Raw genomic sequence first — 144,179 nt, forward strand, 5'->3', positions numbered from 1 at the left:
TACGCCAGGAGTTCTTGCCATGCGGGGCCATTATATATTGGAATTAGTTGCAAGTCCTCACCATGGGAGTTTCCGGCCTCAGCCCTGCCGGGTTTGTGACCTTGGTGTTTTTGTACTAGACCCCAGCCCGCCAGGGCTTAAAAACATCAAGGCCGCAAGCCCGGCCATATAGGGTATAATCTTCTTCCACGGTAAACCAAACAGCTTCCGTGGTAAACCTTACAGCGCCATCACTTGATGAAAGTACGTTATTAGTAGGCGTGAGTTAAAAGCTATCTGGGCTAGAACTATTGCGACTTTAGGGGTGAGCTTGCCTACAGGTAAAAAAAATACTCGTGGCGGTTATATTACACGTCTAGTTTAGGGCAATGGGGGTGGAAAGGAGGGTAGGCCTACTATGGGGATGTGCGACAGATTCGGGGTGCATTTTGGTTTATTGATGGCCCTCAATTTCATAAAAATTTGGTTTAAGAAAGATTGTTTTTATTTATTTTTTTTAAATTAATTTGTTTCCCAAATTTTATATCGGAAAGTGTGCCATTTTTTTTATTGTTACCATGGCGTGCGATAATAAATAGGCCTATTAATATAATTTTTAAATGCTATTTTATTATTTTGTTATTAATTGAAAATCTAAAATAGTATAAAATCGTATACGATGCCTTAATTTAAAGTTTAAAACGTTCTTCCAATATTAATAACTATTATTTAAATAATTCCTAACATCTCGGACAACACGCCCCCCTCCCCCAACACACACACCCCCACACCCCTACACCAACAACCACATGCCAAGTCTTGGCGAAAGTCTACCTTGCACATCGTGCACGCGTGCGTGCACCATCCAGCATTGTCCCGCTAAAATACACTACCCTATTACGAGCAATGGAATAGCCCGTCAATCATGCACAGTGGTTGCTCCTGGAAGGAAGATTATACCCGATGTGACGCGGTTACTCATGGAAGACAAGAAGGATTATACCCCTTTTCAGCCCGGCAGGGCCGAGGCCGGAAACTCCCATAGTGAGGACTTGCAAGAAATGGAGTTCCAATATATAATAACCCACAGGATATGTTAAAGCCACGCATAACCATAATGTAACGTATAAATGGTGACGTGGCGCAACTTTATTTTGCATTTTTAGCCATCTTTTGGAAATCAATTGTGGTATACGGATGGGTGTTTTTACCAAATTTTTATCAAATTTACCGGACAAATCACTTTTGCATCATTGTAGCCATGTTAAATATTTGGACTTAAGTGTTATGCCAATGGGCATGATTAGTCAAAATGAGGTTTTTAAAAAGAATATAGCGATGGGTCTACACAATCCCTATAAACATTATAGTAACTATTTTTTGTTTATGTTGTTTATATTACAAGATGATGCACCACTCCGTGATGTACCTATATTTGCAATAATCATTGCTGCCTCGGTGTTTCTATTCGTGCTACTGATTGTGTCCCTGAGTTTGTATTGCGCATATGAGATGAAAAAGGGAAACGGAAACAAGCAGATCTTACTTTGGAAGAAACACCTAACCATAGTCCTAACCAGGAAGACCAACTCGGAGGAACCACGAATCCAGCACAAAGCGAGACGAGCGCAGAACACGCTGAAGCTGAAGATAAAGTGACACATGTGGAAGAAATACCCAAGGTTGGAAAATATTTTCTATAACCCACTCCACACGGGTGTCGGCTGCAGACGACAGGTTCAAAATTTTCTTTAAAAATTCAAAAAGGTCAAAATTATCCATTTTCATGACCATATTTGGTATCGGCATGAAAACTTAATTAAAATGAGTACAAACAAGCCTATATAGCAACGTTGAGTGTTGGCTACTTTTGTCACAGCATTTCGTCTTTTATGACAATTATTTATTGCATCAAAATCGTGTATATCAGTTTATTTGTTTAAGGCGGTTATACCGTGATGTTTCGTTTGTTTGCAACCAATGTATTTTTACTTACAGATCAATGAAAAAAATCCGCAACAAAAGAAAAAAGCATCTACCCTTTCTACCCAAATCGAGGCGGAAATTGCAGCGGCAGGAGGAAGTTTAGGACATTTACAAGGCACTACTGAGATTGCGCGATCACATGTTCGTATGGGAGGTTTGATCGGTGAGGGCGCTTTTGCTGAGGTGTACAAAGCTGAAGCATATGGAATTACTAAAGCAGCTATCACCACTGTGGCGGTAAAAGTATTCAAAGGTATTTATTTCTGTAAAGATTTGGGGGGTTTTAATGTTGATTTTTGGTGTTGGTGATTTTAGATAATTATGGTGTTGGGTTGGTCGAATGCGGTGCCGGTATTGGGTAAAATAAAGTTTTGCTGAATACAGAATTTCATGCGGTGTATTCTTTTTTCAGATCCAACAGTTGCAGATGCTGATTTCAAGAGGGAGCTTAAAGTTCTCATGACCTTTCAGCCTCACCCCAATATTATTCAGCTGATGGGAGCGTGTACTGAAAAAGGTACAGTAATAGTACAACGTAAAAGTTAATTCAGCTGACATCTGTTTGTGAATTTCCTTTGTCGTGCAATCGTCGAGAAGGGGTTCATTAAAATTCAGCCTCGCTATAAATGTATAAAGCTACTACTTTTAGTTCTACTCTTGTTATTTCAGTGCCGTACTTCCTCGTCTTGGAATACGCTGAGATGGGTGATTTGAGAGCGTATCTACACAAACAGAGGAAGAGTTTAGGAAAGAAGATACTTGACCCCACGCAACTCATGACCTTTGCTGTACAAATAGCCACGGCAATGGAATACATTGAAACCAAACAAGTATGTTGTATAAAATGTTTATTTACTATTGTAATAAGGCCATTAATTTTATTCCATTTTGAGTTTTATTATTATTATTATTATTGTTACAGTAGTTATTCTTGATGTGTGTCATTGTCATTCTTGTAAGTTAATGTTGTATTCGCTGTAAATGTTGTAATGCTTTACTAATTATCATGTAAAATTTTCTTATTTAAAACATAGTGACAGACTGTTTACACGATCCATTTGGATTAAAGCATGCCCCGATCAGTTCCACAGGGTTTAAAGTTTCATTATTCTCATTATAAATTTTATTATAAATTTCTACTAATGAATGTACATACTGTTGGTTCGTGAATGAGCCCAAAGAGATGCAGGAAATCCAATTATTGGAGTAGAGAAACACAATATAGGCGATTTTATTTTCGTAACTTGTCGGTAATATTAGTTTGGTTTGTTGTAAAGCAACAAGCACAGAAACAGAGATATGATATACAGAGTGAAAATAAAGATGACATACTTAACGCGGGTGTCGAGTGCAGACGACATGTCAAAAATTTCAAACTTTTTCAAAAATGGTCAAATTTCAATTTTTCATTACCATATTTGGATTCAGCATGGAAAATGCATTCAAATGAGTACAAACAAGCCTAGTATTGGTTCAGCAGTTCTTGAGACGACCTATGTGATATTTGAAAATGTCGTCAGTTTGTCAACATTTAGCGTGTAAAGCATTAATAAACGACAAGTTACTTACATTTTGTTCTATAGTGCATACACCGTGACTTAGCTTCCCGCAATGTGCTGCTCAGTAAGGATTTGATGTGTAAGCTGGGTGACTTTGGACTTGCCAGAAATGTTGACCACAAGAGCCAGTACAAAATGTCATCAGACGTAAGTGAAAAAAATCCGAACAAGCCAATGAGCCAAACAACTAATAACTTTCGAATCTTGTTAGTAAGAAATCATCCACATAATGCGCAAGAATGTGAGAGGAAAGCTTCAACGGGAATGTAATTGGAGTACAAGTCTGACTCAGCCGATTTAAAGGCCAATTCGGTGATTTGTTCATCCGGACGATCGTAAAAATCATCAAAATTCAGATTTTGGTACCTTTATCATTGTCATAGATGTGCTAACATAGCCTGCTAGTGGTTCAGCAAAAAGCTGTGTATTTTTAAATACATAAAAAAAGACACAAAAAAAAAAGAAGAAGCATTTTACATGAATCTGCAATTTACATACTGACAGTATAAAAAAAGCATTTTACATGAATTTGCAATTTACATACTGACAGTATATAAATTAGCTACATGTATTTGAATGACTTTCAACTTAGTTAATACTGCTTGCTGTTTCCTTCGTTTTTTGCAAAAATTTGCATTTCAAAAATACCAAATGACAATATGAATGACTTATCCTTCACTTTAAAGCAATTATAAACAATTAAAAATTGTAACACTTTCGCTGGGATCACTGAATGGGACCTTAAGTAAAGTCTGCTCACATCATGTAGTAATATTAAATCGCGCAATAATAATCAGCATTGGTAAATGGTAACTTGAGATGCTGTACTACTCCAGATGACGGCCAGAATACCCGGCCCCCATGTTTAAAATCACGTGGTTGATGCCAACATTCGGTGAATAAGCTTCCGTCAAGCAATAACTAGACTGTCCCTTGTCAACAATGGGCCTATTAAATCATATGTGTAAAGGTAAACCACCTCTATGATACTGAACGCTTTCAGATGACCAGTCGGGTATTTTTCATCAGTAGATGAAAGCATAGCTAGAGACTATTGCTATAGACCACTTGACATGTGACGTCATTGCCCGGCAGTATGGCAGTTTTAAATTGTTCTTTGCCCTGCAGTGTGCGCACACATCGTAGCTTGCTCAGGGCACGTGCATTTTAAATCGCCCACCACATTTCATATAGTACAAGAGCGCCATTGAATAGTGTAGCGGTTCGTTCAAGCATATCGATAGACCAGTTCCCCGCCTTTGTTGATAAACAAAACAATGATGTCAAGTGGTCTATACACATTAATATTTTCATAAAGGCACCCGTTCCAGTGAGATGGATGGCCCCAGAGAACATTCGAGACAATGTCTACAGCACTAAATCAGATGTGTGGTCCTTCGGAGTGGTGTGCTGGGAGCTTGTCACTATGGGTAAGCGAGAGGACATTTATTTTTTATCATGATACTTTCTTTAAATGTATGCTACAGACCACCGTCCATTCTCTTGGTCGGGGCTATTCCACTACTGCCCTTACCCACTTCTCACGTCTGTTAAAGGGGACACCCTCGCGAAATCCCTATTGGTTTGTACAGGGTATTTCAGTTCAAGTCAATTTTCACTTGTCTTGTTTTTGGTAATTATTTAAAGTTGATTTCCCTGATAAGAAATCGAACTATTGGAATTCATTCATCGGGAGGTTTTTATTTTATGGCATATTTTGAGATTTTACCCCATTGAGTGCAAGGTTAAGTGTACCCGTCGTGTCCGAGGGGTCGAGATGGAACAGCCAAATATCGGCAAAAGCAACCAACGGGAAGGAGCGATCTATCGAAAATGACGTCATGCCGACAGACAAAATAGAGGACCACATACTTAAAGAGGCCTTGATTGCGCACAAGGCGCTCCATTATGTATGACAGTGGACTTTTTAAAAATCTCATCTTGAGTATTATAATTTTGTACTTGAGTGTAATTCCCATTAAAGATATCTTGTGTCAGAAGGCTTCGTAGTCAAAAGATAATGATGTCTCATACTATAATGTAATAGCTTTGAATTAAATAAGTTCTTCGTACTATTGTTATTAACCATAGCTTGCTATAGTTTGCCTTCGTTGTGTGCTCCATGCACTTTCCCAAATAAAACCTAATATCCTCAGTTTTCTGTCTACATTAAATTTCTCAATATAATGCCTTTATACCTCAATTTTGTCGTCAATTTTAATTTTGTCGTTCTGATTTCAATATACCGACACTTACCAGAATACTATTGAACCGTTCAGACATGCTATCCTTATGCGCGATTCGCCAAGCGCAAGCAGCGACAATAGTAAAGTCGGTTTTGCTGGATTCGTCAGTATAATGCGGGAATTATGACGATATTTACCTGTAATTATTGGTATCTATAGGTTCATATCCATACGGAGGATACAAATCAAAGCAAGTTATCAAGATGGTCGTACAGGGAACGCGACTTGAAAGACCTGAACATTGCAGTACAGAGTTGTGAGTATTGTATGGGGCTAAAGGATATATTAAAATGATGGTACCCAGTAGTCTTATGTTTATGTAAATGAGCTATTCCAGTTGAAATCCATATACACTACTATGCATGGAAGACATGACCTTAATAATCTTCCACACTAGGAGTGTGTGTTTCAAATGGGCTGGGTGACTCCATTTGAAAACTACATCCCCTGTGTTTCAGATTAAGGTCCTGTCTTTCATAGGAGGTGTATGGACTTTAACTGGAATAGCCCAATACATCATCGGATCCTCTTTAAGTAACCACAATAATTAAATTAATCTACAAAATTAGGTTGATATGATTCTAAGCTCAATCGTCAAAGTAGCCTTGCCTCTAGCCGAGCTTTATCGAAACTGGCCCTAGGTGGCAAAAGGTGATCTTATTTCATCAGACGTAAGTAAATAAAACACGAACAACCTAGTGAGCCAAACAACTTATAACATTCGGATCTTATTATTAAGAAATCATACACATAATGCACAAGCTCTTTGAAGAATGTTAAAAGAATGGCTTCAACGGGGCCGTAATTGGAGTCTGATCCAGCCTATTTAAGTAGAACCTGCTAAGATCGTGTAAATTTTTTTTATAGAGGGCCAATGTTGGTGATGTTCTCTCTGTAATAATCAGTATTGGTAATATCCATGAGATGCTTTACTACTCCAGAGGACAGTCATAATACCCAGCACCCATGTTTGATATCATGTGAAAAATACCTATATTGGGTGAATAAGGTTTGGTCAAGAAATAGCTAGATTGCCCTTGTTAACTATGACCCTATTTAATGAGAGTTTTATCGAGCTTTATCGAACACTGGCCCTCAGTAGCAAATATAGGTATTTTTTTCATTATACACAAAAGTTTCTTTACACATGTATACAGGTATGTGATAATGACTGCATGCTGGCAAGCGAAACCATCTAAGCGTCCAGGATTCACCAACCTCAGAGAGCAACTGCAAGTTATGCTGACAAATGCAGAGGTTTGTATGACAAAATAGATAATAAGATAAAAGCGACTTTATTGATGTCATCTTAAATCATCAAGGGACAAATTTATCTGGAATAACAATAGCGCTTGTCATTCGAAATCTTAAGCCCTACATTTGATAATATTTGATAATACTTGATAACACTATGCTAGCTTTAATTGGGACACTGATCTAGAGAGCCAGAAATCCAGGCTTTAAATTAGGGTCAAGGAGTGTTGGTTTTCATTCATTGATTAAGAGCCACCTTCAGGTTAAAATAAGTTTCTGTCAAAATATATTTCCCCAAAAAACTTACTCAAAACGTTCATTCGTCGTCCGCGAGTTTTGTAAAGAGTGGTGACGAGAAAGATACGTTTTTATAAAGCATTTGAGAAACATGTCTTATATTTTTATAAGCTTACCGATGGATTAATAATGGCCTTTTCCATTACAGAGCAATATCGTTGCCAAGGCATTTAACACAAAAGGATATGTGTACCTCAAACCAGAAAACTGGGATAACACCGATGAAGATGAACCACGACCACAGAGATCACGACAGAAGCAGCGACAAAACTTTCCTGCTAGGCTAGACTTCCAGAAGTCAGTGCAGCAACACTGAGGTCGCTGTGAGGAAATGAAAGCATGTGGAGCATCTGTCTATGTTTCTTCTTAACAATTGTTTTGGGTAGACGGACAACAAATGGTTCAAATGGAACCAAGTCGGAACAATTAACGTTTTTGAACTTTCACCTGTATTGTTACATAACGCATCAACCGTAGACAGGTCCTTTGTACAAACTGTACATTTTGACGTCCCTAAATAATTTGTATACTTGTGACGTGAGTGTCGGACATGTTGGCATTTAAAAAATGTAGACCCCTGTATTACCCTATGAGGTTAATTAATGAGTCACAGTCTGGGAACTGACAAATGTGAATCGGCACACCCAACATGTAAAATGGCGTCATCTTATTGGAGTGGTTTACAACACCAACTCAATGCCTCAAGGACGTTTGAATTTTACACAATTTAAACTGATCGTTTACCATGTACAGTCTATCACATACCTAATCAAGAAACCCATCGTTCTCAAGAAAGACATGATCGTAAAAAACACATCGAGTTAATGGCACAATACTTCGTTGATCAATGCCCCAGCAATATAGGTGTAACACAAACCGCAGGGCCCACGATATATGTAGCAAGTTTAAATTCCTCCGCACTATTTTTCTTTCTTCTGACAAAAGATAATATGACATTATGTTCAACAGGGCGGTGACTTAACCTTGTCATGAGCCCTGTAATTTGTGTACACATATGGCTCGGGCAATTATTGAGCTCTTCACCCCTGCCAATGGACTATTCCATCTGAAATCTATGCACCACCTATTCATTCAGGTAACCCTTATTTGAAATTCACACTCCCTTTGTAGTATATTAAGGGCATGTCTTCCATAAAGGGTGTATGGATTTCAAATGGAATAGCCCAATGGAGCACTAGTTACATAATACGTTACGCCATGCAAAATGAAAGATTTGAACCGAGCCATCAATGTAATATTGTACACAGATGATCCCATGTACATATACTATCGTCGTGATTTTACTGCGTACTGACGAGTACCACACTATTATAAACCATCTATAAAGCTGAATTTATACTCCATCGCTGAGCGACGAACGACTGGTATTTGACTAGTGAGGTAGCGCGATTCTACCAACGCAACAAACATGTCTTCTTTCTCAATAGCTAGAAACCAATCGCTCTTCACTCAACAATGCAGTATAAATTCAGCTGAACGCATGAAGTACCTTGTGCCGCAAACAATGGATATCGTTGCTCTTTATATTCATTTTAGAGGTGACATGTGACGTCATACCAAACATTTGGTCACAAAGTGAAGTGATCTTATGCTGTTCCTTCCCTGAATAATCGATAGACCAGTCCATTGCCTTTGTTACTAAACATTGCAGTCTCATGGTATATACGAACTGGGTTCGCCAGTATGCAAAATCGCGATATTTGATACGAATACTCTCATCGATATACGTATACTCAGATTTCAGGTGCACTCCTGGACACCGTCGGGATAGGCCTTATTTTCCGCCTCATTTACTTGCTACTAAGCCTATCCATTTTATTGTTATGTTAATTTTTTCTTTGGTTCACATTCAGAGGGAGATCTGTTCTAGGGGCGCAGGATAGCGTTTGGCGAAAAATCTTTAAAACTTTGTCTTTACTACATACTGTGTAACTTTTAAAATTAACGAAGACAAAATATATAAAAGATTAAAAGTATACATATTTGAAAAGGAAAAGGAATTCAACTGTATCTTCGAAATTGGAAAAAAAAATAACCAAAGGTTTTGAAAAAGACTTTAAAAAGTAAGTTCTCCTTTACATTTGACCTTATTTCTTCACAAAATACGCATGCGATTGGAATGGGTTTTGGTACACTTTACGAGGCCCATCATACCAACACTGAGTGAGAAATTGAACCCAAGAAGTACTTTTCATATTAAAAGCTGCCAAATAATGCAATACAGTATTATTGTGCTTATTAGCGTGTATTTTATTTATTTATTTATAACATTCGGCCGAAGCCAGGCTAAGCCCAATAGTGCTCAGAGGCTACTAAATTCAAGGGATACCATCCGGATATGATGGGACAGGGATATGGGAAGAGTTCCGATTTTAGATGCAGGAAGTAAACCGGAGCACCCAGAGAAAAACCTGCGAGAACGAGCATGGATCGGCAACCAAACTCACATGTGGCACCGCTGGGAGTTTAAATCGACCACAGCGGTGAGAAGCGAGTGAAAGACCACTACACTAACCCGCCCTCCAGAGGGGCAAATTGAGTGTCGGGGAGGGGAGGGGAGGGGAGGGGTGTGTGTAGTTCCCTCCGCGTTGCTGTGTGGTACATGTGACTGAATTTGGAGGTGCAATGTATAATGTTACGGACGGGAATCAACGCTGGAGCAAGTGAGTGAGGGGAAGGGGGTGTGAGCAAAAATCAACATATTTTGCAAAAAAATTGTAGCAAAAAGGGTTTCTTACTTAGTGGGCACGGGGGGGGCGCTCGGGGACAAAAGTTCTTACTGGGTTGCAGGGAAAATGGATATCGTTCACATCAATGACAACGCCAACGCGAATCGCTATGTTAATGAAGTACTGCAGCCCCATGTGATACGCTACGCTGGGGCTGTGAGTAGGCCCAACGGCTTTGTTTACATGGACGGGAATGCGTACCTATGCAGGAAAAGGCTTGTCAATCAGTTTTTGGAGGATGAAATCATTGCGCGTATGGTTTAGCAGGAACTCTCAAGATCTGAATCTCATCCACCCATAGTGTGGCTTCGCTACGTGGATGACGTGTTCGTAATTATTAAACGGGAGCATTTCTACGAATTCACAGAGCACATCAACTCTCAAAGTGAAGTGGAGGCGGATGGACAGCTTCCATTCTTAGATATTTTGGTCAAGCGCTCCGAGGACGGTTCTTTACGGGTCAGTGTGTATTGTAAACCTACGCACACTAACCAATATCTCAATTTTAACAGCCACCACCCGCTGGAGCATAAGTTGAGCGTAATCAAGACTTTGTTCCACCGGGCGGATTTCGAGGTTACGGACCCATTAGACAGAGAGAAAGAAATCTCCCATGTTCAGTCCGCACTCCAGAATTGTGGATACGAGCGTTGGACATTTCACAAAGCTTGCAAACCGAAATAGCAAGCAGATAACTCTTCTGTAGCGAATGCTAACACCAAGTGCAAAGCTAATGTCAACTTGCTATATGTCAGTGAGGAACTTCGTCGCGTGTTTCAGCAGTATTGGGTTTTTGCCACTTTTAGACCCCTCACCGCGCTGCGTAAGAATCTGGTAGCACCTAAGGACCGTTCTGAAAAAGAAGACCAAACAGGAGCTATATACCACTTTCCATGCACGGATGGTAGCTCTGTTTACATTGGTGAAACCAGAAGGAAACTCAAGTTCAGACTTAAGGAGCATAAGTCAGTTGCTCCAAGAGCCAATTTCCATGTATCCGCTCACAATATTGACTGGAGGGGAGATACCATTTTGGAAAAGGACAGCAGGAATGACACAAGGTAAATCCGTGAAGCGATCCACATTAGGAGAGACCCGCAGCCCAAAATCAATACCTCCCATGGGTACGAACTATCTCCAGTGTGCAACAGTTGGCTGAAATCACTGAAACCAACTGGCAACTCTAGTAGAAGATCTTCTAGAAACACTGATCTCAGCAGCATCTCACACACCATTACCTACTGAGGAAGGAACCAGTTGGTTCTGAAATATTTGGGAAAATAACTTGGTGTGCAGTTGAATGTTTTAATCTTTCTACTTCATGTTTACTACCTGCACATTATGAACTTATACAACTGGATTATATTTAAAAATAGCTGTACGAAATATAATACTATAAAATACTACAGACTAGAAGTAAAAAACAAAAACAAATCTACAGTCTTGCTACGGTGAAGTCACTCTTGATGTTTGATCATCCGTTGCAGTTGATGCATCTCGGCAACAAATTTCAAAACATTAAGGGCTGGGGTATGAACGTTTGGACAGTATTTATTTTGGGACATTAGAGCACGTCAGACATATCGAATTGCATTCTGAATACGAAGAATGTCATTCTGATATCAAATAATTTTGATTTTTGAAATTCGCAATTTAATACACATTTTATGGCAAATCATTAAAATTGATATTTTTGATATTTAACAGTACTTGAAGTAAACTTTATAAATCTGATGATTTATACTTAAAGTGTATGTAGGTGGGATGAAAAGCCGACGATCAATTGAAAATTTTGACCTTTCGTATTGAAGATATGGATTTTTTTCCCAAAACACCAAAAAAATTAGGTCTTTTTGGGAAAAAAATCCATATCTTCAATATGAAAGGTCAAAATTTTCAATTGACCGTCGGCTTTTCCTCCTGCTACATACACTTTAAGAATATATCATTAGATTTATATAATTACTTCGAGGACTGTTATATATCAAAAATTTGAAAAATATCAAATTTTTATAATTTGTCATAAAATTGGTATTATATTGTGATTTTCAAAAAATGAAATTTATTTGATATCAGAAAGACATGCTTCGTATTCAGAATGCAATTCGATAGGTCTGAGGTGCTCTCATGTCCCACAAAAAATACTGTCGAAACGCAATAAACGCTCATTTTGGATCCCTTAAATCAACAATGTGCGATTTCCATAAATAATTGATTTTATTTATCTATTTATTACATCATATTTACCCAGGGTAGCCCGAACAGCAAAAATGCTGTTCTTACACGGGGCCCTGCATCATATAACAATTGCACAACAGTACAATAAAATTAATAACACATATCAAATCAAACCAATCTAATAATATTGAATTGATTAATTCGAATTAAACGATTCATCAAGTGGCCATGGGCAGCGCCATTAGACATTTTACAAGACTACCACCAAGTGACAGGTGATGGACCATACACACACAAAAGAATAGGCACTTCTTTTGATAATTTTCATGAAAGTTACTCAAAACTTACCTAGTTTATTATACAGCAGGGGTCTTTATCTTTTTAATATGTTATAAAAGACTTAATTTAAAAAATATTTACCGACGGCAAAAAAAATCTGAAAGTCTGCTTATGCTCTTGGAAAAAACAAACATTTTGTTGCAAAAATAGAGCACTCTTACTTCCGTTCCATTCAAAAGTACAGGCTTAAAACGAATTAATAAATTCGGTATTAAAGACTGATAACAAAATATAGCACCAATCATTATATAAGTACACTGTTAAATACATATGAAACCACTAATAACATCACATTATAACTTATACATATTCTTAAAACATTGTAAATTTGAGGCGTTTCTTACATCATAATTTATTTTGTTCCATACCTCAACACCACTGTAGGAGAAAGAAAATTTAAATTATTCGGTATCATTACCATTAAAGCAAGGTGGCAGCGCTAATGCTAACAGACCAGCCACAGCTTGTCTTGTATATGCCATGATAATCTGATACAAATTTACATTTGGAAGAAAGATATGATGGCGACAGGCAAAATTTAAACATCAGTAGTGCTTTAAAATAATTGCAACGATCATAAAGTGAGTTCCATCCTAATACTGGAAACACACCATTAGACGAGGTTTGGGAATTTACGCTCAAAATAATTCTAGCACATCGTTTTTGTAAGACAGAACATTTTCTGAATAACACAATTTACTTGGTTATGCCACAAATATTCATCATCAATTACAATACATAAACATTTAGCCTTGTTAACTCTCTCTAGTTTACAACCGATAACAATGACTGAAAAAGAATCTTCATCAACTTGACGTAATTTTGCACTACTGCCCGATAACATCACTTTAGTCTTATTTGTGTTAAGGAAAACCAATTGAATACCTGAGCGCAAGAAGACCGTAAGTCCACTTGGCCCCTCAACATGTATACACTATACGTATAGTTTCTTAGGGTTTTATGTTTGACACACGTTCCAGGGTGAAAATCTCATGATCGGTTGTGAAAGATTTGTTTTGGCCCCATGTTCCGATACATAAGAATACACATGATTGTGAACGGCTCTCTCAATAATTTTACCGACAAATAAATTCTTATTTGTTTTTAGCATTTTGTTTACTTTCACTGATCGCAGTATTTGCCTTTTTAATTTCGAGCCAAAAAAATGAGGTAAAACAAAAAGACACTATTTCATTCCAGCGCCTATAAGTTATCGTGAATGCGTGTATTAGCTCGCCGATCGTTATTTAGCGGAGCTTCACGCAACTGGGACGTATTAATCAGACGTATAACTAACGACGAATATCAACATACGAGACGATTCAGCCATCACTCGGTCAGTGAACACGGTGAATAAACCGGGATTCCGGGTTTATTATAAAATCTAACATTTTACTGTAATTTAAATTACAGTAGTTTTAATTTTACAGTAAAATGTAAAAAGCACTTCCGGTTTAGTCTTTAATAATAATAATACTGATTATAATAAATAGTAATATTTATTTCTTTTATAGCCCATTACATACAAAATCTCAATGCGTTTTACAATATTTTTAAAACACCAAACTATATAGATTAATTTCACGAATAAATTTTAGCAATCAATTATACAAACGATACCCAGATAAAACTCAGAACCAGCTGAGATGGGTATAGATTAAAAAAGTCAACATGGTATCTTAATAGTACTTCATTGGGTGTATTGGTATAATCATGCAAAAAGTAGTTAGGGGGTTGCTTTGGGCTTTAAATTCTTTCACAGTGACATTCCGTTAAAAAGCGCAATTAAAGCCATATAACATTTCTTTAAAAATAGATTAGTATTTATTTTCCATAAAAGTTAGCTTTTACTGTCAGATATGTCCCCTTGAGCCGAACAAGTGAGGTAAAGCAAAAAAAAATGGAATTTACTACTAGCGCCAATGCATGTTACTTTGGTGGTTGTAATACGGTACGATCTTCTGGTGTGCGTGTCCCGCACATCGTGTACGTAGTTCTGGGTTATGAACATCGCATACGCGTTCGAATTATATTTCTATCGTAAAAATAAACCGACGGTTCCTGCCGGTTTATTCAAAATCTCGGATTTTGACAAAACTACAGCACCTAAAGTCTTGATATTCTCCTCAGCAAATGTTATACTTAGTAATATGGCTTTATTGTCATCAGTGGAGGCGTTTTGCACAATACTGAGCATTTTTGAAAAAAAAAATGCATTTTCTCGTTGGGGTTATAACAAAACACCCTGAAAATTAGGACTTCTGTGGGGCGGTGTTCTTTCGGCTCAAATACATAATTATAACATTATCATCTGACAAATTATCCTTTCTCATATAATTTTATACAGTAACGTACATGGGAACGTAGACCCCTTTTGTGGTGTGGATCTCTGTGTGGTTCCCGGAGCTCAAACGCCAGATGTTAACACCTCCGTTACAATATTGCTAATTCCGTCTTCCTCTGGTCGATACGCGTCTTTATGATCGCCTGCACAGCAGCCACACATAACCCCTGCACACCAAAGCCAAAGTTCTTGAAGCTATTCAGCCCTACATTGATAACAGACAATATTAATTTTTTTTGAGGGGGTTCCCCTCAGCAAATGTTATAATATGGATTTAAGGTCACCAAGTATTTAATTGTCATCAGTGGAGGCGTTTTGCACAATACAGAGCATTTTGGGGGGGGGGGGGAAATGCATTTTCTCGTTGGGGTTATAACAAAACACCCGGAAAATTAAGACTTCTGTGGGGCGGTGTTCTTTCGGCTCAAATACATATAACATTATACAAATATTAACTGTCTATGAGTGTGATGGTCGAAATATAATCACGGCGAGTGGAATGGAACAATACATCTTTCACCGAGTGATTATATTTCGACCATTACACGAATTTAAGACAGTTAATATTTGTTTTATATCACTCATGCATAAATTATATTACTAAAATACTATTTTAGGTAGGAAACTAGGTTTTTCACTACAACATAACACCATGTTTTGCCATGATATACTTCACATTTTGGGGTCCACCCCATAATTAAATCGGCGAGTCCAAGAGTCAGCGCACGGCTTGGCGCAGGCGCACTACGGCAGAGCACATGATGGTAAAGACTATCACACGGAGAAGGTGATAGTAAAAATGATAAATGGTAATCAACCAATGAACTGTCTAGAATTTATGTATGAGTGATATAATATCCTCTGACAAATCATCCTTTCTCATATAATTTTATACAGTGACGTACATGGGAATGTAGACCCCCTTCTGTGGTGTGGACCTCTGTGTGGTTCCCGGAGCTCAAACGCCAGATGTTGACGCCTCCGTTGCAATATTGCTAATTCCGTCTTCCTCTGGTCGATAGGCATCTTTATGATCGCCTGCACAGCAACCACACATAACCCCTGCACACCACAGACCACAACCACTCTTGAACCGGGCATCATTTGCTGAAACATCGATGACGCTTTCCGATAGAGGGCGTAATGCTTTCAGACGTTTGTTTTCAATTTCCACCTGTAACCACAAGATAGAAGACGTGGGTTATCTTTAACATGAAATATATTTTGACGCAATCGGCTTAATTGTACCGTCTACGTCTGAAGGTGGGGGTGCACCTATATGCCACTATGCGCTCCACTCCACCACCAATTATTTGAATATAATATCGATACATTTAAGATTCTGAAGGTGAAACTACAAAAGTAGAGTCCATACAATGTATCTCTGATACTATACTGATTCAGAATCTGTGTTGTAATGCCATTGTGGTACCATTGGGTATTTTGAAATAAATGACCTCAAAATGACCCCACAGGGTTATACAGGTATCAAAGTATAGCAATATTTTTTTCTCAATGTGACCCATGGTGCAAAAGTTACAAGCCGCAACAGGCCAAGGGTCAAATTCCAAGTTGTGAAAAAAGTTAGTTACTCTGATTTTCGTGAAAGTTGGGTCAAAATTTTTCTACCTAAAGGGTTGCAGAAAAGTATTCTGGGTTAAGACCAAATCATTATGAGGTTTCAGAACCAGACTAAGATACCCAGTACAGCAGTTAACAGTTAAATCATTCGGTATAGTGCTAGACACTGGATCTATCACGGTTTGACTAAGGTCCTGCGCATGTATAGATCGGAAAGGCGTCCCTGGATGATGATCAATTGTTTATAAGATGTGTCTTGCCTCTGGGCCATTTAATGGTCAGCAACCTCATGTAAAGTATAGGGAGAGCGTGACGCAATGGTTAGGGTACTTGCCTTCAGTGCACGAGGTCCCGGGTTCATATTACCGGCGGTGGCGATTTGCTGGGAATTTGACTTGGAAAAAAGTCTGAAATTGGCAACCTCTGTAGATTAAATTTAGACTTCCGCTCTCCCCATGGTTCATTTAGAATTGGGTAAATGAATCATAAAAGTACTCCGTCCTTCGGAGGGGACGTTAAGCCGTCGGTCCCGTGTGCAGAGAGCCAGTTTCGAAAAGAGTAGGGTGTTATCCCCTGACTGTTCCCAACCCGTCCTGATGTTCAAATGGACCCCAATGGTTATCCAGGGTTGTCAAAACCCGAACAAATCAAATCGAAAAGATATGTTGCTTTATTTTAGCTGCATTGAAAGAAGTGAATATACTCACTTCGGCCAATTTCTGCTTAATCGACATGTTTTCTTCCTGAAGAGTTTCCATTTGACTCTGGCTGCACACTGTACTGCGCGCTTCGGGCTTATTTTTATTAGTCCTTCCCGAGTTTATCGTCGGTGGGCCGTCTGGGTATTTGTAGACTGAAATGATCTGAAATGATTTGAAACAACCCAAATTAAAAGATGTTGTAAAGATAAACAAAGCATTCAAGTGAAAACAATTAAAAGAAATCCAGGTTTTGGCAATAATTGAAAAGGTGTGGTGTTTTTTTTCGAGCAGCTAAGGTAAGGCGTTAGACACCGCTGTCTGGGTGTGTAGCGATGCGAGTTCGAACCCCAGCGCAGTCTTTATTTTGTTCTCGTTAAATGATTTGGCTGACTTGGAATTCTGTTGGGCAAGGAACGAGAACTCGGGCGGCTGATCTTTGCTGTGGTGGTTAATTGTGATATGTAGAGGTAGGGCTTGTATATTAATTATATTAAGATCATGAATATTTATAAATGGTTTGTACGGTGTGTCTTGGGCCGGGTACGGTTGTTTGATGGCATGTAAAGCCATAGTCATTTTTAAGTAAAGGTGAACAATGATGGCGCTATTTATCTGAAACCGTGTGTGTATCTTTACAAGGGGTAGACATTTGTGTAATGACTTTTAAAAAAATCAGAAAAAGAGTAATAAAGATCAAGGACATTTTCAAAAAACTTTTTATCATCAAAATGTAAGGAATATAACTCATATTATTAAAATATATGTAAATAGTACCCTCACACAAATAAAAACACACAGCTTATAATATAAAACTTACCACAAAAACAGAAAAAGATGAATAATTGATAAAGAATAAAGAAACGAAGTTAGAAATAGCTAAAAAGTATTATGTGTATTTTATTGTGATAGCTGTTGGTATTGCCCAGGTCTAGAATTGAACATAATTATAATGCATTGTTAGCAAATTTAATAAATGATCACATCAAACAGCCGTGGGCTACTGACAGTGGACAACAAATTCTTGTAAATATGCTGAGCCTTGTGGTTTTATGCCTGTGTGTAGCACACTACTAATATATCACCACGCCTTTTTTCATTTCGTTTGGGGTAGGCAAACTTAGAACCTACCTTTGGGGAGGCATCATTTGAACCTACCTTTGGTACAAATACAATTATCAATGTAATCGTCGTACAAAATAGCAGGACACAGCTAGTGAAGATATAGAGTATCGATGGATTGTTATTAATGACGAAACTGACGGATACTCCAATCGTGCATAGAACTATCACATTATACACACTAATGCCGATAAGCTTGCTGTCATTCAGTGCAGATATTGTCACCTGGTAGGCAAATAATAATAATAATAATAATAATAATAATAATAATAATAATAATAACACTAATAATACTAAATAATAATAATAATAATAATAATAATAATAATAATAATAATAATAATAATAATAATAATAATAATAATAATAATAATTTAATAACACTAATACTACTACTACTACTTCTACTAATAATAATATAGAGCTTGCGATTTCCAAACGTGCGTATTATACGCCCGTGCACAATGCATGGACCTTTGATACGCACGTTTGGAAATCTCAAGCTCACTAATACCTTTAAACTACAGCCACAACCGATACCCTTAAAACCTCTAACAGGTACCCTTAAAACATATAACAACAGGTACCCTCAGAGACAATAATGGACATATAGTAATTGCAAGATTCGGCATTAACTTCATTTCAGCTTCATTTGGCTCCATGCCGGTGAAACTTTAAACGAGATACGTACTTCCTTGGAAATGACTGCCCGCCACGCCATTGACATACCTACCTTCCGAGTTTCCCAAGCCAGAAACGCCCCGAATATCAGCAACAAAGCTTTATAGCTGTATAATGCTGTCAACCAGTAGATTTGGTGCTTACAGGAACAGTATTCGTAGTATGGTATCAGTCGTTGATTTGGTACTTGTGGATCGTCCTGTATGAGAGGTGCATAAAAATAAAATTAAATGGGATGCTTCCAAGAGGCTCGTTGTTCCACTATATATTTCGTAATTCGCTACTGAATATTTTTATACGTCTTGGTGGAAGACATAAAGGTAAATGAGAACAGTTCAACAGCACTTATTTTCTGAGAAACCTTTCTCCGTAATCAGCGAGGGGATTTGCCATTTGGTCTAAAACCAATTGGTCTAATATCCATTTGGTCTATATCCATTTCGTCTAAACCCATTAGGTCTATATCCACTACGTCCAATAATCATTTGGTCCTTTAACCATTTGGACCAATAACCATTTGGTCCGATAACCATTTAGTCTAATAACCAATAAGTCTAAAACCATTTAGTCTAACAACCATTTAGTCTAATACTCATTTGGTCTATAACCAATAGGTCTAATAGCCATTTGGTCTAATACCCATTTGGTCTACACACCATTTAGTCTTACAAGAATTTAGTTTATTAATAAATATACAAAATGGTATTAGACTAACTGGTTAGTAGACCATACGAGTATTAGACCTAACGTTTATTAGACCAAACAGTTATTAGACCAAATGGCTATTAGACCTATTGGTTATAGACCAAATATATTAGACTAAATGGTTATTAGACTATATGGTTAGTAGACATACCGGTTATTAGACCAAACAATATTAGACTAAATGGACATTAGACTATATGATTATTAGACTAAGTGGCAGTTAGCCTTTTTGGTAATAGACCAATTGAATATAGACTAAACGGGAATTAGACCAAATGGTATTAGACCAAATGTCAATAGACCATCAGCGATTGTATAGTGTCTGATCCTCTACCGACTTTATCCTCGAGGTTGAAAGTTCACGGTCCCGTCCCTATGGCGTGAATTTATTTGAATTTATGTGTCAATGGCCAGATCATGTGCAGTGTCTTTGTATGCTCAGCCTTCAGCTACGGCAGAGGTATTACTTACTGTCTTATTCTTATGCTGGGGTTCGGAGGCAAATAAGTGATTCAGAACACTTGCAATCTACGTAGCAATAATCAACATTTATTCACACAGGGCGCTGCCATCTTGGAACGGGTTGCCAGCCCGAACGACGTGAGTCAGTTGCCAAACGTAATAGCCTAAATCAGATATCACCACATCTTTCCCTTTTGGGAAGATTGAACAATCTTGTTGCTGCAACTAATATTGATCAAGTTGTATTGGCAGCAATATGTCCATTCATTAGAGTTTTTGTTATTCTATGAGAGTCTTTTTTCTCTTTAATCAAGTTTCAGTGCCTTTTCATTCTTTTAACTTTCAAACAACGAAATTGAATTTTAAACAAAGAGAACTGGATGGATTATCCAAAACTCTGTGCTGGATTACAGGGTGTTATTTTTTCCCTATTGCTTGAACTCCAACACTGAAGGCACTTTCATTTGAACAATTATCAAGAGTTCCTCTTCTTTCTTCCATGGAACGCTAGAACCGAGATCACATGTTGTATATATGAGGATTTGTTACTGTATTGCATGTAGGTTAACCTGAATGTTGATTCTTTGAATAAACACAAATTCCAAAACTTGCAACTTGTGAAAACATATTTACATAAATTCACTGAAGTTTGTGAAAGTTCATAAAGTCAGTTCAGACATCACATGAGTCTGTTTAAGCAGGCAAATTGTTTTCACTAAATTTGACTCTGTGCACAGTATAGACATGTGAAACACATATTATTGTTGGTAGTCCTGCAAATATGCTGGTGGTTTCACCATCCTGCCAGATCTGGTTCTCACCGCTGGTGCTGCTGCTCTGGTGCTGTCTTGTTGACCTGTAGCTGGTTGAACTGGTTGGTTCACTGGTGCTGGTGCTGCTGCTGCTGGTTGACCTAGTGGTTCATCATCATCCTCATCAATTGGATCAACATGCTGGTAAGTCTTCTTCAAATGCTTTCTGTTTCTTTTCAGATTTCTGCCATTTGACAGCTTTACCACATATGATCGGTAAGGTAATCTTTTGACAATCATACCCTTAGTTGACCACTGCTTGTTTTGAAAGTCATAAATGAGAACGTGATCTCCTAACTGAAGTGGCTTGAGATCTTTAGCGTTTTGATTGTAGTAATCAGCTTGCTTTTGCTTGTTTTCATTGATCTTTCTTGAGACTCCTTTTGCCACTCTTGGAGATAGTAGCTTTTTAGTAGTTGGTAGGCGAGTCTTCGTTCTCCTACTCATTAGTTTCTGCACTGGACTAAATCCATCTTGGCCTGGTGTGTTTCTGAAGTCCAACATGGCTAGATACGGATCTTTATTATCTGCTTTTGCTTTCTTCAACAGTCTTTTTGCTGTTCTGACTGCGTTTTCTGACTTCCCATTGCTCTGGGGATATCCTGGAGATGACGTTGTATGCTGAAACTTCCATTTCCTGGCAAATTCTTGGAATTGTTCACTGGTAAATTGTGTGCCATTATCAGATATTACAGTATCGGGTATCCCTTGTCTTGAGAAGTGCATCTTGACTTTGGAAATTACTGTCTCTGATCTCATGTCAGGTAGATAATCTATCTCCCAGTAGTTGGAAAAATAGTCTACTGTGATCAAATAGTTGCGATCATCAAGGTGGAAAATGTCCATTCCGACTTTTGCCCATGGTCTACCTGGGACATCATGTGGATGTAGTGTTTCCTTCTGTTGCTGATCAGAGTATCTTCTACACACATCACATTTTTCAACATAGTCTTTGATCTGTGCTGTCATCCCTGGCCAATACATGCTTTCGCGTGCTCTTGACATGCATGCTTGTATGCCTTGATGGGAAGCATGAATATCCTCAACCATTCTCCTGCGTGCTGCTGGAGGTACTACAAGTCTTTCTCCCTTGTAGATTAGATCTTTCTGCACAGTTAGTTCTTCTCGGATGCCCCAGTAAGTCTTTAATTGCTGTGGAACATGTTGCTTGTCTTCTGGCCACCCAAGAACTATCATGTTGTGTAACTGCTGCATGATTTGGTCTGCTATTGTCTCTCTTTGGATAACATCTATCAGACTCTCTTCAAGGTCTACCTCTTCAAGTAGATTAACTGCTTCCAATTCTAGTTCTTGCTGTATATTGGTATCATACTCTGGAAGGTATGCTCTGCTTAAGGTGTCTGCTAATACTAGTTTGCTTCCAGGTGTGTATTGAATTTCATAGTCATAGGTTCCCATCTTCAAAAACATACACTGTTGACGTTTAGGTGCTTTGTGAAGCAGTTTCTTCTGTATGATCTCGAGAGGTTTGTGGTCACTCTGGATCCATACCTTTCTGCCATAGGTGTAAGCATGAAATCTTTTCAATCCATACCATGCTGCTAGAAGCTCCTTTTCAATTTGAGCGTATCTTGTCTCAGTGTCAGTCAGAGCTCTGCTAGCATATGCTATTGGCTGGCCTTCTTGAAGCAAGGCTGCACCTAGACCTGTCTCCGAGGCGTCAACTTGCAAAGTTACGTCTTTCTTACTGTCAAAGTAGCGTAGAACTGGATGGGCTGTCACAGCTTTCTTGATCTGGTCTACAGCTTTGGTGTGGTGATCTGTCCACTCCCATAGTACATTCTTCACAGTGAGTTTTCTTAATGGCTCACAGAGATCACTCAAGTGTGGCAGGAACTTACTGAGATAGTTTACAAATCCCAGTAGACGCTGTATTCCTTTAACATCAGTTGGTAGAGGCATCTCTCCAACTGCTCTAATCTTCTCAGGATCAGGTTTCAATCCATCTTTGGATATTATATGGCCAATGAATGGCACTTCTTCCATTCCAAGCTTGGCCTTATCTTTGTTGATCTTCAAGCCAACTTCTTGGCATCGCTTCATGAGTTCCCTGAGATTCTCATTGTGATTTTGTACTGCTTCTTCTTTTGTCCCTCCAACTCCAAATATCAACATATCATCTGCTATGGACTCTACTCCTTTCAGCCCTGCAAGTGCTTGCTGTTGGCGTCTTGTGTACTCTTCTGGTGCGCTTTTCAGCCCAAATGGCATGCGCAGCCAGCGATATCTGCCATAAGGAGTATTGAAACATGTTAACTTTGAACTAGCTTCATCTAGTTCAACATGCCAAAACCCATTTCTTGTGTCAAGTACGCTGAATACTTTTGCTTGATGGAGTTCAGGAAGAATTTCTTCTATTGTAGTCATATGATGATGGCTTCTCTTTATGGCCCGATTCAAGTCTTTCGGGTCTATGCAGATGCGCAATTTTCCTGATGGTTTCCTGACTGCTACCATGCTTGAAACCCAATCTGTAGGCTCAGTTTCGTCAATGATTATCTTGCGCTGTACCATGTCATCAAGATCTGTCTTGAGTTGTTCTTTGACTGCAACTGGTACCCGCCGTGCTGCATGGACTACTGGTGTGACTGTTTTATCAATCTCTATATGATACTTGCCAGGTAATTTTCCAGTACCATCAAATACATCTGGATATTCTGCTTCTAGTTGCTGTATTGTCAGAGGCCGTATTTGTGCTGCTGCAGTCTGCACTTGTGCTATGTTGTCATATATAATTTCTATCAGGCCCATGGCTTCTGAAGTTTTGCGTTCCAAAATCGGTACATATTTGTCAGAGCTCACAATTTCAAACACTACGAGATATTTTCTCTGGTTCTTCGGGTTTATCACCTTCAGTTTTGCTTTGCCAATCGGGCGTACAAGATTTCCATCATACATCCTCAGGATGGTTTCTGTCTTCTCAATTTGTATTTAATGTTCTTCAAATGACTCTTGCTGAGAACATTGCATGAAGCTCCAGTGTCTATTTCAAACTGAATTTCTTTCTGCTTCTCTATCATCATTGTTGCTATGATGCTCTTTTCCAGCTTATTTACTTCCACAACTGTTATCTTGTTAACTTCGTCATAACTTGTGGTAGACTCATCTGTGTCTTCACCTTGGTCGATCCTGTTAACTCTTTTCTGTGATAAACACACATTACTGAAATGGTGCTTCTTCTTGCATTTGGTACAGGTTTTTCCATAAGCTGGACATGCTTCTTTACTTGCTTTGTGCTCTTTTCCACAGTACATGCAATTCTGATGCTCTTGCCTTTTGTCTTTGTGGTATCTAGGATTCTGGTCCTGTTTAGTATATCTGGCCTTGTTACTCCTTCTTGCATAATGTATTTGCTGTTCACTACTGCTCGCCATGCTTTTTAACTGCTGGGTTGTTGCCTCACTTATCTTAAGTGCATCTATGGCTATCTTAAGTGAGCACTCTTCTTCTTTTCGGAACAGTCTGGCTCTGGCTGAATCATCTTTACAACCCAGTATCAGAATGTCTCTGATCATATCCTCTTCATCTTTAAACTTACAGTTAATGGCCAGATGTCGTAGCCGATCCACAAATTGCTCTGTATTTTCATGCTGTTGCTGTACTGCTCTATAAAAACAGTATCTATCATAAAGTACATTGTGTTTGACAACAAAATTATCTTCCAAAGCTTTCAAGATTTCTTTGGCATCTGCCATCTTGTCATCGGACAATTTCAGCCCAAGAAGGATTCTCTTACAAGCCGGTCCCATCAGCGTTTTTAGTGTGGCTGCTTGTACGGTTGTATTCTTTTTGTCTAATTCTGTAGCAATAGCGTAATCATTATAGGCATCTTTAAATGTTTTCCAGTTTTCCTCCGTGTTGCCTTTGCATATCATATGCGGTGGACATGGCAACTGGAACTCAGCCATGATTTATTTGCACTTGTCGCCGAAGCGCCTTGAGTTCGTTGAACCTCAAGATAATCGCCGAATACGCTATTAGTAATTAGTATCGCCGAAGCGCCTTGAGTTCGTTGAACCTCAAGATTAATTGCCGAACACGCTATTAGTAATTAGTATCGCCGAAGCGCCTTGAGTTCGTTGAACCTCAAGATTAATTGCCGAATACGCTATTAGTAATTAGTATCGCCGAAGCGCCTTGAGTTCGTTGAACCTCAAGATTAATTGCCGAATACGCTGTTAAGTGTTAGTATCGCTGTAGCGCCTTGAGTTCGTTGAACCTCAAGTTTACTTGACAGATACGATATTATTATCGCGAAGCACGAATAATTTATCCAAACAGCCTTGATTTATGCTCAAAATCAAGAAAGCGTCTGTTATGCATGTATATATGTTGGCAAAGAAATTGTATGTAACTGCCTGTATGTATGCCTTTTTACGCGCAAATTTGCGTCGTGCTATGCAGATATTTAAATAACCTTGCAATATAATACACACTTGATTTGCCGAAAAGTCTTGATTTCACCATGGAGGTAATTTGCTGCCACCATGATTTCACTTTAAATTAAGACTGCTGAACATGTCATGCTGCTGATCATGTTCGTACGTATACACAAATACTACTACTCGATCTGGAGACTGTGTCTGTGACTAGCTAGGCTGTAACTGCCACTTCACTTGCTAATTAAAGTAAGCTTAAAATGCGTGCTTATCATGCACCATAAAACTAAGTTCAGTATACATTCATACATTGAATCTGTTTTTACTTTTGTTTTATTGTTATTGTACATGTACATGTATTGTATACCATGTTACTGACACTCGTGTGCCAAATTCTGCAGTCATTCGCTGCCACACAGGCTCACAGGTCTGCTATCTTCATCGGCTGTTTTCTGCAAAACACGGCTCCCGATAAGGCTATGGCTTTCCCTGTCATTGCTACACCACTCTAGACACCATGTCTTATTCTTATGCTGGAGTTCGGAGGCAAATAAGTGATTCAGAACACTTGCAATCTACGTAGCAATAATCAACATTTATTCACACAGGGCGCTGCCATCTTGGAACGGGTTGCCAGCCCGAACGACGTGAGTCAGTTGCCAAACGTAATAGCCTAAATCAGATATCACCACACTTACCATGTGGGCAGTGTGTTTGTTATAGCTTCTACTACAGTCCTTTTCCTTTTATTCACATATTAATCTTGCTGTAATAACCACATGATATTCGGTAAACAACGTCCGATTGATCTTCAATTCTGAGCGTGTCTTTTGGCGCAACGACCGTTATGCCGAATCGTTTGATGTGGTTTGTAGCCGGGTGAGAAGGGCCGTGAACTCTCAAAGAAATACGATTCTCTACTAGAGACACAAACTTCCTACAAGACACCATCAGCATCGAGGATTGGCAAAGAGTCAGACAATCAGTATCGCATCGGTTTTCTAAAAACTCTGATAAAAACGTAATTCTTGTTGAACCGTTTTGAATTAAGTATGAAAGCAGAAAGCAACCTCACTCTACTGAGACTGTACCACTCTGGCACACTAGATTATGGTAACTATTTACCAGAAAAATAGTGGATACCTCTGTCCCAACACCAATTGGTACCACTCTGGCCGCAACAGTTGCCAGTTTACCTTCACTCTGAGCGGTACAAATATATTGAAATACTGCGGCCACAGTGTGGCGGCCGCGCTATAGTGAGGCCGGGTTGTGTTCTCATCCTAAGTCTTTGTTTATTGAACCACACTTTAAAGGTTCGTCAATAATTATATATTATTTGAAGGAGAAAAAACATAAAAGAAAATTTACACGTCGAACTTACAATTTCATAGAGCTCAAGTGTGTCAATTTCCATCGGGTCGATTATATGCCACGCGGCAAGAACACAGACATCGATAAGTAATAACACGAAAACCATGAGGAAAAGTTGCCGGTCTTTAATGATCTGTAATGTCAATATGAAAAGTTGTGTTTTTTATCTCGTGGGATTTGTGCAAGAGAAACTTCGTATCTGCATAATTTGTCATTTGGCAGAAAAATATTTGCGTATTTCAATTTCTTTACTTATTTATTGTTTTTAAGCGTGTTGATAAATCCATTATAATTATATTATTTGCTTTTAAGACTTGTAAAATAGCTAAAATGTGAGGATTTACCTACATTGGTATTATCCATTAATAACTCAATTTTTCCCCAAAAAATGTAAGTTACGACGCTCTTGCATTTGTCATGCTTATCCGTCGATCTTTCCCCGATGAGCCATTTTTGCAACACAGCCCAATTTGTTAGTGTACATTAAACGTCATTTTACTGTTATTATTTGGTAAGAATGTATTGCTATGATACCAAAATATATGCAAAAGTGAATTTTGGCTAAAATACCACTACAATGTCATTTTCACCAACGAAGTTTCTGCTAAATGTGAAAGGAAATAACTATTTAACTATAACTAATAGCATTAATCCATGATCATGGTTTTACTTTCACCTTTCTACCAAATGGTTAACTTTGATGATTGAACTTACCCCAGCTAACCCAGCAAACACAAAAACGTTTTTAAAACGTTTTAAATAAGTTATATTTTGGGGTTTGGTTGAGGTAAAAACGTTTTAATAACATTAAAATGTCGGGTTATATAAAGGTCATGAAATCGTTTTAAACGTTTTGTATGAAAACACACTACAACAATATTTTTAAAATGTTTTGAAATGTCATTGTAAACTACATGTATTTTTGCAAACAGTTTTGGCCAAATATTTTGTCAACACTTAAATAACATTATGTTAAAATATTTGCACCCAGCAAACACAGAAATGTTCTTAAAATGTTTTTTACAAAACGTTTTAATAACATTTAAATGTCGGGTTATATAAAAAAAAACGTTATTGTAAATATTTTGGGCAAACATTTTTTGCAAAATATTTTTTCAACCCCAAAATAACATTCTGTTTAGAATGATTTGTACCAAGTTTTCAAAAATGTTTTTGGAATGTTATTAAAACGTTTTTATACCCTTTATATAACCCGACATTTAAACGTTTTCTGACAACCTTTTATAACCTTTTGCGAATGATGTCGAAAACGTTTTGTGTTTGCTGGGAAGTTGGTGAAAATATATGAATGAACCCCGTTCATACATACCAGAACATTTTGTGATTCTTATTTCATCAAAATAATAACAAAAAATTACAAGCAACATTATTAAAAAAAAAACATGATTTCCTTCACTTTCCTTTCCCGGCGACAGTCACATTCGGGACACCGGGAATACACGCTGTTTATGCCCGGCTCTCGACCAATCACGCGCACTGTTATATAGCGTGTATGTATGAAGGATCTACGATTAGCGTAAGTCCTTTGGGTGTAATGAAAAGCGTTTTAGAATGAACCTTTAAAGGCCGTATGGAGTGATACAACCCCGTCTCCCCCTTGTAGTACGTGAGGGTAAATGCAAAAGTTGTTTCTATCGTAATCTTAAATGTTGAAAATCAGGTTTTTTTCTCTTAATTTAACAAAATTGATTTAAACATCATTGTGCACGCAAATCTTCGGTTGGTTGTAAACAAAATCGTACATTGATAATATCTTGAAATATGCTACTTTAAAATCAAAGAAAGAGCGGTATTAGGCACTACTGCATAATTTCGCCTTTGAATTTTGTGGCCATAAGAAAGCCTTCTATGCTTGGCCGCTAGAAATTTTCAATACCGTGGACTCAAAGTTTGCTCGGCTTATAAGATGCCAACAAATAGACTCATAACATCGTGTATTGCTATGGGCGCAGCACTTACGCTATTTGCGAGTTGTTTAATGCGTAACTAGCGCGTGCTGATGTGAAATTTTACGCGAACGCAAGATGGGACTTTATTGCCCTGTTTATTGATCGAAAAACCGATTTTTAAAAATAATTTTTGAGCTATTATCAACTGTTTGCTATCTCGAGTGCTATCAGCAACCACAATGGAAACTCCTTGGCCCAATTAGAATGCTTACTCGTGACAGACCGCTTCAATATAAAATAGCCAAACCTATTGTGAGAAAAACATGCAGTGTTGTCTAACCGTGCGGTTTGATTATGTAGCCTCTTGCCGTATAATTATAATACTCCGATTTTTGAAATTTGAAATGGATCGGTTCTATAGTGAATTCACTTGAGCAAAAATGGGAATTGCTTTAGTCAGAAACATTTATTAGCAATATACCCATATCAATATACGTACCACTCTTTTTGGAGCTTTAAATGCCGCTATCTTGTGCACTCGCCATGTTTTCGAGAACATTGATCCGAAAGCTAACACAAATCCCAGAGACAGGAGCCACGCGCGGAGCTGGAAACATCATATAACAATATTACGAGTACAAAAAGGATACATTAGTACTGCAGATTTCATTTTTAGTGACAATTGTCCCAGGTTGACACAAGCAACAGGAATGGCATATATCGGGAGTTAGTTGGTCACTATTAGTAGGTATGTCACAGTGGCTGCACAATAATTCTGCTACACTGTGCATGCAAGCATAACAGTGAATTGAAAAGGGCGCGCTTCAAATTTGGCCAATTTTAGAAAACATCCATGTCGATAAATGAATTTATCATTATGCTTCATTCATCCAAATTGTTTAAATTTTTAATATATGGTGTGTAAAGCCTTTCCGAGGCTAACATCGGGTCCTCAAAAATTAAAAATTGTTTTGTTTAAGAGCTACTGCCTGTTTTTATGGATTTTGGAAGATCGCTCATAAATCAGTAAATATAGGCCTATTGAAGTAAAGGGACCTACCACCATTTAGATGAAATACTAATCTTTCTTAGCATGTAAATTATTTCTGTCGACAACGAATGAAGCACTCCCCTAAAACTAGTTGAAGCAAAACATTAATCAATGATATTTTTAGGGAGTAATTTTCCAAACCACAATAGCTCTAAGCCATTGTGTGTGTCCAAGGCCATACTATTTTTGTATACGCGGTACAGTAAATCGGATGTTCCTTTTACCGATTGTCCTCCCATGTTAATACAGATGACAAAAAGTTAATTTAAAGTATCATTGCAACTGAATTTTTATTTTTACCTTTCGGACTTGGCTTTGAGTAATGGTGACACATACCATGTTTACAGTAAAAATGAAAATTATATTCCAGACACCGTCAAAATGTCAAACTTTTTATTTTTTTGTATTGTTTTTAAATAATTAACTGCAGTTCATTTATTCAACCTCATAACAGGATCATACTTAAAAGATTTATGATGAATGAACAGACGTTCATTAAATATTGAAAAAAAACCCAAAATTACTCATGCCTAATTTGCATAATAATATCATAAATACATAATTAGCTGTAATTACCTAATTTGCATAATTAATTACTTTTTGTGTATTTTTTTTCATCAATTGAAAGAACCTTGTATACATATGTGTGCATAAAAACCCGCACCTTTATATCATGTACGGTTTTCTATTGGCATCAATTTTGCATATTAATTAATTAGCTGAACTTAGTCATTTTTTGAGATTTAATTTGTCTGCAGATTGGCCGAAATGGCTAAAATAGTATATTTGATTAATTTATTATAATTATTCAATGATGGATTTTTAAATTTTGTTTTCTGTAACGAAGTCAGGAAAGATAGGCATTTTACATGTGCTATTTAAATTAACGCTGCTTTTTCAAGCAAGCGTTCAAATAAATCTTCAAAATCTCGAAATGTGCCAATTTTGTCATTGTAGCCATTTGTGGCAGGATTTCATTCCATCTACGAGCATCTTTAAATTGACATTACATCACAATGCATTGACCGATTTCAATTCTGTTTTTTGATTTTTGGTGCTTTAATAAAGCTTAATAATGTAGGAACAATAAATAACGCGTTTCTGCTGCGATTATTTTTGAGGTGATATACCTACTATTAGCAGATTAGGAAAAACTGTAAGCCAATTGACACCTATTGTGCGATCCAATCGGTCAAAGTTTATAAATTAGGGGTTCATTCATATATTTTCATGACTAAACGGTTGTTTATGCCCGAGGGCCGCTTGTCCCGTTCATACATACAAAAACATTTTGTAATTCTTATTTCATCAAAATAATAACAAAAAACTACAAGTAACATTATTAAAAGTCATGATTTTCCTTCATTTTTTTCCTACCCGGCAATCGCACATCCGGGACACCGGGCATAAACGCTGTTTATGCCCGGCTCTCGACCAATCACACGCGCCGTTACATAGCGTGTATGTATGAACGGGTAATAGTTGCTCAAAGTCTGCTAAGATATCCCTCTGGTCACAGGGACTCAGAAAATATAGTTTGGGATATCTACGAACGATCAGTCTGTATTACAATTATTGTTGTTGGAAAGGTTGAAGGGCAACAGTTGGCTTCTGCACGGGTAAAACTAGTTACTAACCTGAATGAAAATGGTCTGTATTTTGTCTCAGTTTAATAGCAATGAAAAAAAGAATAGTTTGTACTATTTAGGGCATTTTGTTACGAAGAAACACAGCAACATATGTCACAACTAATAATACAGAATTGATATGGACCCATTTCATTGTGTCATAAGTACAAACTGCCGAATTCTTTTTATCAGAGGAAAATTTGGAATTTATTTTAAAAAGAGCAATTTTGAATTTTGATCCCTTTGATATTAATTAATTAATTTATATGGAAAAATCATTATCAACGTCTGCTTAGAGAGCACATGTATAATAGCAGTCAATAGCGATATAACGGCGTTTTTTATGTGCCACTGTGTTTGCTTTCACAAATGTTTTACTATCATATTTGACCGAGTACAACGCAGTTACCAAACCGTAATATGTTACCTGACAAAATTGAGTTTGCACTGCCACTGAAACCAGATTAGCATCAAGTCCACCGATAAATATAGTCGCATACACCAAAACACTCCCTAGTATGATTAGGTTGTTCAGATAAGGACTGGACATTTTAACAAATCTGGATAAAAATCGGGAAATTAATGCAGTTAATAAATTTGTAATACAAAATGAGTGAATGTGCATAACAGTGAAAGAAGGGCGCAACTCCACCATTTTACAAAAAAGAATTGGACCCAGCATTTTATTAGGGGGTGGGGGAGGGGTGCTGAATTGACTAATATTTAGCATAGATCATGCACCCCCTCCAAGCGATGAAAGTCAAAATTTTAACTCGCTCCACGCGCATTTCAGCACAAATAGTAATTTGAAGGATCAATTTTAGACCGAAATTCAACTTCAATGTAACCAAAACTCATAAGCGTTTTTGTGCACATTTTCGCGCATGCTCCGCGTGCAATTGTTTTAAGGGCTGGGCGCATTTCAGCACAAATAATAATTTGAAGGATCAATTTAAGACCGAAATTCAACTTCATTATAACCAAAATTATAACCAAAATTCACAAGTTTTATTTGTGCAAATTTTCGCGTGCTCCGTTTCAAGAGAGGGGGCTGGGGCGCATTTCAACCCAAATTTGAAGGATCAATTTTTTTTAAACAAACACTTAACAAAAAAGCACGAGTTTTCTTTGTCTATTTGTTACAAATATCTATAATGTCAGCCGACAACCTACCTTTTTTCCCTGTATCTCAAATTGAAAGTTAAAAAGAAGAGCGCCAACAGGATTCCAATAATAGCTAAGGTACTCATGGCTGCATACAGTTCAATACTGATCCCTTTATGAACACTTAAAACCTTTATGATAATCTTAGGAGTATGATCCAATGGTACACGTCCTCCTGATGTAATAAAGTAAAACACGTTCTACCATGTTATTTACATTTTAAAGTTAATTTGATATTGGACAGCACACCATGAAATGACTACAAATCTGGGCTACCAAATCTCGGATTTGGCAACATGGCAACGCAATTTGTGAAAGGCAACGCAATTTGTGAAATATTCACAAGGCAGATATTAGAATGTTAACATCAGTACAGGCTTTTAACAGATAGCTGCTTTGTGGTACTACTAGCTAGCGTTTAGAAAATAGAATAATTATTAGCATTAACTTGACTGAAACATACCTGGCCAAATAAAGTTTCCTACCATCTCAAAAACACCACCTTCGTCGTCATCTGTAAACAATGCCACAGGCCGTTCAAGAAATTCTGAAAGTATGATTAATGTTACCATCAGAGAAGAAGGAACTTAAGGGCCAAGACAAAGGGGGTATGTCATGTGAATACAAGAGTCCGCCTTTGAAATATTTAGCAAGGTCTTCCACAGAGAGAGTAAGGGTTTGTGGAAGATATAGGTAAAGTCATAAAAAGGGGAGTAAGGGACGGTTTCAAAATAATTGCCTTTAGCCAATCCAATCGAAAAACATTCTCCCTCTGTGGCAGAAATTTCGTGCATTTGTGACAGGTGTATGGTAGATTTCCAACACAAAGAGGTCTAAATTCCAACTTGGATGTAGATGCATTTAAAAATGATTTTCCCTTGTCAAACCCATGGACTAAAAAAGATAACAGACAAGTTCAAGCAGTCAAAGTCTAACATCACCCGATAATGAAGGCCGATTGTTCCATGAAATGCGACAGGCAAAACTGCTACGCACTTTCCGCGTAGCAGAAAAGGTGTATCGCGTAATCGCAAAGGCACGCAACGGTCTATCGCGTATACTCGAAGGCACGCAACGCTTGCGTGATTGTTAGACACGGCACAAACGAACGCTCGGCCCTCATGAATATGCGAAAATTCCCAGCAGTCAAACCCTTTTATTCAAAGGAGTGGGACACATGCTAGACTATCACTTAACTGTACTAGTCTATCTAGAGAGCGAATCATAGCATCCAAATTAAGCGCATTGTGATATTTTATCTGCCATGGGTAAAGGCGCTGTCGTTACTTTGATTCTTCTCGACTTGTCATATGCTTTTGATACGATTGATCACCGTGTATTATTGCAACTCTGAAAGCAGCTGGTATTTGAGTAACTACCTTACAGTGGTTTGCATCTTATTTAACTGATCGGATGCATGCTATTTGTATTTAGAACGCCAAATTACCATCAGTGTATGTTTTAAATGAGTTTTATAGGGTTCGGTTCTCAGCCCAATTTTAATTTTAAATTTACACTGGTCACTGATATCATAGAATAATAAAATAAAGAATAATAACAACGTTATGTTGACGGCAGCTGAAATGGATGTCAACTAATTTCCTCACACCCTTCATGGTGATGAAACTGAATTATTGTTCTTGGATCACAAAAGGGACAAAGTGTCAAACTAAAATGTAAATCGAAAGAATACATTTTTTTTTCACTGTACCTCCTTCCATCCTGCATATAAATGGCAAAGGAGTATCGCATGATATTGTTTTCCAACCGTTGGCGGCATCAGCAGTCATGAAAACACATTCCTCTTCACCATTAAGTTCACTTCCGGATGGTATCCACATTCTGCCATCAAATCGCTGGTCTTCCCATTCGTAGATTTGATCATTCCTTTTCAGACCAATAAACCTGCAATAGATTAACAAGTTATCTGCCAAATCTGGTTTTAAAGAAAAAGTTTTAAATGCGGAGTCCAGTAGGTTTCATATAGGCCTACCGCTTACCATTTTGCTGTGGGGGGTGCTAAATTTCCTAAATGTGGGGCTGTTTCCCCAGACAATTCGCCTACACACCTAAAAAGTGAGTTTTTGTTGGTTATTTTGAACAGTTTTTTGTAAATAGAAAGCAAAATTATCTAGGCTTTCGCTACTCATTTTGTTTGTATTTTGGTGGTACATGTATATTATGTGCGCTTCCTAGCTGTAAGTCCCTGATTGTTGCTAATATGATGCGTCTTAGGCCACATTGCTCAGGAAATTCATGTAAAGTGTGCTGATAGTTTATGCATGCGCGTGTAGCACACTATAAATTATTGCGCTTTATTTAAGAAATAAAGGGTAATGTATTATCCTTTACACGCAAATAATGTGTCCGAGGCAGTAAAAACGTAAATAATGGGTGAGGCGCAGCCGAACCCATTATTTCAAATTTCTATTCTATTACCAGAAAATAGTGCGATTTAAAGAGAATTTAAAAAGAAAATAGCATTTTTTGGCACAAATATTTTAAGTTGTTTACTTCAAGGTGGAGCGCGTACGCGTAAGTGACACTGCACGAAATACTGCACGCGTAACCAAGCGTAATGCTGTGTTTAGAATGTGTTACGGCGCTTGACCCACTATTGCAGAATAATGGGCTCTCACGTGACGCGTTTCAACAAATCACAGTGCCCGATTTTGAATAATGGGTCGTGGGGGTAATAGAATTTGTTTTTATGAGTGCGTCAGTTACAATAAAACAACGTTATTAACGTGGCTCAGAGAGATTTCTTGGGAAAATGAAATCAGAATATTTCACTTTATTTCGATACATTGAATACTCAGAGTGTAGCGTGCAAGAATTTAAAATAAGAGACATATTGTGTAGCGCCACGTTAAGCTTATGTCTTATAGAATTGTGTGGGGGAATTAATGTCTGGATCCAGACATTTATTACAAAATCATACAATTTTACATGAAACATGATGATTTTTAGCTTACCTATTTCAGATGCTGATTAGTGCATGGACAAACATTGCATATATGTTAAAAACTGGACTTTGACCAAAAATGAGGGCGTACTTTTTATGAAACCTCACAATGCCCCTTTAATTGCTGCATTGATTATATTTACAATATTTTGAACTTTCTAATTAATAGAATCTCGATTAGATTTTGGATTTATTTGGGTCCATTAAACATATAACTAAATGAAAATAATATAGCTAAAAAGAATACAACTCTCATTCAGAAAATATACCACAGCTAGGACTTTGAGCGTGTTATCATAAGTCTATTGTTTAGCGTGCGATGTTACATATTCTATAGAGGTTATCCACGTGACTCATGCGTGACTTCTAACAAAAGGCGCTGGTTCCCGTAGTATTCCTCATTCAACCAATTCAATGCATGACTTTGGCGGGCTATTTTGAAACAGTCATGGTTGCACATGCAGGTACATCTTTTGAAAATCCTAAACAAGGTATAGCAGTCGCTGATAGGATATGCAGCTTATAGAACGCGGATAACTGAAATTGCCATGAAGAGCAAATGACAAGACATTTGAAATAAACTAACCCCCCTTAAATAATGGCCATTATTCAAATAATGGGGCTATTGTATTACAAATCTGTAAAGTGCGTTGGAAGAAGAATTTATTTCTGCGCATTTTGACACCTCATTTGATAGCCCAGAAAATAATAAAACACCGGTCAATTTAATGTAGTGAGGTCCAGATTTGAAAGTTGCACTTACATACACATTTTTACAATACAAAAACACTCAGATATCATTACACAGATTTCCTTCCATTATACTGAATGCAAAATCAATACAATTTACTGAAACTTTTAAATCTTGGATTACATTGATTTAAATGTACGCTGTGACGTCAATATTTAGTCAATTGCTGCAAATGAGGTGCCAAATGTGCAGAAATAAATTCTGCTTCCAATGCATTTTACAGATTTGTAATACAATCACCCGTTTTTGAATAATGGTCATTATTTAAGGGGGGTTAGTTACATTTTTTTAGATGTTTATATAAACACCACGGCCACTTACCATCTGAGGTGTTCAGTGTTACCGCTGTTTCTCTGTAAATTGTCTGATATAAAGTCATACTCCGTTTCATTTACAATAGCGGCTATGACCGACCCAGTATTATTGCAATGCTCAGCCGCTTGCGAATATGTGAGAGATTGGTTTACAAATAAGAAACACTCTTCTTCATGCAATATCCAGGACGAATTAGCACAACCGGCTACAGAATAGAAACACACACAAAAAGAAAAACAAAGGTTGATTTTATTTGTACGCAACCTATTCCCCAAAACAAATCGGCACGTTCTATTACACCTCGTAGGTATAATATTTTGTTTTCACTTGATGTTGTCTCTTTTGGGGAAATAATGAAAAAAAAACAAGCATGTGTCCATTTTTCCGATTGGGGTACGTGGTAAAATCCAAGATGGGCGTTAAACCCTATAAAACTGCCTGGCGAATGTAATAACAAAATTCTCCAAGCGTTTATATCAACTTTAAATTCATTGTGCTCAAAATCATGGCAGCCCCAAATTATTGGTGACTTTCCTTTTTTGATGTGTTTTAATATATATTATAAAAAAATATCGCAGTAATTTATATTGCACTACGCACAGGCACAACGCCTAGACGTTGACCCACAAGCCTCAGCACACTTTACAGGTTGTCGCTGACCACATCATTCCATAAACCATTCAGGGACTTTGCTGCTTCAAGAGCACACACCCTAGACATTCCACAAATACCCTTCGCAACCAGGATCAGCTCCACGAGTTTCGTACGGGTTACAACGAGACAATTAGCAGTAAGTTCCTTGTGCAATGGAATTTCAAGCTAACTCAATTTTTCACGAGAGCGTACTAGGCACCACCAAGGTTCGAACCCGCAACCTCTCGCACCATAGTCTAACGCCTTATCGATTGAGCTAACTTGACTGCAAATTTCATGAAGAGCATTATGATACATTCATTACAGTGACCTTGTGCGAAACGATACCTTGTAGTTGTCGGATTTGTATAATTCCTACACGGTCACCATCGCGAAAGCTCACAGGACCCTACGGAAATAATACACGACATTCTGTGTTATTTATTGTGTTGTTCATCTAGTTAATTTAGGCGTCACGTATACATTGGCCCTATACTGCTATCGGTGCTTCGATGGATACCGATGACTCTTCCTGTCACACCATAGAATGCGATCAACTGTATCGAGCATAATATTGAACATTATTGTGCTATTATAATTGAAGACCGAATTAAGAAGACTAGTTTGCGTATGACGCCCTGTCAACCAGACCAGAATGCCGTACTGCGCAGGTCAGCAACCAATCACGGCGCGTCATTGCCCTAACGTCCGACGCAAACCAGTCGTTTTAATTCAGGCATCAATTATACTACTATCGGTTTTTTTTATTTAAATAAATAACATAACGATACACCAAATCTTTAGCCTCTTCTTGAAAAATAAAATAAAAACGACAATCTTGGACGACCGATCCTACCCGAAATAACGCACTCATTAACGCCCCTCCTCACCTGTCGACGTTACTGCCTAAACCTGAAATATTCATTTGAATTGAATTATGTTTCAATGTCTGACACCCAATGACCCCAAAGTTTTAGCAGGCCACACAAAATTACCGCCTCTTTTAGCCTTTTTAAAGGCTCTATACTGAATGACCCCCTATATTTGGCAAAATAGGAATCGAGTCATAACATCATCGTTCAGAACTCCGGTAGACATCGAATGGATTGGAGATGTTGGCATCTACCATTACCGCACTTTTGTTGGGGTCTTAGAGGGCCCGTAAAAGTAAAGAAAATATACCTTGATGGACCCCTTAAAAACAAAAACATGCATGTAAGCTTTTGAAAAAGGCGGTCACTATGTGCAGATATGCCGAAAAAAGAGTTGCGCAGGCACACTATGCTTGCCAATATATGCAAGTCCCCCACGCCATTAAATGTCTTACCGATACTCCAGTAAATCTAGTTTCATTCAGCAATTCAAAAAAGATTCTCCCCATTTCTATGTTATCATAGGTGAAATCTTCCAATCGCAGTCCTTTTGGTTTAAGAACTGACACGGCTTTATCCAGCATCAGTGCAATAGCCCAGGCAGCGTCGTAACCTAACGGATTATAGGCATTCCATGCATAATTGGACCATTTTGGAGCCTTAAGGTATTCATTGAACATCTCCACGTATTGTGCCGCAGTCTGTTGAGAAAGTGGGATTGCAGACAGGAAAATAAATAAAGGAAATCAAAGAAAAATCAAAGAAAGCAAGACAAGGAAAAAAGACGCCACCCGCAACAAATTGTAATTTTTCTATCAGCGTAAAATTATGGATTAACATTTGTATCATTCATTAGGTTTTACTGCCTGAAAAGAATTGATCATGGTTCACCACCTTTTTCAACCAAATCGACGGTAAGAACTCTTGTAGTGTGGGATTAAACATTTAACCCCAAATTGCCTCAGACAAAACTCACTTCATGGGAACTATAAAATACCACACAAGGTAATCTTTATGCAACTCGTTGACTCCTTTGTATTCTATGCTGACTCTAATGACAGCCTGGTGATCTGGTCAACTCATTGACAGATACCAACCTCAGGACGGAATTCAATTTTTGATCAATTCTCATCAGGGAGTGAAACCCTATGTAAAATGAGAGCAAAGGATGGATCTACGATTAGCTGAAGTCATTTAGGTGTAAACACAAGCGAGTCACCCAGAACGTTGAAGAACAAATGAAATACTAGAACCTACCTCTTTTGCAACTTTGTGACGTTGGCCTGGAACTGCCAGACTTCATGAGACAACTGACGTATATCACGTTACCCGTCCAACAGGTCAGTTGGCTGATGAAGTCTGGTGGTTGCAGCATCGCATAGTTGCAAAAAGTACGTTCCAGTGTCAAATTAATTTTTTTGACTCTTCCATTGTGTGTTCTGCCTCGATTTGTGTAGATAGGTAGGGTTTTTTTTTAAAAAGATTTGCTGTAAATTATGTTTGATAAAGGCCTTGGCCGGGCCTACTTTTAGGGTCGGTCAGGTGACGCCAATGCAAACAATAGGCATAAATGATAAAGAGTGTATTAAAAAGTGCTCTAAACACTGGAGGAAAGTTGGAAGAGGATGATGACAATGAAGAGAATGATGAGGAGGAGGATGGGAGGAGGAAGAATCCTGATGTTTAGATTTTGGTATACAGGTAGAGTTACTTACGATATTTGCAACAGTCAGTTCAGAACTGGTACTTAGTTGCAAACTCTCTGTAGCGATATAGTATGAACTTTGAACAATTTTACGCATTTCTTCCAATGTGCACTGCACGAATTCATCTTGTACTTCCCACCATTTTGGTACGTACCAGCCTACAAACATCCACACGTAGCCATCGCCAACCATGTTGTTCTTGTAAGCCTATTAAAGTTTGTCAACAACAAAATATGAATTTATTGACTCGTGGCCGTCAATCACGGGAAACAGGTGAAATGTCCCCCATGTTTTGGCAAATACTTCCCTGGTCTACATTTCGCGCAATTTTGTAAAATTGTCCAACGACTCAGGGACCTCACACCCCTCAGGCACCCCCCCGCGTCGCGCAAGCGCACAGAGATGTCCGCTGCTCACTCATATTTCACACACTTTGTTCTATTTCAATCCATGAATAAAAATGGTTCAACTTATACCTTCTTCAAAATGTATAGAAATAATTGACTGTTTAAGTTGATGACTTAGTCTGCAATCAGTACGTAGGCTGTTAAATTTGATGATACTTATGTATTTTTTAATATTTTAGGAGCTTCCTTGTTTGGAGATAAAGTATGTGATATGAAATGTGTATGTCTTGATGTTCAGTGATGTTAGTCAAAGTATTGTTCATATTTATCGTTATTTAATCTGATCGGATGTTTGATAATTGCGTCACTTAAAATTTAAGTTGTTTTCTTTCACACTGTGCGATTCCGTACACTTTTTTGTTTAATATTTTTTATACTTTATCCATCTGATGTATATTTCACGTTTTAGCATGTTTTTGCTCTCATTTGGTATTGTAGTTTTTGTGCATTTCTTGCGTGTAATATATATATATATATATATAATATATAGTTAATCAAAACAATGTTATAACATAATTACGTTGTTTTATGTATTTTTTTATATATATATATATATATACTGAAGTACTGTCCTATTAATAATATTTGTTACATATTCCACAGTGCTGTTCATTTCCGCTTTTGCAAACGTATCATTTCCTTGTATTTTAAATTATTGGTTTGCATATATTTTCCATATATTTAAATTAATATCATGTTCGCGGTACTGTAGAGTGTATCTTTGATGTAATTCGCTTTTATATAACAATATAAAATATTACATAAACATTGATTTATATGAGGGACATGGTTCAAATTATAGCTCCATGATGATCTCAAAACCATACCGGTCATAGCATGGTTTTGAGATCACCGCGGGCCTATAATTTATTTTAACCATGTCCCGAATATAAAGCAGTCAATATTTGTTTTATATACCGAATGGATGTAAGTGGACGTTGTGATTGCGCAGTTTGATCGGGACGCACGAGACCGGTCATTAGTTCATTTCCATGACCGGGCAATAGTTCGTTGGTAGGGAATAGCTAATTCATTGACCGTACTTTCAACCAATCAGATAGCAGGAATCTATAATTAAATGAGGTATATATTATTTACCTCGCATAGAACACGTCTTGCTTTTGTAGCATACATATTTACGGATATAATCTTGGCATCCACAGTCTGGAAAGGAAATAAAAAAGAATAACGTATAAGCATTAGTTTGGACTCTATATACTCGCGCTGTAACAAAAACCGAATAATTCCCGCCTATTACGAGCTGATCATAGTATAGTTTACCCCATTATTGTCCGTGTCCTAATTGTAAAATGCTCTAGCGACAGCAAATAACTTTGAAGCTCTTTAAGCTCACCTTTAAATTTTGAATTTGATGTGAAGGATCATCTGAAGCGAAGGTTTCTGATGTAAGGATGGTGATATTGGCATCATGGAGTCCTTCGATAAGATGATCAACCACCTGAGAAATAAATAGTGAGAAAAAGAGAAATTGATGACTAATTAATATTTTTATTATTATCTTTATTATTATTATTATTATTATTATTATTATTATTATTATTATTATTATTATTATTGTTGTTGTTGTTGTTGTTGTTGTTGTTGTTGTTGTTGTTGTTGTTGTTGTTGTTATTATTATTGTTATCATTATAATTATAATTACTATTATTATTATTATTATTATTATTATTATTATTATCGTAATTATTATTAGTGTTATTATTATTATTATTATTAGTGTTATTATTACACCACGGTTATTATTGTTAATATTATTATTATTAGGGTACCTGCAGGTAATATGGGACCATTAAGGACGTTTAGCTTATTTGCATAAAAACTAAAGAAGATATGCCCACAAGAGATTGTTATGATGAACAACCTGTCCTTTAAGATTAATAAAACAGGCAATGTTACCTTGTTTTTATATTTGTTTGGACGCTATGACGTCAAAATGACGTCATCGTCAAGTGTCCCATATTACCTGCATGTGCAGGTAATATGGGACACTGTGTTATCTCTATGGTGAAAATCAAAAGTTCAGAAAATCACTCTTTTGTTCTAAAAACATTTTTGTTACATGATTTTGAATGTTAAATGCAAATTTCTACAAGAAAATTCAATTTTCTAAATAGTTTTGCTTTTCGCATTGACAATGCACACAATTTCCTATGTGTCCCATATTACCTGCACCCATTCAGTTGAAAATCAGAGAAAATAATCATTTATAAAAGGAAAGTGCCACTTGTCAGTGGAATTTTACCTGCTGATAAGCTTTACCCATCACCTAAAGATCATAAAAAATGACAAATGCCCCTCAGTACCAGAGTTTTTGGATACACAATCATAAAATGTGACGTCATTGATTTTATATCAGGCCAAAAAAAACGACATAATTTTTTGGGCAATTTCACTCTTTTTGGCATTGATTTCCAAGAGTTTGATACACAGACTCCAAAACTGCATTTCTAGAAGCACAATTGATGTCTCTAAACACTTAACAAATCAACTTAAAGTGTTTACCTTCTCTAAGCTACTTTTTGTTAAAATGAAAACGGTGTCCCATATTACCTGCTGTCCCATATTACCTGCACCTACCCTAATATTATTATTATTATTATTATTATTATACAAACGATTTACCTTACAATTATTACAGTTATCACAAAACGCTTTATAAACCACAAATTAAGATGTAATCATATTCCCAACGTATAAGAGCGAAAAACATACCTTGAAGAACCACACCCCCTAATCTCCCTCCTAACACCCCTCCCCAGCTGGCTATGCCACTGGATCTACGGGTCTAGGTAGAACTGCACCTCCCTCTCTCCCTCCCCTCTCTTTGCCATATCTGTGGGCCTGTGCATGAACCTGATATCCAACAATTTCACAATAAATTTTCAAATTGATTTTTCTCAGTTTAGTGTCTGTGTGGAATAACAGATTCATCAAACATAACACAGCTAAATTTGTGTTTCAGCTAAATGTTAGGTAAATTAATTTGAATTTCAAAACTTTTTTCCCCCAATTTTTATCAACACGGTAAGCAGCATACATACCAATGAGAAGATTTCATGTTTTCCATGTATCGTACCAACTTTGTTCCATCCAAATTCCTTCATAAGACGGATCCTAGCGGCGTTAAACATAGTATCTGGCATAACGGATCTATAGAAGTACGGGTAGTCTATTCGGTTGGAGAGAGTTGGAGCTATTGCTGCGTACGACACCTGTTATGTCAACATTCAAATGTTTAGATATAAATTTAGATGATGAAAATTATTACACTTGTATTAATTTCAACAGCTCGTGTCATGTCATTCAATTGGGATATTATTGAACACATCAGACGCACTAAATTGCATTCTGAATACTAGGAATGTTCTTCTGATATCAAATAATTTTGATTTTTTTTTTGGGAGGGGGTAATAACATTTAACAGTCCTCGAAGACCTTCTTCCGAGCTACATACATTTTAAGTACATAAAGTTTACTTCGAGCACTGTTAAATGTCAAAAATGTTAATTTTAATAATTTGCCACAAATTGTATTGTATTATATCGCGAATTTCCAAAAATCAAATTTAGTTGGTATTAGCAGGACATTCCTCGTATTCAGAAAGCAATTTGGTGTTCCCGATGGGCTCTCAGGTCCCAAAATAAATACTGTGCAATGGTGGGTGACCGAGCCCTTAACACGTATCCTTTAACATATATGACGTGTCAAAAGGAGACACTTTTGGGCAGGTTATCAATTTTGAGGTTTTACATATCTTAAATTAGAGATATTTTGCTCCACAATGCCGTTTCCCCCAATGAAATCGGACATTCCAAAGCGAAGATATTGAGTTCGTAAGTTATGGTATTATAAAATTGGAAATTGAGATATCGGCCTTCAAAAATATTATTGACAATGTTGAGAATAGGAATTACCTTCAAAAATGTCTCAAAAAATACAAGATGCCAGTTATATTCCGGTTTGAAACTATCAGACAATATTTTTTACATTAATAACATCACAAATTTGCAACAAACTCAAATTGTGAAAAAGTCACCCCCGGGCAGATTTTTGGCTATTTCTCCATTTACGATGCTGCCCAAAAGTGTCTCCTTTTGACATGACACGTCACATATATAATAAATGATACTGCAACATTTTGGAATCGCACCATATCCATTCAATCATTAATTTTCCAATTATTCCGATATTGTTTTACACACGTTTGGTATCATACCATAGCTAACAAAATTTTACACACGTCCATATTAATTTATTGAGTTAAGGGAAGGGGTATGAACGTTTGGACAGTATTTATTTTGGGACATTAGAGCACATCAGACATATCGAATTGCATTCTGAATACGAAGAATGTCATTCTGATATCAAATAATTTTGATTTTTTGAAATTCGCAATGTAATACACATTTTATGGCAAATCATTAAAATTGATATTTTTGATATTTAACAGTACTCGAAGTAAACTTTATAAATCTGATGATTTATACTTAACGTGTATGTAGGTGGGATGAAAAGCCGACGATCAATTGAAAATTTTGACATTTCGTATTGAAGATATGGATTTTTTTTACCAAAACACCAAAAAAAATAGGTCTTTTTGGGGAAAAAATCAATATCTTCAATATGAAAGGTCTAAATTTTCAATTGATCGTCGGCTTTTTCCTCCCAGCTACATACACTTTAAGAATATATCATTAGATTTATAAAATTTACTTCGAGGACTGTTATATATCAAACATTTGAAAAATATCAAATTTTTATAATTTGTCATAAAATTTGTATTATATCGTGATTTTCAAAAATGAAAATTATTTGATATCAGAAAGACATGCTTCGTATTCAGAATGCAATTCGATACGTCTGAGGTGCTCTCATGTTCCATAAAAAATACTGTCGAAACGCTCAAAACGCTCATTCCAGATCCCTTAAGTTAATTGTGATCAAAGTTATGGACCCTAAAAGAGGTCGAGACTTTCTTGGATGTGTTTTCTTACCACATTCAGATTCCAGTGGTACGAAGTACCGGCAATAGCTTGTGTTGAGGTTGAGCAACCATCTCCAATTAGAATCAGTTTTGAGGCTCATGAAATAGCTGGTCAAACAATACCCGCGTTCCAGTTGCAGCTGTACACTGTTGAAATATAGGAAAAGAGAAATAGTAGTGGTGAATTTACAAATGGGGTCGTTCTATGTCAAAATATCGTGAATACAATTAAAGGAAGGTGACCTGATATATTTGGAAAATCAAATTCTTTAAAACTCACGTATAACATAACATGTCATCCCTTTCAAGCACTCATGCAAAAAGAACATGTAAATGTTTTTTTTGTTGTAAATGTGACTAATTCCTAATGGAATTACCGACATTTATACATGAGGATATTGTTAGTCTACAGTGTTTTTATTAATGATAATGATCATGATTATGTAATGTATTGATTTCAAGTGAAAGCAGGCGCGTAGCAAGCGGGGGGACAGGGTGGACGAAGTCCATGGGCCCCGAGGGTTCAGGGGCCCGAGCCCAAAAGCAAAAATTAAATAAGGGCTGATAATGGAGAGCAGGGCCGAATTTACCACTGGGTCAGATGGGCCCGTGTCCAGGGCCCCCAAAATTGCCCTATGCATCTTTCTTTTAACCCCAATAACAGCATGTTTTTGGCCAAAATAGGGTAAAATTGTTAAATTGTCCGCGCTTCGCGCGCATTCAAATGGCAAAATTTATGTTCAGTGATCTGGGCTAAAATAGTCTGAAATTTAATTTTTTCGCGTGCTTTGCGCGCAAATGTCCTATTAACATCGTAACAAAATATGTTATTCCCCCGCCTCCGAATTTTGGCCTGGCCCAGGGTCTACATAAGATAAATCCAACACTGGTTACAAGGGCCCCGGTACTGCTCCTTGTCCATGGGCCCCTGATGCTCTTGCTACGCCCCTGAGTGAAAGGCTCTATTTTTCTCATAAACATATTGAAATTAGTCATACACCTAATCAAACGGTACTTCAAAGGGATGTCTAATACTTGTGACCAAAGGACTATGTATGAATAGATGCGACGGGATTACCTGCGGAATTATCTCTATTTTATACATTATTCTACAGTCAAAACACCAGTTTGGTGCAGCGGGGACCCAGTAATGGCCGACCAAATCCTGACCATGACTTGGCTCGTGAGATTCGTCTATAGGACCAAAAAGAGGTTATCCACTTTACTCATGTGTGACTTCTAAGAAAAGGAGCTGGTTCCCGTAGTATTCCTCATTCAAACCAATTCAACGCATGACCTCGGATTTACCTGCATGGCATTGGCGGGCTATTTTGAAACATTCATAGTTGCAGATGCAGGTACTTCTTTTGAAAGTCCTAAACAAGGTATAGCAGTCGCTGATATGCAGCTTATCAGTCCAAGAGAACGCCAAATATGGATCAGGAGTATTACATAATAATACCCTGCTATGACAATTATTGTCACTGCACTAGGTTAATCGTATAATCTCCTTATGTGGTTAGCATGGCTGGGCCAGGCAATCCACAAGGTCAGCCAATGTATGTACATGTATTCGGTACATGTGCCATATCTTTTACAATGGGTGATAAATTTCTGGTTTGTTTTATTTCAAAACGCAACATTCGATATTCTAAAGCTTGGTCCAAATCCAAGAGAAGAACCAACTCTAGTAATTTATGTGGTTTCAAATTATATCAGACGTTGCCTTTTTGATAGAAATGGTGTTTGTTGATGTGCACAGTTTCCCATTAGATGCTGTTGTACATCCAAGGTCAAAGGTCTTTTAATCCATATTTGGCGTTGTTCTGGGACTGCTTATAGACAAATCTCACGAGCCAAGTCATGGTCAGGATTTGGTCGGCCATTACTGGGTCCCCGCTGCACCAAACTGGTGTTTTGACCGCCCAATTGTGCAAATAAACGCCGCCTAACGCCTACAGAAGATGCAAGGACAAGGAGGATTAATAGAATAATATATACAATAGAGATAATGGAATGCGTAAATGAGATTCGTCTATAGAACATGGATAACCTCTATGTGAGTTAAATCAGACACTTACAATGCGAGTTGTAAATCGGTTTAGTTCGCAAAAGTATTAGAAGTTGTTTATCTCTAAATGGCTTTCTGGTTCTCAACCCTCGATGTATCGGTACCCTTAAGCTACACTGACAAGTGCCTCAGTCGTTGCAAAAACGTACGGCCAACCCGTGGTGATAAGACTACACCAGGCACAAAAAGAAACTCATCAGTTATAGTTTTCTTTCCTGTTCATCAACCTGATAATTTTAGATTATTCTGAAATATACATTTTGTTAAATGGACTTTGCTTTCTTAGTTGACACCCTGTTCGTGAAAATCAAACAAGAATTGATCAAGATATGCGCCTCCAAACCCTCACACCCCAAAATCAAAAGTTGCAATTTCAACGATTTTCAATGGGAACGCATGGTTGTATTGCACACAAGCACCACGAGCCAATCTATAACGCACATAGTGCCACAGGCACAATTGAATCGTTAAAATGGCAACTTTTGATTTTGGGGTTTGTGGGTTTGGAGGCGCATATCTTGATCAATTCTTGCTCAATTTTCACAAACAGGGTGTCAATTGAGAAAGCAAAGTCCAATTAACAAAATGTATATTTCAGAATAATTCAAAATTATCAGGTTGTTTAACAGCAAGGCCGACTATAACTGACGAGTTTCTTTTTGTGCCTGGTGTTGTTAAAGCTACACATACTGCCTTTGAGGAATACATTGGTAGAACATTGCATTTTGAGCCATTTAGTTAAGACTCGGGTGCATTTTCAGCCATTTTGGTTTATTGATGACCCTCAATTTCATGAAAATTTGGTTTAAGAATTTCTTCGAAAAAGTGCCAATTTTCATCGTTTTTTAGCAAAATTTTCCAAAAATGGAATTAATTTTGGGTCAGTTTTTCGTCTAATTTGGTTTAAAGTCGAGAGGTATTTCGAAGTCTCAGTTGCATATCTCTACCCAAACCAAAGGTGAGACACCCCCGGATCTGCCTGTACTGCGTCATAACATTTGTTATTAACTTCTTTCATTAACTTTTTAATCAATTTTTTAATCAATTTTTGAAGATCTCATTTTCCATTATTATCTAATTCCAGTGACACCTCATAATTATTGTTCTTGGTATAGGAATAAGCCTATTACTCGGGGCGTGAAAACTTCCACTTATATTGATTTTTCAAAGTAAAATCAGGGCTACGACACTCAGCTCATTTGCATGGCAAAATGACCCGTCTCCTCCGCAGCCAATTTGGTTTCGCTCCATCGAAATCAAGCAGGCCACGGAGGAGACTACCCTCCTTGTGTTTGTTCATTTGTGTATGGAGAGCCATTATTGGAGTCTATAATGACTTAGGCTACGCTCTCAGCTAGAGTCCGACGCTGCATTGTACTAGAAATACCTTTTCTATGAAATCGCTATAGAGCCAACCGGGAACACGTATTCGTTTTGAAAATATAGCATTAAAATTAGTATCACCCTTGTGGCCCCCGTGCAGTGGAAAATCTTAATTCTTTCATTAAAAAGAAATGAAAATAAAAACAACACGGATCTACCTGTGCACCTATAAAATGGGCACAGCAATTTGTCTCAAATATGAGTGAATTTTAAGAAACATACGGGATATGATGAACATTGACCTGACGCCATGATAGCAGGATCTATTAGTCGTTTTATATACAATGTATATACCGTATTGTCATAATACCAATATTTGTCATAATATATAATGAGTAATATTTAGCAACGCAAACGTGCAGTTCATATGCACAAACGAATACTGATCTTTATGATATTCAAGTTTTTGTACATCACATATTACATGTCACATAGGAGGTCATACGTGTTGACCTTCATCTATTGTATTTGTTCATCTGTGTATGGAGAGGATTAACGCCATTAAAACTCCATCAGTATTAGGGCGTAGTTCAGTGAACTCACCGTATTGCTATTCCAATTACTTTGATAATACAGATAATAATGTATTAATGGGTCGAGGCGATTGCATCATTTTTATTTGAAAAACCTAATAAATTATTCATAACAGTTACGTAATCAATCGATAGTGCGGACACTTTTCATTTGCAAACCACCAAAATTCGTGATCTTTTAGCGTTGGAAAAGAAACCACGTGAATAGAGTGCCCTCTCAAGAGTAGGTTCTCTGTGGTAAAATGTTAATACCTATTTCTAAACATCCAACAGAAATTAACGAGGTGTCACTGGAGCTGCAATACATAATAAACATGGTGTTGTTGTTGTAGAATGTGAATATTTTTGACCACGATGAAAGAACTTGTCCTCATTCCGGCTGTCTTTCATGCCTTTCCAGAAAATATCGTGGTGTTAAATTGTGATTTGCCGCTCCTTTTTCAAGACCATTCCATTTTATGAAAATAGTGTGGGACCATAATGGACTATTCCAGTTGAAATCCACACTACCTCTGTGGAAGATTTTGGCAATATCTTTCACAGAGGGAGTATGTTTTTTTAAAAATGTAAGTCGGTTAATCATTTTGAAACCCATATTCCCCTTGTATTCCCCAATTGTTTATTGTATTCAAAACTCATACTCCCTCTATGGAGGACTTTGGCTGGATTTTAAATGGAATAGCCCCGCAGAGTGTCACCGGTATGCGACCAAAATACAAAAATACCAGTAAACTAACGAAGACATATAAATATTGTTCTTCCGATAAATAAACAATTCATCAGCACCAACTTCATGAGTCCAGAAACATAAATTACGCAATAATAAAAGTTACATTAATCACCTCGGATGATATCCTTAAAATCAGTAATATTTTGAACCATTATTTATAGAATTATGAACTGGATATCGCTTTTCCATTAATTTTTGTTGTGAGTTGGGTACGTGGGACAGTTCAATATGAAATGGATAGCGAGGGTTGAGAACCAGAGTGCCTACTTAAGAGGCATTATCTGTTATTTTGGAGAATTTTTTTAAAATGTTTGCCACGGTCAAAAAATGGATTTCCTTTAAACTTTCATATTTGATGCACCTTGACCTGAAACAAACACACATGAAATAAATTTGGGAAAAATATCCCCGTTGCCATGGTAACAGCCAAATTTTCATTTTAGGCCTATTTTCACAATTTTTGCATTTTTCAGCAGTCAATTTGTCAAGTTTTGAAGCCAGTGTAGTAATATACACAATATATATATACTGTTTTCTTTATAAGGTATGAATAGGTCAAACCTTAGATGCCGCATTGAAAGTATAAAAATAATCACCAGATGTCAGGATGGGTTATACCATTTATTTGAAATAGGGTGTTTTTCAATTTTTTCAAAGTATGAAAATATACCAACTTTGTATAGCTCATAAACCATATGGTAGTGCTCCGATTTCAACATCGACCACAGCATGTTGAGATGATACATTGGTCTTATGAAAAAACTACATTTGAGCTTGGGGAAAACACATCTGTATATACAGTGTTGCCAGACATTTTCCTATTTTTCGAAATTCAACACAAATCTCACCTTAAGTTAAATGATGTGAAAATGAAACATCATCCTTTCAAGGAACATGTATTAGAAAGAGAGTTTTTATTCATATCAAATTTGATCAGTTATAATGGTCAGTGTTGTTCTAAACCACATGGGTGTTGCCATAATTGGGGTTTTATTTAGATTTGTGGATATTTTCAACTTTTTACAAGTTATAAAAATACCAAAATGCATTTCTATAATAAAGAAAGAAACAGCGACCTCGTCATGTTGAGATGATACATTGGCCTTATGAAAAAGTTATTTTGATCGGGGGGTAAAACATCAGTTTATACAGTGTTGCCAGATATTTTCCTATTTTTTCAAAATTCAACACAAGTCTCGCCGTAAGTTAAAAGATATGAAAATGAAACTTCACCTTCATATGGAACATATCTTTTTAGAAAGAAAGTTAATTTCATATTCAATTTGATCATCTGGGATGGTCAGTGTTATTCTAAGCCATATGGGTGTTGCCATAGCTGGCGTTTAATATGACAATATTTAGATATTTCCAGCTTTTTACAAGTCGTAAAAATAGTACACACGTTTAAAATTATTGTGGAATGAACGCAATATGAAGGTTAAAAATTAACCTAAGAACACTTAGTATGTGAATTTAAATTTTAAATTTGAGTTCGGAAAATATTTCCTTCTATACAGTATTGCCAGATATTATCACATAATTCAAAATTCAACGTATGTTGAGCTTTTTTCAGCTTTTTCAGCTATTTTTCAGTCTTAAAAATGCCAAAATACAATGGCATGCATTCCTAAAATAAAGATGTGAAAATCAAACATCGACCTCATCATGTTGAGACGATACATCGGTCTTATGAAAAATTTACATTTGAGCTTGGGGAAAAACATCTGTTTATACAGTGTTGCCAGATATTTTCCTATTTTTTCAAAATTCAGCACTAGTTTCACCTTAGGTTGAAAATGAAAGTTTATTAGAAAGAAATTTACTTTCATATTAAATTTGATCACTTGTATAAATGGTCAGTGTTGTTCCAAACCACATGGGTGTTGCCATAATTAGGGTTAAATAGCGAGATGTGGTTATTTTGAACTTTTTACAAGTTTTAAAAATACCAAAATACCATGGTATGCATTCCTTAAAAAATATGTGGAAGTGAAACATCAACTTCACCATGTTGAAATGATACATATTTGGTCTTATGAAAAATTTACACTTAAGCTTGGGGAAAACATATGTTTATACAGTGTTGCCAGATATTTTCCTATTTTTTCGAAATTTAACACAAGTCTCACCTTAAGTTAAATGATGCGAAAATGAAACTTCACCTTCACAAGGAAAGTTTATTAAAATGAAATTTACTTTCATATTAAATTTGATCAGTTGTATAAATGGTCAGTGTTGTTCCAAACCACATGGGTGTTGCCATAATTAGGGTTTAATAGTGAGATGTCAATATTTTTATAAGTCATAAGGGTTCAAATAGCGACGTTTTCACATATTTTTTGTGGACCTGAGAGCACATCAGACATATATTGAAATTTGCGATATAAAACAAATTTTATGGCAAATGATTAAAAATTGATATTTTTGAAATTTAACAGATCTCAAAAGTAAATTGTATAAATCTAGTGATATGTACTTAAAGTGTATGTAGCTGGAATGAAAAGCCGTCCATATGAAAATTTGACGTTTCGTATTGAAGATATAGATTTTTTCACCAAAACACCTAAGGTCTTTTGGGGAAAAATCTATATCTTCACTATGAAAGGTCAAATTTTTCAATTAACATTAATTAATTGATTAGTGGTCGGCTTTTCATCCCAGCTACATACACATCATCGATAGATTTATTAAATTAACTGTAATATGTCAAAAAAAAAAAAATTCAATATGCATAATTTACCCTAAAATTTTTATTGTATCGCGAATTTAAAAAAATCAAAATTATTTTATATCAGAAGGACATTCCTCGTATTCAAAATGCAATTTGGTATGTCTGATGTGCTCTCAGGTCTGACAAAATACTGTGCAAAAGGTGGGTGACCAACCCCGGACCAACCCCTTAAAATACAACACAGAAAACATCAAACATGTATAGGCCCCCTACTTTAAAATATACATAAAAGCCATAATGTTTTTACCAATATACACATACTAGCTAGGCTAAAATAAATTAAAATAACATAAGATTGTTACATTGCAAAAAGATGCATATAAGAGTAAGATAATGTTTAAATTACGCCTACCCCATATTATTAAAGCACACATCCCAACTATAGGCCCTACTTGCAAAAAAGATATAGGCCTAGGGAAGAAATGGGCAAAAAACTAGGGCCTATATAGATCCAGCAAATGTCTCGAAAGATATGAGAATAGTCAAAGACAATAACGCACAGAGCCTTTTCACAGCCAGACAAATTAATGTCCAGTTACCTTTCCCGAGAGGAGCTCGCAGGAGAGTCGAAAGTATGAAGAAGAAATGACCATTGAAATGTTGCATGATATTGTTGCTAATTCTCTGTCATTCAAGCATCCCCTGCTCATTGATGACATGAATTTGTATGAGCTTGTAAAAAGGAAGCAACTAAAATTAAGCTTTCAAGACTGAAGGAGATTTATATGAACAACACTTTTGCAGATACTTGCAGGGTTAAAGCAAAATAAAAAATCACCAAATGTTGATAAAAGTTGTCTGAGGAAATATCCGTTTCAAGTAGAAAAAGAGGACTACTGGGCACAGTATACCTATGACATGACCCCGGAGGGGGTTCTCCCTGGTTAAAGGTACTAGTATACGGGGATGTGCCACGGTTTCGGGGGTACCTTAGCAACTTTGGTATGTCGATTGGTGGGTTTGCAGTGGAGACAATACACCAAATTGGGTGCATTAAGGCAAAGTGCCCATAAAAGCGCCAAATTAGGACAAATTTGTGTGCTTTTTGGGTGTTTTTTGTGAAAAATTGGAATACTATGGCTGTAACTTTAATAAGGTGTCATTTTAAAATTGAAAATGTATCCACATTTCACTATTAACTCCATTTATCATGTTTATAGTGGCATCATCCATGTGGTTTATTCATGGCAGCGATTTAAACAATATAAATCCTAAAGTGAGACATACGTTGAATTTTGAATATATGTGATAATAACTGGCAATACTGTATAGAAGGAAATATTTTCCGAACTCAAATTTAAAATTTAAATTCACATACTAAGTGTTCTTATGGTAATTTTGAACCTTAATATTGCGTTCATTCCACAATAATTTTAAGGATGTGTACTATTTTTAAGACTTGTAAAAAGCTGGAAATATCTAAATTGTCATATTAAACGCCAGCTATGGCAACACCCATATGGCTTAGAAATAACACTGACCATCCCAGATGATAACATTGAATATGAAATTAACTTTCTTTCTAAAAAGATATGTTCCATATGAAGGTGAAGTTTCATTTTCATATCTTTTAACTTAGGGCGAGACTTGTGTTGAATTTTGAAAAATAGGAAAATATCTGGCAACACTGTATAAACTGATGTTTTACCCCCCCGATCAAAATAACTTTTTCATAAGGCCAATGTATCATCTCAACATGACAAGGTCGATGTTTCTTTCTTTATTATAGAAATGCAATTTGGTATTTTTATGACTTGTAAAAAATTGAAAATATCCACACCTCACAATTAAACCCCAATTATGGCAACACCCATGTGGTTTATCTGGCAACACTGTATAAACTGATGTCTTACCCCGCCCCCAGATCAAAATAACTTTTCATAAGGCCAATATATCATCTCAACATGACGAGGTCGATGTTTCTTTCTTTATTATAGAAATGCATTTTGGTATTTTTATGACTTGTAAAAAGTTGAAAATATCCACAAATCACAATTAAACCCCAATTATGGCAACACCCATGTGGTTTAGAACAACACTGACCATTATAACTAATCAAATTTGATATGAATAAAAACTCTCTTTCTAATAAATGTTCTTTGAAAGGATGATGTTTCATTTTCACATCATTTAACTTAAGGTGAGATTTGTGTTGAATTTCGAAAAATAGGAAAATGTCTGGCAACACTGTATATACAGATGTGTTTTCCCCAAGCTCAAATGTAACTTTTTCATAAGACCAATGTATCATCTCAACATGCTGTGGTCGATGTTGAAATCGGAACACTACCATATGGTTTATGAGCTATACAAAGTTGGTATATTTTCATACTTTGAAAAAATTGAAAAACACCCCTATTTCAAATAAATGGTATAACCCACCCTGACATCTGGTGATTATTTTTATACTTTCATTGCGGCATCTAAGGTTTGACCTATTCATACCTTATAAAGAAAAAATCATATTTATATTGTGTATATTAGTAACACTGGCTTCAAAACTTGACAATTTGACTGCTGAAAAATGCAAAAATTGTGAAAATAGGCCTAAAATTGAAATTTGCCTGTTACCATGGCAACGGGGATATTTTTCCGAATTTTATCCCATGTGTGTTAGTTTGAGGTCAAGGTCCATCAAATATGAAAGTATAAAGAAAATCTATTTTTGACCGTGGCAATTATATTCTCAAAAATAACAGATAGTTCCTCTTAAGGGCTCGTGCCCTTACGAAATGCCATTTAGAGAAAGGTTACTCAAACCATTTGTGCCATGTTCAAATAACTTTGCACAGTTATTTTGTGGGACCTGACATATCGAAATGCATTCTGAATACGAGGAATGTAATTCTGATATCAAACAATTTCGAGATATAATACAAATTATTATTAATTGACATTTTTAATATTTTAACAGTCCTCGAAGTAAACTACGAAGACTTTATAAATCTTATGTTACGTACTTGAAGTGTATATCCGGGAGAAAAAAGCCGACCATCATAATAAATTGTGACTTTTCGTATTAAATACATACACCATGTACACGAAGTTTTACAAAAGATCTGAACATTTTTGTCTCTTGCAAATAAACAGGGTTTTTTCTTTGGTCTTTTTGGGACCAAAACAAAGACAGATCATAGAACCCCTGCATATACGCTAACCCGTTCACCAAACCATTAATTTATTGAAAAGCAACCATTTCAATCGAATTAAGCAAACACTTAATCAAAAGACCTATTTTTCAGCAAATGAATGTAGCAAATTTAATCTTAATTGAATGAAGGAATGAGCTTATACATTATGTTCGCAAATTAAATCTTACGCAAATGACGCCATTTGCCTTTTGTGTACAGGGTCATAGATGTAATTTTTTTCCACGTTCTGAGGCATCTCAAAAATCAAATGAATAAGCTAAAATTGTCTTATTAACAAAGCAGAGAAAAGAAATGAACGTTAATATTAATACCAGGGGAATATTAAAAATATTTTATCTGTACGTTTGCGAACTATTAGAGAATAAATAAATTGAATATATTTCTTATATCTCTTGTGTAAGAAAATATTGTAAAAACAAAAAAAATATACATTTTATTTTCTTTCTCCTTAAAGGAGTATTTCGTGATCCTAGCATCCTCTTTTTATGATATTTTTCAGTACATATCTACGAAATAAGCCTATTCCCAAAATTTCAGTTCATTCCGATTTTGCGTTTGCGAGTTATGCATGATTATGTGTATTACACTGCTCCATAGACAATGCGTTGTAATTTCGTTCTGGTGCACCAGAACGAAATTCAAATTTCACGATATCTTTGCAAAACGAATTAATCTGCAAGAAATATTTTGTATATAAACATTATGTAGCCAAAGGTTTCCAGTGATATAAAAATCTCAAATTTTTTTGAGAAAAGTGGGGGGATGAGGCTGTGGATCACGAAATGCCCCTTTTTAAAACTTAAAAGTTTTTTTGTGTGTTTTGTACTGTTTAAACACAAAATGAATAAGAATTATAAGAAAAAAAAAAAAAAAAACCAAAAAAACAACCCGAGTGCTTCCACAGTGCCAAGCAAAACGGTAATTTCTGCACTTTGAGGTCGTAATTTTGTCTTATTTTTTTTAACAACATATTGAATTCTATTACCTCCACGACCCATTATTCTAAAGCGCGCACTGTGATTTGTTGAAACGCGTCGCCTTTAATTTAAGAAATAAAGGGTAATGCATTATCCTTTACACCCAAATAATGTGTCCGAGGCAGTAAAAACGTAAATAATGAGTGAGGCGCAACCGAACCCATTATTTAAACGTTTTTACTGCCGAGGACACATTATTTGCGTGTAAAGGATAATACTGCACCCTTTATTTCTATTCTATTACCAGAAAACAGGGCGATTTAAAGAGAAAATATCATTTTTTGGCACAAATATTTTAAGTTGTTTACTTCAAGGTGGAGTGCGCACGCGTATCGCGGAAATATTACACGCGTAACCAAGTGTATAGCTGTGCGTAGAATGTGTTACTGCGCTTGACCCATTATTGCAGAATAATGGGCTCTCACGTGACGTGTTTTAACAAATCACAGTGCGCGATTTTGAATAATGGGTCGTAAGAGTAATAGAATAAGAAATAAAGGGTAATCCATTATCCTTTACACCCAAATAATGTGTCCGAGGCAGTAAAAACGTAAATAATGGGTGAGGCGCAGCCGTTTTTACTGCCGAGGACACATTATTTAGGTGTAAAGGATAATGCGGCACCCTATATTTCTATTCTTACCACAAAATGTTTGACGTTGTTTACCTCATGGTGGAGCGCTTATACGTAGCCAAAGCATAAGTGACAGCGGGTATTGCGGAAACATTGCGTAATGCTTTGCGTAGAATGTGTACGGGTGCAAATATGCTCCATCGCGCTTCGCTGTGCGCTGTTGTACGAGAAGAACATAAATTTCATTGCCCTGACCATAGACATACTTGTTTGTCTGGGGCCCTGACCACTCTGTCTTTCACGTGATGCGTTGCAACAAATCACACTGCACGATATTGAATATTCTTAGTCAGTGGGGTGGTCTAGTTCGTAGACACATAATCTGATTGGACAATCGCATGATTTCGGGTGTCGTAGAGGTGCGCGTATGTATCGCGTTGTATGCGTAGACTATTGCGGAATATTCGCACGCGCTAGCAGTACTCGCAACAGAATACGTGATAATAAAGGGAGTTTTTATGACGGTAATTAAAGCCTCCAGCATACTTTCCTGCCGCTTGCCGCTGCGGCACGCTGCAGGGCGTTTCAACCAATGACAAGCCCTTATTGTGTCCGTTTGTCTGCAATGCGCGTGCGCCACGCCGCTCAGCGGCAAGCGGCAGGGTAGTATGAAACCAGCATCAGAATGAGAATGCGCCGGCATCCACTACTCAAAATATTGGACCTGCCTATCGTCTATCATAGGTAGAGGTTAGTAAAAACAACAATTCCTATCGTATATTCTCTAAATGGGTTGTGGAGGTAATATAATTAACAATCATGTGGTCAGGGCAACGAACTTTATGTTCTTCTCGCAAAAATTCGCGTGGTTACGCGTTCAACTTTTCCGCAATGCACGCTATCACGTACGCTTTGGCGTACCTTGAGGTAAACAACTTCAAATATTTGAGCAAAAAGTGATATTTTCTCTTTAAATCGCACTATTTTTGTGGTAATAGAATAGAATTAGAGGATGCAGCATCGGCAGATAATGTGTCCTCGGCAGCAAAAACGTTTAAATAACGGCTGTGCCTCGTCAATTATTTACGGACACATTACTCATGTTACTTCGGTGTAAAGGATAATGTATTACCGTTTATTTCTTATCTATAATGATAGAGCTGCAAACATGTTTAAAACACACACTTATTGATTTTTGATCATTTAATTAAACAACTTGCACACATTTTCCTGTCAAATCACCTCATTATCATTACTACCGGGGATACGGCACCAAAACAATTCTGTGATAAAACTGGCAAAATAATGCCTTCCTTGAAAAGCGCTCAACGTCTTCACAAAATGTGTTATTTTCATAAGCTAAAATTCTTATTAAGGTCTGGCATTCGCAGCAATTTGAATATACAAAACAAACAACACATTTATGATTTACACAATGAATACAAATTAAAAAGAGTCAAAGAACAGCCATTCTCATACAAGCTGCAGTCAAATGTATACACTCTAATTTCGTACTATTCATTTTTTTAAAAACAGAATCCATACTCATTTATTTTTGTAACTATTCGTTTTGATAAGACATACTGTTCATTTTGATTAGGTATATTATTACTTTGAACCGACAATCTTATTAAAATGAATAGTTTCCGTTTATGTTAACAAATTGACAAAATCTCCAACTCATTATTTGACAAGATTATCCATTCTGCTATGTCCCCCCTGATAAGACAAACTATTCAAATTTCATTTTTTGTTCATTTTTGACAAGACAAACTACTCAAATCAAATAAGTTGGGTCATTTTTGACAAGGCATCTTATCAAATTTGATGAGTTTCTTGTCATTTTGATGAGATTATCCAATTTTTTTTTAGAGATATCCAATTCATTTTGAAGAGAAATCTGTTATTTCCCCTTCGGAATAGATTTCCTTGTCAAATTTGACAAGTTTTTATTAAAAAATTAGTAGATCATTTTTTAAGAGTGTATGTCTGGAAAATGATTTGTTATGCTAAAATGGTTAAATATGAGCTTTAATAGGGTCAGAAAAATAAATCAAATGCATTTGCATAACGTTGGGGAGACAATTGCACGATGCACGTACCATATCCCCTTGTCGAATATTGGAAATTTACGGAAATTTACGCAAAGTTACGTATAGGCCCACAACTGAAAAAAATAATCGCACACGTTGACGTTGACAGGGCCTTTATACATGATTGTGTGCTCTGTTTAATTTATATGGTAATACGAGAAAAGATTATAATTCATAAGTAGTCATAATTTATTATATAGTAATTATTATATCATCTCAAATGGAAAACACATTAATTAATTAAAAAACAACAGACAAGCGTGAAATTCATCATGCTTATGAATTAAACAGCGTTATCCTTATACACACTGAGTAATCCCGCCCGTAGCATGTGCTAATCTCGAGTCCATTCAATGCCGTAGCGTAAGCGGACTACGTATTATATTAACGCATCATAATGGCATTGAATCGAATTCACCGATTATTAATTTATCAGTAATTTGCAAATTTGCATTTAAGTTAATGTAATCATTTTTAAAGCAAGGTCAACCTGTTGCCAATAACAAATTAGATCGACCGGATATAATGTCGGAAATGGAGTGTAAATTCATAGAAAGAATTCTTTATAATATTACTTAAGCAAATTACAAACAATGAAAAAACAAGATAAAAACCAACAGCAAGGTTTGGTTAACTCATATTAGCAATATTTGGGAAATATGGGCCAAAAACATGTGTTTTAGGTGTTTTTTGTTTGTTTTTGTTTACTCTAGCATTATAGGGTACACGTTTTCTATTCCATTTTATAACCAATAATTATTTTTTTCTTCTTTTTCTTCTTCTTCTTCTTCTTCTTCTTCTTCTTCTTCTTCTTCTTCTTCTTCTTCTTCTTCTTCTTATTCTTCTTATTCTTCTTCTTCTTCTTCTTCTTCTTCTTCTTCTTCTTCTTCTTCTTCTTCTTCTTGCTCAGTGACCTCTACTAGTCACATAAAGTATGTCACTGAGCAGATAACCGAAACATTCAAAATTAAGGCCCCTGCTCTTCAATATGTGACCGTCTGCCACAAACCAGCCTTAAAGTCGGCAAATTGTATTCTGAGTTACAGTGTAAAATGTGCATAAAGATCGTATTCATAGGTACCTCAAGTTGGTGCTACATGTATTTCATTTGGCTAGTGCCAGTCAAACGCCTTTTAAACCAATCAATATTCCTATTGTTGAAGAGGATGATAAGCTTCTACCTATGTCTATAGAATTCTTAAATAGCTTTAGTCTTTGTTTGCTTTGGCTAAATCCTGTTCAAGTGGTGGGTTACAAAACATTGTATTTGGTCTAGGTATGTATAACCAACAATTAACAATGAGAGGAAATTTCTGAACCTCGTTGACGTGTGGATGCATGGTTTGTGACCGTCAGTTATGACTGTTTGATATTTATTACCAGCAATGTGGGAAAAAAAGACACACGTAGAACCGAAATAAGGTACCATTTTGTTGAAGGAACAAAGTTCAACAAACCATAACCCCGCTTCTGAATATCGTTTGAAGTCAAATAATATACCATTTTAACGCTTATGATATATATTTTCTAAACACTAAATAAAACAAAATTTAAAGGGGCCGACTTTACGGCTGGTTTGTGGTGGACGGTCACCTATTGTTACTCTTCTACTTCTTCGACTTACCTTTGTGTCATTCCAAACCATTTTGAGATCGTATTCGGGTAAGACGTCTGATCTGGCATTTATATGATCCAATGCCATCTCCACTGCTGGTAAAATCCCACTGGCATCCCATACACCGCTATGTGAAAAGAACCCGCCAAGATAAATTGGAATTTTGCCGGCATCACTTGTGATGTCGTCTTCTGTACTTGTATAATAGGTGTCAGTGTTTGTTTCTGGTTGAGAGGCGTTGAATGATATCACCTGGGTGGTCACTTCAATACCCTCAGGAACTTTGAATGCAAAGCTGAACGTCAAAAAGAGAATGCATCCCAGTAGTGTTTGGCTATTCATTGTCAATATTGTCTGGTTAAGCAACCATGAGAAAACAAAATGCTATGTGTACAAAATGTGAAAACAGCTTAATTTGCTTCTTCAGAATAATTTCTGCTTATCATATCATCAAAATTTACGCAAACGTGAATTGAAGAACAAGGCGTTTTAAGTCGCGGCGAGGATGATAATGACTAAACACCTCCGAATGAACCTATTATCTCACAGCAATATACGCCAAAATGAAATTGTTTCTAAAAGTGTTTTTAGAATAATTTGTTTTTAATGTTAATTTAGTGCACAGGTTAGGAAACTGATTACCTTTGGGAAACAGCCGAGTGGGATGGTTTTCAATGATTTTTGTGTGGGGGTGGCGGTGTGTGTGTGTGTAAAATCTGAATTTTCCCAATTTATAAAAGAATATATGAATATTAACTGTACATCATTACGATTCGTGTAAGGAAGCTGATTCCCTTTGGGAAATAGCCGAGTGGGCGGGTTTTCAATGAAATTTTTTTTTTATTTGTGTAAAAACAGAATTTTCCTTTGTATAAAAGAATATATGAATATTAACCATGTTAACTGACCAATTCGTGATACCCAATCGCGTTACAATTGACCTGGTTTGGAAGGCACAGTATTCACCGAGACTGCAGCTGACCAAAATGTAAGAACAAAATAGAGGGGGGAAAAGTGGGAACACAAACACAACAATGGTTGTGGTATAAAAATCTCAACTTTTTTGGAGAAAAGTGGGGATGAGGCTGTGGATCACGAAATGCCTTTTAAAACGTTTTTGTGTTTGCTGGGATCCTATGTATAAAAGAATATATTAATATTAACTGCACATCATATAAAACGATTCGTGATACCCATTTGTGGTACAGTTGATGTCGTTTAGCAGACAGAGAATTGTATTTCAATTTCTTTTAAATTTAGCAAATATAAAGACTAAAAAGATCGTGGAAATTTGGTGTAAGAGTTACATTAGACCCCGGCAAAGATTACCGTTTCATTTTTATAGCAATCTAATCTTTTCATTAGAAAAGGTAGAGGACATCTCCCGTTCACCCGTGTGTGGTGAAAGACGTAATAATCACACACTCCTTTTGAAAACTATATCTTGCTAAACAAAATATATTTAGGCCAAAATATTACAATTAATATTGATTTGAATATGTTATTTTCATATTACATGCAAAAAAAATGAAAAACTTTAAAAAACGGCACAGGTACCTGATATAATTTCAACCATGTATTTCACTCTTTCACTGTTTCGTAGTGAATGTGGATGTGGATGACGGCGTACTGTCATTCGTCATTCATACTACAGGTCATTCATAAAAATATCAAACAAACTCGATAGTATCGACGGTATATTCTAGCCAAATTTGACCACCATCCGGCTATTTTCCCTATACGTAGGCCTACCATGCAATATTTATGAATATTAGTCATAAATGCCCATATTTGGCATTTAGCAATATACATATAATATACGCAAACGCGCTAGACATGCTAGAAATTCCCACACATGGGAAACAGCTAGCTTCTCTTTTGATGTTTACTGAAGTATGAAGAATGTAGCCTTCAGCACGTAAAATTGGGAAAACTATTTATTATAACAACGGTTTAGTTCCCGATACACTGTGGAGCGAGGAAAGTGGTTATTTGCATAGTAAGTACACCATTAAATCACGGCGAGATATAAATTGGGTGATGACGTCACAGCTCATTAAAGTTTGTCACTCTGTGTATTGCAACTTGTTGTAATGCATTTGAGAAAAACATCATGGAACGCGTTTTTGATCTTGTGAACATGGTGCGTAAAAAATATATTGGCGACGAAAAAAACCTGTTCTACGGGCCCGACCGACCCAGATTTTGAACAAATTGGGAAAAAATTAGAACAGGGCTTCTATTTTCGTCGCCTAAACGAAGGATTTTCAAACGGATTCTAAATATTTGTATAAACATACAAAAATAATGTAAAGCTACATCCAACACACCAACATTTCTCTCACTGCAATATTTGATTGCTGAGTAAACTTGGTTTTAGACAATAACTTTATACGTTTTTTATACGTTTTTATACGTTTCTTTGTCTAATCTTAATATACACACTTCACTTATCCTTTTCACTTGAGCCGGCCTTTCATTTTTGAAAAGTGACGTGAGTTGAGATATTTGGAAATATTTTTGCCAATAATAGTTATAACTTTTAAGTGAATTGGTATGAACTTCGTAATTGCTACTGAGAATATTATGTAACTTGACACGGATGCACTACACTAAATCCTTCCGCATTTGGTGTAACCATTCATAGTTCCGGTAAAAAATAGCACCTATGCGAAATATATCGGCGTCCCGAGGGAACCAAATTTGAGTGACTCTTGGTTGTTTTGATAAAAACGACAGAATAGGAGCTCAACATTACAAATCTGTTCAGAAAATGTTCCGAATCGAATGTGCATGGGCAATAGGCCCTCGGAACAATATCATGGCCGGAACTGGTAAGGAGGCGAGAGTGTCGGCTGAAATTCGGGATGGCGCTGTTCAGGAGTTCGTATCTCTCAAGTTTGTCTTAACTTGTCCCAAAAAATTAAATTTAAATAAAAGTTTAATCTTTATTTAAGACGTTGATTCGATCAAAATATTAAAAATGTTGTTACATGGGGTAGAAAAAAAAACTTACTTTCTTGTATTTTCCCGTGTATTTCAATGGGACGATGATTTAGTGGTGTGTGCCCACACATAGGCATATGACTATATAATATCCATGAACGAAAAGGTCGCATATCATACTAGCTTGATGCAATATTTGGTGAAGAATCTTCATCATAAAATAGGTTTTACTATAGGCCTACCAAAGTTTTTATTGCATTGTGAATTATTTATATGAACTGGCAGGTTAATTTGAGAGTATCTGTAAAAGCGCCTTCTCAGCATACAAAACGTGGGGACTTTGCCTGTATATTTTTTCCGTCTATGGTTATCACAAAAATTATTATAAATTTGATATGAATCACTTACATCATCGCCACATATTGAACTTCGGCTGCATGGGGGAATCCCCTAAAACAGGAAGCACCTGCGCAACCGCAATCAATCACTATTACACTACAATGTATTAATGCATACAAAATTGTTACATCAACGCAATAATAGTACGGCTGTGCGCAATCTTTTCACAACAAACAGGTTGACAACCGTCTTGTTACGTGTATAAAGTTTGTGTCATTTGATTTGCTTAAACTGTCAAGAAAAATTGTTCAAAATGGTCAGATCTTCCATTAGACGCAATTCAACTTCCAGTGAACAATGTTGTTTTCAATTGCTGGGACTATCGCCGGGTGCATCAAAAGGTAATGTAATCGTCATGGGTAGACATGTACAGGGTAGGCCTTTGTGGCCTGTATATAGATAAAGCTAAAATCCAAATAATTAATTGCTAGGGCAGCCGGTCTGACTGTAACAGAGATACCACGTAAAAAAAAAATTCCCCATTTTGGTCATACTAGCAGCCTTTCATAAACCCTAACCCATCTTCCAAACCTTACCGTATAACTTAACCTTAGCCCAAGTAGCCTTTACCCTGACCCAGAATCTTGCTGTAACCTAGAGATATTGCAATAATACACATTTTTTCACGAAAAATGGTTTAAACAATTTTTGGAATTTTTCTATTTTTTTTTCAATGTATGTAGACAATCCAATGACCTATTTCTATGTTCTAGAATCGTCAGATCAATAGTTATTTTATTTTAAAAACAATTCTGAAATATTTACAATTTGTTATCTAAATTTGTGTTTACCTCATTCCTCTATCATATAAGTAAAAATACACCGTGTTTTCTATGTATTTCTACTATATGATATTGGAATTATGTAAACACAAATTATAGTTTAGCACACTAAAGATAACAAATTGTAAATTTTTCATACTTTTTGTAACTTTTTTTTAATCAAATTAACTATGAAGAATCTAGAACTTCATAGAAGGTCCACATGTTTCCCAAAATCCTCCGACAAAATGGAAAAAAAATGTGCAAAAAGAATTGATTGAACATTTTAATTTTTTTATTTTCTAATAATCCTTGCACGGAAGTCATCCAATATCCAAGTAACTGGATCAGCGATCAACTAAAGACATCGCCGATAAAACCCCTCACACCATGATACAGAGCGCCTGCCTGCAGAAAAAAAGAAGACAAGGATGATCACCGTGTCTGAATTTGCTAATACACATTTTAACAGCACACATAACATAATTAATATATTTTGAACAAGCACTGTTTATGTCATTATGAAAATTTTCAATAATAACCCTGTAGCAAATTTCCAAATAGAAATCGTCTTTATATAAGGCCGTATAAAATTAATGTTTTGGTTCTCGTCCAGAAGATTTTCATGAATTGATGAGGGAGGGAGGTGTTTTTTTTTTTTTTTTTTTCCAATGTAAAATTAGCATTGTCAGTAGTTTTCGGTCTTCTCCAACAGTGCTCGAGGAAACGATGAGGCCCTTTTTTTTCAAATGTGAGATTCTGAGGGATAAACCCCCTAGAGTACCACAAAAAGACTTGGAAGTGATGCTTGTTCTCTAATAAACTTATTTTTATGTATGAAGATTTCATAAATCATTCCAAAGTCTAAAAAATTGAAAAATCTAAAAAAAAAAAAAAAAAATCTGACAAATCCCAGAAATTGAGGAGGGAGGGACGAGAACCAAAATATTAATTTTACACGGCCTAATGAAAAAAGAAGCGCTCTGGATGATCAGCAGTATTACAAGAACAGCACAAAGTTGTATCTTTTTCCAACTATACTTTAATATATTCTTATTATTTTGGTTTTTATTTTCAGAAGCGATCAACCAAGCTTATCGACGTCTGGCCCGCACACATCACCCAGATAAAAACAACAACGATCCTCAGGCTACTCGACAATTCCAGGAAATCAACAATGCCTACAGGACACTTATAAAGTGTAAGAAATGATTTTTTCTTCCTCTCCTTTTTTAGCCTTCTTTTACTTCTTCTTCCTATTCATATTCTTCCTTTTTCATTTAACCAAACAGCGCTGTATCAGTATGTAATCAGAAGGGTCATAAGTACGATAACCCAATAACTTTATTTATTATAAACCCTTATCCTTACCCTAACCCTTAACTTTGCCCTAACCCATAACGTAAGCCCTCCTAAGCACAACCCTAACCATATAAATAACCTGACTCTGTCCCTAACCTAACCTTATCCTAACCTAATGCCATAAACACTAACTTTAACCCTTTTGGGACTAACGACCCTTCCGGATGTGAAGTAAACTTGAAACTTCACTTGAAATTCATACACCCCCTATGGAAGATATGACCTTAATCTCCTGTACATGGGGTGCGGATTAAAAATAGAGTCACACTTTCAGGTAACCTCATGTGAAATTACCTGTGTGGCACATTAAGGATATGTCTTCCATAGGAGCTGTATAACGGAATAGCCCAATGTTGGGCAGGAAAAACCTCCTAGGCCTATGTGTTTTTGGCCCCTGAACATATTTTAAAAGCAAAACCTCTATTGCCCTGATTCCAGAAAAATACAGCACTGATTTTTTGGGATTAAAAAAATATTATCCTGTTTTGACATCTACATCTTTCTTGTTCCTTTATTTAGATCCAACTGCCAATTCAATTCAAATTTCATATTTGAGGGAAAATTGGCCCAAAACGCATAATATTGTATGTTTCCTTACATTATTGCAGTCACATAAACAAAAAAATTCAAAGACTTGGCACAAATCTAAGCATTGAACATTTTTAGTACGGGCAATGAGTTCGCTCATTAATTTAATATTTTACCTTCATTTTGATAATTGTTATAAAAGATATTAGAATATGTGTTTTACACGGATTAGAATGCAAAGTTAGTCTTTTACAAGTCTTTGATTATCACTCCAAAATCGCACGTATTTGGCCCAATTATTTCCAATAAGTTTTGAATTGGACTTTTATTGCCAATTAGAATTAGTAAATGAATATGATTTAGTTGTGTTTCATTTGACAAAACAAGATATGAATTTTTTTTAATACCATAAAGTTAACACTAATTTTCTGGAATCGTTAATCAGCTCTTCTTCCGCCCCTGCACCGGTTCTACCTTTTCATTTTCATAATTCGTCATTTTCTTTCAAAATGTATAAAACATTGCAACGTCTATTTTCAGCTGATGAAGTCAGGGATAAATACCAAGATGAACAGAAAACCGAAGAAAAGGGACATCAACGAAGATGGTGGAATCGCAGGGATCGAGAGTCGGAGAGCACATATCACTCACGTAATTCTCAGGTATTTTTGAGTAATTATATTATTATCTAAAACACAAAAAAGTAATAATATAATAATAAAAGGTATAATGGCATTTGTCAAGGATGATATCTATAATAATCAAGACAACGGTGGCGGAGGGGACGTTCCAGTATGGAAGGTATAAAGTGAAACGTTTTTGTGAAAACTCTCACCTAGTATTAACATTTCGAAATGTTTATTTGTCTATAAAATAATGCCGGCGTTTCTATATCTAAACAGGGTGCCTATTCCACCGTTGAAACAAACACACAATATTGTAATATACCAATGAACCGTAGGAGGCGCTCTCGGGTAAGTCAGGTCAGTGAAACAAGAAACCACAAGCCTCAGCACACTTTACAGGAATTTGCTGAACACTGTGGCCCAAGACAAATATCATGTAAACCATTTAGCAACAATCTGAGACTTACAGTTATAGAAAGTGCATACCACAATTAACCAATACAGCCGGATCGCGTACGGCATTCAGTAGATCCATTATTTCACAAGAACGAATTAAAAAGGACTGTGCCGGGTTTCGAACTCACATCACCAAACATCAATGCAGCGGGAGTCTAATGCCTTTTTGAGGTGTGACATGTGTCAGTGTTTTATTGCTTAATAGAAAAAGTTCGGCAGCGAAAACGACCATTGAGTTAATTAGTAGAGCGGAAAATCACATGTACAAAATAGGTTAGACCAGGTCTAACTTTAGACCTGCATGGTCTAACCATGGAGTTTAGTCCTACGGAGAAGGAACTCTTTGAGTATTAAATGTTATATTATTGTAGATGCTGTTAAGGGCAAATACATGTGACTCAATACTACAGTCAAAATAGTTGGCACACATTGACAACATGAATTTCCTGGATTGGCTGAAATTGAACTTTTAGACTTTTCAAGGAGTAAGTAGAAAAAGAAAATAAGCTCCATAGTTATAGAGCAGGTCTGGGATCATTTATTAGTTTTTCAAACAAAACATCATGTACAACCAAATTTTAGGCCTGAACAGCTAAATGTGATATCATGATAATGTATACAGATACTTTTGAATCATTCTCAACTTTAATTTTCCCTCTTTTACAAAATTATTCACTTTTATAGCATTTTTATAGCTTTTTCGGATATAAAATGTATCTATTAATGACAAAATTGGTGGCGCTATTTAGTTACTGGAAATTACTCTTTTAAGCTTTTATTACAAACAACTCCTTTTATTGTTTGCTAAAATGTGTTTATAAAATTTCCTTGTTGCTTGTTTCACCTATTCCAGCTGTTTTAATGGCAATATTAATCACCTGCCCCTTGCAAATAAAGAAATATGATTTAGGATAAATAGCGCCATCTATAGTTTGCATTTAGTTAATAATGAAGCCAATTCTATATACATCAAACAACCGTGAACGTTAGACCTGGTCTAACTTGTTTTGTGCACACGGACTTCAATGTAGATTCGAATATTGCTGCGGAGAATAGGAAACACCAAATCTGTCGGAATCGATTTTGGAAAAACATATGAAAAAACAAAACAAAAAACAAGAAAAAAAAACCCGTTGGCCTTTGGTATACTAAACCATGTTAGCGAATTGATTGGGTCAATTTTCAATTGTTGTTTTTGTCTCATTGCAGAAAGGAAAACGGTATCGGAAAGTTGCAAATACACAGATAACATGGGTAAGACAAAGAAATAAATTGGCCCAATATATTGAAATAAAATGTTATTAAATTGCGTGTTCAATCTGCTTGTATATTATGAACAAGATGAATTTCTTTTATATGAAACAGGAATAAATGGTAGTCACCATCAGAACGACAACAAAATTATATAGTATCGTCTATATAATGTAACGTTATGTCTTCTGCCAAATCTATGTTACAGTGGTGGCAGTGGTTCTTGTTCCTACTAACTGGGTTGAACAGCAGACTCTTCACAATAATACAGCCTCTGATAATCATCTGTGTCGTGATCTTCGGACTAATTGGGATTTTAAATTATTTAAAAGGACATTAAATTGATTAAATATTTGTTTATGACTTTCATGAATGTGGTTTACGACTACATGTATATGGGGTCTTTTGGGTGAGAGATGGACCGTTTGGACCTGAATTTAGTAGACAATGTGTGATGTTTTTAAACACATTAATTTTGATCTTTATAAGATACGCATTATTATTTTTGTAACATTGTAAATAAAATATTTATATACTAGTATAAGTATTATTATTATTATTATTATTATTTCTTTTATTAACTTTTGCAGAAGAAATAAATTGTTCCTGATCAGATATTCAACATAAACTAGAGCATTGTTTATTTGTTCTCTTTTCCTGTGATGTGCCATGAGAAATTTAATTTGATTACTTATCTTTGTTTTCCATTTAAAGCTACTTCATAAAAAATGGGAATGCCCTTGCCATGTAATTACAGTAAACAAGGAGTAGACTGTCCCACTGTCTCGGTTCCATCTCTGGGTAAATAATTAGAGCTAAAACCACCTTCTCCTTCACTCCAAAGATTAATACCAAAACACCACTAAACCCTAACTATCAGGAACAAAGTTATAGTGCTCCTGTAGCACTGTGTGTCGACGAAAACTCAATTAATCTAACTTGTTTATTCTTTTATCGCCTAATCCGAGACTGTTACGATAAGGATAATGAACTGAGTGCAATGCATTCGTCAAGATAATCGCACGCGCCGTGGAGTTATTGCATTTAGCTCAAGAGCTAAATGCAATAACTCCATGGCAAGTGCAATTATCTTGACGAATGCATTTGCACGAGTACATTATCCGTCATATACTTCGAGTGTATTAAAACAATAGGCAATATTAATTGCTGCATTCATTATATTAGTTTGAATATTAGGGAAAATATCTTAAATTTTAAAAACACCGTCAGGCCATTGACCAGGTAGCATTTAACTGGTCTAGAAAATCAATCACTGTATAAGTTAGATATCTACGGTATCGATTGCGCCATACGTCATACTTTAGTAACTTATTCACGCATGGTTTGTAACCAATTGACTTTATGTTGTGATCATTTAACGCGGCTGTGTACTCTAGACATTGTTTCTTTCGCGAAATTGAGTTTTTTTTATATGTTTGTACTTTGTTATGTTTTTTTTATAAATACAAGGAATGAAAATCCAGATTTATAAACTCCAACTGCAATATTTTAAGGATTTTATTTTACTATTCCACTCGTGTTTGAAATTGAAAAGGAAAGAAAATCTTTGTTGTACCAGCAAGGCATCGCATTGTGTATCGCGCAATTTGGTAACGCACGGATACGCTACGCATACGCGACGCTTATCTGCATGCGTGGCGAATCTTATGGAAACACCACGGAAGCACTGATTTCACAAAAACCTAGCGGTCAAATGGCTCCGTTTTAGCTGATAAAATGTGATTTTTTTCAAGTTCTTTCTCCCGATTTAAACATCAAGATATGAATAGATTTCGCCCAAACTTCTCAAGGGGCTGTGGATTTACCCGATGTTCACGTAATGTAAGGTAGAAAAACGAGAACTGTCGCATTCTCCTGTAAGCTTCGATCAAAGTGCAAAATGTGACCACTTTAAACTTCAACGGCCTTTATTTCAATGTTCATTTTCTCGGTAAAATGACGATTTAGGTACACGATAACTCAATAAATACAGCAGCTATAGGTAAGCAATTATGCTCATCATAAAAAGCATGATTGACTTAAGAAACGGTTTTCTCATTTTTTTATATTTTGGTCTATTTCCAATTTTAGGCATCATTTTGTGCAAATAGGCGGTTGTGAATTTTAAAAACTTCATTTTGATGCCTTATATGGTCAATATCTCCAAAAATAAGGCCAATAACAAAAAACTAAAAAAAATCATTTTTGGAATGGTACCTCATGATTAAGAAAAAAGCAAAACAATAATTTTTGGAAAGAGTGTATTTTTTTTTTGTTGTAGTATAAAAAAAAAACAAAAAATTCACTTTTTTGTGATTTTCTTCATAATTGTTGTTTTTACACCAAAACTGTACTTATATTGAGATTCATTGATGTCTTGCCTTTATAAAAAGTATACTTTTACATGTCTTGCGTGAATAATTACAAAGTTATGGCACTTTTACTACATGCGTATCTGAGAGTACACAGCCACCTTAATATCGTAGTTCCGCACACAGAGAACACTGAACCAGTTGACCTGGAAACGATCGATTTTGACGTCCCACTACATGTAGTACAACGGTGAATGGAGATGAGAGAATAAACTTATATATCAATATCAACTGGACTTTATAGTTCTATAATTTGAACTTTAAAATCTACTTATTATTAAAACACACGACAGTGGAATTTAACAATTTGTTCAGTATTATAAAGCATGATCATGATATTATGCGCTAGTGTGTGTTTCCCGGGCGTGTTTATGTTATTTTAGATGTAGGCCTAGCTACATGTATTTCATTTGTAAAATGCTGACTATTTTGTAATGGTGTCATCTTGTATAATTATGGTTCACCTGTTTTTAGACCTTTTTAATTAATAGAAGCTCGATTATTCTCATTGATGTTTGATTTATTTGAGTTCATTAATCATAATTTATGGCAATGATAGTTGCAAAATAGAACATAGTTTGTAACCTATGATTTACATCGTGTGCATGAAAAAATACTATAACCTATAACTATTTTAACACCACAGAATGTATATTCGTACTTTTTTGATGGTATATAATAGTTATGTGAAAGTAGTATTTCTAGTATTTGAGCGTGCACGTATTATCTAAAATCTATTGTTTAGCGTGCGGGTTTTAGATAATGCATTGTTTAGCGTGCAGGTTCTAGGGAAGCGTGGTTACCTTTTTTAAATAGTCGAGTGAGAGGGTTTTCAATGAAATGTTTTTTGTGTCAAAATTGAAGCATCCTATGTATAAAAGAATATATGAATATTTACTGCACATCATATATAACGATTCGTGATATCCAATTGTGGCACATTTGATGTCGTTTAAGAAACAGATAATTTTATTTCAATTTTATATACGCCAAAATATTTTTTAAATTGAGCAAGAATAAGGATAGAAAAAACGTTGAAAGTTCTATGTAAAAATTACATTAGACCCCGCCAAAGATTACTGTTTCGTTTTTATGGTAATCTAATCTTTTATTTCCTGAAAAAAAAAATTATATAAATGATAAAAACATCGAACGTGTATACAAGAAAAATGGTAGGTTCCACTATAGTATTATACTGATACACATGTATATACGCGCACGTGTTCGGCGAAGTCAAAATCGATATAATGTATTGTCCATGTAGAGGCCCGCTTATTGTCGGATTTATGTATGTAGAACACGCAGTTAACATTATTGTTTTTAGGCAAATAAAATTCCAAAATATGGTTCGTTTTCTGCCTTTGCTTGTCACGTGGTAGGCCTATGTTGAAGTTGCGATTATATGTTCAAATAAGTTTCAAATGGATACTAACAAGACAAGTGGCCGAGCGGTCTAAGGCGCTAGGCTCATAGAGTATCCAAAGCGGTGCGCCGTGAGTTCGTACCCCGCCTCTAACAAACTTAATTTTACTTTTTTCAAATTTCATATTGGGGAAATGTGACTGGGAGAATTTATGTATGGCGTGGAGTGGTGTGACTCCCTTCCAAATAATTATCAAGCTATGTAACGTGAATGTTGCGTCAATTATGATAGCCCCGCCCCATTGTCATTTCAAATATGGTAGGCACATAACATGCATGACCCAGTTCTATTGTCATTTTGCGCGCGCGTTGGTTATGATCAATAGACTATCAATGAAAACCCATTTCAAATATCGCCCTGCTTGCTGAGATCTACATTGATTGGTCTTGCTAAGTAGCCGCTTACACAAACGGCAAGGCAGTGAGACCACGGACGTGATATATAGAAAACTCGTCTGACCCAGGATCGGTAAAAGTGAATTCCCACAAAATGCTGGGAAGTGGAAGGCAACTTGCCTACAGATTGGGAGGGTCCATGTATCAGGTTTATTTAATGTTATATAATCTATATTACCAGCCGTTCTCCATGGACCCGAGAGAGGGTCTAGGTCAGGAGTATTTATGGATGGGAATTCCCCGAGAAAATATGACATCATTTTGGTAAATACCCAAGGAAATGTTGTAACGTGAAATATTAATGTTTAATATTTATTTCTCCAAAGGCTGCTTTATGTAAAATTCATTTGAAGATATTCCTAAGATAATCAGTAACCTTGCCAATCTAATAAAATTGATCTACTAGAAGAGTTATAACAATTTGTTGATTATCTTTAAAAAATAATTACAAATCTCTTTAACATCCCACGTGCAAAGAAGATAATAATAAATATCAAAGATTTTTTTGGGTTTAAAATGAGCTAAATCCAATGCTAGCCATTTTTAAACTTTGCATTGGAGACTTTTTAGGGACAAAATGATGTTGAAAATAGTTAGAAAATAAGTTAGAGTTACAAACATATCCATTCCAATCGTTATGCCATTTAAACTTAAAATTGATTTAAAATATACCAGACAATTGTGACACAAGGCAGCTATTGGAATTTGGAAACGGCCATTTGGAAACAAACTCTTCAATGGTATTGTCTTCGAAGCTGTATTTCTGTAAAATTATGACGCAGAAACATACAATTATCCACAAATCAGCTTGCGCTATACATGTCATTGTTTTTAAGCAGGTAAAATACCAAAATATGATTTTCTGCTTTGTTATAATGTTGTTAATTCTATACAATTAAGCAAGTTTCCTCCTTCAACTACCTTGGCAGTCTAATCACAGAATATGCAAGATGTATTAAGGAGGTAAAGAGAAGAATTGCACTGGCTAAGTCTGCGTTCTGAAAATTAGACAATATCTTAAAAAACAGTGCCCTCAGTGTAGAGACCAGAATTCGGGTACTCAACTGCTATGTCGTTCCTGTGTTTGGAAGTGAAGCATGGCCAATAACAACATACGATCTGTGAGATGTGGTTTCTTAGAAGAATGATGAAGATCCCGTGGACTGATAAAGTGTCTAATGACGATGTCCTAAGTAGAGCAAATGTGAACAGGAAGCTGCTACGTGAAATCAGAGTTAAGCAGCTCAAATTCCCTGCTCATATCTTCCGAAAGGATGGTTTCGAGAACCCAGTATTGACAGGAAGGATAGTAAGGCACAAGGAGCAAAGGCAGGGAGAGAGTGATGTAGTTATCAAATCTGAAAGACTGGCTAAAAGAAAGGGGAGCTGAACATAAAGCGACAGAGCTTCTGGAGATGGCATATAACGTCCTAGGATATGGCACCTAGAGAGAGAGAGAGAGAGAATTCTATACCCGGTATATGTGGGCATTTAGCTTCAGGATGCACGGCGTCATCCCCTGGTAAGTAATTATATTTGTACAGACGGAAACTACACCGCCAGCCACTGTTAGCTCCACTTACAATATAAGCTGAATTTATACTCCGTCGCTGAGCGACGAACGATTTGTATTTGACCAATAAGGTAGCTCGCCTTTCCCAATGCAACAAAATATGTCCTACTTCTTTGGCTAAAAACTATCGCTATCACTCAGTGATGTAGTTTAAATTCAGCTATATAGGGATGTCTTTCCAATTCCATTTAACAGAGTCAAAATACCATTGTTGACGGGGATTCTTGAAGCTTGTACCATCTCACTGTCTCTATATCAGTTCGGGGGCACTCGTAATAAAAGGACGTCTCTGATTTCAAAGACGGGTCAGTGATTTCACATACGGGGGTCTGTGATATCACATACGTCGAGCTTTGTTGACAGCTCGGCACTCGATGCAGCACATCGGAACGAAGCTGAGTGTATTAGAATAAGCTTTCCTATGTTTAGCAAATATCTATCTGTGCAAAAATTATATCTATCTGTGCAAATTCTGACAAATGGTCCCAGAACACACTTAGATTGCAATGGCCAAAATCAAATGTTTTGAAGTGAAAAAAATCCCAATTTTACTATCCAATTCATGAATTGAATAGTAAAATTAGCAGGCAACTTGCTCAACTTGGGCTAGCTACAACCCTGATAAGACCTATACACAAAATTATTCCCACTGCGCTGGCACGTTCACCAAAATTACTATATCGTTTGAGACTGGGTTTTGAAACTAGGGAGTATGTGATTTATGAGACGTCTCTGAAATATGATACTGTTACGTGACATGACGCTTCAAGAATATTTGATATCAGAGACGTCTTTGAATTAGCAGTGCCCCCGAACTGATATGACAGTCTCGGTGCACAATAAGAGCACATGCCTATTAGAATACATAAACTGCTCAAATAAAGAAAGTCCGCAGTCATGTAACCCGTCCTACACCAAAACCTGATCTTGTTATGACAATTTGATTGAAAAGGTCGTGTGCAGAATCTTGTTAGCTGCAATTTGATCATAAATTTGCTGCCGAAAACTCTAAATTCACAGAGATTGATACCAGTATATGAAATTTCAGAGGATGATTTAAGCACTTCCCAGCAAGTCTTGCGGTTAGCACAGCTGTGTGAGTGAACATGACACCACTGCCCGCCCACTGCATACACACGTGCATGGTTAAATTTGAATTTGGACAGATATATTTACAATAAAAACACCTTCTAAAGGTTGGTCGATTTCACATTTTATGTTATCTACAGAAGGTGTGGATTATCCTTCATGCATACATCACTTTAGATCTGAAATCGACCAACTAATAATGACACACGGGCAATTCTAAAACAACATCTTTTGCACAGAGTTCAATGGGATTTGAAAAGTAAAGTGGCAGTTGAAACTCTAGTGATAACACTTTTACAGTGCATGATGGGGCTTCCTTAAATCATCCTCTGATGAAATTTGGTGCATTTTCAAAAGTTGCAAATTAAAAACGGACCACGCGGACCTGTAGAGAATAATGGCAGAGCGCGACTATTGACATAGCCCGAAACAACCGCTAGGTCATATCGATCGCATCGTGCCCTAGTATTCATCAGTAAAGCACTGTAGCAATCCAAGCGTATTAAATTAACAATTGAATAAAGCGCGTACTTGGGATAGTCGACATGGACCCATCGTGGGCGAGCAAGCTTGACCATATTGGCACGCTAAGCAATTTCGACCGCGTGCTTCATTTTGATTTGCAACATTTGAAAATGCACCAAATGCCATAAACTGGCATCAATCTTTGTCACTGTTGAGTGTTTGGTAGTAAATTTGATATCAGATTGGAGCTAACAAGATTCTGCACACAACCGTATCAATCAAATTGTCATAACAAGATCAGGTTTTGGTGTACGACGGGTTACATGACTGCGGACTTTCTTTATTTGAGCAGTTTAGTTACAAGATGTACATACAAGAGCTTATAAATGAGTTTAAAAGAATGTTGTAAGCTTCAGTCTGCGTATTAAAAACACAGCCTGCATATTGAAATCAAAAACTGACAAAAATTTGGATTTTATATACGAGACATTGGTTTTTAACAAGATTTCTAAATTCCACCCCGCATAAGCGGCATTTAGGAAAATTAGGCACTGTTTCATTACTTGGATTTTCGAGGATTGTTATTGAATATGCTTTTCTAAAATAAACGATTAAATGGATTCTGTTGCAATTAGTGGTGGCTTGTTTAATTAACCACTAATTTTCCCTAATTTGACTGGCCATAAACTCTGATTTTTTTTAATTACCCGGTTTTTGCGCATGGGCAGACGTAAGTAACAGGTGTATGTCACATAGTCTCGGGCCAGACTGTATACGGCTATCACGAACATGCATGTTAGAAATGACGAGCGTTAGGACCGACACAAACTGGCTGTGTAGGAGACAATTGTGACAGTATCGCAATCGACCACTTGCGTCATGTTGAACTTCAACCACATGGGGAATCCCCTAAAACGAGAAATACCTATAATGCTGCGCAATAGGAAGCATCAATAGTACACTGTCACTGCATGCAAAATGTTCCATATGACACTGCATTTTTAACGCATTAGATAAGTGTGCATGCAGGGACGTACTGTGTCACCACATAGCGGAAACCTTCTTGCCTGTTTGTTGGTATGCCCGGGTGCCATGTTTTGATGTTTTGATTTGACTCACTTTCATATTTTCTGTCAAGAAAAGATTTTTAAAAATGGCCAGCTTTTCAAGCAGACACAGAACAAGTGAACGAAATCGCTGTTTTCAAGTGCTAGGACTATCACCGGGTGCATCGAAAGGTATTGTTTTTGTACTTTTATATGACAGTGTTTAAGCTATATATATTGTAAATTTTTACATGATTTTAAAATGGCCGCCAATAATGTAAACCATATTTTTTAAATAATTTTATTATGTACTAGGTGGAAAAATATGGTTTGCAAGAATCTGTCAAAATTTTCCACTGAATTACATAATCATGACATAAAAGTTTGTACTATTATGATAAGGATAATGAACTGAGTGCAATGCATTAGTCAAGATAATCGCATGCACCGTGGAGTTATTGCAATAACTCCATGGCAAGTGCGATTATCTTGACGAATGCATTTGCACGAGTACATTATGCGTCATATACTTTGAGTATATTAAAACAATAGGCAATATTAATTGCTGCATTCATTATATTAGTTTGAATATTAGGGAAAATATCTTAAATTTTCTTAAACACCGTCAGGTCACTGACCAGTAGCAAGAAAATCAATCACTGTATAAGTTAGCTATCAATGGTATCGATTGCGCCATACGTCATACTTTATCTGGAAACGATAGATTTTGACGTCCCACCAGATATAGGTCTACATGTATTTCATTTGTAAAATACTGAATATCTTGTAATGGTGTCATCTTGTATATAATATGGTCACCCCTGTTTTTTAGCCCTTTTTAATTAACAGACGCTCGATTATTCTCATTTGATGTTTAATTTATTTGGGCTCATTAATCATAATTTATGGCAATGATAGTTGCAAACTAGATCATAATTTGTAACCTTCATGCTCATGAAAAAATACCATAACCTGTACCCTATAATTATTTTAACACCACAGAATGTATATTCGTACTTTTTTGATGGTATATATATCGAACAGACAAGATATTAGTTATGTGAACATAGTATTTGAGCGTGCACGTATTATCTAAAATCTATTGTTTAGCGTGCGGGTTTCAGATAATGCATTGTTTAGCGTGCATGTTTATATAATTTGGGCTATGAAGGGTAGTTCGCGAATACAATGCACGGGAGAAGAATACATAACGATGAATAGAACCGGGCACTAGAAGTGTAGGCCTACTCTTTGCATTATGAAGTGTCATAATATAATAATGCAATTCCCTACTCGATTAAATACGCTAGACTACTAACCCTAGTAGATACGCTAGACTACTAACCCTAGTAGATACTTTAAAGTACTTTTAAAAATAACCCTAGAACTACTGAGCCATATTTTGTAACACGGAATTATGTTTGGTACCAGCTATTATGGGTCTTTTCTATCCAGTAATACCAAAATAAGTACAAACATGCCCACATAAAGTCACTATGACGGCATAATGTGAGCGCGCCCATGCAAATTTGGGAAATTCTGGCTATGAACAAAAGTATAGGCAAAATTGATTTTCGGCTAAAAAATTTATAAACATGCGATTTTCACCGAACTAACAAGTAAAAAGTCAGTAGCTCTTGGAATAATTTTACAAAAGCGAAATGAAAATCAAAAATTGTTGACCTCACCCCATCCTCATCAATGGTAATTTTGTTGGCCGGTCCTACCCCCGGGTAAGGTGCTGGGGTAAAAATGTTATCACTAAAATGAGCGCAAAAGAACGGATCTACTGCCCCTTGTCAACAGAGAACTAGCAGATCTCGCCTATCTGCTAATATAAAGGTTTCAGAGCCACCAAAACCTTTATATTAGCAGATAGGCGAGATCTGCTAGTTCTCTGTTGACAAGGGGCAGTCTTCAGTGAACGACTCTTTTCAGAGTCATCATTAGACAAGGTCTACATGTCTCATTCTTAGGTACTTTGTCCTGAAGAAGTCAGAGCTACTCCTAACGAAAGCTTGACAGTTCTAAACTTGTCCGACGGCGAACCCGCTAAAAACCCACTAATTATTACTAGTTTAGTCAATATTAAAAGTTGATTCATTATCATTTATTCAGTGATGAAGATGCAATTGAAAAAAATCAAAACTTGAAATATCGTCAACGCAATAACGTATGTGACAGCATCACGTGCATTTCGGTGCGTACAATTCCGTGTTATTTCAAACGTCATCATCATCATCATCATCATCATCATTATAAGTGTTATTTATTATTATTATTATTATTATTATTATTATTATTATTATTATTATTATTATTATTATTATTATTATTATTGATAATTATTATTATTATCATCATCATCATCATTATAAGTGTTATTATCGTTATTATTATTATTATTATTATTATTATTATTATTATCGTTATTATTATTATTATTATTATTATTATTATTATTATTATTATTATTATTAATGATTATTATTATTATTATTATTATTATTATTATTATTATTATTATTATTATTATTATTATTATTATTATTATTATTATTATTATTATTATTATTATTAATGATTATTATTATTATTATTATTATTATTATAATTATTATTATTATTATTATTATTATTATTATTATTATTATGATTATGATTATGATTATGATTATTATTATTATTATTATTATTATTATTATTATTTTTTTTTTTATTCAGAAGAGATCCAGCAAGCTTATCGCCGTTTGGCTCTGACACATCACCCAGATAAAAACAACAACGATCCAGAGGCTACTCGAAAATTCAAAGAAATAAACAACGCTTACAAGATACTTACAAATGGTAAAAATGTGTCATGATTTATTCTGCTCTTCATCATTATCATCATTATCTTCATCATCATCATCAAATTATTATTCTTATCTTCTCCTCCTCTTCTTTCTTCTCTTTCCCTTCGTTTTCTCCTTCTTTTTAAATTCCTCTTCCTCCCCTCTTCCCCTTCTTCCTTTTCTTCATCTTCCTCTTCATCTTCGTCTTCATCATCATCTTTTTCTTTTTCGTTTTCCTTCTTCTTCTCCTCCTTCTCCTTCTTCTTCTTCTTCTTCTTCTTCTTCTTCTTCTTCTTCTTCTCCTTCCTTCTTCTTCTTCTTCTTCTTCTCCTTCTTCTCCTTCTTCTTCTTCTTCTTGCTCCTCCGTCGCCTCCTTCTTTTCTTCTCCTTCTTCCTCCACCTCATCCTGCTCTTCTTCTTCATCCTCCTCAATCTCCTCCTTCTTCTTTTCCCGCTTATGCTCTCGTTCCTTGCCTATTTCATCATTTTCAATTCACGTATAAAACGTCTATTTTCAGCTGAAACCAGGGATGTCTCAAAAGACGGTGAGGATAAATTCCCGTTTAGAATAAATCCATTCTTCAATTCTACTGGTGCAACTTCTTTTTCTTCTTATTCTTATTCTTCCCCCACCTCCTCCTTCTTTTCTTCGTCTTCTTTTCGCATATGCTCCCGTTCCTCATGATGCAGTCATACTAGTCATGTCTACAGTAGAATTCACCACGACCTTTGCAGGACTTAAACTCATTAAAAGTTATTAAACCAAGATAACACTCATTGAAAACAGCTCAACTGATTAAATCAGATCTTCTCTGGTTAAATTCGCACTACACATGTTTCTGTTTTACCTCTGCAATGAGCAATGAGCTGTTATTATAGATTCAGTTGGGTGAACGATTATAAAGCGAACGCAAGGTAACAATACTGTGTGGGCTTTTGTTTACGAAATGAGACAATAGTCTGCTTATTGTTAACCAGCGTTCTTGAAAATGAGAAGCATAATGGTTTGCAGACTTAACACGGTTTGGAAATAATTTCTTCATATTTTTGGTGTTATCTGTCGTTTACATATCCTTCCTAAAACACAAAAGTGAGAATATTTCCAAACACCTAAATTAGCTAAAAATTTAGGACATCTTACAAAACTATATTTTCTAGAATTTCAGAGAATACTTTAAATATTGGCCGGTTATTTTTCACACAGTGACGTTAATTAGGCAATTGCCTATACTTCTAACATACACTACTTGTAGAGGTCACGCGTCAATTGTGAGAGCTCTGTGTATTGTGTGTAGGAAAACGGACAGTAACTGCAGTATGCCCTATTTAAGTTGTCTATATCGTCATTTTCAACTCACGCGCACATAAAACGTCCATTTTCAGCTGAAAAGGATGTCTCAGAAGACGGTGATGATAAATTCCCGTTTGGAATGCACCCATTCTTCTATTCTACTGGTACAACTGCTGCTGAGGATGATGAAGAAAACGTGAGTACATATTTATATAAGGTTCGTGGGGAGCGCGGCGCAGCTTGTGGAAGAAATGAGACCGTACAAGAGTGCTGTTACTGAAAGGTCACTATCTTACTGTTGGTATTAACCCATGTAATTATGGAAAATTTGGGCATCATACAGCTTAATTGTTGGTCTAAAGTATATAATAAAGTTTGTTCGGCTTATAATTCGCGAACATTATTCAGGTTTTGTTACTGCGCGTCGAGTCAATAAAGTCCTAACTTACGCACGCCTAAATTCACAAAAGTGCGGGCCAGTCACGCATCAAGCAACGCACAACTACCGTAAGGGACGAAATCAAAACTCGACCGGCGCTTGACCGCCGGAATGGATGCCAATTATTTTGAAAAAGTGTATTATTTTTGTTTCAATTTACAGATCATGTTACAACGGATGCTTTTTGAAATATACATGCGTAGTGAGTCGCTTCAATTTGTTCTTAAAATTATGTTTAAGTCTATAACCTTTATTGCCTAAGTTCAAACAGTTTTTTTAGGCACTAAAAGTGATCCGATTTCAACGAGAATGCACCCAATTGGCGAATTGGTCTTCATTAAATACCCTCCCATGTCGCCCTCTATAATAAGCAATGTGGACATGTCTACCATTGATATACCAAAATTGCTGAAAAGGTACCCCAAAACCGTGGCACATCCCCATACACCTGCAATCGGGGAGAACCGCCTCCGGGATAGTGTTTAAAATACTATGGATGATTTTCATTATTCCGGTATTTTTTTTCTTTTTATGTAAACTTTTTCAATTTATATCTGCCTTTTACATTAATGCATTCACCATGATCCTGAAATTTTCATTGTGTATCTTTTCCATACCTTAGAATAGTAAGTTGCCTTCGTTCTTTCCTTCTCCTCCGCCAACAAGCAGAAATGAGTTTGAAATGTATAAAAAATCCTATTTTTTTTCCAATTTTGTTTTTCAAATTTACTCCAATCTCAATTGGGAATGGAGATTTATTTAGTTGTTTGCGCCCAGAACAAGAAACCGAAGGACAAGGACATCAGCAAAAATGGCGGCATCGCAGTGATCATGATCTTCCTCCAAGCAACTCTAGATTTCCACACGCAGCTGATGATGAGTCAGAGGATACCCAGCACCCACGTCATTTTTATTATAATCCTTCGTCTCCTCATGGAAGTAGGCATCGACATTCCGAGCGAGTTGACGAAGCTTCCGATTGGCAGCGTAATCGAGGTCATTCAGGTCGCCAGTATCAAGACAGACAAAATAACAGCTCAGGAAAGGTATTTTGAATGAGATGATGAATGTAAACATCAAATGGGTGCCTATTACAAAGCTATGATACAAGCTGCGGTCAATAAGTTCGTAGAACAACCTTTGTTTTGCTTTGTCGCAGGGTAATGCATTTGACCTCATTTGAAAGCTTGTTCCTCCTTCACAACATCACTGCAAAAATAGTAGATTTGTGCATTACCGTATATGGACAGGACACCATGTAGAGTAAGCTTACCTCCTTGAATTTACAGGAACTACCAGAAGTGAGCAAATCGTCACCGGCGGCTGTTTGACAAGTATGGGCATTATATTCAATATTTATGAATATTGCATGGTACATGAAGGGATGGTACATGAAGGGAATACCCGGATGGTGTCCAAATTTGGCTCGAATATGCATTATGGTCGATACTATCGAATGAGTTGATATTTTTGTGAATGAACTGTAGTATGAATGGTAGCACCCCGCCATCCATAGCATTATGTACATGTCACACCTTTGTTTCCAATGGACATTTTATTGCGAAATGTCATTGTACAAGGAATACATAAAAAAAATTCCACATAGCCCCCGAATGAAAAGTATTTAATTATCTTTGTAATCACTCAAAAAGCATTTGGTGTGAATTTTACATCCGAACTAGAGGCTATTAAATTTGTACGAGCCTTTTCATTTTACATGTAAAGCCTATGGGGGTGACGATTAGAAATGGACGGCAATATTGAAAAACCCTCATTTTGGGCCATTTTAGACACTAAAATGCCCATAAAAAAGAATAGCCTCTAGTTCGGATGTAAAATTCACACACATGCTTCCTGAGTGAGTACAAACATAATTAAATACATTTCATTCGGGGGCTATATCAACAAAAAAAATGTCCTATACACTAATGGTTATGGAACAAAGGTGGTCAGCGCTGTTTGATTCACTACGAAACAGTGAAATGCTTGGTTGAAATTACATCGGTACCTGAGTCAGTTTTTTAAGTTTTTATTTTTTTTTGCATGAAATATGAAGATATATTCAAATCAATATTAATTGTGACATTTTGGCCTAAATACATTTGTTTAGCAAGATACGGCCTTCAAAAGGAGTGGATACGTGCATTGGCCTGTACCCTTGAGTATATGATTATTACGTAGTCAATTTACCACACACGGGACACATGTCCCCAACTTTTTCTAATGCTGCTGACTTCATTATTATTATTATTATTATTATTATTATTATTATTATTATTATTATTATTATTATTATTATTATTATTATTATTATTATTATTAATATTATTATTACTCAAGATGAGATAGCTAGCCACAAAATATGATACCTCTGACAAAAGTGTTTTCAACATAAATCCATTAACATTTATGTCCTCTAATCGAGGTCCCAGAATCTTCATGCACAGAATTTATACAGTTGACAGAATTAGGCCCACCCCTCCTATGTACTTAGAATGAGGACCGAGATAAGTATATAATTGGCTAAATAAGACATACATTATCACTAGAATGATGAGTCCATTCAGGGAAGCAACTTGATCTTTCACCACTAAGAAGATCATCACTTGGTCATTGTTGTGCAAGGTCGTAATCATTTTTTTTCTGATTAGAGCAAAGTCTTGATGGCTGATCGTTTGCCAAATGAAAATACAATCATAGACATATATCATACAATTTGATGGCAAAATTAAGGCTTGCCATAGTGAAGAAGGTTGGTGGCAGTGGGACATATAGCCACTGTCAGACAACTCATCAAGCAACCATATGTTGGTCTAGGCATGGCATCCAGTTAGTGAACACTATTCAGAGGATCAGCTTTGCTGGTGATCAATGCTAGCTCATTTTGTTGACACAGACAATTTCAAGAAAAATTGAGACAGGTGCATTAAGGTATGCAGTGACAATATTCAAAAGTTTTTCAAGAGTTTGGCTGGCACTCTTTCGTATATCCTGCTCTACAAACTTATTGACTGCCCCTCGTAGTTGCTAGTAATTGTAACGTTGAAAATTAATGGGGTCGATAACGATGATGATGTTGGTGATGATGATGATGATGATGATGATGATGATGATGATGATGATGATGATGATGATGATGATGATGATGATGATGATGATGATGATGATGATGATGATGATGACGACGACGACGACGACGACGACGACGACAATGACAATGATGAAGATGAATATCATGATGAAGACGACGATGATGATGATGTCGATGTTGATGAAGAAGATTACGACAACAACAACGACGATGATGATGGTGCCGATGATGTTGAAGACGAAGTTGATTCGTTTTCAGTAGAACTTTAATTAGTGTCGTTTACATGTCTTACATGCAGAATGCCTCTTCCAGAAAAACGCACTATGATGCAGCACCAATGAATCAAAGGAGGCGCTCTCGGGTAAGTCATTTCAGGACGAACGAAATGACGTGGTTGTCGTTTGTAATAGGAAACCATGAATTCAGTGTCACCCTGGTTCTGTCTTGATTTTACCGGGCTCGAGTCCCACTCTGGACGTTCCCTGCGTATTTAGATCCCTTTGATTTGACCAAATGTAGTGAACGAACAAAAACACAGCGTATTTCGCAACGGGAAAACTCACGCAAACGCGTACCTTAACCCGACGCTCAAATTGTCAGAATAATGGCCCTTTGAAATAACGTCCATCTTTCTCAATTCGGAATAACGAGCCGATATGTGATGCTTTTTTGTGTGTGTCATTGCAGAAAGGAAAACGGTTTCGGAAAGCTGCAAATGCACAGGTAATACCAAAATAATGATGCTCTCATTTATACATATGTTAGAAGCAGGGTTGTTTGGTTTAAATCACGCCGATTTAAATCATTGATTTAGATCGTGATTTAAATCACTTAATTTTTTTTTTTTTTTTTTTAATCACTGATTTAAATCAACTTTTCCATTTTTGGCATTTTGATAAATGTAAGTTAATTTCATGCTTACATTGACTGTTTTACTTCATTCTTAATGCTTCTTCAACTTTTGGATACAATTAATGATGTCACTTTATCTATTGCTAAAAATTAATCTTCAAGGTGCAGAATTCAACAGGGTTGTTCCCCATCATGATTTTACCAAATTTTTTCTTTGAAATTTTCACATGTAAAAACATATTTTGATTGTTTGTAAATACCTGGTAGGATTGTGCACATGATTAGCATTCCACTGGTACTCTTTTACTTTATCATGGGGTATAGCAGTTCTTGGAATTAAAAAAATCCATTTAAAAAAGGTGGGGTTCTCATGGGCTTTTAGGCAGTTTTATACCATGAGCTGAAGCCTCCTTGCATACATTTGTAGTGTATATAAGTAGCCTTTCTGAAAGGCCCGTTGGTTATTTTCCCACATAAATATTGTATCAGTAAAAATACCCAGTAATAAAATAGCGCCGCCGCGACACGGAGCCGGTTCGCCGGTCGCCGCTCCGGCTCGTTTCTCGTCGCTTCGCGACTCGCTGTCGCGGCTTCGCCGCTCCCTTCCCACTTGACAAGGATCGTCGGGAGGGATAGCGAGTCGTCTTTGACAAAGACTAGTATATAAGTGAAGATTTGACCATGTAAAACAAACCAAAGGTCCTAACATATTTTGATCCTAGAATTATCTGAAAGTGAAACAAAAAGGCATTTACAATGTAGGAACAATATAGTAAAGAAAATTCTATTATTCCTGAATTTTAATTAAGAAATAAAATAAGCCATTTTCAATATCAATATCTGCATGGTTTCATATCATCGTATATGGCCATCACATCACATCAATAATACAACGCATACAACCACGGGCGCAGTGTAATGTCATATGCATCTCCATCAGAAATTATTAGAAATATCTTTCGCGTTTCAGCGAAAAACGGCATTTTTGAAGGGCAAAAAATAAAAAATAAAAAGATTTCTATCATGACAATGCCGCGAAATGAGATGCAAAAGAGAGTGTTTTCAAAGTTCGCCGACGAGCATGAGTAGTAACCCAAAACCGGACTACACCCACCAGATACCTCACGCGCTACGCCACTGCCGGTTCGCCAACCATAGGAGGAACAAAAACACGAGTAGTATCGTTTATATTCTCTGTAACCTCCATTGTCTTCTGAAACTTCTTTCTTTTGCAGTGTGTTTTCCACGGAGATGGAACGTGGGAGCCGATGACTATGATGACCAGCACACTTTTCATTATTGTTTGATATTTATCTTCGTAATCCTGTGTTCTTTTGGCGTCCTTTATTTATGCATTTATTTATCCCTTTCGAAATGAATATTAATTAAGTGCATAGTTGAATATTGAGAGATACGGATCTTGCCCAAAGACGACCTGGTGTGTGTGGACATTTGTGTTAGATGACTTAAAACATCCGAGTCGACCAAATTACGGTCGATATTTATATTTGTCGGCGCCATACATGCCTGTATTCAAATACATTATGCAAACACTGTACTTTTATGCAGCGATGCATTGTGGAGCTCAAGACATGACCCTCGTTGGAGAGAGTACCCTTACATCAAAATAATAAAAATATCAAAAAAAAAAGTAACTAACCCCCCTTAAATAATCTTTTTTTTTCTAAATTTTTAAAGTCATTTTTAATGTCCTTGAATTATACAAAATACCTGTATGTACAAGATGCACGCCCTCACGTTTGCAAATTGAATTATGTATCAATGTCACAGATACCGTTTTAATTATACTCCCAATGTTCATCCTTCGGGTGTGACAATCAAGAACAAAATCATGGATGACTGTAAATAAATTGAAATAAAATGATGACAAAACTTAACTTCTTATTATCACTTCCAAATATAGTCAATCAAAACTTCACTCAAACTCTCTTCAAATTGATTCTGCCAACATTCAAGCTTCTACTAATACTCGCAATCTAAGAATTATATTTGAAAACATTCTCTCAATGGAAGAGCACGTCATACAGGGTGTCCCATAAAAAATTACCGAGTGAATGAAATTGATTTCTGTAATTGGAAGCTTTCCAACTTTAACTTTAACTCTTTAGGTTGTGCAAATATGTTATATTTTAACTTTCCAAAGAACATTTGAGCCACGAATGACAATGATCAAGTGCTTACAGTTTACGTGTGATTTGTGATAGCATGCACATTAATGTTGAAGTTTTAAAAGATTTAAACTTTGCATTACAATTTCTACAAAATATTCCAAAAACTTGTGTGTGAGAAGCCAGCTGGAATTCTTTTATGCAATAATTCTTTATGCAACATTTATATCAACATTAACGAAAAAATATATTTACAAGTACCAAGCATCATCTTACATGCAAGCTTTCATTTTCAATATCGTGCAGGTTTTGATTAAAATTTGATCAAAAACCTAATTTGCAAGAAACAGATTGTTTAAAAAGGACGAAAAGGATTTCACAGAACAAAACATGAAGCCCATTGAGTTAACTACTATAGTGCGCGTTGTGTTGAATGGTCTTTCTTTCAAACTTGGAATGAAGTGAATTGATGCATTTCTTCGCTATCAGTCAACCGATTCCAGTAAAATTGACTTATATGCTGCAGAATAAGATGGGCTACATGCTGATGTTTATATTTTTGGATTCTGATGGCTATTTCTTGACTTACGACCCACTTTTTATTCGCCCGGTAATTTTTTATGGGACACCCTGTATGTCTGCAAATCAACTTATTTTCAGATTGGAAATATTAATTTAATCCCAACATACTCGATGATACGATACTGCTGCTACACTTGTCCACACCTTAGTCACATCACGTCTTGACAGTGGAAATGATTTACTCTATGGAATCACTGAATTAACTCAATAAACTTCAACAGGCTCAAAATGCTACTGCACTAGAAATTTGACCACATTTCACGCGTTTTATAACGTCTGCATTGGTTACCAGTTCAGTATCGCATTCATTTTAAACTCCTTCTTCTCACCTGGAAAGCGTTCCATGACATCATCTTCTTATATCAGTGAACTTATGAATTTATGTACCGTAAAATTTCGTCTACAAGCATATAGAGTTCTTTTGATGAAAGCTAAATAATCCAGGCGCCATCCATCGACAAAAGTTGAATATTATGGAGTTTTAGCAAATAAATTACGGATACAAGCATAATACAACTATTGTAAGACCAACCTTTTGCATTGGGATATTTATTGCTGCTTCGTTTTAATATAGCCTTCATCAAAATCACTCTATATGCTTGTAGACGAGGTTTTACGGTATTCCATCACATGGCCTTAGATCATCAGATAAGCGTCTTCTTTGTGTTCCACTGACTTTATTTGGCGACCAAGCCTTCTATGCTTATGCACCTACTGCATTTGAATCTGCGTTTTGTGCTTCACTTGATATTTTCAAAAGATTTTTTAAACTCATCTGTTTTAGATTGCTTATGATATGACAATTGACTGCTTCAAATATATAATTTATATGTGATTGTTTTTATGTGTTAATATTTAATTGTTCAATGTTTGCGTCTCGAATAGATTGTCAAGCAGTGTACTTCGGTTATATTTATAAATGCGCTTTTATAAATACGCACGTGACCCATGGGCACGACATACCAAGACCAGCAAGCGTGACCAAATCCTCATGCATTGACCACTATACAGAAAAGGACAGGTCGGGAACTCTGCAGGTAAATATCATCAAATTTACGTATTAATTGAATTGCAAATTTTATTACACATGTTGCAATTCCTAATTTGTAATTATGTTATCAAAAACAACATTTCAACGACGGAAACGTTTACAATATAATCACAAAGTTGAACAAAATAGACAAGTTTGCTGCACATCAGTCTCATGTTGTTCCGCCTTTGCATTCAAATGTATAGGAAGAACACTCGCTATGTAGAAGGTCACTTCGAGACTTACTGTCTATAAGCTGTTATGACAGCGTGGAGGTGGTCACGTGCGTATTTATAAAAGCGCATTTATAAATGTAACCAAAGTTAACTGTCAAGAGAAAGAAAGAGAGGAAAAGAGCAGAAGAGGGACCACCAGCTGATTGGGGAAGAGGCAACTTTTCAGAATTTTTTGGAAGACGTCATGGTGATAATGCCTCTGGTTAGCGACTGTTCCAGGAGAGGAGCAGAGGTTGAAAAAGCCCTATCGACAGTACGAGTGCGGGTCTTCGGAACATGAAGACGAATGCCAGTGGAGGACTGGAGGGAGTATTAAACAGACGGCTTACAAGTGGGAAGAAGGCACTTACATATCAAAAAAAGTGTTGTGACGATAATTTATTTGCATAATTGAATATTGATCATTGTGCCTTGTGATCATTGTGCCTTAAGTCCGTTCATCAAGTGAACGTGGTTTTGTCCCCGCGCATCAATTGAACGCCGTGGAGTGAGATATTGTCCGTGCTTTGATAAATCCTTGTTAACCCTGCAACCGGCACGGACGAACCAGGCTCATCTCCAATGTTTAGTCATCATGTCTTGCACGTGAATTATATACAATTATACTTACTATGCTCTGGTAAGACTTTATAATAACACATACATTATGTTATTTTGATCAGTTTGTCTGATGGTGTAAATTCACAATAAATCTCTAAAACATATCCCTGTTTCATTGGGTTCATTTCGTGTTAGTCATTCCCTTTCCCGTTCATTATCCCTCATTCCTTGGGACTCCAATCCTCGCTCTGCTTTTCTCTTGGACTAATTCCCCAAATTAGCATCATAATAAAAGTGAGGAATTGCTTGATCACTCACAAACCTTTAAACAATTCATTGGTTTATCATAAAGCTTTTAATCAATTATTAGTTAACCATTTGAAAGTCGAATGCTTAGTTATCAATTTATAAATACTATTATGATAATTTCCGTTTGCACGTGCAAGCATTACAGTGAAATAAAACTTCCTAAGCTTTTATTATTTTACGGTTACTTAAATTGTAATCAATTGCTTTTAAAAACATATGAAAAAATTAACGTTTCGTTTATCACATCATAATTTCATAATATATGAGAATATAACTTTTGAATTTACGATTGCAGTTACAATGAAATTAATACTTATATTTTATATTTCTATGGTTATATTGACCACTAGTGGTGTAGCCCTGCTTCGTGCCTTTTTCGTCTTGTATAACGCTTGAAATTGAAAGGTTCCAGGAATGCCGAGCATTAACATCTCTATAAGGATACAGTTACTTAGATCATAATAACAAGGTTATTTACGTAGATAATAATGCAAAAACACAATGAGCACTTATCCCCTACACTGAAAATGGGCTCACAACATTTTGCCTCTTGTCATCACGGTTGTTTGATAGCATATAAACTACGTCATTTTAAAGAAAAGATGAACACTGATGGCGCTATTTATCTTACAACGTGTTTACATCTTTATAAGGGGTAGACACTGGTATAATGGCGTAAGAACATCAGAAAAAAATTTCAAAAATCCTTTTTATCATGAAATTTTAGGAATAGCTTATATTATTTGCCTAAATTAAATTAAAAACATATGTAAATAGCGCCCTCAATTTGGACACAAATATACAGTTTATAGAATAAAAATACCACAAAAAAAGCAGAAAATGATAAATAAGTTGAAAAATAAATGAAAATCTATGTTAAAAAAGAGCAGGAAATATATGTACATATTAGTGTGATGAAGTTAATTGTTAGTATTGTCCAGGTCTTAACTTGAACATTATATAATCTTTTGTTTGAAATTTTAATAAATGATCACATCAAACAACCGTGTCATGCATACAAAAGGATGATATAATTTATTCAAGCATTGTATTTGACAAATTCTTTGGAATCAGCCAATTACTAATGATATATGGACAACTTTTTTCGCTGGAAGTGAAACCCGACCGGACTTTACAAAAAATTACCTGGAAGCCCATGCAGTTGCGTACATAAGCGAAGAGTTCCCCTTATTTCGCCAGGAACGCTACCAAGGCGAGGTCCCCATAGTAGAGAGGAGAGAATTCTCCACATACCAGTGGAAAACACTCCCCATATCCGAGGAGGAAAATTATCCCTATACCGATGGAGAAAAAGGTCTACTAGATAGCACACTTTTGTCATGACTTCCTTGAGGAACCTAAAGAGAAGTCAAAACTCTTTGGTAGGTATACAGCTGCTGATAGAATCACAATCCTCGAGGCAGCCAAAATCACTTTAAACATGAAATTATGTGTATGTGAAGCCTTTAATATTAAGAGGACACCCGCGATTATAATCAACGCCATCAACGGCAGAGCCCTAGGATTAGTCTTGGAAGCCGTGTTGGGGTCAACTCCTGGATAAAGTGGATCAAGACAAACTTCATCTACGACGCATTGATATATCTTTCCTGCCTCACGTTTCCCACTAAGCTGAGCACCAAGAATATACCCATTAAACACCTCGTCAGTGTGTTCACCAGCGAAAAATAGTCGGTCAACTCTGGCTTGAATCTTTTTGAAGCAATCCTGCGAAACTTCCACTGGCCAATTCGAGAATGCACCGCGATGAAGAGACTTGCGATTCCATCCGGTGATCAGCATTTCATCAGCTTCGGGAACTGTTTTTGCGCCATACAAGTCGCGAAGAACCTGTTCTACTTCGGCTTTAGTTTTCCAATCTGGTTGACTCTCGATACGTCGAGATTCGTCACCGACAACAAATGCGACCAACGTATTAGTGCCACTCGGGAAGAGATGTGCTTTAGTGCCATTCGGAAACAGACCTTGTGCTTCAAGGTTTAAGAAAATTGGATAATATCCGCGTCGGTCATTAACATGTACGATCCATTCTTTATCATCCCAAAACTTAGTTGACCATTTAAGGAAGATCTTCGTGAAAGAACCGATCCTAAACTGAAATAGTGCTTTAGTTTTCCAATATGGAAGAGCTGGAAGAAATTTCACCGATCCTGCTTGCAATACACCAAGCCCAAAGGTTACCAACACATAATCTCCAGTAAACTCAGTCCCGTCGTCACAAGTTACAATGACAATATCTTTGGAAGACTGATCAACAGATACTACAATTTTATTGAGCCGAATGGGACTCAGGTATGGATCTTTGCGGATAGATTCGATAATGTCATTAAATATGTATTCGTATCCTCTTGGATCTTTCACAAACCATTCGTCACTTTCATCAGCAGGTAGCAGTGTGGTAGATTGAAGTGATGTTACGGACGGAGGATCAGTCCATTGGAAATCATATTCAAACCATTCGACTACGGAATCAATCGGTGTTTTTGGCACCCAATCACCAAGTCGCAATGCGGCTCTCTGAGACATGTCTGGTTTGTGGTTATCTAAAATATCTTTACCAATTGTTCTCGTTACATTTATAGCATCTTCAAGTCTGTCCCAGTTAGAATCAAACTCGTCTGTAACATCATGTCCAGTGATGTTTCTCACGATCCTGTTATTCCAATTAGTGTGATAAGTGTCCAATTTAATATCATGTACTTGCTTCACGATATCAGTTCCTCCTGGATGTGCCCAGTTAGCACCCAGTTCTACCGTAACTCCTCCAAAAGGAACGCTATGTACTCGTCCACCAACGTAATCGGCACCCTCGATGACGATAAAATCACGCATTCCTTTGTCAAGCAAATATTTAGCTGCTTCTAGTCCTGATGCACCTGCGCCTAATATCAAAACTTTTGCGTAGTTGTCATGATAATTACTTGCTGAAATTGGGTGTAAAAGAATCAAAATGGACATGCAAAGGAGCATCAGAGATGCCATTGAGTTAGTCAGAGCCATGTTAAGATGCAAAATACAAAGAAGCATAGAAAAGCATATAAAACAAATTACAGCATGCCACGTATGCATGTTTACTGGTTGCTATAAAACATCGCGGACACTTTGGTATCTCTCTTTCTCTTGCAATAGTAGTCTGTATTTTGATATTGTTGGTCACAAAATGATGAATAATCATAGTGTTTGTGATATTTACTCTTATTATCGCTGTTGGAATGCATCATTGCCTAAATTGGCAGGGCAGCTGTTCATCGCATCGACAATGGATCATTAACACATAAAAAATGGAAGTACGACCATTTTGATGGTAAATTGGAATCGTTTGGTTACATACCACTAATAGGCATGGGCGATACATGGAAATACGACGAGTAGTATTTGTTTGCATGAAAAGACTGCATTAAAATCGCTGAAATTGATCCAGTTATATAGCCATAAAAGTACTTTTTAGGGTTTGATGCTTCAAAATGGTCAATTTTCATAATTATATGACATTTTTGTTGTAATAGTACCAAAATTCATACGCACGGCTTCGGTTTTTAGTAAATATTCGCCCTACAATATTGTAACTTTCAGCTTCGAGGGCGCACTGCCATTTTAAGGTGTTTGCGGTTCAGTGCGTTAAAACAAGAAAAGTCTCAGGTCAACCTATGTTGAGTTTTTGATCATTTGGCATATAAATCATATAGTTTCACCTGATATTAGTGGCATTTAACTGTGAGAGTTCTGAATATCAGAAAATTCCACCCGAAATTAGCCATTTTCCCATTGAAACCCGTGTGTAATACATAATTAGTGGTACATGTATTTAACCATTTACGTTGATCGATGTTCATATCCATGTATTGTCTTGACGCAACGTTCCCGGAACCACCGCTAGGTGGCAGTACACGACGAAAGCTTTGATGGAACACCTTAATTACTTTCATATGGAAAAACCAGGTAATGCTCTGAGATGCCCGAGATATCTATGATGTAGCCACAATTTTGACATTGTAGCGCATGGAATGCATTAGAATGGTTTCAAAAGGGTTGGAAACGTTGATTAATATACGAAACAACATAGATCTGGGCCAAAAAATTGCATTTAATCGACAGATCTAATAGACCCGTGACGTCTGCGTGACGTCACGGGTCTATACATGTACAGGTAGCCGGGTATAGCCCCCTTCATCTGGCCAGACGCCACCAACGGCATCTATCTCTAGTTCCGAAAAACTCTGGATTTGAGCAACAACAACCGCCTCTGTCTATGTGTAGGCTATTCATGCCATACATTTTTTAAGATTATCAAGAAAAGAGTTGAGTAAGTAAAGAAAAGTTTCCAGTAGACACAGTTCAAGTGAACAAAATCGTTGTTTTCAAGTGCTAGGACTATCACCGGGTGTATCAGAAGGTAGGCCTGTAGCCTAACTTGTTTTAACTATCATAAAATTAAGGGCGACGCGTCGCTCATGGAGCAAATCACTAATATGTCTTTAAACAAAGAAAGAAAACGGGGATAATTACGGATACCGACAAATTAATGTACTCTGGTCACATCGCGTCAGAAATATTCATGACCCCCGCGTACCTTTCAAAAGAAAATAACAGCAACCCCGTCAGTTTGACACTATCGAGATTCTTCTAAAGAGCGTTTAAGGTTAGCCGAGAGTTTTTCATGCGCTTGATATCAAAGGGGTGTAAGTTCATAACAGAAACAGCCATGCAGAAAATGAACAAGCGTGTACACTGGGATGTAGGCCTACTTACTTACAATAGAATATCGATCCACGGTCAAGACATGAAACTTAGCTCGTGCCCGGAGCTCGTGAGTCGGTGTGGGGGTGGGGGGGGGGGGGGGGGGGGCATGAGGGCGGCATGCCGGGTCGGATGCCGGGGGGGGGCACAAGCCGTTTTCGGCAATTTTCATAAGGATTTTAAAAAATTTAAAATTGATTGGGGGCACTTCGTCAAGCTACGCCCTGGAAAATGTGTTGATTTTGAATTTATAGCCTTCATATCTTTGATGAAATAAATCAATGCTGCTATTCCCCTGATTACAATGTAATAGGGTACAACAATAACATCAACAACAATATCAAAAAGCAATTTGCAAATCGAATTTGGGAAGAACAACGAGACAGACTTTAGCAGGCCTACACATTTCTGAATTATATAAAGTGAACAACAATCAATCATGATTCACTGCAGTCAGCGAATCAATCAAATAAAACTAAAAAGAAAGGAGCAAGAAAGAATAAAGAAATAGTGAAAAAGAAAGAAAGAGAGAGAGAAAGAGAGAGAGAGAGAAAGAAAAAGAACGAAAAAGAAAGAAAGAAAGAAATGGAAAAAAAAGATAAGGAGAAAGAAAAGAGGAAAGAAAGGAAGTAAAAATGAGAAAAGAGAAATAAAAAGGAAATTCAGCCTCACGGGGACTCGAACTCACAAAAAAAGTTCACAACACATTCCCAGTCTAACGCTCTATCCACTCGGCTATACATCAACTTACGCAAATGCTTGTTCTCGAAGCGGATATATAACTTTAATATGACGCAATTACTTGATTACAATCGCGTCCGCACAATGGCTCTTAGAATAAACAAGCATGTCGGCGCTGAAATTTTGAACGAACTGATGGAGGAAAAACCTCGTTTTTTGCCATACTAGCTTCAATTTGGAGTGAAAATCAAATGGGATAGCAATTGGCAGAATGTTGAGAAATAATGTAGGTATTCAGATGTCTAAATTAACGTCCCGTAATCAAGATATCGATAATTTCACAAAACAGTTTTTTCTCAGGCAAGATTCTCGAAAATGTTCCCCAAAAACGGGCTTTTAAAATTTAATCGGTACTGTATTTGGTTCTTCCCCATGGCAACATTATTTCTTTATTCGATTTGTAGTACAATGCAAAAAAGAAGAAAACAATCACTCGGCGTGGTTTTATACGAGGCGCACATTTGAAAAAAACGTCATGGAACGCGTTTTTGATCTTGTGAACATGGTGCGTAAAACGGCTTTAAACGAAGGATTTTCAAATTTATTCTAAAAATTTGTATAAACACACAAGAAAAATGTTAAGCTACATCCAATGCACCAACATTTCACTTGCTGCGATATTTGATTACTGAGAAAACTCTGTTTTAGAGAACAACTTTATACGTCTTTTATATGTTTTTTATACGTTTCTTTGTATAACCTTAAAGCTATGGAATTACACCCATTTAGCCTGTGTTTACTGCGTTTAAAGCTCAAACCTCTGGGTTGGTAATTAATTTAAATTCCCCGGTTCTTTAATTGCGCATATGCGCATAATTACGTAGGTATTATGTTTATCTGCTATTGCAATTATCCACCATCTACGTCATATGAACTTCGACCACATGGGGAATCCCCAAATACGGGAAATACTAATTTATGTACTGCGCAAGCGCAATCAATCAACATTACACTATGCATACAAATTGTTCCATCCGGTGATACCATTATAACGCAATAAGTATGCGCAATATTTTCACAACAACAACAACCGCCTCTGTCTATGTGTAGGCTATTCATGTCATACATTATTTAACTATCAAGAAAAGAGTTCATAATGGCCAGCTTTTCCAGTAGACACAGTTCAAGTGAACAAAATCGTTGTTTTCAAGTGCTAGGACTATCACCGGGTGCATCAGAAGGTAGGCCTGTAACCTATTTTAACTATCATAGTGTACATGTTTGTTTGCACTCAAAAATCGTACATGCCGGTAGACAAAGTCAATATTTACCCCCGGTATTTACCTTCAGTCGCTTCAAAATACAGAATTATGCTTTAACATAAAATATATAATTATGTTAATTCATCAATATTTAGTAAACCTAATATTAAACTAACAAGTTTTTTTTTTACATAATTGTTCATATAAAGTACGAACATTTAACAACTTAAATTTTGTATTAACGCTACGAGCCTATTCAGCGATTTTCTCGTTCAGAAAATCTTCAAAATTTCTTCGTTTTTTTTTCACCTTTGTTCGTAGCATAGATGTATTGTACCATGGTAGGTATTATAGTACCTACCATGGATGTACATAGCCAAAAGCCATGTATAGGGCGGTTGCACGGAAGGTCGTTAGATCAAATCGTCCTCCAGAAGACATGCAAATCCATGGAGTACAATACCAATCACCTGTTAAAGTGGTATTGATTCCTTTATACTCCATGCATTTGCATGTCTTCTGGAGGACGATTTGAAGTAATGACCTTTCGCGCAATCGCTATATTAAAGACAAAATAGGACGTTTTACATGAAATCGTAATATCTCTACTTAGGCCGTATATTAAAATTAACGTTTTGGTTCTTGTCCCCTCCTCAATTTTTTAAGATGTTTCAAAATCTTTTAGACTTTGGAATATTTTAGGAAAACTTTATACAGATAAATAAGTTTATTAATAAAAAAAAAAGAGTTTGTCTTAAAGCTCGCGTCCGCATTTGTAAAATCGCGAGATTTGAAAAAAAAAAAGAAATGCGGAATTTTTTTATTTCAAAATTCTTCTTTTTTAGAATTTTTCCGGAAAAATTCGGTGAAAATCTGATTTTTTTCTCAAAATACTAAAAAAAAGTCAGGAATAATAATAATAAAAAATCGCATTTCGCATTTGTTTTCAAACCACTCGTGAGCTTTGAGACAAACCTTTATTTTTTTTTTTTCTTTTTAGAACATGGATCACTTCCAAGACTCACATTAAAAAAGGCCTCCTCCTTTCATGGAGGACTGTTGGAAAAGACCGAAAACTACTAACAATGCTAATAATAATTATTTTACATTGAAAATTTTATGAAAATTCTCTGGACGAGAACCAAAACATTAATTTCATACGGCCTTAAGTAGAGAAATTATCTAAACATGTGGATAGAATTGTGTTAACACTCCCGTTTTCCTCGTTTTTTGCCCATTTTTTCATTCACTTCTTCACTTTTAAGAAATTTATACACAATAAAATATTTTACACTTTCGCTGGGATCACTGAATGGACCATTAAAGGGACATTGTATGATTCTTGCATTCTCTTTAAACGGTATAATAATGGGGTTCAATATAAATATACCCACGAAAAAAGCTTATTTCCAAAAACATTCGGTTGATTCGGACATTGTGAGTTATGCATAATTGAATATATTAGGGACCGTTCACAAACACTTGTAAGGGGCCTGATGCAAAGGGGGGGGCTGGAAATTGTTGACCCTCCTAAGGGGGAGGGCTGAAAAAAATGACCACAAATTTTCCTGGAAAAATTAAGTTTATATGCTTTTCTATGGGGTTGACCGATAATTGTGATGTCAAAGGGGGGCCCTAAAATTGTTGAGGTCTGTAAAGGGGGGGGCCGAAACATTTTCGCGATGAATTTTTTTTTAATCGGCCCCTCCCCCCTTACAAGTGTTTGTGAACGGTCCCTAACATTGACACACTTTGTGGTAATTTCTGTCGGTCAACAGACAGAAAATACAAATTGGACGATCTTAAGGGTTCAGATAGCGACGTTTTCACGTATTTTTTGTGGAACCTGGGAGGACATCAGGCATATCGAATTGCATTTTGAAATCGAGGAATGTCCTTGTGATATCAAATAATTTTCATTTTTTAAATTTGCGATAAAATACAAATTTTATGACAAATTATTAAAATTGGATATTTTAATTTTTGATATTTAACAGTCCTCGAAGTAAACTTTATAAATCTAATGTACTTAAAGTGTATGTAGCTGGGATGAAAAACCGACGATCAATTGAAAATGCTGACCTTTTATATTGATGTCCTGAATTTGGTAAATTGCTTACGCACATCGTCAGGCAATTATAAGCAAATATGCACAATGACATGTTTGGGGCTATTTTTCCTCAATTTGCACAAAAATATTGAGATTTGATTTAATTATAGCTGTTATTTGTCTGGAATTTGGAGTCAGGCCTTGCCGTTTGAGGCGAGCTCGCCACCGCTCGCCAACACTCGATTTCTAGTGAGCGATTTGCCACTCGCCAAAGACACTAAATATCACTCGCTGCAATTCTCCCAACATCAGCCATCTAATCGACCAATTCAGCAATTAATCAATTCTATGCCCCCTCCAAGCGAAGAAAGTCAACAATTTTAGCGCGAAGACATACTGTTTTACGACCGAAGCTCTATTTGATTATACCCAAATAAGTCATATTTGTGAAAATTCGACCACTCGCCTAGCATCATGATAGCGAGTGATTAACCACTCGCCTTTAAAATCTAGACGGCAAGGCCTGTGGAGTAGGTGCATATTTTGTTTTTCGTCTTATTTATCCTGAAACAATGCTCTCCCATGGTGCCCAGAGGCTACGGTAGAGTATACACAAGCCAGGCGTTACCTCGATCGGAACTGGCTGTGATGTCATTTCTGTCAGGCATGAATGGAGAGAGTGGGTACTTAATTAGTGCTATTATTATTATTATTATTATTATTATTATTATTATTATTATTATTATTATTATTATTATTATTATTATTAGTGTTATTATTATTATTATTATTATTATCATCATTATCATTATCATTATCATTATCATTTATTATCATTATCATTATTATTATTATTATTATTATTATTATTATTATTATTATTCAGAAGAGATCCAGCAAGCTTATCGCCGTTTGGCTCTGACACATCACCCAGATAAAAACAACAACGATCCAGAGGCTACTCGAAAATTCCAAGAAATAAACAACGCTTACAGGATACTTGCAAACTGTAAGATATACATCTTGCAATCCAACTGTTTCTTTCTTTCTCCTTCTGGCAACATGTCCACTGCTCCTTCATGCTGAGGCCAATTTTGTCCATTATTATGTTTTGATGAATCCAAGTGTGTGAAAATATTGGATCCAAAACATAATAGTGATAAAATTGGATGGTTTACGCCCAATATTTATTCGTCTCGCTATGATTTGATATAAAATTGGATCGATTGAGCCCATATTTATTGGTCGAGCTACATGTAGGAGTTTTAAAATATTGGACGAGACGTAATCGAGTCCAATATTTCAAAACTCATAGCGAGACTAATAAATATTGGGCGTAAAGCATCCAATTTTATCATTGTGTTTTGGATCCAATATTTTCACATACTTGGATTCATCAAAACATAATAATGTAAAACATTGGACGTCTCGTCCGATATTTTTAAACTCATAGCTCGACCACTAAACAATCGGGCTCAATCGAACCAATTTTATATCAAACTTGGTCTCAAGCATCATTGTCCATGACGACACATGACATGATACGTAACCAGTTCTGGGTCAAAGGTTGCGCAAGGGTCACATGGGATCCTAGCTGATGCACAAAAGCCCGGCACAAAAGTTAAATTCCAATTACGGTTCAAAGGACCGGCCCTGTAGGACCCTGTAAAAAGGTTGTCATATAAGACGGAGAACACGCATCCGAACAAACACAAAGATGTTTGTATACGTTATAATGTGTTATACGTGTTTTGGTTTTGGTCTAAACGTTTTAAGAGATATTTTCTGAGAAATACAGATGCCATGGGAAAAAGGTGGAAGATGGGGGTCAGCAAATTTCAACCATATTTTGACAATTTAATAGGTTTGGATAAGTGTTCATAATAATCAGTATAAAAAAAAATCTGCTATGCCCCTCCTGGGAAATATGGGACCCCCTAAAATATGCCCCTAACACGTATTTCCCCGACTTGTAAAATGCCGTTTTATACCATTTTTGAACAAATTTTGGCACCTAAGACAAGCATCTATAAAAGTAAATTTTTCTACACACCATCTTTCATCCGTCGTCTTTATGAAAAAATATAAAACAACAAATGTTTATATTGGTATGTTCCATTTATGAACAGGGGTGTGGGCCCATATTTCACATTTTACAACTTTTGCAAAAAAGTGAAATATCCCTCTACTTTGTGACGTCATTGTAGGAGTTCCTCAATCTTTCTCAAATTGTTCATTACAGGAGAGAACCTCTGTACATAGGTCATTTATATAATGCAATAAAAATCATGGATACTTATTTACTTTTCATAAAACACAAACATGGATTTTCCCAATATGTGGCATAATGATGCTGTATACAACACCAACATCAAATGTAAGATATTTTCACTGTAGCAGTCCCTTTTCTTGAGCCAATAGTCAGTTATTGCATTGAGGAGTTAAGAACCACATTTAAGAATGCAAATCATGTAAAGGGTAGGTGTTCTCTTACAGCATATTGGATAAATCGCCAGTAGATAATGCTCCTTGAATATGAGCCCCTACCTCATGTTACAAGCCTGTAAAAAGGTTGTCATATAAGACGGAGAACACGCATCCGAACAAACACAAAGATGTTTGTATACGTTATAATGTGTTATACGTGTTTTGGTTTTGGTCTAAACGTTAAATAACATTCAATATTGTCGGGTTATATAAATGTCATGAAAACATAATATAGAACGTTTTCTATGTAGAAAACAAAAACAAAACAACACAGATGTTGCGAAATTAAAATGTAAACTTTGCCTAAGACAGAAGGTACCGGACTATTCCAGTTGAAATACATACACCCCCTATGTAAGAATTTACCCTTAATCCCACATACAGTTAGTGTGAAATTCAAATTGGGTTACCTGAATCAGTGACTCCATTTGAAATCTACACCCCCTGTGTGGGAGATTTAAGGTCATGTTTCACATAGGGGTTATTTCAACTTGAATAGCCCAAATTTATTATTCTCCTTCTACCGCTCCTGTTCATTTCGCTCCTTCGTCATTGTCATATTTCGTAATTTTCAACTTGCGCCTAAACCACTGTAACGTCTATTTTCAGCCGAAACCAGGGATGCATCAGAAGACGGGGAGGACCATTTCCCGTTTGGAATGCATCCGTTCTTCTTTGCAACTGATGATGATGATGATGATGATGAGTCGTTTTTGTTCTTTGGTCATCCATTATTTGCTATGTTTGCTCAGGAGGTAAATATTATTATGTAACACTTAATGCTCTGCATGCTAGTCATGCGTTTCAACGGAAAAAGTTCAAATTTTGAAATATTTTCTCAAAATATCAAGAGCTATCTTAAGAACTACTGAACCAATACTAGGCTTGTTTGTACTCATTTTAATGCATTTTTCATGCTGATTCCAAATATGGTCATGAAAATTTGAAATTTTTGAATTAAAATTTTTTTTTTGAAACAAGTGGATGCCATGGTGCAGTGGTTATGGTATACTTGATTTTGGTGTAACAGGGCGTGGTTCAATCCCTGGTGTGAGGACGCATCTAACTGCAATAATGTTGCCTGCTTTTATCGGTATCAATTCAATTAAGAACCCAGAAAATGAGTCATGAGAGTGCCCAGGCCTTCGGAGGGTTTTTGACATCGCCGCCGGTACATGGAGTCGCATGCACCTGTAAATGTTATTGTAGCTCGCTGTTTAAATCAAGTATATAGAGGGCGTCTCCCCCTCCCCCAAAAAAAAAACACACCCAGAACCCTCATAATATGCCTATTTTGAAACTATTATTATACCTTCTCCCTTTTACTGAGGAACTGACGTTTCATTTTTGTTGCACTTACAGATGATGTTTCAACGAATGTTTCGTGAAATACACATGCGTAGTAAGTCTCTGCAATTCTTATTTAAACATTTCGTGTAAATTGTGTTATTGTGAGCTACCATATATTTTATAAGTATATTTTAATCTAGAGATGTAAATGGGCCAATAAATAAATACAATCGATCGTAGTAGCGATTACTGAATAGGGTGCAACTCTGCTAGTCTTATTACAAGACTGGCCTACCCCAACCCTAAACCTTAATCCTAAACTTCGTTAACGAGGACTGGACTCAAGCCTAGCAAAGTTGCACCCTATTTGGTAATTGTACCCTATATTCTACCGCCATTTTCAGCCAAATATGATTGCAATAACTGATTTAATAAACAGTACCTGTATCATGCCTCACGTTTCTGGTAAGGCACCGCGTCGAATTTGGGCCTATCAGTGCCCAGATTAGTGCTGATGACCCTATCATATCCTGTGATGTAATAAATTGTATCAATCAAAATAAATAGCATTTGCATTGTGATATCATTGTTCATTTAAGGTTAGCCGAGAGTTTTCATGCGCTTGATTTCAGAGGGCGTAAGTTCATAACAGAAACAGCCATGCAGAAAATGAACAAGCGTACCGGGACGTAGGCCTACTTACAATAGAATATCGATCCACGGTCAAGACATGAAAAGGCTATGAAACTTGGCTTAGCTCGTGCCCGGAGCTCGGATGCCGGGGGGTGGCACAAGCCGTTTTCGGCAATTTTCACAAGGATTTTATAAATTTTAAAATTGATTGGGGGCACTTCGTCAAGCTACGCCCTGGAAAATGTGTTGATTTTGAATTTATAGCCTTGATGTCTTTGATGAAATCAATGCTGCTATTCCCCTGATTACAATGTAAGGGTAGGCAACAACAACAATATCAAAAAGCAATTCCTATTTGTAAATCGAATTTGGGATGAAAATCAACAAGACTGACTTAGCAGGCCTACAAATTTCTGAATTATATAAAGTGAAAAACAATCAATCACGATTCACTGCACTCAGCGAATCAATCAAATAAAACTAAAAAGAAAGGAACAAGAAAGAATAAAGAAATAGTGAAAAGAGAAAGAAAGAGAGAAAAGAAAATGAACGAAAAGAAAGAAAGAAAGAAAGAAAGAAATGAAAAAAAAAAAGAAATGAAAAAGAAAGGGAGAAAGAAAAGAGGAAAGAAAGGAAGTAAAAATGAGAAAAGAAAAAAAAGAAAATTCAGCCACACGGAGACTCGAACCCACAAGAATAGTTCATATTAGATTCCTAGTCCAACGCTCTATCCACTCGGCCATAGATCAGCTTACGCAATTGACTGTTCTCAAAGCGGATGATATTTTATGCAATTACATGATTACAATCGCGTCCGCATTATGGCTCTTAGAATAAACACGCATGTCGGCGCTGAAATTTTGAACGAACTGATGGAGGAAAACCTCGTTTTTTGCAAAACTAGCTTCAATTTGGAGTGAAAATCAAATGGAATAGCAATTGGCAGAATGTTGAGAAATAATGTAGGTATTCAGATGTCTAAATTAACGTCTCGTAATCAAGATATCGATAATTTCACAAACCAGCTTTTTCTCAAGCAAATTCTCCAAAATTTTCCCCCAAAACAGGCTTTTAAAATTTAATCGGTACTGTATTTGGTTCTTCCCCATGGCAACATTATTTCTTTGATCGATTTTTAATACAATACGAAAAAGAAGAAAACAATCGCTCGGTGTGGATTTATACGGAGCGCACATTTGAAAAAAACCTCATGGAACGTGTTTTTGATCTTGTGAACATGGTGGGTAAAAATGCTTTAAACGAAGGATTTTCAAATTTATTCTAATAATTTGTATATAACACACACAAAAATGTTAAGCTACATCCAATGCACCAACATTTCACTCGCTGCGATATTTGATTACTGAGAAAACTCTGTTTTAGAGAACAACTTTATACGTCTTTTATACGTTTTTTATACGTCTCTTTGTGTAACCTTAAATAATAAAAAAGAAGACATTGTACAAATCGTCGGTCGCAACACATAGTGGCGTACGTGAAGGACAAAATATGTTTCCGAGCAAAACGTTTTTGAACGATGTGCTACTAGTAACAGTGTCGATACTTCTCCACTGTTATCCATCAGTGGTCCGATTCCATTTGAAATTGAAGTTTAAGGTTCAAATTATTTAACTGTATCTTTAAAAGTTAAAAAGGAATAATTATTATATGATCATAGCCACCTCTAATCCTATACGCCACTATGTGAAACGGAAAATTTGGAAAATCACTCTACGCCACTATGTGCTGCGACCGACGAAATGTTCATAGTACGATAGAAAGAGCCACTGGTATCTATCGGAACACCGATAGCGATATAGGACCAAATTAGACGTTGTGCCTAAGTGAGGCAAATACAGCTAAATTACAAAATGCAGCAGCCGAAGATCGTTCCCTATATGGACTATAATGCACACGGTTATCTTGGTAACACATTGACCCATTCTGATTCATTTACTGTCTATGGCAGTATAACAACCTTTTATGTGGTCATCGGTAGATAGAAAGCCTCAAGAGAAATCAAGTTGTGAAGAGAAATTGCAAACATTATCTAAGGAAGAGGTAGCGTAATTAGTTCTTTGAAAATAAGATATCTCTTGCACGGAAGAAAATTATTGTTGGATAAAATTGTTGGAAATGGTGCTCTGTTACATACCCCGGTAGTTTTACTCTCTAATTTCAACTTTTTTTTTCTGAAAAGAATCCCTAGTCATTAATTGATCCCATAACAATTTGTTTTGATGAGATATACTGTTCAATTCGATTAGGTATAGTATCACTTTGAACCGACAATCTTATCAAAATGAATAGTTTCTGTTTTATTTTGACAAGTAACTACTTAAATTGAATAATCATTATTTGAAAAGATTATCTATTTCAATCTTTAAAAAAGGTTCTGTTTCGTCCCATTCGGAGAAGACAAACTATTACAATTTCATTTGTTGGTCATTTCTGATAAGAACCTATTTATTTATGACAAGAACCTATCCATTTTTTAAATGACAAAGCAATCTTATCAAAAGTTTCTTGTCGTTTTGATAAGAAAATCTAAATCATTTTGAAGAAAAATCTGTTAATTTTGAAGAGAAATATATACGTTACATCCCCCACCGAATAGTCATACTTGTCAAATTTGAATAGATTTGTGAGGGGCTAATTTTTAGAGTGTATGTTTTTCAATTCAGGATTCATGTCTAGTAGATATCACGAAGAACAGGAAACCGAAAGAAACAGACGTCAACAAAGATGGCGGAATCGCAGTGATCGTGATCTTCCTCCATGGGCAAGAAGCGGTAGATTTCGGGCAGATGATGATGAGGCTACTCAACACACACGTCATTTTCAGTCTAATTCTTCGTCTTCTCATGAAAGTTGGCATCGACATTCTGAAGAAGGTGGCGGTTGGCAACATAATTGCGATCATTCAGGACGGCAGGATGAAGTCAGGCAAAATAACAGCTCGGGAAAGGTATTTTTCAATAACAATATTACAATATGTAAATAAACAAATAAAGCATAATATTATGGTGATAGTACTAATGGCAAGGATGATATCAAAAACAATGGCAATGGTGGTTGTGTTCGTGGCGGCGGTGGCTGTCACAATGAAAAAAACGCCCACAAGAAATACTAATTTTCCGCCAAAGTCTGCCGCAGCCGACCGAAGACGCCCATGAAGCAAACAAAGCCACGAACATGACGTCTCACGCAGCGGAAAAACGCGAAAAAGGATGGACTTAAAGTTTATGATGAGCCATGGTTTGTGTCTCTCAGTTTCTCTATGAACATTTTTCAGTTGAACGGTACAAGCTTGTCTTAGGTCCATGGGCCGGTGTGGCCCTTCTGCTTCCACCAAGTCTTCATGTCATCGTCCTCCACTCCTGCATGGGCCTGCTATTCAGCATTTAACAGTATCCATACGTATACTGTACTTGGTATTTCCATCTGGAAGGCGGGCGATCTGGTGGCCACGGGACAGTGAAGTTGTTCTGGTATGCTTGGGGGATGGTTGTTGGGTAATACGGACAACATGGCCAAACCATTTGATCTGTTGGGCTCACAGAGGAGGAAGAAACAGAGCGCGTACAACCAGTCAAAGTCCCCGTGTATTGTATGCTACCAGTTCTCGCATATTCATGAGGGCCGATTGTTTGATCATGCCGTGTCTAACAATCACGCCAGCGTTGCGTTCCTTCGCGTATACGCAATAGAGCGTTGCGTGCTTTAGCGATTACGCGATAGACCGTGAAAATACGCGGTAATTGCATAGCAGTCTCCCCTGACGCATTTCATGGAAGAATCGGCCCTCATTATCGGATGAGGCGGGGACTTTGACTGGTGGTACGCGCTCTGTTTTATCTTACTCCTCTGTGGTTGGGCTACTTCCAGAATGGTCTTTGTTTATTCATTCAGCCTGCGTCTGATATTCTCATTCCTTATCCTAACACACTTATCACACTGGCACAAATATAGGGTTATTCCAGTTGAAATCTATACACATTCTGTGAAAGATGGGACACTGAATGGGACACTCAATTGAAAGTCTACACCCCCTGTGTAGAAGATTAAGGTCTTTTCTTTTATATGGGGGTGTATGAATTTTAACTAAAATAAGCCAAAATCAAGACCACCGGTATTTATGTGCTTGTTTTGTCTCATTGCAGAAAGGAAAACAGTATGGCAAAGCTGCAAAGGAACAGGTGAGTCACCGATATGCCCCATATATAAATAGAACTAACCATGAATAAATTGAGATTAAATAATTTAAGCACTTAATCATATTCAAAGTGCATTTGTTTTTCAGTAAAAGATCAACATTCTTTTTCGTTCTAGCAAGGTAATAGCCAGAGTACTTTCAAAGGACGCGCATTCGTTTAGGTGGTCCAATTTTGAATAGAGAAACCTTATATGTGCTCCTCTCCTCTCCTCTCCTCTCCTCTGAGCTTCTCTGATCTTCTCCTCTCCTCTCCTCTCCTCTGAGCTTCTCTGATCTTCTGAGCTTCTCTGATCTTCTGAGCTTCTCTGGGCTTCTCTGAGCTTCTCTGAGCTGAGCTGAGCCGAGCGAGCGAGCGAAAGACATGTCAAATTATTCCAAAAAGGATGTTTATAAGATTATACAATTGATTTTTTTTAAATTCTAGAAAGCCAGAGAAGGAGAACAAAAGCGTCGCCAGCGAGAAGAACAAAAACGTCTCCAGCGAGAAGAACAAAATCGTCGCCAGCGACAACGTCGCCAACGAGAATCGGAACAAAAGCGTCGCCACCGAGAGGAAGAAAAAAAGCGTCGCCAACTAGAAGCAGAACAAAGGCGTCGCCAGCGAGAACAAGAACAATCTGAACAAAAGTGTCGCCATCATCAACAAGAGATGGAAGACGTTGGCAGCAAACTAGGGCATATGCAACTATAATCTGATACAATGATATTGGGAGACATATGGGTGCCAGATCTTTACTTTGAAGGGCCAATCAGTGATTTGGTAGATCTAAATTTCTTCAAAATTTGATATTTTCTGGCAATTTTTGTGAACACTCATACATGAGCTAATTTGTTTAATTTGAAAAGAGAGTAAAACTCTGACATTTAAAGTCCACATGTCATTGCATGGGGAAGATATCGCCGTTTTAAAGCAGACAGGCAATCTGTGTACAATCTATGTCAAATTTGACTCCAATCTGACTCAACCGTGCATAACTTTATGCAACTTTGAGTAACATTGGGCAACTTTGTACAAGATTAACTATCTTTGGGCAACTGGCATCAGCAACTTTGTAGAATTTAACCAAACTTGTAACCTGTTTTCGTTAACTTTAGACATTTTGACCAGTGACATGTGGCCTGTTTAATAAGCTATGGGAAAGAAGTGCTCAAGAAGGCCTATAATATTTATATGTTCTTTTATACTATACTCGGGTGAGGCTATATAATTCGTGAACAAAGGTTCAATTAGCATACATTTCGTGCAAATGCAAATGGAATGTTGCTTGTTCGGCGTGGCTAAAATTCAAGCCTGCTATATCCATACGGGCAATTTAAATGTGATCATACTTTGAATGATCCATGTCTTGAAACGGTCTTCTTGAAAGCATTCGACATCAATATAGACTTTTTCATACGTCCCATCATACAATATTCCAGAGGGGTAATATTAATTTGGCCGCATTCCGCCTTTTGCGTGTCGTAAAAAACCCCATCTCTCGGGGTGTATAGAAATCTGTTCATTAAATTGTAGAATACAGATATTTTGGCTGGTGCCGTCATCGGAGAAAAAGGAATAACGAATAATGGCGCTGATGACTAATACCTTTCGAATGCAAAAAACTTTTCTAGGCGTTATTGGGGGTCGTTAGGGGAAAAAAGTTGTTTTATTACTTAAAGTTTTCATGTATTTTACAGACCTGAGGTGAAATACTCACGACGTGACACGAAGTGATATACTGTCGGCGTTGTTGTTGTTTTTTGTTTTTTCTTTTGTTTTTGTTTTGTGGGTTTTTTTACAGAAAAGTAAGTCAATATACAAGTTTACTACTGTAAGAGTTCAAAAAAGCTGATATATTTACATTGCATCAAAGTTTTACACACGGTCAATTATTTATGTAAACCCTTTTGATTTACTTTGTATATATATATTACTATTATGTAAGATAAGTGTAAATGTGTAAAAAGTGAACATAAACGACGCTATCAATTAATATACACGAGTTTGCTAAATTATATTTCCAACATGATTTCAGAAATCACGCACTATATTGACGCACTATAATAATTCGAAGACTAAGATTTAGCGCTATACTTATTTTAATATAAATCCAGAAATATTGTTAATGGATGATAATATTGACAAAGTTCCTCAACATGACGCTATTGCAAAGGTCCGGTCTAATACGACATTATCCGTGATTGCGATGGCGGAACCATTAATACTATAACAGATGCTGTTTGTAACAGCGTTTGATGCTCAAAACCAAGCTGAAGGTTGTCGAGGAAGCGGTGGCTTTTTCTGCGTTTGACCTTCATCCACAAGTTTTGGGTCGCCTCTACCAGTTTTGAAGCCCAATGGTGATATGCCATCCTCTTTCAACCCTGTATCAACACTGTTGTTTTTCGCCATGGTAGCGGTTGTACCCTTACTTTCGCCGGTATTTCTAGAATCTCGCATGTCAGTGTTTCTAGTAACTAATTGTGTTGGTTGCTCTGGTTCATTTTCATACCCAGCGTTATCTTGTGCTGAACCTCGGGCAGATTGAGATGCGCTATGGCTCTGGCTGCTTTGGTTTGGCTCAAGATAAACGTAAGCTTCCTCATTAAAATCAGTCATCATAAGGTATCCCTAGAGACAAAACAAAGAAAAACGTTGTGATTTTTGATCCGCTCGACAGAAATCGTTTATTTCTAGGTACAAGGATTTGCAGTAAAAATATTCGTCTATATTTTAAATAGGCATGTTCAGAATATTGTGTTTTGTACTATACATTCAGACCTGTACCAAAATGATTCCTAAGTTTTGAGTTTTAACAATTTAAAAATTGTACTAGAGGTCTTGATATTAGAAGCAAAAAAAAAACCGCATTTTTACTTTTTTATTCACAACATATATACACGGACTTATTTCGGGCCTAAAATTTCACCTGCTTTATGCGAAAAAAAAGATATTTCTTCTCATACCCAAATCTCCATTTTGATACGATAAACTTGGGTACGAGGCTGTTGATTTGGTCAACAATCTTTAAATCAACCATTAGGGCACTTGAACGAAAGATTAAAAGGTTGATAAAAATGACCTGCATTGAGAGTCGGTCAAGTGTGGTGGAGGGCAAACAAACTATTATCATCCTCTGTGAATCTTTTGCGCGTTATTCAAACCCATGCTTTGTAAGGAATATTAGCACTCTGTAGGTGATATTTCATTTTCACGTGCTCCAATATCGTTGTTGTGCCTCTAGGGCTAGTGATCCGTGGCGTACATGAAACCTCCATATACTGAAGTGACAAGCAAATGGATCAACCTTGGGAATAGTTGTGATTTCTACTTACTGACAAATACCACATGACTGTAAACCGCCGCTATATAACCAGTTAGATGCCATAAGCGATTCTCCGGGCGCGAGTAGCGATCATGTCAAAACGGCTCTGCACTACCAAAGTAGTCATCAAAGCCGCCCGCTGTAGTCATTATAATGCAACGGGACGGTTCACAGTTTATCTCGGATTCGTTTGTATGCAGGAATAAAGACAATAATAGTGTTTTTCAGTATGCTTACCGTGGCGTTTCCAAGCATGTTTTCCAGCTCATCACGTAAGGTTTTAAAGGTTGGTCTGTCATTTGGGTTTGTCCTCCAGCAGCTTTGCATCATTTCATACCTTTAAAATATCGAATTGAACAACATTATCTGATCGTTTTTAATACAAGTAACTTAACTATACTAGGTTTCACCCTGGTGTGGCAGTGAGGTCATTGCGCATTGGACGTAGCCTCGAATCGCTAGCGTTCGCTCAAAGCGCTGGTGTACACACGCATGCGCTTAAAGTAGGGATGACCAATGAACCATCAACTTGATTAGAACACTCCCATAGACATGCAGGGAGCTCAACTGTGCACTGCTTGCACAGACATTTCTAAATTGATCTCATTCTTTTATTTTTCAATATTTTTCTGTAACAATTTTGGAAGTTAATGCCAATTATATTTTGTAACTATCTTGCAAATTACAGCAACATAACTTATTTCATTTTCCTGTAAGTACGAGTCAAAATTGGTCCATCGCCACAGTGCGCTTAATTGCCAGTGGCTGAGTTCAGCACTGCTCAAGAATGGCACAAAATATTCATGTCAATAATTTCAGGTGAAAAACGTAGCCTACTGAGCTGAAATTTGGTAGACTTGCCAGTAATACCTCTATCATACCCTCTGTAAAAAGGTTAAAATATTGAACAAGTAGATCTCAAGTTACAAATTAACCCACCAGCTTCCCTTTGAAAAATCCATACTCCTTTCGAATCACGCTAAGAAGACACCTTTCTGAACATAAATGTGAAGTTTCGTGCTCATTTGATGTATTTTTCACCTGATTTCAACCCTAAACGTTTTCTTATATTTAGGCCCATACCATCTACAACTTGCTGCTGGCTATACACCTATCCGACTTCGCCATTACTGCGGTGTCCCCGATGTAAAACTGCGGTGTCCCGAGGTCGGGGGTTCCATCCATTATTTATTTTGTGCTATATAGTATTGTACCCGGGAATTGTACACAACAGTGATATTCAATACACAATCATGAGTATTGAATTACGAATTAAATCTCCCGCTCTGGTACATCTGTGTTGCCGTCAATAGAGGGCCAAATACAGTAAACGCTTCTCGGATTGGTGTATACCTTGTTTAGAACTTTCAAAAGAAGTACCTGAATGTGCAACCATAACTGTTTCAAAATAGCCCGCGAAAGTCATGCAGGTAACTCCGAGGTCATGTATTGAATTGTTTTGAATGAGGAATACTACGGCAACCAGCACCTTTTGTTAGAAGTCACACATGAGCATGATGAGTGAAGTGGATAACCTCTATTGTTGTGAATGAGTCAATGACCTTCAATGACACTTAAGATTTAATTTGCATACACCTACTAATTGGTCAAATTAAACCCAATAACATCGAAATTTTTGGTTGTGAAAAAAAAAGTTTACCTGGACTTAGTGCAATTTTGATTTTGTGCCATATCGGCCATCTTGGATGATTTTTGGCAAATGTTTGCTAAATGCATGATTTCAATGCCTCGGTTTGAAAAAATAATTTATGCCATTGACTAGTAAAGTGCCATTTCATAAGAAACCCTTTGATACTTTCACAATATGCTTGTTTCATGTTTGCATATATGTTAAAATAAAGAAATATATAAAGGTAAATATATGCTTATGCCAATTTTGCTCCCAATTGATATTTTTGGACCTTGTCATTTTATTTCGTTCCAATGACCGGTCAGAATGGGAAACTTTGAAAATTCATAATTCGAAAAGTTTTTGACCGATTTTGACCATTTAACCACCAAAATACTTCTATTGATGAGTTCTATCCAGAAAACAATCTTTTGTAGCAATAGGGGCAACATGAAATTTTGACGGTTATCCCTACTTAAAGACGCCGTATAGATGCGCGAGCGAAACAGTTGCTTCAACCCGTAAGCAATTTGTATTCTAAGTTTTCATTGCTCTGCAGATCCCGTTAAGTTTTAAGCAATTTATCTTCATAGCTTTAATTCCAAGAAGTCATTTTCCCTGTCCCTGAGATTGCCAGTTTACATGTTTATCATACAGAAATGATATGACTATTCGATGGTGGAAACGGTTTCATCCAACTTTCCAGGAAATGGCCTTTTCATTCGCCTTTGGCAATGGCTATTAACAGGTTTGTACAGGGTGTCCCTGAAAGAACTGGATCGTCGGAAACTTATGTTTTTGGGTATTTAAGTGTCCAAACCAAACATAACAACATATGTGACCGTACAGCACGAATGAGCCGTAAATGTCCTCAATTGTATTCTGAGTTACAGTGTAAAATGGGCATGAAGGTCGTATTCATAGGTACCTCAATTTGGTGCTACGTGTATCTCATTTAATGAGATACACGTAGCACCAAATTGAAATACCTATGAATATGACCTTCATGCCCATTTTACACTGTAACTCAGAATACAATTGAGGACATTTACGGCTCATTCGTGCTGTACGGTCACATATATTAAAAATTAGGTAGTTTCGTAAAATTCTTATATATCAAGAACTGAGAGGTCAATTGTCAAAATTCAAAAAGTATATGATAGCTAATTATTTTATCATTTATTTCAAGAATCGCTGAACCAATCAATACTTGTCTTGTTTGTACTCATTTTAATGAATTTTGCATGCTGATTCCAAATATGGTCATGAAAATGTACAATTCTGAAATGTTCAGAAACGTGAAGAGAGTTAAGATCGAGGTAAACGCTGAAGCAGCGGTTAAACTTGGTGAAATTTGACACAACGGTAACAAACTAAGCACTATTAAGGCAGAATGTTATACTTACATTTCGTCACTACAATGTTTGGGTTTGGGAAGTCGGTATCCCTTTTGAATTTGGACAATAACTTCTCTTGACGAGAACCCCGGATATGGATGAGAACCTACAGAAAAAACATAAGATATTATAATATTAACTACAATCAAATCATTCATCATGACATTATAACACGCTACATTATATTTTTAATTTCAAAGCTAATCTAGGCATTAACAGCAATTATCTATTTACGTAACGCCGACGGGTTTACGCCAAATTAACAATTTACACACTTGAAGCTCTGCAAATCACTTTGAAGCTATATGTGCTGGTAAGGCATTTCATTATGCCTGAAGAGTAAGGGTGAGAAATGATCTAGTATGTGGGAGAACTAGTTGGATCTTTATTCTTGGGATTTTATAGCAGACTGTTTGATTAATCTAATATCTAGCGCGTTGGTTAACTGTATAAAACTCTGGGAGTATCTGACGTACGATATCCGGTGCTTACTAAACTTACAGGATAAAAGAGAGCGGAAACCAGATGATGGTGGATGCGATATCGCTATTTTATACGTCGCCATTGGATTAACACATAATCATGAAATCTTCACAAACAATTCTAAATTTGTTATGTGGTGTCAAAGCAAAATTATCTTACTCTAAAACCGCTGGGGTTCTGCAAAGTACCCCACTGCAAATATGTTAATTGTCCATTTATAATCGCTAACCGTGTATTGTGAATGGGGCTGTCAGCCCTGTATCTTCGCCAGCCTCGTACGTCCGTGTTGCGTGTCCTATGCCGCCTGGCGGAAACCTATTGCTTTGCGATGACCCCCAAGGTAATGTAGTAGGAGTTGGGTTCATTCTCAATGATGCCTATAATGCGATTCGAGTGTCCCGCGCGCCTCTGGATTTCATTATGTTGGGATGTTAAGATGGGGTTGTTTCAATACATGTAGAGCTTGCGCAGTACAGTATGCATATTCCATGTTGGATAAACCCCGGGAGAATAAACTATGGTTTTGTAAATTACATCCCTTTATGGGCTGTCTCAGGGGGTATCCCGCCGAAGCAGACGAAGTCGTTGGCTATGCAGTCTTTACCATTCTGGCGACCATGGGTGCTTATGGGTAGATCCTTGCTGATGGAGATGCCACGTAGATAAACACTGTCCGTCTCTTTTAGTGTTGTTATTAGAGATTTGGATGGAAACTTAAGGCAACTTTCTTATCTTAGAAAGTAGCTAGCAATTCCTACAATTAGTATTAATCATACTTGGCAGCACCAAATAGTAAATTATACAGTGTACCAATACTCTATACTATGCATGTCCATATTGAAAGAAGCTTCTGTATCTTCTTTAGACTAGTTATCTATAGTTATACTATTATGCTATATTATCATGATATATATATTTTATCTTGAAAAGGCCATTAGAGGTTGAAGTATCATTTGCGGCGTATTGGATAAGCTTATATTGGTACTTACCAAAGGTTACCAGTTCCCAAAGCACCACACCAAACGACCAGACGTCACTCTTAGATGTATAGACATTCTGTAACAAAGACTCAATCGCCATCCAACGGACAGGAACTCGCCCCTAAGTATCGAAGAAATGGACGAATGTCAAAATAGACGAATGCCATGCGCCAATAGACGAATGTCAAGGTGAAGTTCCTTCACACCAATTAATGGGACTACGCACTCTCATAATATACATTAACTAAAACTTTTATATTATTCATGCAAAAATGTATACATATTACATTTGGATTTCCATAAAATTTTCCCTTCAATTTACCACAGAACAAACAGAAGATAGCAGATAAGTATTTTTGGAACAATAGCTTAAAACGTGGCAATGTTTATCAAGATGTAGCCTTTTTGGTTATTTAAAAAATGAAAATCTTGGCGGATTTCTTATTATTATTTCCATTTACCATTTTGTCTATTGATATACTGAAGGCCTCATTGGAAGTAGTGGCGCCAATTGCAATGCAAAAACGTGACAAAACGACCTATGTACTGCCTGTCGGTTCAAGTCCAGACAAGTACATTGGCTCTTTGGAAATTTATGGTCAAAAAATACCCTTTATTATGAACAAAACTATTAGCTGGATATATGGATGTTCCTATTCTATCCAAACTTACCTTTGATTTCATCTCATATTGGTTCTCATTTTCCATGTCTCTTGCCAATCCAAAATCACTGAGTTTGCAAACCATGCCATCACCAAGAAGCACATTCCGACACGCTAAATCTCTGTGAACGCACTATATGAGAGTAAGTTAATCACACCGTCATCATCCCTATATCTTCGTGTTAAAAATTGCCGTGATAGTACGATGAATCCTCACGTTTTTCAATAGCTACGCATGGTGATTTTATTCGAGATAGGCCGAGCGACTTAGGCTAAGCATACAATTTGGGATTTTGAGAGCCTGCCACACTGTTTCTATTCTATGTTTTTACGATTTTCGCATGATCAGTATATGGCTGGCCGTAACCGCCACAACGTGGAGCTGCTACGCGTAGCTTACTTTTCGCTTCGCGGAGCTAAATTGACCAATCATGTTAGATCTTTTCATTACGCGGAGCCAGTGGATGCATCCTCGTTCCAGAGAGAAAAACTCTTGCCAAAATTAATGTTTACTATGGGGATTTTAAATGAATCGATTGTAAATAAACCACGACCAGTTGTACAGGATCAATACCATTGTTTGATTAGTGTATAGTCAATGTTACCTTGTATGCATGTGTCATGTGTGTGGCGTGTTTGTTTGTTTCTTTATCTACTGTGTCAGGCCAGGATCACTGACACCCACGGTACTGATACTGTCATACTATCACGGTGATCATATTGTTGAATGTTGTTGACTTTAAAATAATCATGATGCAGTCATGTCTACAGTAGAATTCACCACGACCTTTGAAGGACTTAAACCCCATTAAAAGCTATTAAACCAAGATAACACTCAATGAAAACAGCTCAACTATATTACATCAGATCTTCTCTGGTTAAATACACACTGCACTTGTGTCTGTTTTACCTGTGCAATGAGCAATGAGCTGGTATTATAGTTTCAGTTGGGTGAACGATTATAAAGCGAACGCAAGGTAACAATACTGTGGGCTTTTGTTTACGAAATGAGACAATAGTCTGCTTATTGTTAACCAGCGTTCTTGAAAATGAGAAGCTTAATGACTTAACACGGTTTAGAAATAATTTCTTCATATTTTTTGGTGTTATCTGTCGTTTACATATCCTTCCTAAAACACTAAAGTACCAATATTTCCAAACACCTAAATTAGCTAAAAATTTAGGACATGTTACAAAACTATATTTTCTAGAATTTCAGAGAATACTTTAAATATTGGCCGGTTATTTTTTACACAGTGACGTCAACTAGGCAATGGCCTATACTTCTAACATACACTATTTGTAGAGGTCACGCGTCAATGGTGAGCGCACTGAGTATTGTGTATAGGAAAACGGACAGTAACTACAGTATGTATGGCCTACTACTAGTATATAAAGTAAATCCGGACTGGTTTGCAGTTTGCTGAAGGTCGAATTCCGCAGGGGCACCGCGCAAGTTATACAAATTAGCTCCCGGCGATACACTGCAGATCGCAGAACTGTGTGCATAGTTTACCACCACTCTGCCTAGCTATATAGTTATGTACAATACTGTATGAGTTTCTTATGAGTGCATGTCCATCTTAATAATAAGTCAGTTCGTACTTTTCATAAACTACTTTTTGAATCATAACTTTCGTGACCGAGGATATCTTGCAACTACGTGACGCTCGTCTGGCAAATTCTTAATGAATAAATTCTCTTCACGTAATGAGTAAGTCGTACTTAATTGGTCAGTTTTACCTCCGAGTAATGAAAAACTCTAACATGATCATGATTGGTCAATTTGGCTCCACTGAGCAAAAAGTCAGCTATGCGTAGCAGCTCCACGTTGTGGCGGTTGCGGCCTACCATATCAGTATCCCATATGATATTTCTATTGCAAGAAAATTTTATTTGTTGTCAGGTTTTATCTTAAATGCACTAACTGGAAATTAAATACACTAATTAGTGAGGACCGGTATTTTGCTGTGGATATGTTTAACTGCAATTTGCGGGTAAAAAATTTGAAATCCTGGGTAAAAATTGTGATCATATTCAACTGTTTGAGAAATAATAATATAAAGGAATGTATGTAAAATCCAGCTGCAATACAATGTACATTATTGACACACTATCACTCTCTTTATCTACGCCAATAATAGAATATCGATTTCAATCGAATTGAATACAAACTCAGTTTTGAGTTTGTAGTTGACTACTAAGCGACCTAAGCGATCGATTGCTAGCCAATCAGATAGAACTCCTGTTCAGTAAAGATAGAACTCCTTTTCTTGCGTTCGGTGAAATACCACTCGCCCGTCGCTCACCAACGGAGTATTAAATTTATATTTATCGTATAGGACGTCGACACTGTGCGCTATCGTCGTAATCTAAGCCCGTCCTCGCAAAATTATGAAATCTCAGAGGATGTACGTACATCTAAAAAGTAACTTTGAGATGTACGCCAAAATGTCGAAAATTTGAGTTTAAGTGAAAGAAATGTTTCAAAAAAGAAAAATTAATATTACATTCAAACTTAATGCATAAGAACTTTATATGAATTGAAATAAAAGAGACATCCAAGTAACTCTTCAAAATGGCAGATAAACAAGGTCACTAACATGAGAGCAAAGGTTGGTCCGAATGTTGATACTAGTCATTTAGGTCCGATTCCATAGGTCCGAAGCTTGGCTAGTTGTCAGGCTTCCTTAGCCAGCAGGCTAGCCCTACCAATGTGGGTCAATTTTATTGGTTTATCTTTCTAGGTGATATACGATGTGAAATTGTAGGCACTAGTATAATTGCACTAATTGCCTAGGAAGCCTGACCACTAGCCATGGTTCGAGAAACCAGCTCTTAAAATGGCTCGTACATTGGAGGATACAAGAGGTTGGTGCCATCCCAGCCACTCGTTGGTTACTTGGTGAGGACTCTAACGAGTAAATAATTTTCATTAGGCCTGGTTTAGTGATTTGTTTTGTTATGTAGATAACTTACGTGTTTCGACGCTAGATACTCCATCCCGTTTGCGATCTGTGATCCAAACGCAAAGATGTCATTAGGTGACAAGCTCTCCACATCAGGCTGCAAATAACCATCCTCGCCCGTACGAATTCTGCTTAAATGGCTCTGTAAACTTCCATTGGGTGCATATTCCAGGATTAAATACATCGGCTCTAATGGTGATTGGAATAAAAGAAAATCCTATGTAATAATAAGGAACTAAAATATAAGTGTTTGTTTATATTTTGTTTCTTTCATACTACACTTTTTTATTTGTTTTTTATTTGCTTTTTTGTATTGGTTAGCTCTGATTTCAATAATGAACAAAGTTACAATTTAAATCCTAATGTGACATTTTTTTGTCGTTTTCTTTTCTTTGCACAGGGTATTGTAAATTATGTGCGATGATGTAGTTTGTATGGAGTTTGGTTGCAAACTATTTGTCTCAGGTTGCATTAAAATGTGCTCAGAACGCTAATAGATTAAAAGTTAATTGAAAAGAAGGAGGCAAAAAATTGCCAAATTTTAATAAATAAAATTAATCTTTGAAGAGAATTAGAAGCAAAGACATCTTACCGCCCTCAGTACAACAGCCGAAAAACGATATGATATTTGGATGTTTATCAAGTGATTTGTAGAGCTCCAATTCTTTAATAAAGTCTCTACGATCTGTGTCAGACGCGCCTTCTGTAAATAAATAAACCAATAAAATAATGAACTACAGATCCGGGCTACAGATACAGAGATATTATCATTAAAATAATTATTGATTGCAGTATAAAACTTCAGTCTATGTTCACACCCACTGTGGTAGCTTCGCTATAGGGCAAAATGCAGAAAATCTTCGTCGGACACCTGGTCCATTTCACTAAACTTTACGAAGCTTCGTAAGTTACCGAGAGCGTGCGTAACTTACGACGAGTCGTAAGTTTCATTTCACTAAACTCACTTACGAACGGCACCCTTCGTAAGTAATAGGGATTTACTACAGGGACCCTTCGTAAAGTTAAGTCCAGTAATGGGTATTCGTAACTTTGCGAATGGTTACTTGAGTTTTTAGATTTAGTGAAATGGACCCTTGTCAGTAATGTCAGGTTTTAAAAACAAATAGATGGTATACAGTATACATTATGGCTCTAATGACAATTTGTGTCAATGTCAGAAAATATACAAACCTTTCAACATTTTCACAGCTACTTTCGTCGCAAGCGATTTCTTAACGATCCCTACAGCTTCCCCACTGTGGACTGAGGCAAACGCACCATGACCAACCTCTATGGGCGGCCATGAGGGCCAAAAGGGTCTCAAAACCACACAAGGGTCTCAAAAGTATAATAAGGTCTCAAAAACACAGAAAGCTCTCAGAAACAAACACACAGTAATGTCTCAATAGCACAATACGGTCTCAAAAACAGAGAAAGGTCTTAGAAACAAACACACAACAATGTCTCAATAGTATATAAAGGTCTCAAAAACAGGGAAAGGTCTCAAATACAGAGAAAGGTCTCAAAAACAGAGAAAGGTCTCAAAAACAGAGAAAGGTCTCAAAAACAGAGAAAGGTCTCAAATACAGAGAAAGGTCTCAAAAACAGAGAAAGGTCTCAAAAACAGAGAAAGGTCTCAAATTCAGAGAAAGGTCTCAAAAACAGAGAAAGGTCTCAAAAACAGAGAAAGGTCTCAAAAACAGAGAAAGGTCTCAAAAACAGAGAAAGGTCTCAAAAACAGAGAAAGGTCTCAAAAACAGAGAAAGGTCTCAAACACAGAGAAAGGTCTCAAACACAGAGAAAGGTCTCAAAAACAGAGAAAGGTCTCAAAAAACAGAGAAAGGTCTCAAAAACAGAGAAAGGTCTCAAAAACAGAGAAAGGTCTCAAATACAGAGAAAGGTCTCAAAACAGAGAAAGGTCTCAAAAACAGAGGAAGGTCTCAAATACAGAGAAAGGTCTCAAATACAGAGAAAGGTCTCAAAACAGAGAAAGGTCTCAAAAACAGAGAAATGTCTCAAAAACACGTTATGGTCTCAGAAACACGTTATGGTCTCAAAAACACGTTATGGTCTCAAAAACATGTTATGGTCTCAAAAACACGTTATGGTCTCAAAAACTCGTTATGGTCTCAAAAACACATTATGGTCTCAAAAACATGTTATGGTCTCAAAAACACGTTATGGTCTCAAAAACATGTTATGGTCTCAAAAACACGTTATGGTCTCAAAAACACGTTATGGTCTCAAAAACACGTTATGGTCTCAAAAACATGTTATGGTCTCAAAAACACGTTAATGTCTCAAAAACACGTTATGGTCTCAAAAACACAGTTATGGTCTCAAAAACACGTTATGGTCTCAAAAACACGTTATGGTCTCAAAAACACGTTATGGTCTCAAAAACACGGTATGGTCTCAAAAACATGTTATGGTCTCAAAAACACGTTATGGTCTCAAAAACACGTTATGGTCTCAAAAACACGTTATGGTCTCAAAAACATGTTATGGTCTCAAAAACACGTTATGGTCTCAAAAACATGTTATGGTCTCAAAAACACGTTATGGTCTCAAAAACACGTTATGGTCTCAAAAACACGTTATGGTCTCAAAAACATGTTATGGTCTCAAAAACACGTTATGGTCTCAAAAACACGTTATGGTCTCAAAAACACGTTATGGTCTCAAAAACACGTCAAGGTCTCAAACCAGGTATTACAACCGACCGTTATATGTGCAGCACCGCATGCAGTATTGCACACATCCGCTTGCAGTTCCGCATGCGAAACTGCACATTCCGTCACGCACATCCGCATGCGGAACTACACATCCCAAATTGCATTTCCACATGCGGTGATGCACATCGGGATCCCCCTTTCAAAGAAACGAATGCCCCTAAAGTAGGCACTCGGATTGTAAAATAGGCATATGGATGGGTCATTGTTTTCAAAATTTTCTTAATTCCTTTTGGAAAATAGATCAACTTTGCATTACTGTAGCCAAAATGTTTGAAATTTCTCAAAAATGCTTGGTTGTAAGTTGTAAAAACTAAGGCAATTAATTTGTGTTAGATTTGGCCAAAACTTTTGGTATATCAATGGGTCCAAATTTCTTACAAAATTACGAGTTGGACTTAAAAGTTCAAATTCTTACATTTAACTGTGTAGTACCAAGACAAAGCCCAAGATTGGGGAAAATGTCACGCCGCTTGGCGCCGCCACTGCATGATGTGTGCGTTGCTGAGGGGTGGTGCAATAATTATGTGTACCCCGGGATGGTGAATTCTCAAAATGGTCTGCCAAAAATGGCTTGCCCCCCCCCACCTTTGGCCTTACCAAAAGATCTTTGCCCCCCCCTTTTTGACGTGCCAAAAGATTTTTGGGAACCTGAATGTAAAACCTTGTCTTATCATATAGTGCGATCGCAGCGAGCAAGAAATTTTGCATATTTGAACGTGTTCCTACACCTTTTTAGGGTGTAATATAGAAATGGTGCCAAAAATATCTGTGCCAAAAATTGCATGCCCCCCACCCCGCCGAAAAGTGCTTGGCCCGCCCTTTCGACCTGCCAAAAAAAATGCTTCCCCCTTTGGCCTGCCAGAAAATCTTTGCCCCCCTATAATTCACCACCCCCATTTCTGGGTACACATAATTATTGCACCACCCCTGACAAGTTCAGGCGTCTGGAGGTGTAATGAATTGAATAGAAATTTAGTATGAAATGGGTCTATTGAGAAAATGTACATCAGTGCATTTATCAATTTTGTCCAGGTATTTGGAACATGGGATCACTCAGGGTCCACCCCATATCCATGTTGGTATATCACTGTGGAGAATGAATCTTATTCAAAAATTGAGTTTTATTGGAATTCGATCAGCAGGCATTGCATTCACGGATTTGGACATTTCAAAACAACTTGCACCACCCCTCATCAAAACAAAACTTTTGGCAAAAATTGCAGTTTTACACCAATGCCTTTTTTATACCAAAGAAAAAAAAACTTCTTTGTGCAAGGGGTGAATGTGAAAGATAAAAAGCATCACAAAGAGAATATTTTGAGGCAATTTATTAATTCAATTGTTTTCAGCTCAAAAACATTAACATATTTTGCTTAAAATTGTTTTCCTGATAAATTTTGGCGTTTTTTTTTTCTTTCTTGTTTCACCCATTGCCATTAAATAAGCTCAACAATTAACTTGTCTAATATTGATCAGCCCTTACACAAGTCACCATGAAAACAAACACATAAATACATGTTAAATTGTATTCTTATTTATTGTCACTTTATTTTTCTAAACACACACAAAGTATTCCAACATGTGGTCAGTATACATGTATTATGCAAACAAAAATACACAAAGTTGTAAAACCTAAAACAAGTGTTACATTTTTATAATATTAATACAATTGTTATTTAAAATTATCAAATTTTACTGGCAGTGTCTGTATTATTTTGAATATGCATACTTAACATTAGATCCACTGTCAACATGTCCTCTTTTAAGAGCCAGCTCTCTGAGTGGTACAAGAACAAACTAGAGGAGAGTTTTGATGCTCTTGGGTTACATGTTGCCAGTGTACTGGTTGTAGGCTTGTGTAGGTTTTTTTTCCTTTTGGGAGGGGGAGGGGGTGTCCTCAATGTTTTGATCCATGGTGGGACTGTCCTAGAGGTGCTTTGCACCTGTTAGTCCTTGCCTTTCACTGGTGTAAAATGTTATCTATACTTCCTTTTTTTTGTATGTACTTTTGAATATTCATGTGCAATATATTTTGATGTTATATTATAATTATTGTATATACATGTACCAGTGATAAAGTGTAATAAATAAATAAATAAATAAATAAATAAATAAAAGACTAAATAAAATAAATGAAATACAAGAATCATAACAAAGCAGCCAGCATTGTGGAAATGGCAAAATTCAAAGACTTTCACATGTACATTTCACATTCTTAAAATTCAGCAGAACTAGTAGAATAACATATTCTTAACAATTTTATGAAATGTAAATTCCAAACAAAATATATAATCTTTAAGCCCTAATATTTCACAGGGTCAATGAGAAAAAATATGGACTTTCCACTGATACCAAAATCACCATTTTGATGGAGAAAAGTGGAGCTAGAGATGAGATGGTTGATAATACCATCCTCCTTTAATTCCCAGGGCTAGAAGAAGAAATAAGGATTTTTAAAACAATTGAAACCATTTAAATTTTTTGACCACTATACAAAGGTGATAAGCAGGGCCTACTTTTACCCCTTCCTATTATTTACTTAAAACCCTATATTTATATTGAAAAGTGTGTTCTTAATTTCTAATTAATATAAATTTTGATTTCATATATTCACAATCTACAATTCTGAACACATTTTCAGGAAATTGCTCAACACTGTGCTGATTTACCAATAACACTGTCCAGTCCACAGGTACATCATACATGACCAACCAACAGCACTTCCATCTTTGCTAGAGCTATAATACAGTTATAATTAGAGTATGTAACATGTGCATACTTCTAGGTTAATAAATGCATATCACCAAGTCTTGTTGGGAGTGAAATTGTACAAAACAATGCACACATACTAAGGTGTTGATGCGTCTAAATGCACAAGCCCCGAGGGGAACTGCATTAGCTCAGTACAAGTGCATTATTTTGTACAATTTCTCAAGCAACAAGTGATACACACCTATTTCATACAAAAAGAAAAAAATCCAATGATTTCCGCGATGTTATAAGGCCCGCCGATTACGAGCTGATCAAACTGCATCACAAAAGCATTTCAACAGAAGATATTTTATAACTTTGGAAATTCTTAGTTCTTTGGTGACTGACTTCATATTTTGTCTTAACTTCTTGTCCACCATGCACATTATTTTTAAACTTAAGGTGTGTGGTACGATCGATAATGGGACCCTGTCCCCACACTGACCTCAAAGATGTCAAAAAGTTTTGATACTTTTATAGATATCCCCTACTTGTCTCTTGCTCCTCCTACATTGTAGTCCTATAAAGATTTTACACCCAAAATCCTTGTACTTTTAAAAAAGTGTGAGAAAAGCTGTCAAAGATACCGGGTATATGCATTTTCTTTAATGGTTTTCTCACAATTTGTTCAAATTAATGTACAATGACTTTTGAGCATAAAAATTAGGAGCTCGAGAAAAATAGGGGCTCTATGATTAGTGCCAAAAGTTTTTAATGTGTGTCTCTTGTGTGAATAGACCTGGAAGTGTATCAGAATTCAGAATGGGGAAGGGCACTTTTTACAGGTGAAATGATCTGGAATCACAGACATCTGCTTGTGAATTGAAATGCTGAATTGAAATCAAAGCTGAATTTCATTTCGATTCCACTTCATTCTTCATCACTCAACATGATTTCAATTCCAATCCAATTTAATTCTTCGCTATGAACGATGATTTCAATTCCAATCCAATTCAATTCATGCCCAAGCCCACTCATTTTGATTCAAATTCAATTCCAATGCATTGAAATGAAAATCGCCCAAAATTCATTTCAATTCGATTTCAATGTAATTGAATTAACATTAGGACTCACTTCCACTGTTGTAAAATCCAGGGGAGGGTTCTTCCTGCAAACATTTTCAGTGAGTTTGGTATATCGGTGGTGGTTTTCAATGGAGACAAATGTGCCCAATCGAGGTATATTTGAGTGATTTTTGTGAAAAATTGGGTTGCAAAACAAAAATTAGGTATAGAGAAAGTCAGCATTCATAAGTCAGTATGACAGTGGCACATCCCTGTACAAAATATTTTGAAGAATCCCCACCAGGGTAAAATATGAAATGAACATCAGGTGATGTCTACTAGTGATCCAAGCCTAAATGATAGGTAGGCCTACATGTAGACCCTATCTGTCATGGTGTTGACAAGTTGTCTTTTTATGTCAATTGTTTTTTTCACATCATCATCACTATCACTATCTCGATCTATATCTTGCTTTAGCTTGTTGCTACAGGTGGTTCCTTCCAGTTCCAGTTCAAATTTCATCTGTAAAATAAACCAAAAGTAACAATTAAAAATATTTAAATTTAATACATTTTTCTTATCAAGATTAAGGAAGGGGTATGAACGTTTGGACAGTATTTATTGTGGGACATTAGAGCACATCAGACATATCAATTGCATTCTGAATACGAAGAATGTCCTTCTGATATCAAATAATTTTGATTTTTTGAAATTAGCAATGTAATACACATTTTATGGCAAATCATTAAAAATTGATATTTTGATATTTAACAGTACTTGAAGTAAATTTTATAAATCTGATGATTTATACTTAAAGTGTATGTAGGTGGGATGAAAAGCCGACGATCAATTGAAAATTTTGACCTTTCAGTATTGAAGATATGGATTTTTTCAACAAAACACCAACAAAAAATAGGTCTTTTTGGGAAAAAAATCCATATCTTCAATATAAAAGTAAAAGGTCAAAATTTTCAATTGATCGTCGGCTTTTCCTCCCAGCTACATACACTTTAAGAATATATCATTAGATTTATAAAATTATTTCGAGGACTGTTATATATCAAAATTTGAAAAATATCAAATTTTAATAATTTGTCATAAAATTTGTATTATATTGTGAATTTCAAAAATGAAAATTATTTGATATCAGAAAGACATGCTTCAGTATTCAGAATGCAATTGACACGCCTGAGGTGCTCTCATGTCCCACACTGATGGTTTAGGAATAGGCCTACTGCGAACATTCCTAAACCAGTACGGTAACTTGGGAATGATTTGAAGTGACCTACACTTGAGATAAGTCTGGTATTTATTCCTTGCTACTGTGTAAAGGAAGACAAATATAGCAGCCGACAAGTGCCTCATTTTGATATGGATGTACACATATCAGGGCCCTTTGTTTCTATCTCCAGGCCCCAAAATTACTAAGTCAGGGCCCGTGGTGTTACTATGTCAGGACCTGAAGCTACTAAGTCAGGGCCCTGAGTCTCCTGAGATTATTTTTTTTTTTTCCAACATTCTGGGGCTCCGTATTGAACCTGAGATATTGCAGTGGTAAAAAGAATAATTACATGAAATTTGAATACTCTCATTTGATTTTGATTTATGCAAACCACTACATGTTGAAATTGACACATTTTATGCAAATAATTATACAGAGAGTAAGTACAAATCAGCTGCTAGTAGGTACTTGCTGCAAGTGCAAGTTGTAAAACCTAGACTGGGATCCATGACTAAGTATTCTGGGCCTTCAATCATTCTGGACCATTTTGAGGTACCCGCACACATTCATTTGCATTGGACCTTATTGCCTTTAGAATCCTTTAAATTAACCAATAAAAAGTTACTAAACTCATTTACGGCAGGCATTTTCGGGTAATTTTGTACCGGTACCTGATGTTTTGTGCGGTAATCGCATGATTTCGCATCAGGTACGGCACTACCATACCAAATTGCAACAATTTTTTTTAAAATCTTTTTTCTCAGTTTTGGAGTGTCCCTGGCTTTAATGATTTCAAAATGCATTGAATTTGTATCAATTTTGCAATCATTGGTAGAGTATGACATATGAACACAAATTATCACTTTGCATATTAAAATAAAAATCGGTCAACCATGAATGATCCTATCATTGAGCTCTAGGTCCATGGACACTCCAAATCAAAACAAAAACAAAAAAAGCGGTAACCCGATGCGGCTCTCTTTCCGGTAGCAAAATCTCGGTCGGGTACCCAAAAAGTTAAACCCAACCGAAAATGCCTGCCTTAAACTCATTGTACATTGTACATACCAGATTTTTGATGGTTCACGGTTGAGTTCGCTATACACCATGATTTGAAGTCACAATGAACATCTGAAAGTAGTTTGTAACCGTACAGTTCACTTCAAGTTGACATCACTGATATAACCTAGTTGTGAAAATTCAAAAATAAGGTCAAGTTAAAATGGAGCTTTTACAAGAGTCAAGAACAGCAAGAAAATAACAAGCAAACTGCATTCGCACCGAATCCTGTCCGGCTGACTCCTTTTAAATAAAAGGGGTGTTGGACATTATCCAGAAGAAGAAGTTTTCCTCCAGGTTTCTGAAATTGGGCTTCTCCATGGTGCACTTACATATGTAAGCTAGCACCAAAGTTACATGTGAGGCCTGTAGTCTGATCAGTACCAAATTAAAAATGCATTCAAGTCATTGTTTGGCTATTTATTTGCATGCAAAAGTAAACTACGCACCCTTTGGACCCTAAGTGCATAAATTACTTGATCAAATATTCATAGGAGGGGCAAAAACTTCTGTTTAATTTACAGTGTGCTATATTTATGCAAAGTAAAATATTATGACCCCCCCCAATCTGGCCATCAAAGTCGAAAGTGCTTATATTATAATATTCTTGTGGCCCCTCTTAAAAATTCCTTCACAACATTTTGACCCCCCCCCTCTTCCAAAGAAAATGACAGCCCCTAAATTTTGGAGAAATGGAATAGAACATATAATAGTGTACTTACGTTCACATGTATTTTGAATCGTGTTCCAGATTCATGCAGTAGCCATGCTACTAACTAGTGCACTTGCTGTGCATCACAACGACAATCGAGTGAATCTAATCTAACAATGTCCACTACTTTGGCGGGTAGTTTTCCCCAGGGTTTTCCCGAATCACAATGGCTCTCTATAGGTTTCTGTCCTGCATCTTGAAATCTTCTACCTCCAATCCTGTGTCTATACCTCTGGTTAAATGGCACTGAACCTCTCAATTTGAGAAAACCCTTCACAAAATTAACCAACTGTCGAGGCCGAACTGTCATGATTCGTCTTGCTTATTCACAGCCCGTGGTAATACAGGAACAATTATTTGTGACCTTGATGTGTCGTTAAGTCATATCATGCGATGACACTGTCGCAATGTACACCAGCACCAACCCTCTTAATGAATGGAACTACATGTCTTTGGCCAGTTTCTCTTGAACATCCATGTTTTTTCTGTGAAAATAGAGCAAATAAAAGAAAATAAAATTAAAAGATTAACTTGATACTTAAGCTGAAATTACAGCTAGGTTTAGGTGACAAAAAAAACCCTGTTCTACAGGCCCATGTGACCTAGATTTTGTGTCTTGGGTGTTTTTTTTAGAAAAAAAACTATGAATGGAGCAAGTTAAAAAAATGGCAAAAATTTTACAGATCTTAGTAATTTTACAGGTATTTTAAGGTCATTTGCACAAGAAAAATGCTCAACTGACCACACCTACATAGGTTTATTTCCATCGTATTTGAGTGTACAAATTGAAGAATCGTGGAGGAAAAGTGAACAAAATGACAGACCGTACTGGCAAAAGCAGCCTGCCTATTCCCAATTTCAACAACACAATATTGATGTCCATCATTTCTATTAAAAAGCAATGAGCATCATCTGTGTTTTTGTGTGCACCAACTCTTTGTGTTTTTTGAGTGAGTTTCGAGTACTTTCCTAACCACCTTTCCCGCGGAATGTGGGAAAATGACAGCACTTGTAATATTTGGTTATGTTAAAGTCAATTTAGTTAATTAAGTGCAATTTTAGCAACAGTTTTGATGCGATCACCCCGTCGTAATCGGCTATGTTCATTTCCGAACTTCCCTTGCTATTACGGTGTCATGCTTCATCAATTTCTGCTAGATTTTGATAGCTCATGTCTCTAGCCTCAAAAGCTATTGGTGAGCAAATTCGAAGCTAGACTACCAGAGTACCAGGGTGCATTCTACCATTGCCAATCCCTGGGTTGTACAAAATGTATAGGGTTGGAAATATTCCAACATGCTACACATTCCACCCCTAGAGCACACCAACAGTTTAATTCCTATGTAAACCCAGCTTACAGCCCCACATTTTATGGGATGATGTGGGCGAAGTAGGCCTACTTGAAATGAATTGCATAATTATCATGATTACCCATGTCGCACACATAACACATTTGATCGAGAAGTCGATCCTTAATCCATTCCAGGCCACTGATATTATACATGTAGAAACCGACGATTGATTATTATGGACTGAGCTTTGGAGTTACATGTATCTCAAATCATGTCAGAATCAGTCAAGCATAACACCACGTTTAAAGCAATGGAAATTTGGAAGTATTAAACAACAACGCAGATCACGATGGGTACAGCACCCCAAAAAAGTTGCTCAAATGACACATATCATCAGCGAATTGTTAGCATGGTTAATCTCATAAAATAAAAATGAGCAAACTCTGAAGATACAGATACATGTAAGTCATCAAAATAAATTTCGGTACCCTGGTAATATATATAAACTTTTAAAATAAAGAATTTTTTAAGGGGGTACTACACCCCTGGCCAATTTTGAGCCTATTTTTGCATTTTTCTCAAAAATTATAGCGCATTGGTGACAAGTAAGATATGTATATTATAGGGGCAAGGACTACAACTACTGCACTGAAAATTCAGCAACTCAAGGCTAGTAGTTACTGATTTATTGATCAAATAAAATTTGGTTTTCCCTCATTTTTGACTGTAACTAGGCATAGGCTAAACAGCCTGAAAAAAGGGGTGCTGTTTCAGAAAGCTTAGGGGAGGGTCTTATTTTAAGCGGCTCATCCTCCTGAGCATTTTGACACCTTTTAAAAAATAATCGGCTGAAAAATGAGTTGGTGCGGGCCAAAAAACGACGTAGAAGGTGATTCGTTTTGGACCCCCCCCCCCTCTTTTACACTATTTTGAATATTATGGCCATTTTTTCTATTCTTTGATGGTTTTTAATGATAATTTACATAGTTTGAGGACCACTGGACCAATTTATGCAATTTTACCAAAATTGTATCTTTTATTTTGAGTTGAAGCTCCAATTTAGGATGTGAGGGCGCTGTTCAGCCTAAAAGCTGTTTCGCATACACCCTATTAAAATTTTGTTCTTTTTATGACCAAATGAAAGCTATTTATAATTAACAGAATCTCCCACAGTTTGAACTCTCCAGCTTATTTTGTTTTTGCGTAGTACCGATTTAAATATTTGAACAGCCGCTTCCATTGAATTACATGTAATACAAAAGTTCGTTGACCCCTGTATGTTCCTATGGGCAGGTTTCCCTAGATTAAAAATGAGCGCTACAGCTAGCCACACCAAATGTGATGAAACACTATAAATTTCAGAATTTGTGTAATCAATGATCATCTCGAGTATGATGAATTAAAAAAACAAAAATATGTGCGAAAAGGGCCATTAAATGATAAAGCGCCCTCACAGACTGATTTTACTCTAAAACGTCAATTTTAAAGACACCAAAAATTTTCTTTCAACACAAATTGCATAAATGACCTTTCTGGACCTAAATTCATCCATGAAATACCAAAAAATACAATACATTATCTTTAATGTCACAATATTTGCTTAAAAGTAGAAAAATAAGGTCCAAATTACCCCCCCCCCCCCTTGTATGTCGTTTTTGGCCGGCACCAAATCATTTTTTAACCGATTATTTTTTAAAAGGTGTCAAAATGCTCAGGAGGATAAGCTGCTTCAAATAAGACCCTCCCTAAGCTATCTGACACACCAAGGTTTTATAGCCAATCACTACTTTAACTCCACAACTGTTGCCTGTGCTGAAATAAAATTTCCAGTGCAGTAGTTGTAGTCCTTGCCCTATAATATATCTTACTTGTCACCAATGCACTATAATTTTTGAGAAAAATGCAAAAATAGGCACAAAATTAGGCAGGGTGTAGTACCCCTTAAATGTGTTTGAAAATTGGCGATGATTAAGCGACTGAAGTAGTTTATAGTTCCATGCTCTATCTCTGTCCAGTGTTCACACTGTGTCATCGTGGATAGTAGACGATTTCTAGATCAAATGACAAACAGACAACTAAGCTTACTTCAACCCAACAGAAGCCAGCTGCTCGGTCTAATATTTATTCATAACCTCATTTTATACGTGAAGCCTGTAATCCAATCAAAAGAAATTGATTGCCTGCATGACCGCGCACTAATTGCATTAATAACTCACAATGACTCCGGACGCACAACAATGACTTCTGCGCGCGCGTGCGTGTATAAGCTACATGTTATGGCAACGCACACGCCTACGCGATGCCGTCGCACTTCTGTGATTGGTAGCTCTTGTTGTCGGCGCGAATGTTATATTCGCCTGGTTGATTTTTTTGTAGGGTAGGTTACAACAATGATTAAAACTGGTTATATTTAACAGCGTTTTATGGTATAAAATAACATAAAATGCCATTTTGATTTGTTCAAAATATTAGATACGACGGTAATGAATGACAATAATAACTTTGCACCATCTATTTTGAGGTCATTGTGTGAAATTGTCGGGTTTTGTTTTGGGCCTCGGTATTTTTCCTCGGTTGGAAAAATACCTCAGCCCAAAACAATTTCACACAATTCACCTTTTCAGTAAATCCCATAAGCCTTTGCGAGTACACCTGAGAATTTGTCATTTGACGTCACGCTGACTAGCAATGCGCATGAACCATGTTCGATAAACGATGTGCGCATCGCCGTCGGCGCAGATTGGCGTGACATCAAATGACGAGGTCTCAGGTGTAGGCCTACTCGCAAAGGGTTGTGGGATTTACCGAAAAGGTGAATGACCTCAAAATAGATGGTGTGCAGTTATTATTGTCTAAATATTGCGCATCTCTGACTGTGCAATGGTATTTCCAGCATGCCAGGTAGTAGGTACATCCACGCGTACGGCCTTGGCCCTTGCTAACGTACCGGTACATGTTTACATACACATACCCATTTACATAGTTTAGGTATCCCAGGCAAACCTTAGTTAACACATTTACTAGTCAGCGAAATTCGCCGAGACCGGGCGCAAACACAATGCATATTTACATAGAAATTTGAATTTTTTTCGAGAATAGGTTGGTGAAGGAAACCTACATAAATATGTTTTCTATACTTCACTTGACCCAAATATATGATTTTTATGGTGATATACTGATAATCAAGTCGCACATGGAATTTTAGAGGGATTTTGATAGCAGTTCCATTAAAAAAAGCTGCTATCGCCATGCGATTAAGATCTAGAAACACCCCTAAAAGCCGTTTTGGGGAATTTTGCAAGCAGAATCTTTTTGATGAAAGTCAATCTTTGACAAGATGTAACTTTGTTACGGAAAGTGCTATGACAAAAATGTTTTCAGTTTTGGCTTTCTTTACTCAAGGGCTTTAATTTGATATGTAAAATGGTGCAGTTTGATGGCAAATTTGAATTCACCTAGGATACCTACATAGTTCCAGTAACTGAGACTGAGTGTAACCATAGTCATTATGTTTATGATAAGACTGAAGTCTTGCTGGCAAGACTACCTATTTACATGGCATGTACATGTAGCACTCAGACATACATGCATGCTGGATGCTGTACATGTATAATCATGTATACCGCCTTTAATACCGGTAGCGGCCATGCAGCATGATATTGAAATCGTTTACTTTATATTATTAAAAAAACAAGTACATTTTTTAACCTTGGGCCATTCATTAATTGACAGCGTTTTTATTCACTTGCATACAAGATCAGATATAAAATTAGAAGGTCTACCAAGTGCCCAAAATCATGGGAAAAGTTCAAAATCCTACCGCTGCTACTGCCTTGTTGCAGCACGGCACGGTGAATCACTTATGCAGAGCTCCGGAAACAAGTACAGAATTTGGGTGCAAAGTAATGTACAATTTCAGGAAATATTTATCGCTGATGATGAAACCGAATTCATTTTAAGAATATTTTAGATCAAATAATTACCTTCGATTCGAAAATGTAGTTACTCTTGCAATATGAACACCTTTTTTCAGCATTTTTATTCCATCACGGCTATGGCTTACGTTAGTGCCGTACTATTACGCTGACTTTCGTATTCGGCGAGGAGGACGATTTCGACCTCCTCGTTTGTTTACAAACATAGAGGTAGACAAAGGGGCCTGTCAAACCTGTTCCGCTTGTCCAAATACTCAAGTATCAAAAGGATGGTCCACAATAGAGACTAAATCAGTGATTCACGCAACATGAATAGGGGATTAAAAACTGTGAAGTAGCACCATGTGCTTCTATTGTCCAATTTGCCATCAAGATTTCGAATGAAAACAGTTCAGACCCAGTACACGATAATGTCAGAAATTAATAATTTGTTCTGGGTCTGATTATTCGGACTAGGCTTACGTGCAGACCGCCAGCATCCATCTTTAATGTGTCGAGGTCAATTAGTCGCAAAATAAACAGCGGTCTTGTGCAGTACCGCATGCGGTCCGCTTACCCTTTCGCATGTTATTGTAGTCTCGCTGCGGAAACTACTAATTAAATTAATGTCGCACAGGGATGTCGCATGTAGGCCTATTTATATTAATGATTAAGGGGCTGTGCAATAATGAGCCCCCCGGGGGAGGAGGGGGGTAACATTTCCAAACGGCTCGCCAAAAATCGCTTGTCCCCCTCTCGGCCCGCCAAAAATCGCTTGCCCTCCCCCTCCAGGCCCGCAAAAAAAAATCTTTGCCCCCACATGCGAAATTTTTGAGATCCCAATTTGCAAACTTTAAATGGTCTATATACCTGTTACGACCGCAGCGAGCAGGAAAATTTGCATATTTAAGCGTTTCTGTACGGTTTTCCTAAGCCTTTTTAGAGCGTTTTATTTAAAAGGCGCCCCACCCTCCAATTTTACCCTCCCCCAGGGCTCATAATTATTGCACAGCCCCTAATGTGGCATGTCCGAATGTATTCAATTCAATATCAGGCCTACTATCGTTTTACTTTTTGTTTCAATTGTAGCTCTTGATTAGAGCCCTCGCAGTAGGCGCTAGGCCTACCGTTAAGATCAAGATCCAGCAATCCCCTAGACTATGCCATAGTCGATTTTTGATAAATAAAAATGTTATTAAACATGATGAACGCATTCAGATGAACTCGAAATTATACTGATATTTAGTACATCAAAATACTAGTATAAAATGGTTATGAAAAAGTTTAGGCTATATAATTATATTTGTGACAGTAAAAGTAAAGTATAGGCCCTACGTAGGCTTATATATTATTGAATGCAACATATCATAATGGCATAATTATAATGACACTTCAATACTGAACAATTCTAATTTTAAAATCTGCCAGTTTATTATCCGAAGCTAACAAACAGAGGGCGTACGGTGACTGAAAAGATCAGTTGTGAAAATCTATCAATTGTGCACTCATTAATTAAATCAGAGTTTTAAGCTTAAATGTAATAGCCAGAGTTAATTTTGATTAATAGGCCTAGGCCTACATCCAATTCGGAAATGTACCCAAAATTGCATTTCCCCATGCGGAAATACACCAAACATATTGCAGTTCCCCATGCGGAAATGCACCAAAAATATTGCAGTTCCCCATGCGGAAATACACCAAAAATATTGCAGTTCCCCATACGGAAATACACCAAAAATATTGCAGTTCCCCATACGGAAATACATCAAAAATATTGCAGTTTCCCATGGGGAAGTGCGTGACGGAATGTGCAGTTTTGCATGCGGAACTGCAAGCGGATATTGCAGTACTGTATGCGGTACTGCACATTTAACGGTCGGTTGTAATACCTGATTTGAGACCTAGTCGTGTTTTTGAGACCAAGATGTGTTTTTGAGACCAAGATGTGTTTTTGAGACCAAGACGTGCTTTTGAGACCCTTTTGGCACTCACGGCGCGGCCGCCGGGGTCAAAAGGGTCAACGCCAAGGAATACTATGGGCGGCCGTGAGTGCCAAAAAGGGTCTCAAAAGCACATCTTGGTCTCAAAAACACATTTTGGTCTCAAAAACACGTCTAGGTCTCAAATCAACCGACCGTTATATGTGCAGTCTATGTCTCTGAGGAATATGTCTTTGAGACCTTTCTCTTATTTTTGAGACCTTTCTCTGTTTTTGAGACCTTTCTCTGTGTTTGAGACCTTTCTCTGTATTTGAGACCTTTCCCTGTATTTGAGACCTTTCCCTGTTTTTGAGACCTTTCTCTGTTTTTGAGACCTTTCTCTGTATTTGAGACCTTTATCTGTTTTTGAGATCTTTCTCTGTATTTGAGACCTTTCTCTGTTTTTGAGACCTTTCTCTGTTTTTGAGACCTTCCTCTGTTTTTGAGACCATAACGTGTTTTTGAGACCATAATGTGTTTTTGAGGCCATAACGTGTTTTGAGACCATAACGTGTTTTTGAGACCATAACGTGTTTTTGAGACCATAACGTGTTTTTGAGACCATAACGTCACGTATTTGAGACCATAATGTGTTTTTGAGACCATAACGTGTTTTTGAGACCATAACGTGTTTTTGAGACCATAACATGTTTTTGAGACCATAACGTGTTTTTGAGACCATAATGTGTTTTTGAGACCATAACGTGTTTTTGAGACCATAACATGTTTTTGAGACCATAACGTGTTTTTGAGACCATAACGTGTTTTTGAGACCATAACATGTTTTTGAGACCATAACGTGTTTTTGAGACCATAACGTGTTTCTGAGACCATAACGTGTTTTTGAGACATTTCTCTGTTTTTGAGACCTTTCTCTGTGTTTGAGACCTTTCTCTGTTTTTGAGACCTTTCTCTGCTTTGAGACCTTTCTCTGTATTTGAGACCTTTCTCTGTATTTGAGACCTTCCTCTGTTTTTGAGACCTTTCTCTGTTTTGAGACCTTTCTCTGTATTTGAGACCTTTCTCTGTTTTTGAGACCTTTCTCTCTTTTTGAGACCTTATTGTACTATTGAGACCTTGTTGTGTGTTTGTTTCTGAGACCTTTCTGTGTTTTTGAGACCTTATTATACTTTTGAGACCTTATTGTGTGTTTATTTCTGAGACCTTTGTGTGTTTTTGAGACCTTATTATACTTTTGAGACCTTATTGTGTGTTTATTGCTGAGACCTTTATGTGTTTTTGAGACCTTATTGTACTTTTGAGACCCTTGTGTGGTTTTGAGACCCTTTTGGCCCTCATGGCCGCCCATAAACCTCCTCGCGAACTACCAAGCGACTTCGTGGAAATTCAAATTTACCGTCGAGTCTCGCTTCTGTTCCTGGTAATGGGGCTGATAAATAGGAGTTGGTCTTTCGAAGATTAGATTTAGTCTGAAGTAAAAATAATTATAAACGAATGAGCAAACAAAGGACTTGATTTTATTCAGATGCTTTTGGTATATTTAAGGTGTAGTAGGTTGCTATTTGATGAGTGAAAAATAATAAATGAATGAATGAATGGAAGATAGCATCATAATGAATAAAAATATATGTCAGGAAACAAGGGATTGGGGCCTACTTTTTCTCCAAAAATAACTACACACTGGTAACAAAAGTTATGTATGTTATAGGGGCAAGGAATCCAGTTACTTCACTGAAATTTCAGTGATTCAAGACTTGATTGTATTGAAGATACACATTTTTTCCCGAAATGAAAAAAAAAACCGTATAATTTATCATTAATACGAAAATTAAAAAAGATAAAATCATTAGATTTATAAATTTAACTTCGAGGACTATTAAATGTCAAAAATATTCATTTTTAATAATTTGAATCGCATGTATCACAAAATTTGATATCAGAAGGACATTCTTCGCATTCTGAATGTTTGATATGCTCTCATGTCTCACAAAAATACTGTGCAAACGTTACTCTCCGAGTCTCACCTAAAACACACACTGTTTGAAACTTGTTCAAATGTGTAAAATTTAAAAGAGGCCCTTCAGCATTTCGGCTTATTTACATGTAGCGCTGGTCTTCTTAGATTTAAAATAAAATATAGAAGCGCTCGAGCAACGCAATGAAATTCAATAAATTTTAAAATAGTGGAAATCTAAGGACACGATTTTTTAAAACTATTTTATTTTATCACAATGTCTTTCCATACTTTTTTGGAAATTCACCATGTACGTGTTCTTTGTCATGAGATATTAACATTGAATGCTGAGTATAATCTTTTCTCATACCCATGAATTATTTGCATACTGTACCTCATCACTTACCATATTCTTGTCGTTAGAAGCCATTTCAACGTCACCGCGTTCAAGTGAAGTTGTTTCTCCATTTCCGTGTTTCTTACAAAGGCAGCAGCAACAGCAGCAGATGACACAAATCAGTATGATGATTAGACCAACACAGCCAACAATGATGTACACAATCAATGGCTCAAGTAATGGTGCAACTATATATAAGAAACGAAAGGAAAAGTAACAGTTTAATGTGGGAAATGGAAATCAAAGTATTTGAGAAATTGCAAGATTTTTATGTATACGTTTGCCATTTGCGTGGCTTATTTAGGTTATGCCAGTTTTAACAAATGATTAAATCTGAATCATGATTGGGTTTCTTTGTTTGATAGTAAATCAAAGTTTGTCATATCGTCACCCAGCTACGATAATTGCTTCAGTAATGATTTTTGAGAACAAGTACAAAATATGGTTCAAACATGCATCAGTTACGTAATCACCCTAATTATTTCTGACTATTCCCTTTAATTTGTCTCATTATTATTATTTGTTCTTTTGCAAAAATTGGTGAACAAATATGTTTAAACGCTTGTTCTAATCATATTCTCTAAATTGCCAAAAAATGGGACATTCAGAGATCGAGTATTCGACGTTTAATATTTGATGTAACATATCTACGTTATTTAATCTAGTCCCATTCTATTTCCAGTAATGTTTAAGTTCTAACGAATATTTGATGACGAAAAATGGATAATATGTTACGTTACGTATAGTATCTGGTATAAATATATTATCGATTTTACGTCATCAAACATTCGTTAGAACTTTAAAATTCCTGGAAATAGAATAGGACTAGATTAAATTACGTAGATATGTTACATCAAATATTTTACGTCGAATAAAAGAATAAGCTAGACATTGCATTGTCCTGTCAAGAGAGACTAATCTTATGCTCGGACATACGGAATTCTGTGTAAACCCAATAGGAGTCTTGATGTTAAGACGGACGTAACCTTTCAGTTTTCTATATAATTTGTCGATATTTTTGAAAACAAGTAAGGTTTGTCGATATTTACCTTATTATCAACACTTTTTTTTTAAACGGGTTGAAAGTGAAAGGGTTGAAACTTAAAAGTGACTTCGAAAAATTGTACAGATTTTTGAGTTCTCGACGTATCGCTGACACTCCCGTAACTTACTTTCGCAGAAATCGCCTTGATACCACTGCCCACATTCGCACCAGAATTCGGTTGGACTTGTTACGTAACATGGTGCGTCATATTCGCAGACTGGGTATCCGTCCATATCATAACAAGGACTAGGATCTAAATGATAAGGGTATAATAATGAAATACAAAAATATAAAACCGATCAGATTACGTCTTTATTCATCCCTGAGAATGCCTCCCAATGGTCCATAAATTAAACTAAGCCTCCTTGTTATAACTTCCAAACAAGTTAATCTAACATATAAAGTGAACAACACGGAGTACGAGTTTAGCGCGATCATCATGAGTGTGCCAAATAACGCCTTCAGACGTTTACGGGGTTGCTTGCATTGCTAAAGCTGCCGGCCGGGAGATACGATCGACGAGGGTTCGAGCCTTGGGCTTGCCTTAGGTGAACATTCTCTTCCCTCCCAAAAAGTTCCTATATGGTCAGAAATCCTTCAATTCAGTTCAGAAATTTAATTTCAGAATTTAAGGTGGGACAGGAGGAATTACATTTTTTTCTAGTAGAAACATGTTCAGAATTACCCTTATCAAGTATATGCAACAAACACTTGATGACACACACATTCAATGTGTCATGACACAATTTATGCATATTAATTAGCTAATTTGCATATTTAATTAGCGGAAATTCATGAATTTTTGAAAAAATGTAGCTGCGCTATACAATGTTGTATAATGTTGATAGAGGTGTCAAAATAAAGCATTTTGAAAGATCTATGATATGGTCTTATTTCCACTATCATGCAGGGGTTAGGGGGTGTAATACATAAGATAACATAATATACAATGGATGAAATTTTGTAGCTTTACCAGAAAACCAAACAAAGTTCTTCAGATCAAATTCATTTTAAGACCATATCATAGATAATTGAATAAAGAAGATTTCTGCCAAGTTTCATGCCAATAGGGCTAGGGGTATACACAGCGAACTGCATTTTTTCAAAGCTCGATATTTCCTTGAAAAACGAAATATCAGAAAAACACATTTAAAGTTTAAGTTCATCTTATTTGATGAGAAATTAAGAAGAAACTTCAAGAGCTAATTACAGCCTGTGAGCATTGTCTACTGATAATATAGAGGGCAGTAAACAACTCAGCACACTGAAAAACCCCTATAAGCATGGTTTGGTGCATGTAGGTGGAGGGCAAGAGGTTGAAATTAAGATTTTATGGTGCCGTTGCTATGGTAACGGGAATGTAAACATTACAAATTTGTCAGACTTTCCAATTTTAAGGTCATTTTTGTCAAATTTGGGAAACTTTTTTCAGTTTTTTGATGTGCTTTATGGAATATACATAGGGCTATATTAAAATACCTTATGGTGTAAAAACATTTTTTTTATAAAAAAAAATGATGATTTTGGGGGTGTAATCCTCCTGTCCCACCTTAATTGAAGAATTTCTTCTCGCCCCCATACACTGCTTATAGGTCTGTCACACTACGACGGACTGGATCAACGTACATCACCGAATACAAAAATATTTTATTCGGTGGAAAAATCACCAGTTCGGCAGAAGATTCGGTGGGATTTTGGGTCCGATTCCCGTTCGTCTCTCTATGCGTTGTGGCCGCTAATAATCCTGCAGGCGTCTTATATCCGATCGTTCAACGTCCGACAAATGACCGGATTTGGGGTCCGATTCCCGTTCGTTTCTCTATGCGTTGTGGCCGCTAATAATCCTGCAGGCGTCTTATATTCGATCGTTCAACGTCCGACAAATGACCGGATTTGGGGTCAACGTCCGACAAATGTGCGGATTTGGGGTCCGATTCCCGTTCGTCTCTCTATGCGTTGTGGCCGCTAATAATCCTGCAGGCGTTTTATATTCAATCGTTCAACGTCCGACAAATGACCGGCGAATCTGTGGCATGTGGCACCAAAAGGGACGTCCACCCTATCAGAAAAGTGGGGGAGGAGAGGGTGTTTGAGAGGGTTTTTGACCCCTTAGAGGCAGTGACGTAGCAAGCACTTTTTCAGAGGGTGAACAAAGTGGGGAAAGACAACTTTAAGGGGAAAACTTTGACGAAAATGGTCAAATATTGGCTAATAAGTACAAAAGGGCTACAAATCTTATATATCAGGGCAACCAGCGTCCGGGGGCAATAGAGATGAGAAACCTTTGGACAATGAAGGCCCAATTGAAGCCACTTGTCATTTTTGGATCAATTTTAGCACTATTATTGGGTACTATATTAGTTTGAAACGGCCGCAAAAAAGCCATTGGAAAGTTTTCACCAATATTGTATAATATAAACAATTGTTTTAAAAATAACACGTGGATGTCCATAGCAGAAGCAAAAAGGAAGACTTGTTTATTTTTCAAACTGAAGGTCCAATTGAAGCCATTTGCATGGGGAATGTAGGGCCTATTTACATTATTAGGCCTAGGCCTATTGTGTAAAAATTTAGTTTTAAAAATGGAAAATTTGGAAAATTGTTTTTGGTGCATCATTTTTACACTATTATTGCTTTAAACAAAAACCAAAGAAGGCCCGAACTGAATTTGCAAAATTTAAAATGTTACACTGATCCACTGACACTTAGATATAAGACTTCAGACTCATAATTTCAGGTAAAGCATGCATGGATTGATATGTTAAAGTCAGTAATAGACCTAAGTCCGTCTTAAATACTGACTTTGGTGACAAAATGTCACGGGCCCTACATATCGACGGGCCGGCAGTAATTTTCACAGGCTTTGAGGCCAAGGAACCACATTTAAGCACTGCCTATATAATAATCACAGGCCTATACTTAGGCTTACTATATACTATCCTGGGCCTACTCAATAACGTACAATTTACCTTTTCCATGTTTTCTCTTCTTTTTTCTTTCTTGTCAATCACTAAAACTGGTAGGAATTTGATATTGCGTCCTCTACCCTTCAGAAAGTGCCCCTCTCTCAATACTACTTACATGCATGCATAGGCCTACTAAATTACGTGCAATTTAACTTTTCTCTTCTCTTCTCTCTTCAATTTTTCTCACTCTTTTTCTCTCCTTTCCCCTTTTTCTACTTGCCAGTCACTAAAGTACTGGGGAAATATGATATTGCGTCACACACCCTTCAGAAAGTCCCCCCATGATCGATGCACATGTTCGCCATAGGCCTACATCCGGCACAAGCGCCTGCGAAACCTTGCAAACACCTGCGGTATATAAACGAAAGAATAACGAACAAACCCAGGGTATATATACAGAACAGTACGAACACACATCGGACAGCTTCCGAACATGTGTATTCGGCACACTCCGTTTCAAGTTTTGTGCATGCACAAAACTTGAAACGTATTGTCGACGGACTAAACAAACATCACCTAACACGAAACGCATTTGGCGGATAATAGCAGGACATATGAAGAACGTAAAACGAACATTGACGAACACTAACGGATTTGCTAAAATACCATCCGTTTCTTATACGGAAGACCTATCCGGTGTAGTGTGACACTAACACGGTCTGGGTCAACGTACATCACCGAATGCAAAAATATGCTATCCGGTGGTGAAGGCCTCACAGGAACGTATTTGCAACGAACACGGGCCGAGTGCAACAAACAAAGAACGAACATGAACGAAAGGAGAGCGAACAAACTCCGGGAATATGCAGCACCATACGAACACACATCGGATAAATACCGAACATGTGTATTCGGTACACTCCGTTTCAAGTTTTGTGCATGCACAAAACTTGCCGACGGACTTAACGAACATCACCTAACACGAAACGCATTTGGCGGATGGTAGCAGGACATAAAAAGAACATAAAACGATCATTGACGAACAACAACGGATTTACTAAAATACCATCCGTTTCTTGTACGGAAGACCTATTCGGTGTAGTGTGACAGAAGCATTATCACGTGCAGATATAGGTAGTGTATGTGCCTCGTCCGTGATTCGGAAGTCACGTAAAGCCGTTGGTCCTGTGTACAGGAAGAGTCAAACCCTGTGCACGTTAAGTGTCAGAGCTATTCGAAAAGAGAAGGGGGACCATCCCCGGTTCTGATATCTGCAATCAATCTTAGGTTCCAGGATCGTGCATAGGTAAACTGTGCACGTAAAGCCCGTGCGTTGATACTCAACCATTTGAGGTAAGCACGTATATGGAAGGAAGGAAGGACGGTT

The 144,179-nt window shown here is 36.7% G+C and overlaps 8 protein-coding genes and 1 long non-coding RNA gene across 13 annotated transcripts in view; 5 read left to right on the forward strand and 4 right to left on the reverse strand.

Moving 5' to 3' along the window:
- LOC140143842 (uncharacterized) overlaps positions 1-2,111 on the forward strand; it is a 9,330-nt gene extending 7,219 nt beyond the window's left edge. For both annotated transcript variants that reach the window (XM_072165653.1, XM_072165652.1), the window contains 2 exons: positions 1,385-1,661; positions 1,978-2,111. In XM_072165653.1, the coding sequence (XP_072021754.1) occupies positions 1,385-1,638 (254 nt within the window). In that variant the 3' untranslated portion in view covers positions 1,639-1,661; positions 1,978-2,111. The remainder of the gene's footprint in view (positions 1-1,384; positions 1,662-1,977) is intronic.
- Positions 1,984-7,680, forward strand: LOC140143841 (tyrosine kinase receptor Cad96Ca-like). Its single transcript, XM_072165651.1, has 8 exons — positions 1,984-2,218; positions 2,378-2,482; positions 2,635-2,795; positions 3,549-3,671; positions 4,843-4,954; positions 5,930-6,026; positions 6,928-7,027; positions 7,470-7,680. Exons 1-8 carry the CDS (start codon positions 2,113-2,115, stop codon positions 7,635-7,637), a joined length of 972 nt encoding a protein of 323 aa, XP_072021752.1. The 5' UTR covers positions 1,984-2,112; the 3' UTR covers positions 7,638-7,680.
- An 8,210-nt stretch (positions 7,681-15,890) lies between these two features.
- On the reverse strand, positions 15,891-61,375 carry LOC140143818 (gamma-aminobutyric acid type B receptor subunit 2-like). The gene is given in 19 exon segments (XM_072165629.1): positions 15,891-16,106; positions 17,221-17,376; positions 18,370-18,558; positions 19,067-19,213; positions 26,778-26,900; positions 29,177-29,284; positions 31,784-31,916; positions 32,530-32,695; positions 32,984-33,067; positions 34,232-34,425; positions 37,668-37,741; positions 38,512-38,757; positions 39,772-39,969; positions 41,268-41,333; positions 41,524-41,628; positions 43,232-43,402; positions 45,185-45,267; positions 45,270-45,321; positions 61,043-61,375. Coding segments are annotated over 19 exon segments (2,844 nt in total).
- Positions 61,376-64,515: 3,140 nt separating this feature from the next.
- On the forward strand, positions 64,516-69,868 carry LOC140143838 (uncharacterized). Of its 2 annotated transcripts, none has more exons than XM_072165646.1 (6): positions 64,516-64,719; positions 66,218-66,340; positions 67,570-67,691; positions 67,932-68,012; positions 69,321-69,365; positions 69,571-69,868. In XM_072165646.1, the coding sequence occupies exons 1-6, from the start codon at positions 64,632-64,634 to the stop codon at positions 69,700-69,702; spliced, it is 591 nt and encodes a 196-aa protein (XP_072021747.1). In that variant the 5' UTR covers positions 64,516-64,631; the 3' UTR covers positions 69,703-69,868. The 2 variants fall into 2 exon arrangements, with proteins under 2 accessions (XP_072021747.1, XP_072021748.1); XM_072165647.1 differs by having other exon boundaries at positions 67,932-68,003.
- A 7,726-nt stretch (positions 69,869-77,594) lies between these two features.
- On the forward strand, positions 77,595-86,155 carry LOC140143840 (uncharacterized). Its single transcript, XM_072165650.1, has 7 exons — positions 77,595-77,917; positions 80,450-80,572; positions 81,943-82,046; positions 82,452-82,491; positions 83,043-83,335; positions 85,679-85,741; positions 86,068-86,155. The coding sequence occupies exons 1-7, from the start codon at positions 77,833-77,835 to the stop codon at positions 86,116-86,118; spliced, it is 759 nt and encodes a 252-aa protein (XP_072021751.1). The 5' UTR covers positions 77,595-77,832; the 3' UTR covers positions 86,119-86,155.
- Positions 86,156-92,396: 6,241 nt separating this feature from the next.
- Positions 92,397-94,079, reverse strand: LOC140143819 (uncharacterized). Its single transcript, XM_072165630.1, has one exon. It carries the CDS (start codon positions 94,077-94,079, stop codon positions 92,397-92,399), a length of 1,683 nt encoding a protein of 560 aa, XP_072021731.1.
- Positions 94,080-97,474: 3,395 nt separating this feature from the next.
- On the forward strand, positions 97,475-110,145 carry LOC140143844 (uncharacterized). The gene is made up of 7 exons (XM_072165655.1): positions 97,475-97,738; positions 100,696-100,818; positions 102,906-103,051; positions 103,659-103,698; positions 106,904-107,187; positions 108,383-108,418; positions 108,860-110,145. The coding sequence occupies exons 1-7, from the start codon at positions 97,654-97,656 to the stop codon at positions 109,124-109,126; spliced, it is 981 nt and encodes a 326-aa protein (XP_072021756.1). The 5' UTR covers positions 97,475-97,653; the 3' UTR covers positions 109,127-110,145.
- A 360-nt stretch (positions 110,146-110,505) lies between these two features.
- Positions 110,506-125,323, reverse strand: LOC140143820 (tyrosine kinase receptor Cad96Ca-like). Its single transcript, XM_072165631.1, has 9 exons — positions 125,309-125,323; positions 121,053-121,149; positions 120,454-120,564; positions 119,872-120,050; positions 116,903-117,025; positions 116,240-116,351; positions 114,777-114,873; positions 111,978-112,077; positions 110,506-111,046 (listed from the first exon to the last, which is right to left on the reverse strand). The coding sequence occupies exons 1-9, from the start codon at positions 125,321-125,323 to the stop codon at positions 110,675-110,677; spliced, it is 1,206 nt and encodes a 401-aa protein (XP_072021732.1). The 3' UTR covers positions 110,506-110,674.
- Positions 125,324-125,498: 175 nt separating this feature from the next.
- On the reverse strand, positions 125,499-134,638 carry LOC140143807 (uncharacterized). Of its 3 annotated transcripts, none has more exons than XR_011857800.1 (4): positions 134,620-134,636; positions 129,355-129,829; positions 128,642-128,759; positions 125,503-126,873 (listed from the first exon to the last, which is right to left on the reverse strand). It is a non-coding gene; the product is annotated as an uncharacterized lncRNA (long non-coding RNA). The 3 variants fall into 3 exon arrangements; XR_011857799.1 differs by lacking the exon at positions 134,620-134,636 and adding an exon at positions 130,776-130,857; XR_011857801.1 differs by lacking the exon at positions 129,355-129,829 and having other exon boundaries at positions 125,499-126,873; positions 134,620-134,638.
- Between the last annotated feature and the right edge of the window lie 9,541 nt (positions 134,639-144,179).

Source organism: Amphiura filiformis, unplaced genomic scaffold, assembly GCF_039555335.1.
Source record: "Amphiura filiformis unplaced genomic scaffold, Afil_fr2py scaffold_29, whole genome shotgun sequence".
Classification (NCBI taxonomy): Eukaryota; Metazoa; Echinodermata; class Ophiuroidea; order Amphilepidida; family Amphiuridae; genus Amphiura; species Amphiura filiformis.

Excerpts from the sequence above, each read along its gene's own strand:
- LOC140143840 (XM_072165650.1), top strand. The coding sequence starts at position 77,833 with ATGGCCAGCTTTTCAAGCAGACACAGAACAAGTGAACGAAATCGCTGT. Across the intron at positions 82,047-82,451 it reads CTGAGGATGATGAAGAAAAC|ATCATGTTACAACGGATGCT; the intron begins GTGAGTACATAT and ends TTCAATTTACAG. Across the intron at positions 82,492-83,042 it reads TTTTGAAATATACATGCGTA|ATTTATTTAGTTGTTTGCGC; the intron begins GTGAGTCGCTTC and ends TTGGGAATGGAG.
- LOC140143838 (XM_072165646.1), top strand. The coding sequence starts at position 64,632 with ATGGTCAGATCTTCCATTAGACGCAATTCAACTTCCAGTGAACAATGT. Across the intron at positions 64,720-66,217 it reads ATCGCCGGGTGCATCAAAAG|AAGCGATCAACCAAGCTTAT; the intron begins GTAATGTAATCG and ends TTTTATTTTCAG. Across the intron at positions 69,366-69,570 it reads CAAATACACAGATAACATGG|TGGTGGCAGTGGTTCTTGTT; the intron begins GTAAGACAAAGA and ends TCTATGTTACAG.
- LOC140143844 (XM_072165655.1), top strand. The coding sequence starts at position 97,654 with ATGGCCAGCTTTTCCAGTAGACACAGTTCAAGTGAACAAAATCGTTGT. Across the intron at positions 103,699-106,903 it reads TCGTGAAATACACATGCGTA|GATTCATGTCTAGTAGATAT; the intron begins GTAAGTCTCTGC and ends TTTTCAATTCAG. Across the intron at positions 107,188-108,382 it reads AAAATAACAGCTCGGGAAAG|AAAGGAAAACAGTATGGCAA; the intron begins GTATTTTTCAAT and ends GTCTCATTGCAG.
- LOC140143819 (XM_072165630.1), bottom strand. The coding sequence starts at position 94,079 with ATGGCTCTGACTAACTCAATGGCATCTCTGATGCTCCTTTGCATGTCC.
- LOC140143820 (XM_072165631.1), bottom strand. Across the intron at positions 116,352-116,902 it reads AATATGAGATGAAATCAAAG|GGGCGAGTTCCTGTCCGTTG; the intron begins GTAAGTTTGGAT and ends TTCGATACTTAG. Across the intron at positions 114,874-116,239 it reads TTGGGAACTGGTAACCTTTG|GTTCTCATCCATATCCGGGG; the intron begins GTAAGTACCAAT and ends TTTTTTCTGTAG.
- LOC140143841 (XM_072165651.1), top strand. The coding sequence starts at position 2,113 with ATGGGAGGTTTGATCGGTGAGGGCGCTTTTGCTGAGGTGTACAAAGCT. Across the intron at positions 2,796-3,548 it reads AATACATTGAAACCAAACAA|TGCATACACCGTGACTTAGC; the intron begins GTATGTTGTATA and ends TTTGTTCTATAG. Across the intron at positions 6,027-6,927 it reads GAACATTGCAGTACAGAGTT|GTATGTGATAATGACTGCAT; the intron begins GTGAGTATTGTA and ends ACATGTATACAG.